Source organism: Solenopsis invicta, chromosome 2, assembly GCF_016802725.1.
Source record: "Solenopsis invicta isolate M01_SB chromosome 2, UNIL_Sinv_3.0, whole genome shotgun sequence".
Lineage (NCBI taxonomy): Eukaryota > Metazoa > Arthropoda > Insecta > Hymenoptera > Formicidae > Solenopsis > Solenopsis invicta.
The window spans coordinates 21,957,805-22,101,983 of NC_052665.1; the positions used below are offsets into that span (position 1 = coordinate 21,957,805).

Sequence of the window (144,179 nt, forward strand, 5' to 3'; positions counted from 1 at the left end):
TTATTTTAAAAAAAAACGGACGCGACAAGTACGCTGCTGCTAGAGATTTTGCCCATCTTTGATTTTATCTGTCACATAATTTGCTGCTCATCGGTACGGGAGTGCCACGTTTGACCACGTTGCAATTGACTACAGCCATTTAGAGCGGCTAGTGCTTAAAGTTTTTCCACTATTTAACACTGTAAGTGGTTGGAGGTCAATTGCAACGTGGTCAAAGGACTCCCAACTCATTAGTAATAAATATATGTGGAATATTTTTGATTTCACTTCTTTCTGATGATATTATATTTGGTTTTATCCATTGCTGTTTTGACATATTACAAAAATATATACTTGGCGCTTTTTTTTACATTTTTAATTTTTTTTAGGCAAATATATCTATCACGATTCACAAAACAACCCTGCATAGTGAAAGGCAAGGAGACTCACATTAAAAAAGCACCCCAATCTGTGAGAGGCAAGGAGACTCTTAGTAGAAAAGCATCTCGATCCGTGAAAGACAGTGTCACTTTAACTCCATCTATAGTTCATCGGCGATCTATAGTTCTACGGTTCAACTCGGAGAGTTTTCATACTAGATGAAAATTAAAGTCATATTTCAATCCGGGATAAAAATCCATAAAAAACAATGTTTTACTTTGTTATATATATATATATATATATATAAGATAGATTTTTAGATAGATAGAAATAGATTTTTTTTAACACCATGGTAAGGTAAAAATGATTATTTTTGACACTTTTCTAAGAAATCTGACGTGATAGAGCAATTTGCTTATCAGATTCGTGTCCAGCGCGCAAAAATCCATGGGAAATGGTAAATTTTATTCAAACAAAAAAAAAGAAGTGTCTAAAAATGGCATCCTGTATTATGAGAAACCATCGCTTGAACCTTTTATATCTTCGGAACCGCACTCATGCTCATCTTAAAATTTCTCTGGGATTAATGTTCCATTATATAATACTATTTGGCATAAAAAAAAATTTGAAATTCGAGTCCAAGAAATGGGCCAAAAAACGGGTCCTTTGGTATCACTCTTTAGCAAAGTTTGGTGTTCATGCTACAACGTCCTGAAAATCCTAGAAATAGCCAGTTTGACCTCTTTGACGCCATTTTTTCTTAAAATTATGACGTGATAGCTAACTTTGGTCGTCGAATTTGTTTTCAGCGGCCAAAAATCCATCGGAGAACACTTTGTTTATTCAGATGTCACAAAAAGATTTACTTTTGTATAACTGTGTTATTAACTTTTATTAAGTTTTCCATTCTCATATATTCCACTTATCGTCTTACAAAATTCCATACGTTTCATCATATCGCATTTAACAATTGATGAAATATTATCTGCTTTATACGGATACATTTTCAGAAAAAATTTTAAATCCTATTTTTAATATTTGAAAGATTTAGGCAGCTTTGCGAATTGAAGCATTTGGATTCAATTTAAAATAATTCATAATATCTTAAATATCTTCAATCTTTTTTTACAGCTACACAGTTACAGAAGAACCTGGCAGATCGTCTTGGATAATTCTGTCATATGTTGTATAAAATTATCAGCAATTCTGTTAAAAACAAAACAAAATATTATTTTAGTGCCAATTTATTGTCAAAAAAGAGTAACGGATAAGTTTAAATAAATAATGAATTCTAACTTCTTGTTTCACGTAACTTTATGTGTTCCGTATTCAAACAAAATCCCATATAAGCACTGTTACTAGAGAAAAAGCACTCAATGAGATAGATCTTTTTTTCTATTGGCAAATTATTCGTCTTGAGGCGCATAATCTTTTACTTCTACCACAGCCAGAATAAAATTGCGAACTTTCAGGAAATCGATCATTAACCGGCGTAAGGTTCTATCTGAAGTTATACAACACAAAACTAGTCAATTAGTTTCAACACCTTCCCTTTGGACACTTTGTATAAGTGCAATAATAGACCTGCGAATCTAAGAATATTCATTATATTGAAACAAAACGAATCCTTGCTTAATTAATAGATATCGAAGAAAAAGACTTTTTGTAACATCGTCTGCAAACAAAGTTGTTTTCGCGCAAACAAGTTTTTGACTTCCTTTGAAATAAGAAAATTTGTAAGATACATTATTTGGTCAAGAAAGATGTATAAAATTCAGTAACCAATAAAAAGTTTTTATTCTTCAATCAAGATCTATGAATGTGAAGGCTATTTTCTTTGAAAAGTCATTTTTTAAACATGTAATTGTTTATTTTTTATATTTATCTAAATTTTTATATTATTTTCATAGAATTTTCCAAATGCTACAATTCTTAAGTAATTACTATTGATTTTCTAACTGAAATAAATAAATAAATAAAATATATATTTTATAATAATTTTTTATTTAAAGAAATATAATAATTATAACGTTTTCTAAATTACTTTACAAATCGTACTCTATAATATAATAATGTGTTAATAAGTTTTCTTGCGCTTAAAGCGGTTATCTTAATTCTCGATGTGACAAATTATCTTTCTCTTTCTCAAATGCGTGTTCTTGCCTCATATATTGATAATAATAATTCGATTAAAAAAATAAATGTCTTATGAACCGCATCTTTTTTACTTTTTCTATACGTATTATATATAATTGCCTATTTACATTTAATTATTTATGTTTTACATTTAAAATGTTCAGATTGTCCAAAAATTAGTAACATAAATTCCCGAAATATAAATTCATAAATTAAGGAAGTGAAAGGGGCAATTGCTAGTTGACGTTGTAATTAGAATGTAATTTTTTACAAAAATGCTTTAACAATAAGAAATATAAATTTCGACGTTTATTTCCATTATCATCAGTTACGCGAGAAAAGTATCAAATTGTTTATTAGATCGTTTCATATCCTTTGATCCTTTGATCCAAATTACAATCCTAATAGAATCCAAAGCACTGTGTTCCACAGCTGAATGGAATTAAAGGATTACGTGCATCCTTAATATTATATTAAATTAATCATATATAAAAATAAAAAATTCAAAAGGTACTCTGTGTAATGCTCAACTTGCTATGAAGTCACCGCAAATAACTCATGCCATAATATGCACTGCATATTTAAAGCGTAATAAAGTAAAATAATGACATTTAATATTAAAATATTGGACATACATCATGAAACGTATTAATAATTAAAATAAATAATATAAATAAGTAAATTAAATTTTAATTAATATAAATATAATAAAAATATTAAATAATATAAATAATGTAAAATTTTAATCAGTAATAAGAGATTGTGTTAAATGCATTTAAACATAGGCGTAAGAGACGTAGCGCTTCAATTGCTGCTTATGTTGCGCGCAAACGACACTGTACAACGCTGTTTCGCGTTAAGAGAGAAGGGCTAATAAATTGGCGTATCTACACACGTCACTAAAACGTAGATTGTTGACGTCGTTTTCCTTGTAAAACTCTCTGCAAATTGCAATAAAAATCGAAAACATTGCGTATAAACGCCACGCCTCCAATCAATATTTATAAGAGTACTTTCGAGAATCAAGCGTTGCGATGTTTACGAATAACAACATGCGCGTGCTGTCCCTCTCCACTTATCAGACGCGGAGGGGGCGCACGATTATCGACATGTTTTCGACGTTCTGTTTACATATGTGTGCGAGCCTGTGCGTGCTCTTACACAATTTTTTCCCAGACGATCATACGATGCTGTCATCACGTCTCTGACATTTTCTCATACATACAAACTCATCAATTTGCTTCCATCCCCTTCGTCTCATCATCGTCATCAAAGACGAACAGCAAGCTGTTCGATTGCGAAGAGGAGGGACGCTGGTTTTAGCAGTTGCGTTCTTGCTCCCCCCATCCCATCTCTGCCCCTCTCACTCCTCTTCCATCCTTCCCTCTATCTAGCTGTTGTTTTCTCTTTCTCTCTTCCTTACGCTTCACTGATAAATAAAATATTAACCGACGCTTAATTCGAGCTTTGTATTCGTGATCGGGCGACCGATAATCAGTAAGCAAGCAGGCGAGCGAGCGAGTGAACGAACGAACGAACAAACGATCGAACGAACGAACGAACGAATATTCCACCTGACTAAACGCCCTTTTTTTCCACTCGCCGATACTGAACCATCGACCGGGCTCCGTACGACCTATACGCGATTTGTTTGAGTTAGTAAGTTATTCCAGGTATCGAGAGTGGTCCTCACTTTTCCAGTTTTCAACTGCTTTTTTTACACCTCTTATCGTCACGATCGCGGACAACGCGGACGGTCGAGTGTTTATTTCGTTTCTTAAACTTAAGAAAGACACATTCAAGAAAAAAAGAAAAGCAAAAAAAAAAAGAGAAACTGTAAGAGCAGAGCGATCGTTCACATAGAATGAGCTGCGCGGGTATTCGAAACAGCGTGAAGAAACAGAAACGATCGTGTGTTTTTCATTGATCTTCTTCCTCGTTTTTTCTACGTCGAATATTCGATTCAACATGGTCCATTTGCGACGCAAAGTAAGTAATCTCAATAAGTAATTTAAGTAATCGATATTCATAGCCGATTCTTTTTTTAAGAAGCCGTCCTAATTAATGTCTTAAAGTGTTAATACGGTTCTTTGATTAATTGGATGATATTTTAAGATGATATTTAAATATAAATTATCATCTATGAATATCGACCGTATTCCTACAACAGAATTGGGGAATTTTCCCCTTCCCCCAAATTTAAAATTTATTACGGGGGATTTTTCAAAAAGATAAATTTAGGGGAAGAAAATATAAAATATCTCTATTATAAGAAGTGTATTGATTTATAATACATTATATTTTTATTGTATTTATTATAAATATTTATCTGTGAGAGACAATACTGTACTACAGTTACATTTATCGGTGAGGACTGTCATCGTCAAGATCGAGAAATCAAAAATTTAGCCATTTTACGTCTAATTACTCATCGAAAAAGTTGTTTTTTCTGCTTAAGGATATATGTGATACATTTCAAAACAGTATCACAAATATAAGAATATAAAAATTTCATAAATTAATCTATTATAACGTTTGAGTATTTTTATATAATAAATTAAATTAATAATTTATATGTAATAAAATTTAAGCAAACTTCTTTTATTGGTTTAAAAGTCATTCTTTTAATTTTTTCTGTTTTTGATTCTTACCCAACAAACATGATGACGTAATAATGATATCAAAAGTACGTATTTATATGATCACTGACGTCAAGTAATTCACAATGTACGTCTTTCTTACGCAATTTTAATGTTGTCTTAATTACATATGCTCCATTATTATGTCATCTCAAATATATCAAACATAATTTAATAAATTACATCACTACGTAGTATTACATACAATTATATACAATTACTTAATTATATATAATTATGTTAAGTGTATACATAAATAATTCAAGTTTTTAATGAAATTCAAGGTTTATTTAAAAAAAATAAAACAAATTTTTTAAGCAAAAGTATTCATTGTTATATTGCTTCTATTACTTTAAGCCATCTTTCAGGGAGTTTATGAACTTTATTTCGAAAAAAATGCAATGCCTTTGGGTGCGATAAAATCATCAACTCATTGTCAGATCTCATCCACTGATTGGAAATTATATCAGGCAAGACGTATTATATTTATCGAAATAAATAGTAACCTGAAGATATCTAACGAATACGCCATATGTTACGAAACATCATAACCATTTCATTATGATGTCTTTTATATTAAAAACAACGTGTGACGTTGTGACGCAATAATTTCACGGGACATCTTTTACTGTATAATACATAGGCGTTTTCAATCTAATTTTTTGACTTGGCAGATTAATTGATGTTAATACAAGTCCGCAATAATTATTTTCAACAATAATAATAAACAACGTAATATCCCATCAAATTCAGAGCAGAAATTTTTCTGAAAAGTTTGGACTTTGCGATCAATGTTGATGGTTGATGATTGAAAAAAGAAAAGCACGCAGCCACACACTAATTTTAATTGACCTTATGTGGAACCAAAATTCCTTTTCAGATCTTTTCTATTTCGTGTCTTTCAAAATGATTTGCTGTGTTACTTTTAATCCATTTGTGCCGAATTCTCAACGAACAGTTACTCCAAATCATTATTGTACTTCTGAGAGCTTTCAGGGCATTTGTTGATTGAAGTCATCACTTTTAAACTGTTTAAATCAAAATACACGCGGGCGCGCGCACGCACACGCACGCACGCACGCACGCACGCACACGCGCACACACACACACACACACACACACACACACACACACACACACACACACATCATATGATATAACTTCACCGAGAAAAGAACAAATTAATTCGATATACGATTTCATAGCAATTTTTTCTAGTTGAAATTCGTAAAGAATACAGGATGCACCTTATCTGTAGCCATTTTTGGCGCTACTAAACAAAATATTTTTTATATTAATTTTATGTTAGACAAATTACGTACTATTTGTAATAACTATAGGTTTCCAAAGATTTTTGGTGTGATAAACAACTTATTATTATTATTGATATTATTATTATTATTATCATCTCATTATTATATATTATGTTATTATACATATATATTATTATTATTATTATTATTTTATATTATTATATAAATAACATAAGTCAATAAATGAAACTGAACACTTCTTAACGTAATAAGTTAATAAAATAAACAGTCTTTAAAAATTTAATATTTTAACATTTTTAACATTTTTTTTACATTTTTTTTCTAATAGTTATTTTCTTAATTCTAACTTTTTCTATGACTTTTTTCATACTCTTCTCGCCCCATTTATGACGTAATTTGCTCTGTAATACAAAAAATGTTGTGAGAATTTAAGTTTTATCAACCATACAAATTGTCCAATACAATCAGCAACTTATTTGTCCAATACCGAACAATACGTAACAAAAAATCGGCTGTCACTCGCGTGTTAGTAAGCCTAACAAGATTTATAGCCTACAATTTAAAGGATAATAAACGTTGTTTCTAACAATAAACTAAAAACCTATTTATACTTACTTTCAGATAAACTACAATAGCCATTAATTATCTTTGTTCACTAAAACAGCTGTATGTAATAAAAAATTTATTGCCACTTGTCAACACTATTGCTGTTTGTTCTAATATGGCGTCAGCTGTACCCCCCTTCTTCAGTCAATACGCCGATTGTTTCACAGGTGTTGTCTTCAGAAGCTAATGCTTGAAACAACTTTTGTCCGATACTATCTCGAGTAAAAATTTTTATATATAATTATCTAACCATATATAAATCATCATATATGATCATGTACAAAATTTGTCTCATATGACCATATATGAAAATATACCCACGCAACACAAGGACGTCCTTTGGACGTCCAATGGGCGTCGCAGTCGGACATGTCTTGACATCCAGATGACATACCAATTGTGTCTTGTAGACGTCTAGGAAACGTCCTTCGGACGTACAATGTACCGCCTTCTGACGTCAAATGGACGTCATTAGGACGTCTCAGCAGGACATAAAAAGGACTTTTATGGACGTTATTTGGACATTATTTTATATTGCGCGATTAGGACTTTATTTAGTAAAAAATGATATTTATTAGTAAAAGTAGTATTAACCCTGCCGAAAATGTGCGATTAAAACCGATTTAAAAAAAAAGTAGTCCGAATCGATCGAGATTTCTGCACCAAAAATATGGTGTTAAGAAAGATTGAAAATAGGGTATAAAATCGGAACCCAGATAGATTTATTAAAACAGAATACATTAATATAAAACGTTATAAATGTTTAATTTACAAAAAAATATTTCTTGTATCTTTTTCATTAAAAAGGACTAAAAAAAGATTAAATTTGAATTAAATATTTAATTTTTGTACAAGATTAAATAACAATACAAATTGTTATTTACATGTAAAAATTATAAAAATTTATGTGGGACAGCGTTCCACACACACACGTCACATTTGAAAAGACTGAGAGCGAGTATTCGTCTCGAGGCTACAACAAACAGCTCCTAAAGTCTTACTGAAGTTATGAGCTGGGGAGTCGGCCGCGGTGGCGCCTAGATATAACGCCCGTGGCCGCATTCGAGTCACGAGAAGATCTCTCGCGGCGTGGCCGCCTAGCGGTGGTGCCAGCACTCACTTGTTAAATTCATTTCAATCCGAAATTACAGGATTTCATAAATTATAATTAAATCGAATTTTAATGTATACATGTATTTGATTCACAGAATCATGTAAACAGATATGATTCTGTAAATCAAATATATATACCTTGCTGCTAGATGTATAATTACTTTCTTTATATTTTAAGTTTACGTTCCAAAACGTTTTTTTCCGAGAAAAATTTTACTTGATATAATATACGTTATTATTTATTTATATTTTGAGTAGGATTTTCCTCACAAATAAAATAGCCATTAAATAGCATATTAAATTAATCGTTATAGTATTATACATATGTATTAAATATTACATAATTTAAATATTATATATAATGAAATATTAAATATTAACGAATAATATATTTTATTAAAACGCTATATACTGTATATTAAAGCTTCTCATATTATCAAAATTTGTAGTTTATGTTTATATATGGTTAAATATATCTTTTGTTAAATATTTTTTAACACGAAAAATTATCTTTATAATTTTATTATTTATAAAATTCTTGTGTTATAATAATAATGATAATGATGATAATAATAAAAATACTCAACTTCGTTGACATATATACAGTTGACATATATATAGCGGATCTTTTCGGAACGTACCACCAATATCTGCTAGACATTTAAAGGACGTCTTTGGAACATCTTCAAAATGTCTTATTTAATATAAAGAACAACGCAATTGTCGAATGCATATTTATTATGTATGTATACATAATAGGCTTGTTTTCTATTCCTGCACTAGACTACACTGAAACGTTCCTTCTTGTTTTTACTAACTTTCAAATATAGATCTATTTCACTTTAAGTGCACACTAATTTAGGGAGTGTAGGAACAGAAAACAAACGGAATATGTTAAATATTACGAATCATCCCAAATATGTCCTGCGGATGTCCTACAAACGTCATACTGCAGCTATGATAAACCAGGATGTCCTTTGGACGTCTTTGGAACGTCCTATGGACGTACGAGATACTAGGGCATTACAAGGATTTTTGTGGACATGTATTGGATGTCCGGGGACGTCCATGTGTTGTGTGGGTATGAACATATATGAACATATATGATATAAAAAATTTATTTATAAATATTCACTTTAATATTGTCAAAAACAGTTTTTTTAATGTTAAATCTTAAATAAAATAGGAAGGTTACTTAAAGTAAAAAAAGAAATCGGGAATCTTTCTCAAGAATTTTTTTTTGAAAATTTTCAAGCAAAGTCGTAACCTCGCCCAACGTTACTTGACCTGTAAGACCGTTGCAAACTGATGATTTGTGAACACTTTATGTTAACACATCTATATCGAGTCAATATATGTTATTAAAAAGATGGAACATATAATTAAAGCATATTATTTATATAAACATATATAAAATTATACTTTTTTACGATTACGATTTGAATAGGTAACCGCTTAAAAATTTCCGGAAAAAATTCTTGAGAAAGATTGACAATTTTTTTTACTTTAAAAAATATTTTTACTTTATTTAATGTTAAGAAAACGGTTTTTTATAATATTAAAATAAATATTTATAAATAAATAATATTTTTATCGTAAAAAAGTTGTCAAGTCAGCGAAAGTACACGTCGCGAGCAAGCTTAAAAATTTTTGTAAATAAGATGAACACTTTTAAAATGTCTAAATGTAAACGTACTTTGTATTTGCGACAAAAGATGCATTTTGCTTGCGCGGTAATAGCGCGCTTCCCGATTGATATCCAAATCCGAATATCCTATGGACGTCCAAAAATTGGCCATTAATAGAGGTCCATTTCATGTCCATGGACGTGAAGACATAAAATAAACGGATGTCCATAGGATGTTCTGTGCTATCTCGGATATGATTATATATGGTAGATATAATCAGATATGATTAACCTACCTGACTATGAACTCATATATGGTCATACATATTTTTTTATTAAAAAATCATATATGATTATACAGGGTGGGAGAAAAGTATCGGAACAGCAAAATATCTCAAAAACTATGTATTTTAGAAAAAAGTGTTTCAGATAAAAGTTGTAGGGTTTTAAAAGATCTATTTACTAATATTATTAGTTTGACCTTGGTTGGCGTCGCCAAAGTCAGTTCAAAATCACATTAACTTTTTTAAATGAAATATCCTATTTTTAATTCCAGAATCTAATAGCTAGTGTCAAGACCTTTTCAAAACCCTACAAGAAAGTTTATTTTCGTTGAGTACTTTCCAAATTGTGAGGCTTGAAAGTTACAGTGTTCTGTAACTTTTAAGCATCATAACTCGGAAAGTGCTTAATGAAAAATAACTTTTGATTAAAATTTATAGAGTTACAATGGTATCACACAATTTACACATGACATCAAAAGCGCCTATTTTGCCATCTCTGGGGGAAGGGGGGGGGGCGAAAAAATCTTAAATGCAATGTGGGGTCATGTGAAATCAATTTCACAATGTGGGGGCATTGAAATAAATTTCAACCGTATACGTGATCCAAACTTCAAGCAAGAACCTGGAAACGAAGAACTGAGAGCACTGAGTGCGTTATCGATAAACGGCAGTGTTAAGGTTTTAGGAATAATTCATGCTTTGATTGTGTGATACCATTGTAACCTTTAAATTTCAATCAGAAGTTATTTGTCATTAAGAACTTTTCAAGTTATGACGCTTGAAAGTTACAGTACGCTGTAGCTTTCAAGTTACATTACGCTGTAGCTTTCAAGCCTCACAATTTGGAAAGTTCTTAACGAAAATAAACTTTCTTGTAAGGTTTTGGAAAGGTCTTGACACCTGCAATTAGATTCTGGAATCAAAAATAGGGTGTTCTATTTAAAAAAGTTAATGTGATTTTAATCTAACTTTGGCAACGCCATCCAAGGTCAAACTGATAATATTAGTAAATAGATCTTTTAAAACCGTACAACTTTTATCTGAAATACTTTTTTCTAAAATGCTTAGTTTTCGAGATATTTTGCTGTTCCGGTACTTTTCTTCCACCCTGTATATAGCTTCATATTTAAAACCTACTATTATACATAATCATATAAGAATAAATATGGAGTCATATATTTACTTATATGGACATATATTACTTCGGATTAGTTTATGCTTGACAATATACATATATAATAAGATATATGACATGTATAATCATACATAGTTATACATTAGATCATATATAATATTAATGACTATATACAATTGAATTGGAAATCATATATGTTGATATATAAAATCATAAATGATTATATATAGCTTCATATTTAAAACCTACTATTATATATGATAATATAAGATTGAAATGGAGTCATATTTACATATATGGAAAAATATTACTTCATATCAGATTATGTTTAACAATATACATCATAAGATATAATCATCTTCTTCTTCGTATGCTCATCCACTAATGGATGTTTGCGATCACACTTTGCATTCTCTCTCCGTCCCTCGCGGCATGGATCAATTCCTCCACCGTGCTCAGTCCTGTCCACTGTCTAATATTACGGAGCCAAGACAGCTTTTTGCGCCCCAGTCCTCTCTTACCCTCGATCTTTCCTTGTATAATTCTTTGTAGCAGCTCATATTTTGCATTGCGCATGATATGTCCCAGGTATGCCGTTTTTCTCTTCTTTATTGTAATCAGTATTTCCCGGTTCTTACCCATTTGCCTCAAGACATCTTCATTGGTGGTTCTTGCCGTCCACGGTATCTTAAGAACTCTGCGGTAGACCCACATTTCAAAGGCCTCCAGTCTATTCATTTCAGAGACCTTCAATGTCCATCCCTCCATCCCATATAAGAGCACAGACCATATGTAGCATCTAATGAATCTCATTCTCAGATTCCGATCAAAATCCGTATTAGTGAGAACTTTTTTAAATTTCATGAATGCCTTGCGAGCCATTTCTATTCGGCATTTTACCTCCGTCTCCGACGTCCAGTCTTCGCACATCCATGTTCCCAGGTACTTGAATTTGTTTACCCGCTCTATTGGCTTGCTTTCTAGTGTCAGGCTGGCGTTTCGGAACATATCCGGTTCTCTGGTAATAACCATGAATTTTGTTTTCTTGGTGTTGATGTCCAATCCCATATCCTTACTGTGTTGTCCTACCGTGTTAAGAAACCGTTCCAGATTATCCATGTTGTCTGCAACTAACATTGTGTCGTCTGCATATCGGATGTTATTCAGCCATTCTCCATTAACTTTTATGCCCTTTTCAATGCCCCCGAGCGCCTCCTGAAAAATAACCTCAGAGTACAGGTTAAACAGAAGGGGTGAGAGAACACATCCCTGTCGGACACCTCTACGGATTTCAATTGCGTTGGTTTCCTCTCCGTCAATTCTGACTTGTGCTTTTTTATTCCAATACAAGCTTTCTATACATTGTATGTCCTTTGCGTCTCTGTTTTTCTGAGAACCTCCATAAGCCTATGATGTTGAACTCTGTCGAACGCCTTCTCATAATCTATAAAGCACAGGCATACATCCTTCCTCTGGTCGTAACAATTTTGCACCAGAGCGTGTGTTGCTACTATTGATTCTCTCGTGCCTGAACTCCTGTCTGAACCCGAATTGTGAGTTACTGAAGTTACTCTCGCACTTTTTAAAAATTCTTTGATGTAAGATTTTCAAGAATAGTTTTAGGGTATGACTCATGAGACTTATAAGCCTGTGGTCTGTGCATTTTCTCGCATTGTTTTTCTTTTGTAAGGGAACAAAGGTTGAGGAAAGCCACTGTTCGGGATATATTCCTGTATCGTATATTTTGTTAAAAATTTTTTGGAGAAGTGCTAATCTCTTCTCATCTAGTAGCTTTAGCAGTTCTGATGGCACTTCATCTGGGCCTGTTGCTTTATTTGTTTTTGCGGTGTTTATTGCTTTTTTAACTTCTTCCATTATGATCGGCGGTCCAGTGAGATTATCGTTGTTTACCTCTATTTGTCTGTCTGGTCTTTCGTCTGTAAAGAGGCTTCCTACGTATTCCTCCCATATTCTTTTCTTTTCTTGTATATCGTTGGCTATGTTGTTATTTTCATCGACTATCGTCGAAAAAGTCCTTTTACGGTATATTCCAGCTGTTTCCTTTAGTTTTTTGTGTAGATTGAAATCGTCATGCAGGGTTTGCAACCTTTCCATTTCCTCGCATTCCTGTTGTAACCACATGTTCTTTGCTGTCCTAATCTTGGCTCTTATTTTTCTCTGTAATTCATTATATCTGCGTGGATCTGCTTGATTCTTACATATCCGTCGTTCGTCCATGAGCGAGAGGATCTCATCCGTCATCCAGCTCTGCCTTCGGTTTCTCTCTCGGTATCCCAATTGGCTTTTTGCGATGCTTATCATGACATCTTTTAACTCTTCCCACATGGGGGGGAAGAGTTAAAAGATATCATGAATTCCCAACTCTTCTGGTTGGATTTTGCTCATTTCCTCTTGATTTTAACATTTCCTCTATGTTGCTATTCATTTTTTGGCTCACTACAGTTTTCATATCTCTTTGTTTAAACTTTTCATATGCAATTCATCGTTTTGAAGCTGATTTTGCATACTTTGTTAGTTTGATTTTGATGGCTGCCCGTAGTAGTATATGGTCAGAGGGCACGTCCGCTCCAGGACAAGTGCTTACTCTGTTAATTGAAGATCCAAAGCGTTTATTGATAAGTATGAAGTCTATCTGATTGCGACTTATGTTCTCTGGGCTGTCTCTGGGAGATCTCCACGTATATAGTCTCCTAGGTGGTAATTGATACCATGTGTTAGTAGCTCTCATATCTTCTTCTTGGCAAAATTGCACCAGGCGTTCGCCCCTCTCGTTTCTTGTTCCCAGTCCGAATGGTCCCACCAGATCCTCATACCTTTCTTTCCCTATCCTAGAGTTGAAGTCGCCCATAATTATATTAATCTCATGTTTTTTGGTGAGCTTCAGCATTTCTTTTATTTGCTCATAGAATATTTCCATCTCCTCGTCTGGTGCATCAGCAGTTGGCGCGTATATCTGGATGATATTTAAGTTGGTTGGTCTTGCATTAACCCTCATCAGCGCTATCCTATCCGAGTACGGTATGAAGTCGATGATGCAATTCTTAAAACTTTCTGACACAATGATTCCAACTCCCTTCCGATGATTCCTATCTTGATTGCCCGAATAGTAGAATGCACCTCCCCTGGTATTACACACTCCCGCACCCGGCCACCAAGTCTCCGCCACGCCCAGTATATCGATGTCAAGCCTCTTCATTTCCTGAATTAGGTTGGCTAGTTTTCCTGCCTCGAATAAACTCCGCACGTTCCATGTGCCTATATTGACCTTCTTACGTATATTCGCCGACTTGACCCCGCTCAAATCTGTTCCCCCCGGAGATCCGATTGGGGAACTATTTAAACCTCCGGAATATTTCGAGTTGAACGCAGTCATGTGATTCTCTTGGGATAGGGTAATGGAGGTGGTTTCCCGTTGCCTTCCTCCATGGTTTTTTTGTCGGGGTTTCCCTTCCCTTAGCTGGGTTGCTCTCGTTTTTAGGCGCCAGAGTTTCGCCTTTCGCCCATCTCTATTTGCTATGACCGAAGTCACATTGCCCGGGGTGCGCGACGGGGACGCTAGACGATTGGACTTGTTGGTTGAGTTGCTGGTCTTGTGCAGCTCGGCTCTTCACAGCTTTTTATAGATGCGCATCTTCCAGCAGGATGCGCCTCACTGTGGCCATACCAACCATTTTCACCCCGATATAATCATATATAAAGTATATATAATCATATATATTTATATATATTTATATATAATTATACATGAAAAATTTTTACTCGGGTACCTGCTGTCCGCTACTACCAAACATTCCCCTATATTCTTCTTTAGATTTCTTGTAACAGTTTGTATGCTTCAGCTTATTTTTAAGCCCTCTTGAGCATTCTTCTATAATATCACCGTTTTATTCTCTCACATTACCTCATGTGTCAAGAATTAGCCATTTCTTAATTTTCCTATTTTAAAAGTGCAAAAGTTTCACTAGTTGTCACTCTAAATGTAAATCCATAACACAGACAATGCGTTAACATTGTGTATTACGTTGTTTATAGTATAGAGATAACATTCATGCATCATTGATGCATTGTTACATGATGTGTTATATTTTTTAAACTCAAATATCTATCTTGTAATAATATTATTACATTGCTTAAGTCGGTAAACGAGTGTCTTGTAACAGTTTGTAAAAATAAGTCGAAACAAACAAACTGTTTTAAGAAATTTAAAGAAGAAACACATAAATATAGCAATTGCATGCGCACTAAGAACAACATTATCTTTTATTTGCCATTTAATGTTTGATTTGTGTAAAAGTTTATTTGGTTTTATTTATTTGTTTAAAAGTTATTTACTAAAAAATTCAGCAAAAGATGGTCATTTTTGCTGTGTAGACCATTATAAGGTAATTTTTTTCTTTGGAATTGGTTTGAAAGCCAAAATGTGGACATTTACGGTTAAAATTTTTTTGTCGTTGATTAGAAAAAAAAATAAATTTAAGAAATCTGTTTTTAAATTTAAATGACTTTTAGCTGGTATTGTACAGTAAAAACATTTAAAAAAAAATTTTTTTTTTTTTTTTTATTAATATTTTGAAAGTATCTTTTAAAACTGATGCCAAAAATATTTTTTTAAGTTTAGAAAATTCTTCTAAAGAATAGATTAGAGTATCAGATATTTTTTAATTGTAAAGATGTATAGAGTATAAATAAATGTTAAACATTTGGAGGGTATATTTTCGGCCCCCAAGTCAAATATTCAAAAGAGATTTATATGAATATGGACATGAAAACTTAATTTATGTGATAGAAAGACTTTTAATGTGAAACAGTGGAATATCTTAAAAACAAAGCAATTGATTTTATTGAAATATTCCAGAATGGAATATAATTCATAAATTATTGATTTTTTAATAATTTTATTTTAGTATTTTAATATTTTATTACATTCGCAGATTACAAACAATATCATATAACAGTCATATAAATCTATTGTAAAAAATGAAACTTTTACATAACTTTGACGAATCGATTCTTTCGGAAATTAATTTTACAATAATACATTATATCTTTAGGCTTTCACGGATATTTCTTTTAATAGTGCTAAAAGAGACTATTAAGTAAATGCTTATGAGTTGTCTTCGTGTCTTGATTCATGTCAACATTTTGTGTACATTACAATTTACTTCATGAAGGCAAATAGCAATTTGATACTAATTTTATTATTATTTATCCCCGTTTGATCGAACCATATAAATTTTTCTCTAAAATCTTTTTTGCCAATTACTGCATTTTCAAAATATTCCACAAAATATTCCATAAAATAAAATTCCTCTTGTCTCAAAATTTAAGCAATTCTAAATCCATGTTTATATGAATTTTTTCAAAGTTTAAACAATTAAAATACTTCCATAGAATATCACACTTTTATTTAACTCTTATTATTTTACATTGTATGAATAAAATAAGTTTTGGTATAGATTTTCATGCAACAATATTTTGAAAGTATCTTTTCCATATTGTCGAGCTTTCATGGCGTTTCAGAGCACGAATAATCATTCACGTCAAAATTACGGTCTTTTTAAAGGTACAAAACCAATATTTGTATGTATTGAGGGACACAATATTTTTCGTAAAAATAGTGTAAATAAATTCATGAGCTTTAGTAGCATTTTCTTCCTTGTTGGAATTGAATGCACCCAGATAGATAAGCGTGTTGGAAATAGAATGTAAATATTTTATGCATGTGCTTTATGTCATTATAATAGCATAAAATTGTATACATGTAGCGATTATATTGCTGTCAAAATTGTGTACATGTAACGATTATATATCTATCATATTGCTATTGTACGATTTATATATTTCACAATTTAGCAATACGTTGCCATTTTATTGTAAACGCAATCATATTGAAATATTTCCAGTAAAAAATAATGTTTTATTTGTGGGAACAATAATTGAGCAATCTATTTGATGAGTGAATTTATCATTATGTAATTATAATACATTTATGAGATAGTTACGTTTTAAGCTGCTGTAAATATACATATTATTATTTAAAAATATACATTTTGTTGAAATAGAAAAATAAATATTACAATTTAATTAAATAAGTAGATATTTAAACCATACGCTTACTTACATAAAATTCTTATTTTTAAATAAGCAAAATTTAATTAAATTATTTCGTAAATCTAAAAAAAATTATTTTTTTATAAAGAAAAAATTACTTTTTATTTTAACTTATTAAAGCCCACGACTAGACCAGCAAAACCAACTAAAAAATAACAATTGAAAATAAAACCGGAACGTAAAAAAAACATTATTGATATAAAAAACACGTTGCAAAAATCAATTTTAAAACTAATTTGTTTATAACAGTTATAACAATTAAAAAAGCGTTATATGTTTCTTTAGTAAATTTTCTCGTAGAATGAGTTGGTGCAATTAGGTTTTCTTTATAATCAATTTTTAATAACTTTTTTATAACAATTTATTGCAAAATTAATTTTTGCAACATGCTTTTTGCGTCAATAATGTTTTTTCATGCTCCAGTACTATTTTCAATTGTTATTTTTAACTAGTTTTACTATTCTAGCATCTGAAAGGGGAGGGTGAAGAATGATTGTGCAACTTGGAGGAATTTAGGGAGGAGGGTGGAGTGTAGAGAGGAAAAAGAGCGTGAGTGTGAAGAGTTTGGGAAACGGAGAGTATGTGTGTATGCATGGGGAGCAAGAGTGTGTGACAAGTGGGATGAAAGATTGAGGGGGTAAGAAAAAAGGTTACCACAAAGGATAGCGGACGCACGCATGCAACAAAAGGAGGTCCGGTACGGCACAGCGAAAGAGGCGTTAGGTTTAAGATTAAGTTTTAATTTGAAGCGCAGATTTAACTATTGCTGTTTGGATGTTGATGGTTATTTTTGTTTTTTTTTTGTTTTTTTTCTTTTTATTATTTTGGTTGTTTTTGTTATTATATGTTTTGTTTATGTATAGCGGGATTGAAATGTACTGTTACGAAATTTGTAAAATTATAACCCTACGGAGACCAATAAAGTTTTCTATCTGTCTGTCTACTAGTCTGGCTATGAGCAGGAACAAGTTTAGTTATAATTATTTATATAGTTTTTATAGTTTATTTTAAAAATATCTAATGCTTAATAATCAAAGGGCTAGTGAGAGTGTGCGCGCGGTACTCAACACGCCAGTTTCTTCTTGTTCAAATCAGCTTTACTTCAAATACAGGGTACGCCATCTCAATCTAGTCGATGGAAGTATTGAATAACTTAGAGAATTTTCAATAGATTTTACAAAGACGTATTTTTTTATTAAATTTGATTTATTACAATTTATTTTAATTAGTTTCCAAAAACAACATCGATCAAATGTCCGCCTTTATTAGTGAGACAAAAACGAACTCTTTTTTTGGCATTTTCATCACGTTTGCCAGCGTCTTAGGCGATATCGCTGCGATTTCGGCTCAAATTTTGTTTTTTAGCTCATCTATAGTCTTCGGCTTGTTGGCATAGACTGTACTCTTCAAGAATCCCCATAAGAAGTCCGGTGCAGTCAAATCCGGCGATCTTGGTGACTAGTCAATATCACTTTCTTTTGACACCACACATTCCCAGGACGTGCCAAAAAAAGAGCTCATTTATGTCTCAGTAATAAAGGCAAACATTTGATTGATGTTGTTTTTGGAAACTAATTAAAATAAATTGTAATGAATCAAATTTAATAAAAAAATACGACTTTGAAAAATCTGTTGAAAATTCTCTAAATTATTCAATACTTTTATCGACCAGATTGAGAAAACACACCCTGTATAACTTTTTATTAACGATATCACGGATGTACGATTAGCTCAGGTTAGCGTCTTAGGTTGTTGTTCCGAAATCTTAGGTTCAAACCTCGCCGTGCCGGTGCCAACATGCGTTTTCAAAAATTTGTAAAATAATGCGTAATTATAACATAGTAAAATATAGAATCTCTTATGCGAAACAGTGAATACAGATTAAGCTATAAGAATAAGATATGTAAAAAAATTTTAAAAAACGTTTTTTTTTCTTTAAACTAAGAAATTAATCATACTCTATTTCTGATTATATAAGCAGCATATTGCCACAATTTTTACAACATCAAAAAACTTTTTTATATACTGCAAACATATCTGAGATTAATTACACTCCATTTCTAATTAAATAAATAGCATATTGATGCAATTTTTGTAGTATTAGAAGACATTTTTTATATGCTGATTACATTTATCTTATATGAGGACGCATCTTAACGTTTTTATGCAAGCATTTTCAATCAATAAATTTCGTCAATATGCATACAATGTGCCGACATTTGTCTATCTGGGCAGTATTGAATATAAATTCAAGTTTTTTGTCGCTCATTGCATCAACTATTATTTTTAATGTTACATGATTGCAAGTTAATAATGTGTAAGATACTCTGAAACGTAAAGGTCGTTGGGTATTGACAGGTGAATGGAAATACTTGAAAAAGTAGTAGAGCATTAGTGTAGCAATAAGAGTATTAGCTATTGGAACGAAGGATCCTGAGTTCAAATCCCGACAAACTCCTTTATTTTTCCGTCGCTTACAAAAGTTTCTTTACGATTATGAGTTAGTACATTTGTATACGTCGAGTATCGATAGTGTCCGAGCCATTCGACTTCCTATCATCAAAGGTCAATGCAACAAAAGTCGCAACTCAAGATGGTTGTTCCTAGGCGACGTTCCTTGGGAAGTTCCTGCCCCTAGACGTTGTCGTGATCATACACGAGCGTCGTCGAGCACAAGTGAGACAGTGCAAAACGTTACCGTAACAACATCTGCGTTTGCAAAACATTATTATAACAATATCTGTATTATAAACACTTCAAAATGCGTTATAAAATAAATTAAACAAAACCATAGAATGAATATGTTATTCCCACTGAAAAACACAACAATATGCTTAATATAGGCGTTAAAGGCCGATAGTGCAATTTGAATTAGAAGAGACAATTTTTTATGATTTTTAGGAAAAGATTCAAACACATATCAATACGGCATAGTTTGTGCACACATCTAGAATTATTATATGTCTCATAAAAGTAAACACATCTAAAATCATCACATGTGTTATTTGGTTTTGGTACTTCGCATTTTACGCGTGACAATGAGCACAATTTCCTATAAACGGTTAATACATTTTTTGTATATTGTCTACTTTTATATGGTGTTATTCTCTTATAATCCATGATATTCCAATGAAAATTGATTGAAATGATGTAAAACCAAAAAATGGTCTTATGGACTTTGGTTTAAAACTTATTTTTCTTAAAGTACAAAAAACTAATTTTACACTTCTGTAAACTTAAATTTAATATGTTTTTAAAATTAGGTTTTAAAGAGCCTAGCGGAATAAGTGTGGTAAAAATGACCCCACGGCTTTTTGTATTGGCCTTTTTTTAAAATAACTTATATGAAAAGACGCTTACATACCAAATTTTAGATTTCTATATGGGACCTGACCAAAATAAAACCAAAAAACAATTTTTTTATATTTTCACGATTTTCACTTACATTAGTAAAAAATCAAATAAAATTTTGAAAAAATTTTGAAAAATTAATTACACTTAGTCATTAATAACAATACTTTTATAATTATTTTCGGTGCAAATTTCGATGAAAAAAATGAAAATAACATTTAAACATTTTTTCCACTTTGATTTTATTGATTGACTACCTTGAAAAAATTACATGTAAATCTTTGTTCCTAACTTCTGCAAAATTTTTTTTTCAGATTTTTTCAAAAAATGGGCCACAATGAAAAATATTAAAATAAAATTATTTCGTTAATTTTTTTCAAAAAATAAGCAGATAAATTGTTTTTATCAACTTTTTAACGTTTTATTTGTCTATAAAATTCCATATTGAAATGTTTTGCTGATCACAAGTTGAAAGTTAGTAATAACTAAATTATTTTTTAATTTTTATAATTCCATAACATAATGTTATTATTTTACTAGAACAACACAAGCGCGCGCTACGCGCGCGTCATTTATTTAATTTTATGTTTACATGTAACTAAATATAAATAATAAAAATTTCAAAAATTAATTATACATTTTTGATTAAGAATAATAGAGTACACGATGACAAATGACAGATTATGAATAAATAAAAATAAAATATGATTTAATTTTGTTAGTAATTTAATCAAGTGAGTTTATATAATTGAAGTTTAAAGTATTTTAAATAACGAGTGTAACGGACGGATGTTAGCGCTAAGATACTCTTCTTTGTTATCGTTGCTAGGATCATCGTTATCATTACTTTGTCAAGTTTGAATTATAACAGTTCACACATAATTTTTAAAATAAATTGTATTATTCTCAAAAGTAACTATAAGTTAAATAATTAAATAGTTCCAAAGCAATAATTCCAATAGGTTATGGGCCCAGAAGATTAATCGCCCAAAAAGAAAGGAATTATTTAACGAGTCGAGAAAATACATTTATTGGTGTGAAGAATGTCTGAATCAAGTTCAGCAGTACATTTGGCCTTTGAAAAATTAGATGGTCGAGAAAGCTACAATAATTGGAAGTTTAGTATGAAGATAACCCTTATTCATGAAAATTTATGGGGTGCGATCGAAGGATACCCAGATGAAGATACTTCGTCAGTGGCTGAGAGAACAAGGAAAGATCAAAAAGCTCTAGCAAAAATATGCCTAATGGTGAAGCCTTGTGCTTATCCTTATGTTAGATCGGCGGAAAACGCAAGAGAAGCTTGGTTGAATCTTCAAAAGGCTTATGAAGATAAAGGTTTATCAAGAAGATTAAGTCTACTTCGTACACTCGCCGGGATGAAGTTGCAGAACTTTAAAAACATGGAGATTTATGTGAATGAAATAATGTCTGCTTCTCAAAAATTGGCTGATATAAATGCTCCGTTAGATGACGAATTCCTTGCAGTAATAATGCTGAGTGGTCTTACGGAGGATTACGATCCAATGGTAATGGCTTTGGAAAGTGCTAATATTAGACTTACAAGTAATTTTGTAAAAGCTAAGTTATTACAAGATATTAAACATACTTCTTTATCAAATGACAGAGCGCTTTACACAAAAAACAAAGTCTTTAACAAAAAAAAGATTGTATGTTTCAGATGTAACAAAGAAGATCATTTTAAAACTGAATGTCCTCTCAATAAATCAAATAAGGACACGAAAAATGTTAAGGACAAAACTTCGAATTTTTCAAATAAGTCCAAGGATAAGGATAAAGCTTTGCTTGTATCATGTAAAAATACTGGATCTTCCGAAGATTGGTATATAGATTCAGGCGCAACTATTCATCTGACGAATAAAAAGGATTGGTTCCAAGATTTTGATGAAGAAAATGGGCATTCTGTGGCAGTCGCAAGTGGACAGACACTTAATTTTCAGGGCAAAGGAAATGTAATAATATCTACTAAAAATGGTGAAAAGAAGATTTCAAATGTTGTCTACGTTCCAGATTTAAAAACTAATCTTTTATCTGTAAGTAAGATGGTAAATAATGGTCATGTTGTAGTCTTTAATTCAACAGGGTGTCAAGTCTACGATGCTGAAAATTGCTTGATAAAAGGTGAGATTGTTGTCACAGCGTCTTATCACAACGGTTTATATCGCTTAGATACTTCTCAGATTGCGAATCTTGCTAAGCACACAGATAGCGAAGAGATTTGGCACAAGAGGCTTGGACATCTAAACAGAATTAGTATGAATTTACTAAAGAAAAATTTAGCAACAGGAATAAATTTTGATGACGAGAGGAGTGAGCAATGTGTTGCCTGTTTGAAAGGTAAGCAGACAAGAAAACCTTTCAAAAATATTAATGCAAAAAGAGCAAATAATTTATTACAAATTATTCACTCGGATTTATGTGGCCCTATGCCAGTATATTCGTGGAGCGGAAAAAGATATATTCTAAATTTTATAGACGATTTTTCCCGAAAGATTCACGTTTATTTCTTAGCTTCAAAAACTGAAGTTTGTTCTTTTTTAAAAAACTATCAAAGTTTAGTTGAAAATGAAACAGATCGTACAATTAAGATTCTGCGTACGGATAATGGACGGGAATACGTTAATAAAGAATTTGAAGAATACCTCAAATTTAAAGGTATTAAGCATCAATTAATAGTTCCATACACACCTGAGCAAAATGGCGTAGCAGAGAGAACAAATCGAACAATTGTAGAAAAGGCTCGCTGCATGATGCAGGATGCAGACTCTAATGAAAAAATGTGGGCCGAAGCGGTAAACACTGCAGTTTATCTTAAAAATCGTTCTCCGCATAAAGCAGTTAAAGGAAAAACACCTCAAGAGATTTGGACAGGAGAAAAGGTTGACTTAAGTCATTTAAAAGTTTTTGGCTGTATCGGATATGTTCATGTTCCCAAAATTCAAAGAAATAAATGAGATGCAAAAAGCAAACCTTATTTGCTTGTTGGATATTGCGAAGAAACTAAGGGATACAGATTATTTGATCCAGAAGAGAAAGGAAAAATAATTAGAACTCGAGATGTCACATTCCTTGAAAATAAATTTTCTCCAGATGAAGAAAAAAGAGGAGAAAGTATTGACTCAAATATTGTATATCTGAGAACACAAGAAGAAGAAGAAGAGACCAGAGAACAATTTTCAAATGATAATTCTAGAGAAACTGAACAATATGAAAGTCTTCCAGAAGTAGAAGAACAAGAAGAAAGAAATCTAGAAGAAAGAACATCAGAAAAGGAAAATCAAGAAATAATTGAAATAGTAGGAGACACACATTCAAAAACTGAAGAAGTAGAAGAAAGATATCCAAAGAGAAATAGAAAAAACAAGAAATTTCTGGGTTATTTATTATTTCTTACAACTTTGAACCTAATGATCCTAAAACTTATGAAGAAGCTATAAAAAGAGAAGACAATTTACGGTGGAAGGAGGCAATGAAAGCTGAAATGATATCCATGTATAATCATAAAGCTTGGATTCTAGTCGATCCTCCAGAAAATAAGAAGATTGTCAAGAATAAATGGGTTTTTCGTACCAAAAAGAATTCAGTAGGTGATGTTGTTAGATATAAAGCACGGTTAGTGGCAAAAGGTTTCACTCAAGAATTTGGTATTGATTATTATGAAACTTTTTCACCTGTTGTTAGACAATCTAGTATAAGATTACTAATAGCTTTTTCAACAGAGTTAAACTTAGATATAGATCACCTGGATGTAGACACGGCTTTTTTAAATGGAGAACTTTCAGAAAATATCTACATGTATCAACCTGAGGGCTTTGTGGATCTGAATAATGAAAATAAGGTATGCTTGTTGAAGAAAGCCATATACGGATTAAAACAGTCTTCAAGAGTGTGGAATAAGAAGGTAGAAGATGTACTTTTTAACTTAGGTTTTAAGAAATCGAAATTTGAAGCCTGTATTTTTCTAAAAGTTACCGAAAAATTTGTTATTATTATCGCGTTGTAAGTTGATGATTTTTTAATTTTCTCTAATAATAAACTTGAGAAGTTAAAGTTAAAAGAACAGCTAATGACAAATTTTAAAATTAAAGATTTGGGAACGGCCAAAAAATGTTTAGGGCTAAATATTGAAACAAAAATATGATTAAAATAAATCAAAAAGATTATATTTTAGAGTTGCTTTCTAGATTTGGTATGACAGATGCAAAAGGAGTATCGACTCCTCTGGAAGTCAATTTAAAATTTGATTGTAATAGTAAATTAAATAATGATGCACCATACCAGCAACTAATAGGAGCTCTAATGTATTTAGCCGTAAACACAAGACCAGATATTGCGTATGCAATTAGTTTTCTAAGTCAATTCAACATAAAACACACTGATCAGCAATGGAAAGCAGCCAAAAGAATATTAAGATATTTAAAAGAAACAATTAATTTTTCTTTAACTTACAAAAAGAGTAATAATATATTATTCACAGGCCATTCAGATGCTGATTGGGCAAATGATTTAAATGATCGAAAATCCTACACTGGTTATGTATTTATGTTTGCAAATGGACCTATATCTTGGGAAGCTCGTAAACAACGCTGTGTAGCTTTATCCAGCACAGAGGCGGAGTATGTTGCAATTTCTGAGTCAGCAAAAGAAGCTTTACATTTAAAGGGTTTATTAAGTGAATTGAATAATTGTAATAAGCCAATAACGATTTTTAATGATAATTAAAGTGCTCAGAAATTAGCAAATAATCCAGTCTTTCATAATAAAACTAAACATATTGATATAAAATATCATTTTATCAGAGAAGCACTTGAAAGAAATGAAATTAAACTTAAATACATGTCGACTGATAAAACGATTGCTGATATCTTTACAAAAACTTTAAATGTAGCAAAACATAAATTCTGTATTAAAAATTTAGGCTTATGTGAAGAAGCGAAATAATTTAAATTGTATTTCACTCACTAGATTAAGGGAGGGTGTTAGTAATTTAATCAAGTGAGTTTATATAATTGAAGTTTAAAGTATTTTAAATAACGAGTGTAACGGACGGATGTTAGCGCTAAAATACTTTTCTTTGTTATCGTTGCTAGGATCATCGTTATCATTACTTTGTCAAGTTTGAATTATAACAGTTCACACATAATTTTTAAAATAAATTGTATTATTCTCAAAAGTGACTCTAAGTTAAATAATTAAATAGTTCCAAAGCAATAATTCCAATAAATTTATTATTAAATGTCTATAAAATTATCATTAATAAGTAGTATACATTAATATCACATTCTTGTAATTGATACTCGTATTTATAACTTTTTTATGTTCTTTATATAACCAAAATCTACTACAAAACTTTAAATTTCAACATGTTATACTTATTTACTTTATAATTATTTAATATATAATAATGTTTATACTTAGCAGGTGATACGACTATATTTTTGTATTTAAAAAAAATAATATACACAACTCATCAACTTCTAAGCACACGACATTATCATATCTCAATAACTTTCAAATCGATAAAGTTTTAAATACTCTTAAATGATAGCTTGAGTAAAGTTGTATAATAAAAATGTTTTTATTTTTCTATCCGTGTTCTACGAACGGAGATATCGCAATGAAAAGTTCAATCCTCTGAAATTTTATTTTCTGAGATACACGTGGTCATCGCTAAGATTTTCTTGTTCAGTTTACATTTTTGAAATAGTACAGTAATGAAATTCATATATAGCATAGACATAGGATATACAGACCGAGCATTCGAGAAGTGGGGATGTCAGAAATTAATAAGAGATAGCATGCCTTGGAGACAAAAAGAGAAAAACAGAAAAAAGATAAAAGAGAAAAAGACAAAATAGTGGTCCAAAGTATGCTATCTCTTTTTAGTTTTTGACGCGTGAACTTTACAACCACTCCTCAAATGCTCGGTCTATATATCCTATGACTATGGTATACGAGTATAGCGTTTCATCCATGACGCTTTATGACTGCACCCATGATTTGCTACTAGTGCCAATCAGTTAGTGTATCCACAATTAATCACACTTATTCATTTTGAAAAACATTTAAAAAAATATTTTGACAAACAAAAAACATGTTTAATCCTCATCGCTATGTTCGTTAATTACTGGATAAACTTCTGCAGTGAATATATTAGACAGAATTTTGCCAGGTCTTATTTTTTTTCGATAGATATCGAGCATGAGATAAATAGTATATCACTATGGCAATGTGAGAACAAGATCCAAATGTGCGTTTACTATTAAAACAATCATATGCATAACGTTGTATACCAAAATAGCTTACAGAATGATATAATTGATGTAACATATGTAAGTTTTGCTATTTATGTACCTGGATTTCACAAGAATTTTTATTATTATGTTATTTTGATTTTCTGATGCTTTCAAATAATAGATATAGAATGATTTTTTCTGATTTATTCATTATTTCTGCTAAGTAGGATACAGCCTGCGATATATATGATCCAGTGAAAAGAATTTTCAAATCTCTTTTTGTTATTTCAGAAAAATCCAGTAAATCGGCTGATGTCAATTATTGAAATTGAGTTTTTCGTTGGTTCCAATGTTGTGTTTCTACTTTTCCAGCCAACAAATTTTCTACATTTCGTTGAGACTTCATTTACTGAATAATTTTATTCGAAATTTCAAAATCAAATTGCAGTCTCTTACCAAAAATATTGTTCAAAAAAACAAACGATTCTGAAGAAGATAATTATGCAGTAATAGAGATCACCCTCCAATGACCTTGATCTTGACATATGTTATCAAGATCATGACTCTGAGTAACCTTTAACAAGTTTTAGCCGTCGTTCGCCCTTCATTAAAAAGTTATAATCATAAAAAGTTTGTGAAAATTATAATGAATTTTCGACTTTCCACGCGGGACAAGGCCTATGTTACTGTTTCATATAGGTACAGAGAACGCGTAGGCGGAAAAGAGGCTCCGCTCGTCCCCCTGCACCCCCTTGTCGTATTTTTTCTTACCTAACCTAACCCTATTTTAGTTTCCTAACCCAACCCATAATTTCAAATCTAGTATCATTACAACTCACAAATTATAACTAAAATAGGATTAGATTAGGTTAGAAAAAATACGGAAAAAGGATGCAGGGGGAGAGGCGGAGACCCTTCCCCGCCCACGCGATCTCTGTACCACGTGTGAAAATTTGACACACACGCAAATCCATGCGTGATGTGATAAATTTACCACATTACGAAATTTACCACATTAGATTTGAAATTATGGCCAAATTGTAATTAAAATGAAGTTAGGTGAGTTAGAAAAAACACACACAAATTTTCACATGTGGTACAGAGAACGCGTGGGAGTAGTTCCGCCCCTCACCCTGCACCCCCTCCCCGTATTTTTTTTAACGTAACCCATAATTTTAAATCTAATATCATAATTACAACAAAAATAGGGGTAGGTTAGGTTAGAAAAAATGGAGGGGGTGCAGGAGGAGGGGTGGGTTCCCTGACCCGCCCACGCGTTTTCTGTACCACATTTTTATGTGTATATGTGAGTATATGTGTTAGTTATTACTTTTAATTTTCACACACTTTTCATGATTATAACTTTTTAACGAAGGGCGAGCGACGGCTAAAATTTGTTGAAGATTACTCAGGGTCATGACCTTGACAACATATGTCAAGGTCAAGGTCATTGGAGGGTGGTCCCTATTACTGCATAATTACCCTGAAGAATATTCGAACTTTTGAAAGGAGTTTATTATCAAAAGTATGGTGAAGAAGTTCGTATTTCTGTCCGAAAATTCTATGAATCTCCTTTTAACAACTTAACGAATTTTAGTAATCTATCGAGAATCATTTGATTCTTTGTTTCTTAAGTGTGTTCGTTTTTATTTTAGAGCTGGTATAACCCTTTATATCCTCGTTCCTTTAGTTGTTTCACAACATCTCAAAATTCTCTATCAACTATGCAAATATCATTTGCTTTAATAATTTTTTGAAGACCATTGGAATTATTTAGCAGTATTTGGGGAAGTCCCAGTTCCGCACAGACTGAATCGGACACAGCGAGTTGAATATATTGCGAATTTTTGACTTATACAAATAGATTCGGGTTGGGTTGGGTTAGGAATCTCCGGGGGAGGTCTTCACCCCCTCTCCCCTTCAAACATTTACTTTCTCAAGTCGCTACATTACGTGAATTAAGTCGGTATGACGGGTATCCTAACCTCAATAGTCGTCAATTTTAGTGCTTGATATTTCGGTTTGTAGGGCAGTCCGACACTTTTTTCTGCGGATTCATCCGTTTCGTGCGAAAACGTGTCGAATGAGTCTAATTTCACCAAAATCAAAAGTGTTTAACTTTCTGTGTCTGATTTTGTGCGCAACTTGGGCTCACTCGCAAATAGTAAATGGTTTACACAATAGAACTTTTTTCTATCTAGAGTATGAGTTTCTTTGATAATTATTGTTGGTACTTTTTTTATGACAAATATATATGCCATCAAATATTAGTACCAATGTATTATTCAGCTTTTATAGCTTTTTAACTATCTCGAATGTTTGACTATTGATGAGTTCCTTGCGAGATAAACTGGAATAATCGAAATGATTTGGCAAAACATTTTTTTTTTTAAGATGAATTCATGACTTCTTCACAGTAGTCAGAGACTTGTGCATAATCGAGTTCAAAAACAGCTGCAATCACATTGTTTAAACTATTAGTTTTTAATTTGAATAAAAAGACTACTAAAGCTTGCAAAACAGTTTGAGTTTTTGAATTTCTCATTGATGTCATCATGCAACAATTTATTAAGATTTTCCCACATACCAGTAAATGTTTTCAAACGTTTATCAGATAAAAAACCATCTCCAACTGCATTATTTAACTCATGATACAGTTGTCAGACAACTGGTTGACGAAATGCATAAGGCAAATGATACTTCTATTGTACTAAAGTTTGAATGTATTTTTATATTAATTTGTCTTCAAAAAATCTTTTTTTTTATGATGTGTTTTATAACAACGCCGATTTTCCTTAGGAATAAAAATTCTTTTTTTTAAGACTTGTATTTTGGCTTTAAATGGCACATTAATGATTTCCATTGATGAACTGCAAAGAAAACAGTATTTATGCGATGCTACAACTCGCTGGAAAGGCATTTCTAGAACCTCATTTTCTTTTTCATTCAATCGAGGAACAAACGTTGGATCATCACTAGATGACTGTGTGTCAATAATAGATAATAATTGTAAGCTGCTGGTAGATGATTGTAATGAAAGTGATTCAGATTGTATTTTTTTAATTGACAAACATTTAGTAGCTTCTTTATTGTCAGCTTCTGGAAATTCAAAAACAGTTGCAGATAGTTGACAAACTGTTGATGTTGATGGAGCTTGTACATCATCCTCTTCATCTCTCGTTTTCTGCCTATAAATAATTAGTCGACATCGAACACATAAAATGTCACCAGTTTGTATAGGCTTTCCGATCTTATTACTATAATCAAATGATTCATCCTCATTTTGCACAACTTTTTGACGTCCTCCTCCTGTTCTCCGGAACAGCAAAACACAATTTACACATTTTGTGTCATTCCTTTTAGCACTAGAGCTTGCGCGTGAATTTAACATTTCAGATTATTCTATTTTATGCAATTTATGTATCAATAACCTTATTGATTAATTCTGAAATAAAAAGTAACCCTTAATATTTATATGTCGAATGGAATTCAATATAAAAATATACAGAGAAAAACGTTTCTTTACATTTAGTATATACTCGTATATTTGTTTGATTTATACATTATTACTGTTCAAAAGTTTGAAATGCCTTACAATTTTTAGATAAAATTATATTTTTCTCACAGTTACAATTATTTTATTTACAATATCGAAACTTATAAATACAGATATTATTTATTGAAAATATTGATGTTTATACTTATAAGTATCGATATTTTCAATAAAGCATGGTATCTGTACAAAAATATAATTTTATCTAAAAAATATAAATTGTTCCAAAATTTTGAGCGGTAGTATATTCGTTTTATTGAAAATAATATTATTTCTTCCCACGATTATTTTATTCAATAAAAATTGGATTGTTTCGTTGCATTAAATCAGCTTGTTTGACGGAAGAATGACTATTATTTGAACTTTGCACATTCCTTCGCTTTATCATATTCTAGTTTCCACTAAACATGCTTATAAAGCTTGCAAGAACGGGTACTAACATAGTATCCAAAATATATCTTTTCTTTAATATCAGTTTAATTTTGATATCTGTTTAACTCTTAAACAGATTAAAAATTTCTCTAGATTTTTGAATGCTTACTCTGTGAAAACAGAATGAGGAAAAAGATTCGGGCTAGATAGAAAAAAAGAAGTCTCCTGTATCGACTGCTACAATTCACCAACTTCATTGCTTAACTAAAATAAAATGGCACGAAAGTAAAGTTTTTTCGGGAAGGTTTTTCAGACTTACTTATGTATTTAAGGGTTAATATTCTAAATCTCATGTTAGAATTCAGGATGTTAAAAAGATATAAGAAACACATAAAAATAACATTTTTCCGTGTACACTTGATTAATACTTCACGTTTTTTATATGATTAGATATAAATTAATGTTTTAATAAAAGATATTGAAAATGGAAAATATTTGTTTAAAGTATTGTTATATGTTTTATATTATAAAAATGTTAGAGCAATATTAAAGAAAACAATAAGACAATTGGAAAAAATACTATTATTGTTTAAATCGAAAAAAATAATATTAAAAAAAAATATTTATAGAATAAATATGTATATACATACATACATACATATGTGTGTGCCTGTGCGTGTGCGTGTGCGTGTGCGTGTGCGTTGCGTGTGCGTTGCGTGTGTGTTGCGTGTGCGTTGCGTGTGCGTTGCGTGTGCGTTGCGTGTGCGTGTGCGTGTATGTGTGTGTGTTTTGAATGTCAAACAATTGCATTTGTTAATTTAAACATTAGTTTGGTTGAACTATTCTAATAATTTTTCTTTTATTTCAACATTTATTAAATCCAAAGAAACATTTTTGTTTGTGTATGTAGGAAATACTTCATAACCTCAAACATGTGTTTTTTGCTTCAAATGAACATACAAATAGAAAAAAGTAAAAAGTAAAAATGTCTTGGAACAACTTACCAAGCGGATATAAGCATTTTTTGTGTGTTTTGTTGTACTGCAAAGCAAAGTTTTCATAATTAGAGCTGAACACACGTAATCAGATTAAACATCGAAGACAAAGAAAGACACCCACATAGCACGTAATATTTCTGTGATATCACAGAATCATTGCAATATCACAGAAATATTACTGTGATATTACACAGTGATAATGACATTGAAATATTCCACTGATATCACAGAAATATCACAGAAATATTATTGTGATATTACACAGTGATAATAACATTAAAATATTCCAATGATATCATTGCAATATATTGTTGCAATATTTAATTTCAAAGAACAAGGTAATGTCAAACCACGTTTTTATTATGTCTTATTAATGCAACGTCACTATCTCTTTGATTAATTTTGATATTTTTAGTATCCTTAATATTCTTGGTAATTTCGGTATCCTATAGAAGAAATCAACTTACAAATAAAATAATTATGTCTTTGCCCTTTCGTGGAATAAAAGTAAATGTTAAGAAAAAAAATTAATTAACTTTATTATTAGTTTAGATATTTACTTAGTTTATTCCTTAAACTGTATATATGTATAAACTATAATGTACGCTCTTCTATGTAATCTATCAATTTAATTGTTGCTTTACAACTCGATCAATAATGATTTTATTAAAAAATTTCAGAAAAACCTTTGTATTTATCTTATTGTCATTTATAATTTTTACAGGAGCACAAAATTGATTTTAATTTTTAAAAATTTTTATCATGAGGAATTTAAAAAAAAAAAGTTTACAAAAAGTTTTGTTAATACACATTTATTATTCACTTGGCAATAAATATTTCAAAGTATATTAAGTTTTTAAAAAAATATACATTTTTACGTCATTTAATATTTACTGCTCGGTACATTATTTTGTGAAATAGTTTATTCATTAATATTGATTAGACTATTATACACCACAGTAAAAGGTTTTTCAAGTTAATTAAAATATTAAATTTCCAACAAATTTTTCTTTAGATTTCACTTTTTTTTCAACTCTATTAAAAAATATGATTATACATATTCTATCATTAATTAGGTATTTTACAATGTTCATTAATTATATGTATGTATAATATATAATGTTGCGGCTCGGTCACCGACCGTCACAACATACGACGAAACAAGCGAGCGCGTACACAGCCGCTATGCGGTCCCGTCGTGTGTATAAGACTCCACGCAAACAAATGAGTGCTAACACCACCGCTAGGTGGCCGCGCCGCTGGAGACCTTCTCGTGAGTCAAGTGCAGCCTCAGGTGTTATATCTAGACGCCACTGCGGCCGACCGGGCCGACTCACCACGACTCACTAGCTCACACTTCAGTGAGATTTTAAAGAAAATTGTTGCTTGTTGTAATTTGGAAACGAATACTTGTTCTAATTTTTTTCCCAATGTGACGTCCCTTGAAAAAAAAGTTGATAAACTTGTTTCAATAAACTGATCACTGATCAGTAACTGATTATATTTTGTCAGTTACTGATTAGTAATCAGTTTATTGAAACAAGTTTACCAATTTTTTTTTAAGGGGTACGTGTGGAACGCTGTTCCATATAAAATTTTATATTTTTACATGTAAATAATATTTTGTATTGTTATTTAATCTTGAACATAAATTAAAATTATAATTCAAATTGAATCTTTTTTAACAAAAATGAAAAAGGATACAAGAAATTTTTTTTGTAAATTAAACATTTATTACGTTTACATTATTGTATTCTGTTTTAATAAATATAATTATTTTTTTTATGTTTAATATATATTACATGTAACGATATGAAAATAATATTTAGAATAACAATAAAAATAAAATAAATTGAAATAATTTATTTATTTAATTTTTTGCAATATTATTTAAATATCACATAAACATCACAGAAATATTGTGAAATATCACAGTAATATTACTATGAAATACCACAGTAATATTACTGTGATGCGTTTTCGCGGACATTTTGATATTACTGTGATATCACAGTAATATTTCGTAATATTTCTGCAATATTTCATTTGTAATATTGCAATGTAAAAGTGATATTGCTATGATATCACTGCAATATTACGTGCTATGTGGGCAATAATAAAAATATAAAGAAAGGATATACACGACGTTCGTGGCGTCTCTCTACAAGTCATTTTTGTATCTATAAAGAAACGAATAGATATTCATATGCCCATTTCTTTGAAAAAATTAACGAAAAAATGTAAGATTACACAATACATAATTACAGGCAGTTATATTATAGTTGTTATATTTTAAATATGTATATGTTTAACTGTGCTGATCTGTTCGTATTTATTTGACCCAAAATAATTATTATTTCTCTGCATTGTTGTACAGTGAGCCCAAGAAGCACAAGGTTATAAAAAAGTTTTTATAACTCCATGAAACATTTGTACATGATACATACTGGGTCAAGCGTTGGCACATGTGTGTTGCTTCAGATGGATCATATTTTGAAGGAGATAAAATAAATTTGCCTGAAATTTAACTCTATTTTGTTTCATTTAAAAATTCCCGGTACTTTCTAATCATAGGTATGTATTTATTTGGAGTTTTTATAACGTCTGTACGACTCTGTACAAATTAATTGTTATATGATATTTATTTTAAAATTTTGTAACGCCTGTACGACTTTATGTTAGCTGTCTTATAGCATTCATTACAAGTTTTTGAAACGTCTTTACTATTCTTTATAAATTAGTTATTTTGCAATATTTATGACATTGTATTTAAACGTTTATACAACTGTAAATAATGTAGAAATAACACGTGTATGATGTTTGTAAAACCTTTATATAACTTTAAAAATCAGGTTATTTTGATGTTTATTATTAATCAGTATATTTATTTCTTAAACACACCGATCCTGTAAAATTTTTGGGTTTGGGAAACTTTTTCAACTTTGAGAAGCTATAATTTTGATTACGATCAATATTTGTTTACAATTTTTTTTTTTTATGAAAATTCAAAATCTCAGGAGTGTGACTGCACAATCGGCATTGCCGAAAAAATAATTTATTGTAAAGTTATAAAGGCAAAACCATTAAGCAGAAATGAGAAATTGGTCAAAAATCCATTTTTCTTTCAAAAAATTATATCTTTGCAAAAAACTTTTAAAGACTTTCAAATACGGCGTTTTAAAGCTAAAGAGTCACATTTTCAAAATAAAATTTGGCAAAGTCATTCCTTTTAAAAAGTATTATTATATAACATGAAGAATATGAGGTATTTTTGGGCATCTAAAAATCTACTTTTTAAAAAAAAATCATATCTTTGCAACAAAATACTTTTAAAAACTTTACAATACGGCGTTTTAAAGCTAAAGATTCATACTTAAAAAAAAAATTATATCATTGTCATTTCTATTAAAAAATGTACTTATGTAACAAGGCGAATATTAGGAATTTTGATTAAATCGTGTCTAAAATTGAAAATTGATGTGTTTCATGATATATTTCGGAAAAACTCCCTTTTTTACAGCATTTTATAGTATTCTAACTTTAGACAGAGTATATGCGAATAACATCCGCGAACCGACCTATTCGAACGTATTTTGTCGAGCTTTTTTACATAAAATACTTACAAAAAATTTTTCACTTACACACTATGGGTCGCATTACTATATGAATCGATCCTAACAAAACATTGCTGCCATGCCGTTCGAATTCTAGTTGATCAAAAAAGTTGATCAACCATATCAATCGAAAGAGGAGATTTCAAACTTTTTTTACGTCTCGGTCCGAACCCCTTATCTCATTCCGTCTTCACAAAGAAGCGTTCGAATCATATGGGGTCTCTCAGACCCACTTACGTGTTTAAGGGTTAAAATATGTTTAAATAAAATTTTTTTTAAATAAGCAGAATTTAACTCAATTATTTCGTAAATTTTAAAAAATTATTTTTTTACGGAGAAAAAATTACTTTTCGTTTTTAACCATTCAAGATCACGACCAGACCAGCACAAAGATAGCTAAAAAATAACAATTGGAAATAGGACCGGAACATGAAAAAACATTATTGATATAAAAAACATATTGCAAAAATTAATTTTGCAACTAATTTGTTTATAACAATTATAACAATTATAACAATTAAGAAAGCATCATATCTGTTTCTTTAGTAATTTTTCCCGTCGAATCAATTGGCGCAATCAATTTTCCTCTCAATTTTTAATAATTTGTTTATAACAATTGCAAAATGGATTTTTACAACGTGTTTCTTACATTAAAAATGTTTTTTCATGCTCCAGTACTATTTCCAATTAATATTTTTTTACTATTTTTGGTTTGGCCATGGGCAAGAACAGGTTTTAATTATTTATATAGCATATGTACAGTATATTTTTAAAATATCTAAAGCTAAACAATTAAAGGGCTAGTGAAAATGTTCGCGCGGTACTCAACACACAAGTTTTTTCCTGTTCAAATCAGCTTTACTTCAAATATATCTTCTTATTAACGATATCACAGATACAATTAACTCACAAGGGGAGGACCAGGTGAGAGACCCTGGAATTTTGATCCCAATTTTTTTAGTTATTCTGGAGACGAAAAAAAAGTTTACGTCTCCCGGCGTTTCATCGAATAGGCCTTAGTTTCGAAATAATAAATTTGTGAAAATTGGCCATACCGCAGTGCGTCATATGAGCCTTCCCGGTAACTGTTCTCGCAACCAGTGCAGTCAGCTCCGTGCGTTAGGTGCTTGCTTCACAATCGTAAGATCCGGTTTCGCTCCCGGATGTGTGCAATATTTTTTTTCTTTTTTTTAATAAATGTATTTATTTATCTTGATGATATTAATATAGTATGCAAATTTCTAAAATATAAAATTTAATTTAATATCATTTTCTAAACTTCAATTTAAATTTAATTTGAAGGGAATTTGAATTCAAATAATATTTGAAATAATAAATAGGTAATAATAATAATAATATATAAGTAAAATCTGCCATACTTAAATAATTAACTTTTGTAATAAAAGTATTTACATTCACATTCACAATCAGATGTTTGTTTATTATTCTTCTTTTGCGATTAATTATTTTAAAAACTAGAATTTTAAAATACTGTTAATATTATTTCCAATTAAATTTTAAATTAGAATTACAATTTGAAAATTTAGATACGTTGCCTTTATATGTTATCCATTTCAAATAACTTATATATTATTATTATTATTACTTATTTATTATTTCAAATATTATTACTTGAATTCAAATTCCCTTTAAATTAAATTGAAGTTTAGAAAATGATATTAAATTAAATTTTCTATTTTAGAAATTTGCATACTATATTACTATCATCAAGATAAATAAATACATTTATTAAAAAATAAATAAGAAAAAAAATATATTGCACACATCCGGGAGCGAACCCGGATCTTACGATTGTGAAGTAAGCACCTAACGCACGGAGCCGACTGCACTGGTTGCGAGAACACTTACCGGGAAGGCTCATATGGCGCGCCGCGGTATGGCCAATTTTCACAAATTGATTATTTCAAAACTAAGGCCTATTCGATGAAACGCCAGGAGACGTAAACTTTTTTTTTGTCTCCAGAATAACTAAAAAAATTGGGATCAAAATCCCAGGGTCTCTCACCTGGTCCTCTCCTTGCCAGTATTATCGTATTAGGTTATTGTTCCGAAGATCTTAGGTTTGAATCCCGCCGATGCGTTTTCAAAACTTGTAAAATAATGCGCAATTGTAATTAGTGAAATTGGAATCTTATATGCAAAACAGTAAATACAGATTAAGCTATACAAATAGTAAGATCTGTTAAAAAAACTAAAAAAAAGTTTTTTTATTTTTAAATCTAAAAGAAAAACACGGGCCCAAACTAAAATTTTTGTATTGGCCAAAGTTTGCATTAACGTGTATACATAGTGTTTAAAACGTTATGCCATGACTATTAACGGTCGGTTGCAAAACAGTTGTACTACAAGTTTTAATGTCGTTAATGCGACGTTAGAAATCAGTATAGATTCCCCACTTAGTTGACATAAACATTTCAACGATATTATTATCGGTACTTTTTAATTATAGTATGTTTGTAAGGAAAGTCATAAAGTTTTAAAGAAAGTTAAACGTTTTTATAACTATTATACGACTAGATTGTGCTTCTTGGGAGTATTCTGGAATTTCATGATTTTGTTTTGTACCTTAAACATATTAATTTAAGGAAGTTTAAACCATTTTTTTTTTAATTTTTAGTTGACAGTTCACACACATTATATTCAAACCAATATGACCCAATGGGAAGAAATTAATATTAACCCTAGCTCCTCATACATGTGTCTGACGGACCCTATATGAGTTTTTTGCAATTTTGTGCAACACAATTTTTTGAAAAAATTGTAATTACTTGAGAATAAATTATATTAGATTCGAGTTTCGTTTATCGTTTTTATTAGACTCTCAGGTATCGATTTCATACATTATGAGCTAAAAAATATGCTTTCTAAAATATAGCAGAAATATAGCAGTCAAAATTATAGTCTCGTAAACCCAGATAGAGTGAAAGGTAACCAAAAATATGTGGGGAGCTTACTTTAATAATGTAAATATAATTTAACAATATTTGTAACAAGAAAGAGCATTATAAAGTTGAGTGGATATTATTGTAAACCAATATTTGGCAACAAGTTTAGTTTCAAAATTATCGTGTTTAAAAATAATATCAAATATTATAAAAAATTTATTATTTTATTATTTATATCATTATACAGAGTGTCCTAGAAATGGGGAATGAGCCGCTTTTGAGACGTAAAAGTGATCAAAAGGAAAAAAAAGTCTTATACCGTTTTGCAATATTTGCTGTAATTATCGAGTTATAAAATAAAACGTCTGAGCTAATAAGCAATGACGTCGCGCCTTAGGACGGCTTAGAGATCCTCAAGTTAGAGATTGGACACCGTCGTCCATCCGCCATATTGTTCAGGACACTTTCGGCGCGCTTTCAAATGTTTAAATTAATTTAATATATATGTAGCTTATTAATAAAAATTGATTTAAGAATTTATATACATTTATGTAATAGTTTAAAGAAAATTTTATTTTTAGAAAAATTTTAAAATAAAAACGTTATTATAAATTATCTAGACAGTAGCGTGGAATGTATTATATTATACAATTATACTATGAAAATTATTAATATTTCTATTTATGTTTTTATATTACAAGAATTTTATAAAAAATAATATAATTTTTGCATCTGTAGAAACAAAAAGCAATTTAATAAAATATGCATAATTGCAATAAATAAATAAATATTTGAAATCAATAAACAGTTTTATTTAACACGAGTATGCATAGCTACACTTTTGCTTGCAAAAGAATTATCGTTTACATGTGTATTAGGTGATATTATAGTCATTTGCTTTAATCTTACACCAATAAAATACTGTATAATTTTTTGTTTCAAAGAATGACAATTTGGTATATCATATATTAGATTATTACAAATCTCAGTATAAAAATTTCTTAAATTAATACATTTGTCATAGACTAAATTAAAATAAAATCTAAATATTTTTTCAATATTTAAAATAAAATCAAATGTCTGCACATTGATAAAAAATAATGTGTCATTTTTAAAACAACGTGCACGTGTTAATGCAGCATATGAATATGTAGTTGTAATTGTACTGCCTGTTGCACTAATACAGTCATCACATACATTGTATCTTTTTCTTATTTTACAAATTACATATCCTCCTAAGTAATATAAACAATTTAGACTTATATTATTAAAAACTATGTTCTGATTTTCACAAATATCAGTTATATTTGTATGTACTATTTTATTATTTTCTTTGGTTTTGTCTTTCTTTAATTGTCGATTTTTGGCAACAACAATGTCCAAAAATTCTGAAAAGAATTCTCTATCATCAAAATCATAACTACTGTTTTCGGGATTTTTGATATATTGTAAGAGTGTTATTAATTTTAAATCATTTTTAAATTGTATAGCATTTGGAATGACGTGCTTCATTCGGATAATTGAAAATAAATTTTCGAGGCAATCCTGCATAAATCTACCTAATAAGACAAATTCGAAATTTTCTTTTTCTAATAAATAGGTACTTAATTCTATAGCAGATTTTGTAGAAATAATTATTCCTTTTTGAAAAGGTTTCCATGCCTCTGATTTGCCAACTTTTATTTTTGAAATTACAACAATTACATCATGTAAAAATTTTATTGTTTCTTCAAATTTAGTCATATTTAATTTACTTAAAGCTAATTTTGGAGTTCTTGAAGACATAATTGTAAACCATTTTGATATGAAACCAATAAACCATGCGGTTGTAATAAAACTGATATTACCATTATTATTCCCAACAAATGTTAACGCTGAAGCAACAGAATGACTTAATACTTGTCTCGCATTATTAACTTTCATTTTTTGATAATGATTTTTTGTATCTAGCAATTGTAATTTTAATTTTGACGCCAAACTTAAACCATAATCTATTTCATTCTGAGAAGTACAGAATTCGTTTAAATCTTTTGCTCTGGCTATATTAGTTGGCAAATCAAACGTGGTAACAATTTCATCAGGTATAGTGATTGTTTCATTTTTTAAGAAACCTTGATTTATATTTTTCAAGGCGTGAGCACAATCATGAAAGAAAAAGAGTTTACGACTTTTGTCATTAGGATGTTGACAGGAATTGATTATTGTACTGTGCCTTGATACATTAATTCCAAATGATTTCCACATTGTCATATTTGCTGATCCCATATCAGACGTGACACTTTGAACCTGTAATCCTATATTTTCAGCTTTTTTAATAATATCACAAATAATTGAGTTAAAGTTATTACCGTCAGCACTATTATCTGTGAAATAATAAGCTACGACTTGCTTCCATCTACTGGCAATACCGGCTAGCATAAATACTAGTGCTTTAGAAGCAAATTTTTTTGTATCGCTATTCTTACATAATTCTACAGAACCAACATATGAATTTGTTGAAATATCAAATGATCTGCTAGGGGTTATAGACATTTCATCTAGAACTAACATACAGTGCTTATCAAGATTACTTTGAAAAGCAGACACTTTAATATAGAGAAAATCGAAAATTTCTTCTAATATCCCATTTGTAAATTTGACATTTTCCAATCGTCGGCGTAGCGTTCTTAACGAAGGTAATGGCAAATCGCGACTTATTTCTTCATATCCCGAACGACCACACATAAATTTATATCTTAATGCCTTTTTTATGGTTTCATTATCCCAATTTGGAACTTTCTTGAATTTGCCAGTTAATAATTTAATTTGATTCTTTGTTAAAACTTTAGAAATAGCATTCTCCATTAAAGTTCTATTACTTTTATTTATTTCTTCTTGCAGTCTTTTAATTTTGTAATTAGCATTTTTTAATTTTATTTGAGTTCTTTTTTGTATATTGAATAATTTAGTATAATATTTTTGTACTTCTGTTACTTTCATTTTATGTCTAAAACAATTATCACAGGAATTTAAATTATGACATAAATTTGAAGTTACTTCTGATATGTCACTGTTTTTTAATTCAATATCTTCGTGGCTTGAATCCATATAATTTGTAGAGTTATCAATTATATCCATATTGCTTATAGATTTGTCGTTTCTATCCATATTACTTACAGATTTGTTATTTGTTTGCATATCATCTTCAATATTTATTTCTATATTATTTGTTGCTTTATTAATATTAACCAATTTATCTGAAATAGATTCATTTTCAATGCATTGAGTATCACTTTCTTGAATATCACTTTCTTTATCATGTATAAATGTAACTGTATCCTTATTATAAAAATTATTAAAAGATGCTTTGCCTTGATCATTCAAATTCATATTTGATCCTGTTGTAAAAATAGAAAATAATATATTGGCAAAATTTCTTTTATTTAAAAATAAATTGTAAAAGTTTAATATCATTTTTCATTTAAATAAAAATAAAATAAATAAAATTTGTACAAATAAAAAAATTACCCGCATCTCCAAATATAGTAGGTATGGCATTTCCTTTTAGTTTTAAAAAACCATCACGTTGATTTTCCCACATTTTGGGAGCAAAGTGTTCCTATGTATTATAAATGTAATGCCATTATTATTAAAAAATTTTATATTTATAAAAAATTAAATAACCTCAAAGTCAAGTTCAATGTTATTAAAGCTGTCAATGTTCAATATATTACTTGACACAATGCAGAATGTTTACTAGGTATCCAATTTTCTCGATTAACATTTTTAATCCAAATTTCACATCTTTCAGGTTCTTTCAAAGGAAAATAGCACATTTTTTTTTTATTTTTCATTGAAGAATTTGAACAACCTTTGGCTGCGCAACGAGGCATTTTAAATCCAAGTCACCGTACATTAAGACATATTTTAAAATTAAACATAAACAATACATTATTAGTATTTCTACTGATACATGCACTATAAGTTGGAAATTAGCAATGTTAGCAATTATAAATGTATCATTATTTATTGTTATTATTATTATTGTTATAATTATTATTTATTATTTTATATAAATAAAATAATTTGCATAAAGACTAAATAAGCATACTCATATTAAACTTTTTTTTTATTTTAGGTATTTATTTATTTATTTTAGGTATTTTCTTTATTTTCTTTAAACAACCAATGTAAACATACATGAATTCTTAGTGAAATTTATTTTTGTATGTTAATAATCTACATATATACTAAATTGATTTAAATATTTTTTGAAAGCGCGCCGAAAGTGTCCTGAACAATATAGCGAATCAAAGCACTAATCAAAAGTTGTCTAAGCGATGTCCAATCTCTTACTTGAGGATCTCTAGGACGGCTAGCTTGGTGGCGCCGCGGCGGCGCGCGGTAAAGATAAGGTGACACGTCACTGTCTGAATTAGCACGACGGGACAGTCTAGATTTGCAGCATCATACGTTTTCCAATGTGGAGTGCGGTGCATTAATGAAGTCCTTTTTTGATGTAGCTAGTACAAAAGTCACAACAATCTTAGCCAATCAAACGAACTGACTAAGCCAATGGCAACACATTATTGGTTAAATTGCTGGAGTTCCTACACTGGAAAATCAAATGTGTTATTTTAGCTAAAGTTTTTTCTTACACATTTCTTATGTATCGTTCTTATATATCGTTATAAATCATATTATTCACCTCGCAAACGGAAATTGATTTAAATGAATTGACAATAATTTCTAGTGCATTTTAATTCTACATTCTTGATTACAGTATCGGCCAAAATTATATCACCTTTTGATTATTTTTGAGTATAACTTATTTTAAAAGGCACGGATCTTTATTAAATCATAATATATTTCGATGATAAGTGTAACTTAGGTAAATAATAACTTTTTATTAAATAATGAAAACAGCAACGTGTAAAAAATTATTTTTATTTGAAATTTCTAAAATTTGTAAAATTTTAATCATAATTAATTTTCAGTCATAACAAGTATAAATAATGTGGAATATTAAATTTAACGGCTAAAACTAGATTATGATGGTAAAATTAATGATTGTGACACAAAAAACAAAAAAACAAAAGTGCAACTATAAAAAAAATTAATAAAAAATTTGAAGATTATAGTATATGTTGTCAAATCTCATTACACTTTATATACAAGATATATCTTTCATCAAGTGTTTACTATAAAATTTTGAGAGCATTCAATACACTTCGAGTTAAAGTTAAAGTTATACTTCAAAAATCGAAAAGTGATATAATTTTGGCCGGTACTGTATATGGATAGAAAGAGATTAAATGTGATAAAATTGAATTATTTTTTATTATATTGACATACAGAAATAAAACATGATTCTTTTTCGTGGACACAGATATTTGTATGTTAATCTTTTTCTTTAATTACGTTAATTTTCTCTAATAAAATAAATTAACCTTTAGATTAATGATTAAAATACATGTTAATGGTCGAAATTTAGTTAATATTTTTCATAATTTGTATAATTGCACTACATTTTTATTTAAAAATGTTGACAAATATTTAAATTGTAGTTTTTATTAATACAATAATCTTAATATAGTTTTCCTTACAGTCATCTTGTAGATAATACTAAAGTGTACATTATCGTGCATTTATACATTTAGTTGATTTATAATTGCTCAAAGTATTGTTTTAATGTTTTAAAAAACAAAAATTTTATGTTTACTATTTTATAATTTACAAGAAAATTATAAATTTGTATATTGTTGGAATAATTAAAAACAATTTTGTTTCAATCATATACAAGGTTGAAAATGTTATCTTAAAAAAGTAACGCGTTATCGTTGCCGCTACTTTTTGTAAAAAGTAACTTATTAACGTTACCGTTATTGATTTAAAAAAATTTTATGTTTACTCTTTTATAATTCACAAAAGAATTATAAATTTGCATTGTTACGTCCAGAATTCTCGAAATAAGTCTCTCGGGTCGGTTGGCAGGTAGAGACTTAGAGAAATAATTCGAGCGAGGTAGGAAGGACGGAACAGGCCTAATCTCTCGCACACATGTCTCCGGGCGAGTGCGACGAGTCGAATGCGTCAGGTGAGTCAGAATGTAGGTCAGGTGTCGAGAATGACGACCTATGACTCTCATTCAAACTCTTGCATTCGTGTAGTCCTTATTTTGCGTAAACGAATTGAATCGCTTTTACGCGGGATCGGACTAAGTGCAATTTTATCGGAGCGGGAATTAGAGGTGATTGAAATAAAGAAAAATGATTGAAATTAAAAATTACAATTTATTTTAACATAATAAAAGAAATAACCAATTACAATGATAAGTGATGACTAAAATAATAATTATTAATTTGCAAATAACATTTTTGTTAGTAGAGAACATGTATAATAAAAAGACGAAAAATCTTATGATCTTAATAAAAAATGTAATTATAACTTAAATTCTAATTGGTTACATTTGTGCTTAACGAGATATAAATGTGCGTGTGTGGGTGTATATTGTGATCAGGGGATTCTTAGCTATCCAGGTAGGCTTTGAAGCGAGTCGAAGATTTCTTCCAATTCATTGACTACTCTTCGATTCGTTTCGAAATTTTCGTTTACTATATTCTCTATTTGTTCGGGAGTAAATAATGAGTAGGAATGCGGGTTTTCTTGAGGAAACTCTAACGCGGGGGAGTATGGATCTTCCGGGGGTCTTCGAACAGGTGAATCGAGATTACGATAAAAAAAATCGGGGAAAGGTGTAGGAGGAAAGTCGGTAGGAGAAAAGGTTGAATCCCGAGGAGATGCTAAAGGCTCTGCAAAGGGATCGAAGGTAGAAGAAGGTGACCCTGGTGATTGTTTAGAATCTGTTTCTACAGGAAATCCAGGGGAGTAAGAGGGGGAGGGATAACGACAGGGGGAAAGAGACAATGATTCGGGGGACGGATTTGAGACTGGTGGAGATGAATCGGTCGGTTCGTCGGGAGTTCTTAAATTAATTAAAGCGTTAGGCAAAACAGAAATTTTTCCTCGCTGATTGTGTAATTTTCCGTAGAGCGATAACGATGCGCCAAGCTTCCGGAGCTTTTTATTTCGACGATTCCGACAGTTCTTAATGGCTCTTCGAGATTTATGTTCAGGGACTCGCTTACGCACTAAAATGAATTTGAGAATTAAGGCTACGTTCTCTCTTTCTAATAAAGGGAAATAAAATTTATATTGTAACCTCTTGAAAGGAGAAAGAAAAAAGTTTGAATTAATAAAAGGAATGGAATTCTTCGTTTCCACTGGAAGCAAAGAAAGTTGTGAATTCAATCGAACGAGAGTTCGATTGTGTCCAGCAGGGAATAAGGAGAGTCGCGGACCCAATCGAAAGAGCTCGATTGTATCCTACGGGAAATAAAGAGAGTCGCGGACTCAATCGAAAGAGCTCGATTGTATCCTGCGGGAAATAAAGAGAGTCGCGGACCCAATCGAAAGAGAGAGAGAGTTCGATTGTATCCTGCGGGAAATAAAGAGAGTCGCGGACTCAATCGAAAGAGCTCGATTGTATCCTGCGGGAAATAAAGAGAGTCGCGGACTCAATCAAAAGAGCTCGATTGTATCCTGCGGGAAATAAAAAGAGTCGCGGACTCAATCGAAAGAGCTCGATTGTATCCTGCGGGAAATAAAGAAAGTCGCGGACTCAATCGGAAGAACGCGATTGTATCCTGCGGGAAATAAAGAGAGTCGCGGACTCAATCGAAAGAGCTCGATTATATCCTGCGGGAAATAAAGAGAGTCGCGGACTCAATCAAAAGAGCTCGATTGTATCCTGCGGGAAATAAAAAGAGTCGCGGACTCAATCGAAAGAGCTCGATTGTATCCTGCGGGAAATAAAGAAAGTCGCGGACTCAATCGAAAGAACTCGATTGTATCCTGCGGGAAATAAAGAGAGTCGCGGACTCAATCAAAAGAGCTCGATTGTATCCTGCGGGAAATAAAAAGAGTCGCGGACTCAATCGAAAGAGCTCGATTGTATCCTGCGGGAAATAAAGAAAGTCGCGGACTCAATCGAAAGAACTCGATTGTATCCTGCGGGAAATAAAGAGAGTCGCGGACTCAATCGAAAGAGCTCGATTATATCCTGCGGGAAATAAAGAGAGTCGCGGACTCAATCGAAAGAACTCGATTGTATCCTGCGGGAAATAAAGAGAGTCGCGGACTCAATCGAAAGAACTCGATTGTATCCTGCGGGAAATAAAGAGAGTAATAGAGGGAGGAAAGGAAGCGTGGTGAAATAATATTGGATATATGAGTGTTTTGAAAAGTATAATAAATATCTTACTAGAGAGAGAAGGTAGTCTTATGAAAAATAGAAAAAAAAATAATGGTCGGCTAAGACTTACTGTTGGATGAAATTAGTGAAGGTGCGAACGATTTGGCGGAGTGGATTCAGCTTACAACGGCGGACGGCTGGTCGACGGTTGGCACTCAGAGTGTTCGGAGGTTGAAAAGAACTTATTGATTAATTCTCGCAATGCCGCGTCAAATTTAAGTACGATAAATACGAATCCGAACGTCACAAACTCGGACATATAATGCCACGGAATGTGCGACGGATCGAACTGGAGTAAATCGCGAATGAAAAATGAGCGATTGAGCAGAATGAAAAAAAGATGCGGCAAGTGCTCGTAAATGACTGTAAATGACTGTAAGTGCTCGCGGGCTCCGGAGCTCCTTCCTTTTATACCTGATTCTGCCTATGATTTCTATGGGGTTTTAATCCGCAGGTGTACTGTCTCTTATTATTGCCCGCGCGCTACCTATTAATTGCGCGACAAGTGTTTCGTGTCGATGGGGTCAATCATCCGCCAAAATCGGCACGTGTCAAGGGTAGACCAGCCGTATTGACTCGACTTTAGCATATCTGCGCGGTTAAGATAGATCATCTTTTCGAAATTTTCGGTTGCTTGGCTGCATTGATTTCGAAAGAAAAGAATTGTTACTCCGCAGGACGTAACAGCATATTGTTGGAATAATTAAAAACTATTTTGTTTTAATTATATCCAAGGTTGAGAACTTCACCTTAAAAAAGTAACGCAACCGTTACCGTTACTTGGAAAGTAACGATTCGTTACTTTTTCATTACTTTTTGGTGATGTTAAAGTAGGAATCCTTTGACATAAAAAAAATTTATTTAATGCGTGATAAAAAGAAACATTTCATGTTTCTTTTTACAAAATTCACACATGGGGACATAAATACTTTCCTATGTCTTTTCATGTCTTTATCTCTTCTTTTTTATGTGGTCTTCGATATACATGCAACTTCAAATGTTAAAGCATTTATAGCCGATATTCATAGTCAATTTTTATTTCAAAATCATTTTAAGTAATATCTTAAGATGTTGATATGTTTCTCTGATTACTTGATGGCATCTTAAGATGGTACTTAAGAGGGAAATCTAGTGTAAACAGTCGTTTTTTCTCGATTTTTAGAAAAACATATGACAAAATTTATTGAATGTAGACAAAGTAGACGATATTTACTAAAAAATTTTGTTGGTGTTGAAAAATTTTAAAATGGCGGCGCAGCAGCTGCTTGAAGTTGGCTCCTTGAATTTGCGCCAGTCTACGCCAAGGTCACACATTTAATGTAAAACAAAAATTTCAAAAAAATTTTGTTAGTTTATGTAAAAACGCACAGCATATATCTAAATAATTTTAAAAATTCATAAAATTGCAAAAACGATATAAACAAAAAAGCACTTTAAACAAATGTTAATAATTATTGTTTAAAGCAAAATATTAATGATCGGATAGATATATGCTGGGACTAGAGCACGTATTATGGAATTTTTTGCAATGGATTCCGATTGGAATTATTCCGTTTTCCCTAGAAAACACAATAAAATTTTAGAGAAAAACGGAATAATTCCGATCGAAATCGATTCCGAACAAATACATAATACATGCTCAGATAGTTGAAGAATGAGCACGTAAAATTTAAAGGTAATCGGTCAAGTAGTTTTTGAGTTACATAGGCCGGCGCGCAAAATTTAGCGTTTCGAGGAAAAAGCATTTAAAGTTGTATACCTACCTACACGCTCTGGCTGCTGAGGCTGACTCACCTTACTTTGAAATTAACACAAAAAGAAGTCTCTTATAATTTTCTAATTTTTTTTTTTTCCTTGATACTTTCCTAACAATTTTAGCAAAAAACAGAAAACGTGAAACAAATCAATTTTACACTAGGTTCCCCCTTTAAGAGAATCTTAAATACAAGAATCGACTATGAATATCGATCATAGACAATTGCTACGTTCAATTACTTCAATTCGACTGTTCGAACTAGGCCGAAGAGTGGGGGGAGTGCTGCCAACCATTCCTCCCACGCTACGCGCGGAATGCAAAAGGTGCCCGTACTAGGGGTCGATTGTATATCATATAACTAGAGTAAAAATTACAAAAGTGAGCAAATTTACTGGTGTTCACCAATAAAATTATAAATACTCTAGTAAATTTGTTCACTTTTGTAATTTTCATTCTAATTACATGATACATAATAGATCCCCTGGTATCGCTGGCGCGATGTATGAAAAAACAAGTTAGTTGTATCATGTAACTAGAATGAACATTACAAAAATGAACAAATTTTGTAATGCCGAGTTTTGTAAAGCGCATGTTGGTCACCAAATGTAAGACGATCATAAAATGATGGATCATACGTTTTATCAAACATAGGTACTGCCAGCTAAAGTAATGATAAAGTAACGGCTAAATTCGTTATTGTAAAAATGTAACGACGTTACCGTTATCGTTACAGACATAAAAATGTAACGCACGTTACCGTAAAAAAGTTGTCGAGTGTTTGACGGGATGGAGAGATTGATTCAGATAACAGACGAATTACGTTAGAATACTTTATTGCGCTCGAATCTGATACAGCATACGGTGCCCTTCGCTTGTATTTTATGTGTCTCGAGTCTCGAGAGAGTCTCTGACTCACTGCATGCCCTCGTAACGCCGGGGCCTGAACGCTACTAGCGCCACTAACGACTCCCTGTCGCTCCTAACTAGCACCCCGGTCGGTATCAATTGGCCGGAACAAAAGTAACAAAAACGGTAACGGCGTTACAAGTGACGCATTACTTCCCAATCTTGATCATATATTACATATTAAAAAATGGATTTATGAACCACAAAATTTTCTTTTAATAAAAAAGAATGACTTAATTTTTTTTTCAATCCTGTATTATAGCCAAAAATGGACTTTTAAACCATTTTTGGATTGGAAGAGTAGCAATTGCCCTAGTAGCACAGTACATTGGCTTTACATTGGTTAACATTGGCAAAACATTGGTTACGTTGGGAGTACATTGGCCAATATTTCCCAATAAAGAGCCAATATTGGTCATAGAATCAATTGCACATGTACTTGTAATATTGCTCGCCAATTAATAAACAATATTGCATTTACATTGGAGGTGCATTGGCCAAGATTTGCCAATGTAAAGCGAATATTGTTTATTAAAGAAATGGCAATGTACTGCCAATATTACGAGTCAACAATTTTACAATATTGCTCTTACATTGGAGGTGCATTGGCCAAAATTTGCCAATGTAAAGCGAATATTGTTTATTAAGGAAATAGTAATGTACTGCCAATATTACGAGTCAACAATTGTACAATATTGCACTTACATTGGAGGTGCATTGGCCAGGATTTGCCAATGTAAAGCGAATATTGTTTATTGAAGAAACGGTAATGTACTGCCAATATTACGAGTCAACAATTGTACAATATTGCAATTACATTAGAAGGTCATTGGCCAATATTTGCCAATCAAAAGCGAATATCGTTTTTTAAAGAAACGGTAATGTGCTGCCAATGTTACGAGTTAACAATGGTACAATATTGCACTTATATTGGAAGTGCATTATTGGTCAAGATTTCCAAATCTAAAACGAATATTGGTTATAAAAGAAATATTAATGTGCTGTCAATGTTACGAGTCAATAATTGTATTGTAAATATTATCAATAAACGAAATAGGTCCATAAATAAAGAAACCTCAATCTACATTCCAATGAGCAAATAATATTTTTCAATTGTTTAAAAAAAATTTTTTTAATAAAAATTTTTTATAAAAATTTTTTATATTTAATTTGTATTATATTGACATATATTTTCTAATTGCATTCTTACTCAAACAAATAACAGAAAAGTTATTCCAGATACTATTCCGCATTTGTGAAATTAGTAAAAAAACTATAATTTTATATTTGTTTATATAAATAATGTGCTTTAATTATACATATTCCATTTTTTTGATAACGTATATTGACCTGATCTACCAGTTATATACAAGTATCAGCATAAAGCTTTCACAGGTCATCACGAAGGATCAGTTCGCAGCGATCACACAGGTCAAACAACGTTCACCGGAGTCGCGACTTGGAGGGGTGACCGCTTGGGTTAAAAAAAAAATTGGACTAATATTGGTTAAAGTGTCAACCTTCTAATATTGGACCAATGTTGAAAACCCAATGCACAACCAATATATAATATCGTATTTTTTTTCTTTTCAATATTGGTTAAATAAGGGTCGATATCATACTTTGCAATATTCGACCAATATTGAAAATCAATTTACATCCAATAGATAATATTGGGTTGACATGATTTTTCAATATTGGACCAATATTGCAACTTCAAGATTGGTTAAATAAGAGTCGATATCATACTCTGCAATATTGGACCAATACTGAAAATCAATTCACACCCAATATAGAATATTGGGTTTACATTATTTCCCAATATTGAACCAATATTTTGTGCTAGTAGGGTGTCATTTTAATCTGACGTCGTGGATTAAAATGAATTGCGTGAGTCGTGTAACTTTTTTTTAATTGAAAGAATAAGAATCACTCCGTTTTAATGTTGTTTTATGTATTAAAATTGATTGATGGGGACCGCGTAATTTTTTTAATGATATTATAGGTAGGAATCTTTTAATTCCCCTTCACGAATTAAAGTAGATTCTTAAAATTTAATTAGATTAAAATAAATTTTTAAAAAATCAAGAATTTGGATTTGGCAGTAACCACACTATTTCATTTTAACCTATTTTTGTTTGCTGGATAGCACAACTAAGGCTACGGTCCACTTGACGCTACAAATACTTCTAAGTATTTTTTGATTTGTCAATTTGTAAAATTCATTGTTCCGATTGGTTAATCAAACGCTTCGAAGCATTTGTAGCGTCAAGTGGACCGCAGCCTAAATATGTCTAACATAATTAAGTGTATTAAACGACATAATTAATCAAACCGCGTAGTAAAGCTTATACTAATTATAAACGTTATGATACGTTTCCTTACCTTTCCGCTTGCTTATTAAGAATTGTAAATTAAAATGCATTAGAAATTGTCAATTTATTTTAATTAATTTCCGTTTGCGGGGTAAATAACAACTAGGTATAAAAAATGTGTAAGAAAAAAACTTTACAAATTGAACAAGAATGTCTTTTACGGTCGCAGCTAGGTCTTCGTGCTTGTATTGTGTGATTTTATATGTATACTTTCCTCAAGTTCAATAAACTGCGCGCCGAATTAATTTTCAGTCATAACACAATTCTAAATTGAACAAGATTAAGTAATATCAGGTATTATTAAATATTAACCCTTTTCCCCCCTAAAAAAACTGTAAAGAAATTAATTGCAAAAAATATCATCTCAGCCAGGATTTGAACCTTTAAAGTATATAAAATCACACAAACACTACAAGCACGAAGACCTAGCTGCGACCGTAAAAGGCATTCTTGTTCAATTTGTATTGATACAGCAACGGTCAAAATATCTCTCTCTAATACATTAAAAAAACTTTAGCTAAAATAACACATTTGATTTTACAGTGTACGTACATACGCGCGATGCAGCGAACTCAGACCGTTACGTTGTGTCAATTTAAACAGCGACGTGTCACTTTTCTCTCGGGCGGATTCCGATAGCACACCACCACTCACAGAGGCCGAGACCTAGAGTTTTTCCTTTGGTGGGGTTAGATGAGTCAAGATGATTGGTTGGTGAGCTATCGCACCGTGCGCTATCGGATCCCGTCCCATAGCTCATTCGAAAGGGGGGGAACAAGTGTATTAAAAGTGTAAAGGGGTTAGCGTAAATGAACCTTACTTTTTAAGAAAATTGCAATTAATGTTTAATATTGGGACTTTTGTACGTTAAGTACTAGAATCTTGAATCACTATCCAAAAGAGCGTTGTAGCTGAGAAAGCTAAGTGCTAGCGTTACATTTATCTCTCCGCGGCGGACCGAGTTCGAGTCTCCACAGCATCAAATTATTTTTTTAAGTCTTTGCTATTATATTTTATAATTGCATTATTTTTATTAGTTTTTTTAAATCAATAATGATGTATTTACATATAATAATAAAATTAAGTAACTTTTTATTAATAAAAAATTAATAAAAATATTTAATAAATTATTTATTATAATAAAATTATTTATAAAGGTAAATAATTAGTCCTTAACGAGCAGATTTATTCCAAAAAATAAAACACTTTAATTAATAACGTCTTATAATTTATAACTTCTTATAATTTATAATGTCTTATAATTTATGATATTGTAAAAACTCTCAAAGTGTATTGTTTATCGCAAATATGACACGCAAAATCGTGAAGCGTTTCAACATATAACACATGCGTTCAAAGTACTTCTCGATTTAGTTAAGGGACTGTTAACATCTAGGAAAAAAAGTAAACCAAACTAATATAATGTGTAATATTTTAAATCCTGTAACTACCATAATAAAATTGTGACATTAAACCTAAGTATTTGCTCTTCTTTTTAGAGAATTAAATTAGAAATTAGAGAATTAAAAATAGCTGAGTTTGGATGCTCTTTCCTAAGAGATCTAACATTAATTGTTTTAACTGTATTTCAGTTGATAATGGTTGACCTAAAAAAAGATTAAATAGATTAGATATATATTGGATAAAAAAATCACAAAACAGATAAAGAATAATATCTTTAATAAGCACTTTATATTAAAGGCCCAGGTGTGGTAACAACTTGTAATTTCAAATTCTTGAAAATTACCAAAGAGTCAATAATAAATATTATTTATTTATTAGTTTTTAAAATAATTACAAAATTTAAATTATTACACATTATTTATTAATTTATTATTTAAGCTTTAAAATTAAAAGCTCTTGCTTAGCTTTAAATTAAATCATCTTTGCTAATAAAAATTGAATTTTATCAATACTTGTCGTGTAAAATATTAATAGAAATTAATTGTAACATAAAATATTTCTATTTGTTGAAATTTGTCTTGATGCCTCTTGGGTATCACGTTGTAATGCAATACATAGAGATTGAGATGGTTGTGTGTAATAATTTGTTATATGAATGCTTGCTTGCTAAGAGATATTTAAAAGCGAGTCTTTTAATTCATCGATTAATTAATCGCGTCATATGCAAATACTGTTTTTATTAATCTATGTCGTCCAAAAAGTTTGTGCTGTTTTTTCGTAGATGATGCAAATTTGAGAAAGTTATTTCAATGCAATGCGTCAGATATGTACATATTTTCAACAACGACAAGTGATATTTAGACGCATATTTAGTGATATTAGTTATCACATTCAAATAAAAACATTCCTCTTGGCATCAGTTTGAAGATGGAAAGAAGTAACGTGTTTTTTCGATGCATTATGCTTTTTAATTTTCGTAAAGACAAAATGCGACACAAACTCGAAAAAAATATCTATCGTTTACGGCAAGGATGCTGTAAGCGAACGCATGTGCCAAAAATGGTTTACTAAATTTCGTTCAGAAGAAATAAATTCAAGATGCTCCTTGTTCTATTTGGTCAATTACCACGAATGTTGATCAAATAACAGCTATAATCGATTCCGATCGGCAAATCACAGTTCGAAAGATCGCACCAAGATTAAAAATTGACAAGTCAACTGTTTTCGAACTGTTTCCAAAATTTTTAATTTGAATTTTGATTGAAAATCGGCACAAACTTTCTGGACAACCCAATACAATAATTGTGTGAGATTTATCAATAGATAAATTTGAAAAATTTGGATAATAAATAAAAATATTTACGAATAACAAAGTGAAATAAACTAATGTTGTATGATATATCTTTGTTCATTAAATCGTGTATCTCATTTTACATTTCACTTTCAATAATTTACAGCAAAGCAGAAAACAAATGTCAAATATATTATAATTATAAAAGACATACATTTTTTTACTTCATATGTTGATTTACATAGATAGCATTAATTGTTTAAAGTTACAAATATTGCTTTATTAATTAGTTGAAATTGTGTCTTTTATTACAAAAATATACACATTACAGAATGCATAATATCAATATAAAATTACTTTCTGAAAAAGAGGTAAAACAAGTTGCCAAGTGTGTGTATGTTCTTCCAAAAAGTCTTCCTGTACGAACTCAAGTAATCGATTATCTTTAAAACAGTATAATATCACAATGAAATCCAAGTGGTAAGATGCTTTTTTTTACAAAACTCAAGTAGTACTATCTCTGTATTTTCATTGAAATCTTCTCATTCCAATTCAAATAATATGTATTTAAATATAAAAAATGTAAATATTATGTACTTTTGTTTTCCTGTTCAAAGATTTTTCAATTCATATATAATCCTTAAAAAATATTACAAAATTATATTATTAAAATTATATATTTAATTCAATCTATTTTTTCAAAATACAAAATCTTTATATTGCATCAATTACAAAGAGAATATATTGTTCTTTGAATTATATAACTATTGTACTATCTTTAACAAATAAAATCTAAGTGATAATGTCTTTTATTTCCATTCACGGGTTTTCCTATTTCAATACAAATAATTGTACCTTTTAATTGATATATACAAAATTAGTTTATTCCACTATTATTTAACATTTGTTTTTTGCTTCGCTATAAATCACTAAAAGTGAAATGTAAAATGAGATATACGATTTAATAAATATAGATGTAGACAAAATTTTAGTTTATTCTACTATTACTTTACTATTAGTGAATATTTGTATTTATTATATAAGCCAATCTTTTTAATTTTAAAAAATTAATCGTATTACTTTCAATAAATAAAACTCAATCAACTCCAAACGACTAGGACTACTACCAAAAATTTACGATCGCTCCTGCGACTCTACGACCTCATTGTAGACGCTGCTTGATTAGCTTTCTTCAGGCCGAAGAAAATAATGCGGATGAAATTCATTGAAAAATGTGTCGTGTGAACGATGGCTTCAGTTGCCACAGATTTTTTTCCTTTGCCGGCCTTGTCGTGAATGTCGGTACGTACTTTTCAAAAATTGCCTACACCAATCACGCGCCACGCCGTCACTTATGGATTCGTTACTGCACACACGACACATTCTCCAATGAATTTCAGCTGCATTATTCTCTTCGGCCTGCAGAAAACCAATAACAGAACGCACTTCGCATTTGGCGGGAGAACAGAATGTACGAGTATTTCGCACTTGGCGGGAGACTCGATCATAGTCGACATCTTTACACTCTGCTTCATTGTCACTAACAATGAAATTCCGACTAATGGTGGGCAAACAGGTAACAGTGCTACTAACTTAATTGTGCAAGAACGGGATCTGTATTGCAACGAGGAATTTCGTACAATGTTGTCGGAGGTTAATTAAAAATAGCCCTTGTATAAGTAGTATATACCTTTGTCTTCTCATTCAAAAATTTTCCAATTCAAGTGATGTGTATACAACAAAATCTAAATGATATTATTTTTGTAATCCCATTTAAAAGTCTTACTATTTTAATGCAATTTGGATGTATTTAATTTCAGAAAGTAATTTCAAAGTATATATATATTTCAATAGAATATTCCATGAAAAGAGAAAAGTTAATGAGAAAATTGAAGAAAATTAAATAGACAGTTGATTCTATAAATGCAAAAAAAAATTTTGTAAAAAATATGATCCTTTTGTTTTAATAACAATATTAGAGAACATTTTGGTTTAAATTTTTGTCATTACCAATACCCCAATAACTGTATCAAGTTATCTCTTGGATTACGTCATCACGCTTTTCATGGAATTGACTTCAACGCGTGATAAAGTAAAATACAACAAATAAACGTGACACATTCTCAAGAAATATAATGACATAATCAAAAGAACACATTTTTATGACTACTGACGTCAAGTAATTCGTAATGTATGCTTTTTAATGTTGTTTTCATAACTTTGTCTTAATTATGTTCTATTATCACACGATTTCATTGTTCTCAAGACATAAAAAATAAAAAAAAAATTACAATATATTAATTTTTATACTACTTTATGTTTATACTACCTTATGTTATTATTTTTATACTACAAAATCTTATTTCTCCAGTGTAAAACTATTACATTTAATAATTCTAATAATTAGTAATAATTTGTAATAATTTTTTTTTTAATGACAAAAATTTTTTTTTTAATGACAAAAATTACTCATATTATTAATATTAGAGTTGCGACGATTATTTGGTAACTATTCGATATTGTGCTATAACAATAATGTTTAAAAAAAAGCAAAGTAACAATAATAATAATAATTTTAAAAGTAAAAAGGAGGTAGAGAAAAAAAATGCAACAAATAGTAACATAACGGCACTTAACGAATATCAAATTTTTGGCAGTCATTAACCAAATACCTAAATATTCAGCAAATATTTGACACGGATAAAAACATGTAAAAACAAAAAATATCAAGAAAAAAAATATCAAAGAAAAAAAATTATCGGAAAAGAGAAAAAGAATATCGAATAATTGCCAAATATTCGATGCAATTCACCGAATATTCGTCGCAACTCTGATACTATTATACTCTAACTTGCAATCCCTATTCTTAGTTACCTTCCTCCTCACCTATTTATGGAACTCTGTAACTTTGTCATGCTATATTTTCAAACAGAAAGCATACTTTTTAGCTTATAATATATGAAATCGATATCTGAGAGTCAAATAAAAACGATAAACAAGATCCAAATCAAAAATATGTTATTTTGAAATAATTCTAATTGTTTAAAAGAATTGTATTATAAAAAACGAGTAGAAGAAAAAAAGTTATAGAATACTATTGTTTTTTTTTCTTTTTTTTTATAACTCAGTAAATATTAACGCGACACAATTCTTAACAGCACTAGTTTATTAATCATAGAATTCTACCAATCATCGTATAAGTAAACATCGAATACATATAAAACAAAAGTAATTTACAATTTACTGAAGGGAGGAAAAAGGTTGCATTTGTGAGATAACAGAAGGTCATGGAATACTAATAATAATTATTGTCATAAAAAGCAATTTTAATATTTAAAAAATCACAAATTAATGATTCTTCGTAGATCTTACACACTAATAGATAAATGTTATAAAACATTTATAAACATTTTATAAAATATATTTTTAGTAACAATTAAATCTAAATCGCGTTATGCGCGTTTTATTATATAATTTTGCAAAAAGGCTGCTACATTTACATAATGCAATTAAAGACAAGATAGGTCTATATAACAGGATCTTAGCGTTAAAATAATATTCTGTGATTTTACATGCACTGTATGATTCTTTCAAATTGTCTGCCATTACTTTCGATGTCAAACACAACTTTTAGATTAAATTAGAATAAATAATATCACATAATTAAATTGATAAGTTAATTTTACTATTTATTGTGTATAGAGCATCATGTTGTTGCGAAAATTATTACTAAGTGCCTCGGAGAATTAAGACGCGCGCGTGAAATGGAAAGGCTTTTAAGTCACAAAATGTTAGAAAAATAACAAACCCCAGGATTCTGATCTTCGTTACACGCACATACACACATACGGGGCGGGGGGGGTGTAATAACCGCTACATCCTGAATAACGTAAAGAACAACGAATGCAAATTTTTTTTTACATGATCATAACTTTTAAATGGAGGTCGCAATAAACTTTGTCAAAAACTGTTGTTTTTGTTTTAAAAGAAAATTTTTTAAATAAACATCCAGTCGACCTCTTATGCCATTTAAGACAAATATGACGTTCAGAACTATCAAGTTGTTTTAATTATTGCTTGATATAAAAACTCTACAGTCTGTACTTACTGTAAATAACAGCCATAATACCCCCTTCTCCTATAACAATAAAATCTTTTAACCTAAATAATTTAAAATAATACTAAGAGTATAAATTTCTTAATATTACGAAATTTTACGAAGCATCGTATAAAAACTAATAAATGACTGTGACGTTGATAAAACATCTTACTTCTCATGATTTTTACGATGTTTTTCAGATATCTCATGCATAGACATAAACCTTGTATCTTGTTTAAAATCAATTATATGCACTGATGTATATATGCCAATATATAAAGTTATTATATTTTTTATTTCATTAAATAACCGAATAAAATAATTTTATTTAAAAATATTTTTTCTCAGAAAATAGAATTTTTCACACATGAAATACGACTTACATGTGCTTTTTGTGAAAAAGAAGATGGTAATACGATTTTCTATTTACATTTTGTACAATAATTTTGTTAATAGTCAATATTTTTAATTAAGAACTTAACGATTACATTTGTCAATGTATTATTCAATCGATTCTAAACTTAACATTATGAAATATTTATTTATTTTCTAGGATGTTATTTATAAAAATGTGACAGCACTGTATAAAAGATTGAAAAGAAATAGAAATGGTAATGTGTCTCTGCCACAAAAATAGATTTAAAATATTGATTTTGTTTTTAAAACCAAAGTTTTTATATTAAAATTAATAATATATTTATTCAAAATCAAGAAAAAATATTACAGTATGTGCACATGTATGCAAATATATAATGTACATACATATAATCCTTCCACATATAAACTGTGTACTGCTAAAAATCTGTAAAATTGAAAATCTATAATGTAAACTATAAATTTGCAGTAGAACTACAATAAAACTTATCAAATATTCTAACTATTTCGATACACAAATTTCCAAAAAGAGATATTAAATCAGTTAAAAAGTTAATACGCTTAAAAGGATACACCGACAAAATCTCATACTATTGCAACTTTGTATAACTCGAAATGTGTACAGTGCGGTGGTTTAATGAGGTCCTTTTTCAATGTAGAAACTCCAGCAATTTAACCAATTATGTGTTGTCATTGGCTTAGTGAGTTCATCTGATTGGCTAAGATTGCTGTGACTTTTGCTCTAGCTACACCAAAAAAAGACCTCATTAATACACCGCACTGTACAGGTGAATAAAATATTAAATGATAAAAAAGATATTAAATGTACACATATTCGCGCATAAGAATGAAGAAAAAAGAGATGTAAAGGATTCCGATTTTAAGTTTTTTAAGTAACACTTCCTCATTATAATTTTACACGCTAATTACGAATATGACCATGCTAATTAACAATAAGGTTATTTTCAAAGTAAAAATTAAAAAATAATTGTTTTTGTCCTTTTTGAATCTTTTTGTATTCTTTTTTAGAACTTTATCAAAAAAGAAAAGCAAAAGGAAATAACGAAAATGATAAATAGGGAAATTAAAAAATACTAATGATTATGGTAGTTTAAAAAAGCACTCACAAGGGGACAACGCATTGTTCGGGTCACCGATTTGAACAAGAATTTTTTATAGTATAGTACTCTATCAGAAGATTATCTGAGTAAAAGGACAGGATGCGCTTTTTAGCCGTTTTTGTACAAAATTATTTAGAAAAATATGGCGTTCCTTATATATCAGTTCTGTTACATCATTCGGTAAGAAGATAGCGTAGCTCAGCGTTTAAGCGCGCGGCTACTGCGCTGCCGATCCGAGTTCGATTCCTGGCATTCCTTTTTTTTTTTTAATGCAATCTAACAATGAAATTTATTTATATAAAGTTAATTTAAGCAACAATTTTGTTTTGTATACTTTCAAATTTACATTTACAATTTCGTTGTTTTATCTTATGAAATTTTAGGTCACTTAAACATAGGTCATTTAAACATAATTATAATTTAATATAAAAGTACAAACAAATGCGTAATAATGTGCTAACATTTTTATTTATCGTCGTTATCACTGTCAACGTCTTGTACAAATTGTTTACAATTATTTGGATGATACTTGTCATAGAAGAACATGAAACAAAGATTTTGCTCAATTTAAAAGTATACAAAACAGAATTGTTGCTTAAATTAACTTTATATAAATAAATTTCATTGTTAGATTGCATTAAAAAAAAAAAGGAATGCCAGGAATCGAATTCGGATCGGCAGCGCAGTAGCCGCGCGCTTAAACGCTGAGCTACGCTATCTTCTTGCCGAGTGATGTAACAGAACTGATATATAAGGAACGCCATATTTTTCAAAATAATTTTGTACAAAAACGGCTAAAAAGCGCATCCTGTCCTTTTACTCAGATAATCTTCTGATAAAGTACCATACTATAAAAAATTCTTGTTCAAATCGATGACCCGAACAATGCGTTGTCCCCTTGTCAGACCAAAGAAATTTAGTGTCAAAATCATATGAACATTTGATGTAAGTAGGATTTTGATTACAAATTTGACATATAGACTCTTAAAAAAAATTGTCCTTTAATACTTTAAACTTCATGTGGAACATCAAATCCGCCTTTAAACCATGCATATTTAAACATTAATTGATATACACAATATGTTGAAATTGGTTTAAAATTAAACTTTGAATTTTTATATTTTCACATTTACGCATAAATTTTGATTTTCTGTAAGAAATATATAATTTTTTATTTCCATCAATTGAAAGATTTTATAAAATGCTTTATAAAGTTTTTCAATTAATTAAAACAAAAAAGTTCGAATAGTTGCAAGAAAACTTTAAATCTTCTAGTAAAATTTTTAATAAAATTAGTAACATTATCACTTTAGTAAAATTTATTCGATTTTTGAGCGACCTACAAATTTACACAATCAGAACAACTTTCTACATTTCGTTCATCAATGGATTTAAAAATATTTTTAAAAAATTCCTCCAAACCTTTTACCAATTTGCCAGATTTAGAACACCGATTGATAAGATTTTCGTAATTAGAAAGTTATATTGTCAAAAGAAATTGACCAGTTACTTTCTAGAAACAAATCAATATTGGCGACATTAATTTTCTCTTCATAAAAAGAATCGATTAAATAATAAAAATGATGTCGAGCGTTTAATTAAAGGATCATAACTGACATAATTTTTTCTTTTTTAAATGATAAGTAATGTACAATTTGAAAGTGGCGTATAGTTTACTTCCGAATACTCGGTAATGAATATTTCATTTGCGTCAAACCTTAGCTAAAAATTATTAACGAAATCGAATTGAAATTCAATGCTTTTATTTATGATTTGCTCGATTTCACGTTGTTTTTTAACGGAAAAGAATAGATAGATTTTTCTTGATAAAAAATTAAATTTTTTTTAATTAAATTGTTTTTATTGACCTATTGCAACAGTACTTTAAAATATATTATAATATTAATATTTTTTTGGAAAACGGATCAATATTTAAAAAGAAAATTTATTAACTAATTGTTAATTTGATATAAGTAATACTATGGAATAATCAAATTATAGAATAATACTTCAAAATATTCAAACTAAATTTGCGTATAACGTTTATATAATGTATCGATGTACAGGTCATTTCAATATATGAACGTTGCGATTTATAGACGTCACGTGCCATTACACGTAATTTTCTTCGAACGTTATCTACTAATTTACAATTGTAATTCAACTTAAGTACTTAAAATCTTAATCTATCTAACTAAAATTCTTATATTATTTGTACTTATAATCAAATAAATACAATATTTATATATAAACGGTTAATTTTTTGTTGGTTTTAATAATTGTTTCTTTTTAGTTTATATTATCCCTGGCGGAAATAATTCTCCAACTTTTTATGCAACAACTGTGCCAAACTACTACCAATTACGAAAAAAAATACGCGGAAACTACAAGTAAAGTAGAGATTCTACATGAAAATAAGAAGTTTTAATGCTAAACAATGCTAAGATTACAACTAATCACAAAAAATGCGCGATTTCGAAAACTTTCTTAATAATTGTTTGTAGATGAGTGTAAAAAATACTCAAACATTTTTAACAACTCCGCCAAACTACAACTAACTACGACAAAAAATCCGCGGAAACTACAACTAAGTTAGAGATGCAATTAACTTAATGCCAAAGTACGCTAAAATTGCAACTATTCACGAGAAAATGCGCGGTTTCGGACAGTTTTTTTATTTGTTGTAGATAAGCATACTAAGACATAGAAATCATTAATTATGCGTAGAAACTTGTTACGCATAATTTCTACGTTTTTCTCCGTCTAATTACAACTTAAGATGACATTTTATGGGCAATAGAACAGCAGCGACAGATCGTACTGATTGGCTACAAAATAGAGAAGTTCTTGAGTTTTTAGAAATTCTCTGTCTTGTAGCCACAATCGGTACGATCTGCTGCTGTTGTTCACTGCCCATGAAATGTCACCTTTATACATATAAATCTACGTAATAATTTTAATAAACTTTATTCAGTATACATAAAATCTACGTAATAATTTTAATAAACTTTATTCAGTATACATACATACATACATACATGTTGAGATCACTTGCTTATGCAAGATTTACAAACACACAGGTCAATTTACCGGAACGTCCTCGTAGAACAATGACGCCAAACTCTCCGATGTAACGTAATATATTAACGGATTAACGCAAACGTGTGCATCGTTGGTATACAAAAACAATTTATTAGGAAATAAACTCTTGAATGCAAGATCTGTCTCTTATGCGCAGCGCTCGATACTACGAGATCTTAATAGGCTTTATCAAATATATAATTGAATATATAAAAAAATACAAAATATAAAATCAAAATTTCCATAATCCAACTTTTCTGCAAAATATTCTAAGACTAAGGGAATTACAATTAAGGGACATAAGTTCTTGAGGCAATGTGTTTCCTACATGTACGGGGATCCAAGATTTCAAAATCCAAAGATTCTAAGAGCAGAAAACTCTCGAGACATCCGAGCTTAAGGACTAATGAATTTAAAAACACAAAAATTGTTTAGATGCTTTTTACATGGATTTTACGAATAAGATCCTAAAAATATTGTGTGAACACTTACAATTTTGTAGGTTTACATTGATCATAAAACAAAAATATTTAGTATTATGTATCTATATGTTATACAAGAAGTGTTAACTGTAGTTTATATAAAAGTAGTTCATATAAAAAAAAACAACGTACATATATTAAACTAAATCACAAAATACTTTGATTAAATTGCACGTTTTACGAACACACTTAGCGCACAATGAAAGGAATAGGGAACAAGGAACAGAGAACATTAATATTGAACTGTTTCCTATTCTCTGTTCCTTGTTCCCTATTCCTTTCATTGTGCGCAACCCCTTAAAGTACGCTTTGGCTGTAAATAAAAGGAAAATAAAAAAATTATTTCTGACTCATATATAAACTTTACATTAATCACAGCTCGCTTCCGAACTCTGAGAGCAGGAATGCTCACTATCTGACTTGTCGTCTCCAGAAACTTCCAAATTTTGTAAATGTTCAGTTGTAGGGTTCTTTTTTTGTGTCACTTCAGGATTGGGCGTTTTTATGGTCTTGTAATTAATTTTCTTCCTGGCTGCTGAAATTGCCCCGTTGAAGTATTTGTTCAGTTTAGTTCTATTCATTTGCTCCTCAATAAAAGTCTGCGGCATATGTTTCTTATCTCTCATCCAATGGCAAAACAATGATGAAACTGCACTTTTTTTAGTAGGAGTTAATGTCGGTTCCTTAACATTACGTTGTTCACGCACAGAACGTTCAGCCAGCTTGTCGGGTCCCCAGACAGCATAGCATGCACTTTTTATGAATGAAGTGAACTCTTTCTCACGCATAAGTTCCTCGTAAATCATTGTAGGTATCCAAACATCATTTCCTATATGGGTTGTTCGTTCTTTAAACGCATTAATTTTATTCTCATATTTCGCAACTTTTGCGAACATCCTACCGAAGGTGTTGATGGATACCGCCGATATACTATGTCGACATGTGTACCTCCGAATCGCACAGATACATCTATAAGATGTAGAATGCAAAATGCGTTAAATAATGAAATTCTTCCAGTTATGAATATGGGAATTAAAGGCCCGTCGGTACTGATAAATCTGGAAGGATTTAATTTGGTAGATGGAATAGTACCTGATTATATGCACTCTGTTTTATTAGGAGTTACTCGGCAATATACAGAGATGATATTAACGTCACGAGGGGAAGAATATTATGTTGGTTCGCCCAATCAGTTAGCTATAATAAATCAGCGTCTAACTTCTATTCGACCACCAACATGTATCACACGATTACCAAGAACACTTGAAGAACGAAAGTGTTGGAAAGCTTCGGAATGGCGTTCTTGGCTCTTGTGGTACATGTTGATATGTCTGCGGGGATTATTTCCTATGAAATATTTGCGGCATGTGGCACTATTAATAACTGCCATTCATATATTATTACAAAAATCTGTAACAATAGAAAATATTGATCGTGCTCACCAGTTGCTGATTAAATTTCTGGTCAAATTGCAAAAGTATTTTGGAAAATCTTCTATGACGTTCAATATGCACTTGCTCTTACACTTAAGTACGAGCGTAAAGAACTGGGGACCTTTGTGGACTCATAATACTTTTCCATTTGAAAATGAAAACAGATTAGTACTTCAGATGAAGACTAGTCCATATCTTATAGCTGTACAGATTGCGAGGAGATATTTCTTTTATAAACAACTGCCCATGCACTTGAAAAAGTTTCCAAATGGTAATAGATTTATAGACTTTTGTGCACATTATTTTCAAAACAGATTGAAATATGTTTGTAAAATTGACGATTGTGTATTACTTGGATCAGGTAAAGACTATACTTTAACTTTAGAAGAACAAAATTGTTTTGGAAGTGCTATATCTTGCAAAGTATTCCATAAAATGCTTTGCCACGGACTTCGTTTCACAAGTGAAATTTACACGCGAGCGAATAAGTCCAATGATTCCATCATTGTTACTCGAGACGATACGAAAGGTATAATTACAAATATATGTTCTTATGAGATTACTGAAAATGATCGAGTGGTAAGAAAAATTGTTGTGTTTTTTCGAAAAATTAATATATCATGTCAACCGTATCTTGCAACCAATGATGTGATCGTAACTCATATTAGAGAATGTTTCATCACCGGCGGTTTATTGGAGAAATGTTCTCCTGCATTTATTCAAGGTCACTGTATCATGATGACGTTGAATGGTAAACATTATATTAGTGACATACCAAGAGGATGTCTTGGCGATTAATATTGATATTATTTTCTTCCTAATTTTGTTAATAGTAATATCTGTAACAAATCTTTGTAATACAAATAAAATTAATGTAATTATAAAAAATTGTTTTTTATTTATCGAGTTAGCTTTATTGTATATTTATCGAACAACTGTTGAAAGTTGTAATTGATTGTAATCATTTTAATGCTAATGTACGATTAAATACGTCTTATTTTGCAGAAGTTCATATTATATTTTGAAAAAGTGTAGAAATTTTTTACGCGAAATTACGTCTTATTACAACATTAATAAATTTTTATTTTAATGCCAATGTACGATTAACTACGTCTTATCTTGCAAAAGTTCATTGTATATTTTGAAAAAGTGTAGAAATTTCTTACGCGAAACTACGTCTTATTACAACATTAATAAATTTTTATTTTAATGCCAATGTACGATTAACTACGTCTTATTTTGCAAAAGTTCATTGTATATTTTGAAAAAGTGTAGAAATTTCTTACGCAAAACTACGTCTTATTACAGCATTAATTAAATTTTTATTTTAATGAGATTTTACGATAAACTACGTCTCGATCGCAGAAGTTCATTGTATATTCTCAAAAGTTGTAGACTTTTTTTACGAGAAACTACGTTTTATTACGACATTTACAATTTTCATACTTTTTCTTACTATTTCGTAATATTTCCTATTTGGTTGCAGAAATGCGTGATTTAACAGTAAAATCACGTAGTTCTTTGTAGTTTTTTTTCCGCCAGGGATGTATTGGCAACACTCGCTAGATATTAGTTACTAATGTTAATGTTGGCACTAACCTTGCCTTCGCGCTTAAACCTGTTCCCCTCTCACTTCTGTAAGGCCCTACTCTCTTCTTGTGCCACGCGCTTGTACGCTCAATACGTTTTAGGATATAAATAAAAGCTCTTTGTAAATTCGTGCACAATAAAGTGTTTATAACTAATAGGTTATGGGCCCAGAGTCCCGAATAGATATATCTATTGTGTTATTTTACGGATCCTTAGACAAATACAACCGTAACAAGTTGTAATACAAAAGTGAGGTTAAGTTATCTCTTTTTTTTTGCACGGCACGTAAAAATTAACGAACGACTACAATGTCTATGCACGTTGCACAAATAGAGCATTTATCCAAAAATAATTACGACACTTGGAAAATGCAAATGCAAGCAGTCCTTGTACGTAATGAACGGTGGTTATATGTAAATGGCATGAAGACTCGTCCGCAAGCAGAACAGGATATTCCGACATGGGAGTTAGCTGACCAAAAGGCAAAGGCTGATATCATTTTAAATATATCTCCATCGGAACTATGTCACGTGAAACACTGCCAAACATCACGAGATGTATGGGTAAAGCTCGAAGAAATTTACCAGTCTAAAGGACCAGCGCGTAAGACTACATTGTTAAAGCAATTAATTTTCTCAAAGATGTCTCAAGAAGAAGGTATGGATGAACATTTAAATAAATTTTTTGGCATCATCGATAAACTAAACGAAATGAACGTTGAAATCGCGGATGATTTGGTAACAATATTGCTTCTATATAGCGTCCCCGATAGTTATGAAAATTTTAGATGTGCCATAGAAGCCCGAGACGTATTACCTACTCCTGAAATATTAAAAATAAAACTTTTAGAAGAATTTCAGGCCAGAAGAGGAAAAGAATCGACACAAAACCAACAAAACGCATTCCAAGCAAATAAAAATAAATTTGGCTCTAAACAAGAAGGAAAATTCGACAAGAACTACAAGAAGACGTCGAATAAGGAAAATAAGCCTTATATCAAGTGTACGTACTGTCACAAAAAGGGACACAAAGCTACACAATGTTGGAACAAAAAAAACGAAGAAGCTGCATGTGCTGAAGATGCTTTTTATGCTGTTAATGAAGATGCACACAAACATGTATCACATCAGGATGCAATTGTTGCAAATACGTTCAGCGCAAATTTAGAATCAACGGACGTATGGTGCCTCGACAGTGGAGCGACATCCCACATGTGTAAGAATCGTTCCAAGTTTGTCGATTTAAAAGAAGTTACAAACCAAAAGGTAAGACTTGCAAACAATGAACTAACAGAAGTAAAAGGTATAGGCACCGTTTATCTATCTTTAACAAAAGGAAAACGCATCCACCGAGTAAAATTGGAAAATACATTGTATATCCCCAAGTTGAGCACAAATCTATTTTCAGCATCGAAAGCAACAACTAACGGTCGTAAAATTTTGTTAACCGAAAATACTGCTGTAATTTTAAATCAAAAAGGAGACAAGCTAGTAATAGCCCAAAGAAAAAATGGCCTTTATATTATAGAACCAGTTTCAGATTTCGCTGGCAATGCCGTAACAGATATCAAACAAGCGGAACTGTGGCATCGACGATATGGGCATTTAAACATGTTCGACTTAAAGAAATTATTTTCACAAAACTTGGTTCTAGGCACTCCAACTTTTCTTCAACAAGATTTCTCTTGCAAGGTTTGCGTAGAAAATAAACAGACTACAAATCCTTTTCCAAAACACTCTAATACCAAGTGCCAAGAGCTATTGGAACTTGTCTCATCTGATGTCTGTGGCCCAATGAGAACTACAAGTTTAGGTGGCGCCAGATATTTTGTTACCTTTATAGATCACAAATCTAGATGGGTAACAGTTTATTTTTTGAAATCAAAAGACGAAGTCAAAGAAGCTTTTATGAAATATAAGTCATTCGTAGAAAATCAAAAGGATCGTAAAATCAAAATTCTACGAACCGACAATGGCCTTGAGTACTGTGGAAAATCATTTAATCGCGAACTTGAAAAGGCAGGAATCAAGCGAGAATATACTACTCCTCATACTCCTCAGCAAAATGGAATCGCTGAGAGAATGAATCGCACCCTCGTGGAGATGGCCAGATGTCTGATATCTCAAGCTAATTTACCTAAGGTTTTTTGGGCGGAAGCTATCGCTACAGCTGCTTACATTAGGAATCGCTGTCCAACAAAAAGTTTGGAAAATGTTACGCCGTATGAAAGCTGGTTTGAAAGAAAACCAAATGTCTCACATTTTAAAACTTTTGGATGCAAAGCTTATGTCTTGGATAAAACTGCAACAAGAGGAAAGTTTGATCAAAAGTCAAAAGAGCATATTTTTCTAGGATATGCAACTGATGCAAAAGCTTATCGACTATGGGATCCCGAATCAAGAAAAATAATCAAAAGTAGAGACGTAAAAGTCATTGAAGAACAAACGGATCACACTCTAATAAATGAAGACAATTCCATTCAAAAATTTCATCTTCAAGTGCCAGCTACAGGAGAAGGTACGGAATCCAAAGAAAAGCAAAAGGACGAAGAAGAAGAACTCACTGAAGACGATGTGGACGAAGAAAATGTAGAAGACCGTCAAGAACAGTCTGAAAATGAAGTAGACACACACGAAGAAAATTACACAAGTCCAAAAGATTACGCAACTCCAAAACGAGCACCCGGTAGACCCAAACTGTTAAAAACCGGAAAAAGAGGGAGACCACGGAAGCTCTACCAAACTGACATTACTCAAACTGATACTACAGAACAAAATGCACAAATGGCATTCAGTGCAATAGGAGATGTTGACGTGGAAGAAGCATTAACTGGCCCACATAAGCTTGAGTGGAAAAGGGCCATGTCAAAGGAATATGAAGCCTTAGTTCGTCACAACACATGGACCCTAGTGGAACTTCCCAAAAATTGTCAAGCCATCGGATGTCGTTGGGTGCTAAGGACCAAGTACCTACAAGACGGCACGGTGGAGAGAAGAAAAGCCCGTTTGGTTGCAAAAGGTTGCGCGCAGCGACCAGGTCTTGATTTTGCTGAAACTTATTCTCCGGTAGCAAGGCTAAGTTCCCTTCGAATCTTAACCGCACTATCAGCGGAACTTGGGCTTACCTTATACCAATTGGATATAGAGATGGCGTATATCCATGGAGAGTTAGAAGAAACCGTGTATATGAGGCAACCTGACGGCTTCATAAGTCCTGGCGAAGAAGATTTAGTTTGCCGTCTCAACAAATCGATTTACGGCTTGAAACAGTCTGGTAGGCAATGGTACAAGAAGCTAAACTCGAGACTTGAAGGTCACGGTATGACTCCATTAAACGGTGATAAATGCTTTTATATTAAAAGATCTAATTCAGATATATTGTATGTATTAGTTTATGTAGATGATTTGGTGGTTGCTACTAACAACATTAATTCTTATCGTGAGTTAGTACAATGTTTAAACCAAGAATTTCGAACTAAAGAGTTAGGATTACTTCATTATTGCTTAGGTATCGAATTTATTCAAGATCAAACTACAAAGTCTACTTTTATGTCACAAAAACAGTATGCTCAAGATTTGTTATTTAAATTTGGTATGTCTGAATCGAAGACAAAAGCAACTCCTTTAGAACCAAAATTAGATCTGTCAAAAGATAATAATGATTTAGATAACATAGAAGTAAATAGACACGAGTATCAGTCCTTAATCGGAAGCTTAATGTACTTAGCGGTAGCAACACGTCCAGACTTAACTTATACCGTAAGTTACTTAAGTCAGTTTAACCAAAACCCTAATAAGCAGCATTGGCTTGCAGCAAAGCATGCACTTAGGTATTTAAAAGGAACGACCGGTCAAGGTTTAAAGTTTCAGAAAAGCGGAAAATCATTTTTTGGTTTTGCCGATTCAGATTGGGCATCAGATTCTCTCGACAGAAGATCTCATTCAGGATTTTTCTTTGTGATGGCGAATGCTGCTATAACATGGGAATCGAGAAAACAAAGAACCACAGCCTTATCAAGTACCGAGGCTGAATACATGTCTTTAACAGAAGCCACTAAAGAGGCTATTTATTTACGCGGTATACTACGAGAATTATGTGTAACTAATCTTAGAGCAAACCGAACTGTCATTTATTGCGACAATCAAGGCGCTCAAGCCCTAATGAAAAACCCGATACACCACACGCGCACAAAGCACATAGATATAAAATATCATTTTGTACGCGAAAAATATGAATGTGGCGAAATTGATGTTAAATATACTCCTTCCGAAAGTATGTACGCGGATATCTTGACTAAAAGTCCTGTTAAACTTATCCATAACAAATGTATGCAAGGAATGGGTATGACACAAACATAATTTATAAGTGTGCTCGCGTTGAGGGGGAGTGTTGGTTTTAATAATTGTTTCTTTTTAGTTTATATTATGTATTGGCAACACTCGCTAGATATTAGTTACTAATGTTAATGTTGGCACTAACCTTGCCTTCGCGCTTAAACCTGTTCCCCTCTCACTTCTGTAAGGCCCTACTCTCTTCTTGTGCCACGCGCTTGTACGCTCAATACGTTTTAGGATATAAATAAAAGCTCTTTGTAAATTCGTGCACAATAAAGTGTTTATAACTAATATTTTTACTATATTACTATATTATATATTTATACAAAAAAATATATGCAAGTCTCTCTATATATTTATATATGAACAAGTTTTTTCGTTTTGAAGAATGAAAATGGAGAATGGCAAAGTGTAAAAAGAATGCTAAAATAAATAGAATAATATTTATGTCAATGTTAGCGGATCATTCGATATCAATTTAATTAATTCATGTTTGTTTGTCCGTACACAATTTCCGATGAGTGACATTGAACGCAATATGTAGATTTTATATATCCATTAAATTATATAATTGTACATAATATGAGCTATATAATTTTATATATTCTCTAAGTCATGTCAAATTATGCTGCGTGTTTGACAACAGGTGGAAGAACATTTAAAGAGATTATAGATGACAAAATAAAATTGAGAAAACTAAAATTGCGATTAAGGTTTCGTTTTTTTAATAAATATTTAAATACTCGTATAAAAGCTACTTAAAGCACATAAATATTTAAATATTATAACTAAAAAAAATAAAGCTTCCACTGAAATTATCAGTATTGTGATATTCTAATGTAAAAACGTTCCTAATGTCATTAAAACGTGGAAATGTTAAAATAGCATTTTCGTTAGAAATGACAAGAAATACGTTATCAGTAAGCAAGATGGAATAGTAGGAAATTCTTTCGACAAGAATTTCCTATTATTTAATAAAAGTACATGACCATTAAAAAATTTTAACCAGAAATGATTAAAAAAAGAATCTTGCATTTCTATAGCTAATATTACACACCGCAATTCTCCGTCGTATAGAATTTTTTATTGTTACTTTATTATTTACTATTTTAGATATTTATAGCGTGTTTTTTATTTTAACATTGTACAATTTTTAATATTATTAAATTTTTTTCAAGAAGTAACGATTATTTTAACAAAACGACGAATTTAAATCTGTATATTATGATGTTATTACATTAAAATAAATCTTTCTTTAGAGGAAGAATGCTATTGCTCAACACCATCTAACATCATTAATGTTAGATAATGTATAATTTATGTACAATTTCATACTTAACAGTATAAGGGCCAGTTTCACAACCATCGGTTAATTTAATCGGCTGATTATTCTATCGGAATTGACCAATTGTATTTATCGTTAAGTAGAATTGACTAGAAATAATCAATCACGGTTGACACTTAACCGGTATGTTAAGTTAATCGGTAGTTGTGAAACTGGCCCTAAATGTAATATAATATGTACTTAACAGTTACATTGTGGAGTGAACTTTAACATTAATGTTGTGATATTGTTAGTGTTTACTGCATAATAGAGCTTTCAAAAAAAATTTGCTATTGAAGAAATATCAGAAACTTATTTTAAAAAACATTTAGTCTATCACGCGAATATTGCTTGTAATATAAGTTTCGTTACTATAATAAAGTTTAATCTATAAATAATGTTTCAACACTTATTTTAATCTTTAAAATATAAAAAAAAGTATTCTTATTTTACATGTAACAATAGTCAAACGATCAAACAAATATATCTACCTGATATTTGTGTTCATGAATATAGAATTTGCAATCGTTCGTTTTTCTTATCAAAATATATTTTTCTAACTGTTAATCTTATTTCGTAATAGATCACGTATTTTTCTTTTTCCTTCAAATGCATATTTGTTGCAAAGTATTATGAAGTCATAGCATCACACTTTTCGTAATCTTGCTTCTTTTTTCTATATAACAAATAATGTTCAAATTTAGCTACGTCACCATTTTACAAGTTAATGCTTAATATATAGGCATTCCTAAATTCTAATTTTTAATTTGATATGTTATCTAATTTGAAGCCTGTTTCCCGCGTTTTGGATTAATTATAAATTTGTTAATTTAATAATTTTTTAATTAATTAATTAATATAAATATAATAATTACATATATGCTTAATTAATATAATTACTTTATTAAATAATTATATAATTGTTTAAATAAAATAAATATTTATTAAATTTATAGGAAAAGATGCATGCATAACGTACTAAAAGTTTATTCGAGTTCTTTTCAAATTTTCTATTAAGCAAATAATTATCTAAAATAGTATTGAATTTTATGAGACGAACAATTTTAGATAATTTAATTACAAACAAAGAATAATATAAAAATTTTTAAAAATTATTAAAAACTTATAAAAAAGAATGGTGTTTATAAAAAACGTTTTAGAATTAAAAAAATAAAATTTTATTGTATTAAAATATCTTCATGTAAAAGGATAAAGTCATGTGTTATATAACAGTACAAAATTACCTTTTCAAAAAAAAGGCGCCTTTGTGTATGCGCGCACTTAAAAATCATTACCTTTTCAATCAAAATGATATGTATTAATATTTTCTATAAAATCTTTTATTCAAACCTAAGTGGTATTTATTTAAAATAAATGTTAAAAATGATATGCGTTTGTTAAAAAAAATGTATTATATAAAATCTTTGAAGTGCGCCTATTTAAAAGAATTAAAAAGGAAACAGTACAAAATGAGAAAATTTTATTAAAATAAATAGTTTTTAATGCACAAAAACATGGCGCTGCTAGATAGGAAAAGCAATGAGAAAAATTGAATAATTTCTATACAAAACCTAATTGCTACTATCTCTAGCAGCGCCATGTTTTTGCGCATTAAAAATTATTTATTTCAATAAAATTTTCTCATTTGGTACTGTTTCCTCTTTAATTCTTTTAAATAGGCGGACTTTAAAGATTTCATACATTTTTTTGAACAAACGCATATCATTTTTAACATTTATTTTAAGTAAATACCATTTAGGTTTGACTAAGAGATTTTGTAGAAAATATTAATACATATCATTTTGATCAAAAAAGTAAAGATTTTTAGGCGCGCGCACACACATAGGCGCCTTTTTTTACCTTTTGTTGAAAAGGTAATTTTGTACTGATATCACGCATTTTATAGTGTTAAGCAATATGTATGTTTTTTTTTTGTAGGAAAAGACGCGATTTACACTATCACTTAGGTTTCAAAGTGACAAGTAAATTTGTCTAAATCGTCGTCGCTATCTGTTCTTTGTGACACTACTTCCTAAGAATACACAATCTTTGCAAAATTATGAAGTTCGTGTATTATCAGTATTATAATACTGCAAAATATACAAAAAAAAAAAACAAATCATTTTTTCCGACATCCACGATGGTAAACAATAATAAAATTCTGGATGCGCGAGTACAGGCCTAAACGCAACTGCCATAATTCTCTTAAACTTATTTTTTATCAAACTGTTTAATGGTTTAACACCTCAACAAATCACTTTCTGGCAACATGCTCAAATGTTTGCACACCGATCGTAAATAATTCGTAATATTAATCTCAATCAGGTTTTCCTCGCTACGGCGGTTTCCATATCCTTGTAGCTTAATGACTGTTGCAATGCAAGTGACTTATAAACTGCGACCATAATGACAATGCGCTAAGCTTAACAATTTACAATGTTCCATCAAACTTTGTTGATTTACCATAAAAAATCAATCTTTTTAGAAACATATAATTATCAATATTAATTTTTAACTTTAAATAATGCAATAAAGCAATGCTAGTAAATATTCTTTAAATTGTATATTTTTTTTACATTGTGAACATTATATCAAAAAATGTGTCTACCGCTAGAAATATTGTCAAAATCTTCGCTCTTCGGTTCCGAGGATGAAGGTTTTGTGTTGCTTTCTGATTTCAAACTTACGAAACCTTCAGAAATTGCTCCCCGATCTTAAAGATATGATCCTGATAAATATCTTTATTCTAATGTGTTTGCAATTGACCAACCAACGCATCAATTAATAATGCTAATGAGCAATCATATACATATACAGATATAATAAGGTTTCTCTTATTGTCGGCGTTATAAAAATTATAATGTACATTAGCTTTTGACGTGTTATTTGCAGTGTTAGATTGACTAGAAATTGTTTACTCAATGCTCTCCAATGTCATAAAGTTTTCTGGACACAATGTTGGATTGGAGACGATACCTGTTCAGGTTAATAAGAAACCTGTCATTAATATTGCCATAAATGATGCATCACATGTCACATAAAAATACGGCTATGCAAGCGACAGTGTGTCAAAAAGGTGTATTGGACCACATTTGCTTGGCGACGATGACCACGTTTCTTAAATGTACACAAGCGGTCATTAATGCCTTCCCTAAGAAGGTTAGGTGTGTTCCAAACACACGCATCGCATCTAGGTATTCATGATTGTTAAATCTGACTTGCCAGATTAGTCAGATTTAACAATCACGTATGATGAAAACCTAGACGAGATGGATGTGTCTGGAACGCCCTTAACCTCCTTAGGGAAGGCATTAATGACCGCTTGTGTAAAACAACGAAATTTGGACTTTGCGTCATGATATCTCTGCGTAAGGCACGGAGAGAAAAAATAAAAACTCTTTTATTAAGCAATTTTTCCCAAGCTATCGATTGAGACTACTCAGAACTTGATCGGTTCAGCCATTACTGAAATCTGAGAATTTTGTTTGCTTGGAAGTCACTTGCTCGTGTAAAAGAGGCTCGGTCTGCGACTTCTTTTTCCACATAAGCTTAAGTCGCGACCGCGCGTCTTGATTCTTTTTAAATATGATATCACACTAGTCAAAATGCGGCAACACTTGTTATTACATTTAAATCATTAGGGTAAAGTTGCCTAATTTCTTTAATTTATACCATTAACTCCTATTCTTATATCCAAATTGTAGTAAATAAATTTAAGTTTAATCGCCAAAAGTTAGTAACCGATAATAGTTATACTTTGTTGTATATAAAATTTTTTATAAAAATTGCAGATTTTGCTAATTTAAAAAAAGGGTTCTTAATATGAGATATAAAAGTTTTTGTATGAAATGGGTTTTATCGACTTGGATCTTACTAAGTTCAAATTAGACTCCAGACTCAAAATCTATTGTAGTTGACCAAGAAAATGACTTTTTTGATACTCAGAACCTTGTACGTAATATTTTTTTTTTTAAATCTGTTCTTTTCGAGATATTTTAAAGTCTTACTGATAATGCTGAAAGCCATGACTTTCAAGCTTCATAATTAGAAAGTCTTTAATAAAAAACTTTATTATAGCATTTTGGAAAGCTCTCGAAGTCAGAATATGCAATAATAAATGGGTAATATTTGAGTGTCTCATATTACGATTTCTACGCTTTACAGTTTCACGATTGCCCAAATCTAATATTTATAACTAAGCAAATCATCACATCCCGTATTTTTCTATTAATGTGATTTTACTCTATTATTGCATGCAGAATTTATTATTAAATATTTGTTTATTTTATAATAAACAAGGTTTAAAGATTCATCTCAATAAATCCCGACAACATCCAATTTCAAAAATTTTTTTTTCAACGACTGCACGCATGGTCTAATATTGAATTTTGCACTAAATAAATTTCACTCCAAGAGTAATAAGTTTATAATGGTACCAACCACATGCATTTATTAATGTAGCAGAAACCTCGCTACCTCATAATAAAAACCTATCCCATAATATACCACTTTATTCTACTTTAAACAATTTTTAAAATTTTTGCAATGTTAATTGATAAATGATATTTAAAAATATTTTATTTATCAATAGTAAAAATTTTTGTAAATATCATTTATCGTTTTTATTGCGTAAATTTTGCTTATTATTTTTAAGACAACAATACTATACATACTTTGATATTAAATATCATTATACAAATAATATAAAAGATATAGACAATACATGAAAAGTCACAACTTCTCTCTCTTTTTTTAACTAGAAAACTTTCTTTTAAATTTTTTGAAGATATCTTTTGTGAAGATACGTACTCTTTACTATAGAAAAAAAAGATAAGTGTACATGTTTTTATTCTAGATTTTGTCTTTTGGGAACCTGGTTAATCAGTTGCAACAGAATGTTAGATGGAGCTCTTCTTTGAAAACCAAAGATAAAAACTCTATACAACCGCAACGTTTCTTCAAGGTATTTATCACTCTTGACAGCAATAATTGAGCAGTTAAATCTAATACGGGTGAAAGTGAAAGAGCGTAATTTATTTGCAGTGTGCAGATTTATCTGTCCGCCTCGCCGGTCCAGATCAACTAAATCCTAAACCTGATGTTGATAAACTTGCATTTGGTAAATATTTTACTGATCACATGCTGAAAATACATTATTACGAAGGCATGAACGGTTGGCAAGCACCAGAAATTATGCCTTTCGAAAACATAGTTCTTCATCCAGCGGCGAAAGTACTTCATTATGCTGTGGAGGTATACTCAATATTTTATTTTTCGAAAATTACATGAAAATGAATTGAAAAAATTGATTTACATTTGGTGATTTACCTCTTATCCTTTTTTTCTTTCTTTTATTATCTCTAATAGATTTCTTACGTATTTACAAATGTTACTTATTTAATTAAAAATTAATGTCTATTTCTGCTTTGTTGCTATATTATATATATATAATTCTCAGTAGCAATGCCGGTAATATTTTGCCCAAGCAACACAAAATATAACATTTATCGAATATATATAATATTTCAGCAATATTGTAGAAACATTACAAAGTTGCTGCAACATTGCTGAAATGTCCTGCGTGTGAATTATTTCATAATAATTTTTCAATAACATGATTAGGATAGAATTGTTTGCTAAGATATATATCTGAGTAAAGCCGAGTTTCTTTTTATCAGATTAATTACCATAAATAAATTCTTGAAATATTTTTTGTCAAAAAAAATTTGAGCAGAAAGCAAATCAAGATTTCAAAGAATATTTTACTATCGTCCGTGATATTACATTCAAAATATAAGTACACATAATTTGTTTAAAACAATACCATATGCAAAGATTATTAGACTTGTACGTAAACTAATTATTACGGAGGTGAAATTTATTGTGCGCTTCCATTTGACAGTAGTAATACATATATATCTTTCCTCAGTTGTTTGAAGGAATGAAAGCTTATAGAGGTGTTGATGGAAAAATAAGGTTGTTTAGGCCAGAACTAAATATGGAGAGAATGAATAATTCAGCAGTAAGATCCGGTCTGCCTCCGTTCAGAGGAGAAGAATTAATTAAGTGCATTTGCAGATTGATTAGTATAGATCAAGAATGGGTGCCACATTCTACCGCCTCTAGTCTTTATATTCGTCCTACAATGATAGGCATCGACGTAAGTACCGTTTTATTATTAAGAATGTGTCATTTGTAAACATAGTTTTTAACCTGAAAGATTTCTCAGAAATTTTGGGAAAAAAGTTTTTTCAGTTTCTTTTATTTTTTTCTTTTAAAAAAATAAATTTTAATTTTATCGTTATTGTCCTCTATAAAAATGGTTTTAAGATTTTATTCACATTTAAGAGCACTAATAATGAAGTAATTTATTAATAAAATCCGCTATCATTATTATTGTCAATTTATTTTGCATTTTAAAGAAAAGAGAAAACAAGGTTTTTTTCTTCAATTTTATTTGTCCAAAAAAATAAGAAAACCACTTAGTACTTCATTAAAATAAAAACACTAGTACCTCATTATAACATATAGTCGTTTTTTAATATTTTTCGCAAAGAATGAAAAAAACCTAGTTTTTCTCTTGATTTTATTTTTCTACAAAATTAACAACAAAATAGCATCCTGTTAATATTTATTTTATCACAATTTGTTTGATACGTTACAATAAAGTGTACAATTGCATAGCCGTTTGTATTAAATCACAAACATAATCAATGAAAAGCAGCACTCGAGTATTATTTATATTATAAACGTCATCAAAACCGCTCTATGTGCACACACATGAGACTAATCATTATATTTCTTAATACTTTAGTGATAACATTTGATAAATGGAATCGGTCTTTTGTTGGTGCACGGTCATCATACCACGCAAGATGCACGCCCCAACAATCATGTTATTTGGACGTAGTCTTAACTTATCATTCAAGAATTTTTTCATTTTTTTCTTTTTTCTTTTTTTTCAATAAATTTGATATGATAAAAGTCGAACGTCACTTTCATATAAGTATCATAAGTATATGTCAGTTTTTATCATATCGCTATATAATTAACGAACTATTTATTAATTATTATTTTCTTCAACTTTTTATTATTATTTACTTCAATTTTTTAAGTAACATGTTATGTATTTCAAATATATACAACTGTCGCTTAATCCGACGTGTTTTTTGTGCAATTCTAGCGTTTTAACTTCCTTTTCATGAGATAAGTATTGCCTCAGAGTATTTATTAAACTTTACGATAACTTCACATTTAGAGAAATTTTTCTTTTCGTTATCGATTTTTATGACCTTTTTGAAGAAATCGCATAACTAATTCTGATGCAAAATGTACAGTGATTGATGAAATTAGTCTAATAACTAATACATAAATTTTATACTATAATATAACGTAGCAACATATACATATTTATTTGAAAATACATTGCAAAAATTCCAAAAGTTTAGAAACAATTGCCATTTTGGTACTTTTTGCTCTTACGGAAAGTTAAGATCTCGATAAAATATCCGATGTTTTCAAAAATGCATTTTAAAGAGGAAAATAAAACTTTAAGAAATCTTTTAATTTTGTTTGTATATTTTGTTTCTAAATTATATGCAATTAAAGATTTATACGTTTTAAACATTTTGTTTTACTTTGAAGGGCTGTTGTTTGGTAAAACATCTTTGGATGGAAACGGACGAAAAATGTGTTTTTTTAAATAAGTTTACTAAATTTTAAAAAATTTAAAAAATTGATGTAATTTTTGCCAGTAATATTAAAATTTTATGTGAATTCTTATTTCTCATAAAATATCTTTTAACCGTAAAACAAAAGAGAAAAAAAAAAGAATACAATGTTGGTTGTAATATGCTTTGCATAAATTTTTTTCCAAACTTTTTAAAGCCTTTTCTTATATTAAAGTTTGTATAAATAAGAAAAAATCTCAAGAATTTTTCGACTTTATTTAACTAGCAGTATAAATTAAACATTTGCTTTCATATTACGAAATTAATAGAACATAAGTAAAAGTAAATTTAAACTGTTAAAAATTAATGCAAATATAAAATAATTTTGCAAAGAATAAAGTAAATGCTACATTTAAAAATTTTTTTAATTTTTTATTTTTTTTATAGTCTGACTTTTGTTTATTCCTATGTAGCCTACACTTGGAGTCGCAACCTCGGATTCAGCTTTATTATATGTAATCCTATCTCCCGTTGGATCTTACTTTAAATCCACAGATCAGCAAGTCGGGGTTTCCCTACTTGCAGATCCTAGGTATACGAGAGCCTGGCCTGGCGGTTGTGGTGATTCTAAATTAGGTAGTAATTACGGACCTACGATTCAAGTTCAACAAGAGGCCACCGAAAAAGGTTTACAGCAAGTACTGTGGTTGTACGGCGAAAATAATGAACTCACAGAAATTGGTACTATGAATGTCTTCATCGTTTATATAAATGATAATGGAGGTAAGAAAACATTTTCTTGGTAAATTTTGTATTGTAAAATATTTGTAAAAAACATAATGAAGAAAAATACTATACAGGGTGCGAGAAAAGTTCCGGGACGGCGAAATATCTCGAAAACTAAGCATTTTAGGAAAAAGTGTTTCAGACAAAAGTTGTAGGGTTTAAAAAGATCTATTTACTGATCTTATCAGTTTGACCTTGGATGGCGTCGCCAAGGTCAGATCGAAATTACATTAACTTTTTTAAATGGAACACCTAACTTTTTATTGCATATTCTTGTAGCTTATCTCGAGACCTTTCCAAAACATTACAAGAAAGTTTATTTTCGTTGAGTACTTTCCGAGTTGTGAGGCTTGAAAGCTACAGTGTACCGTACTGTGGGTCCAGTCACTCTTGCCTTAATTGGCCGGACACACGCCACACTTCCCTTAACTGGCCGGACACACGCCACACTTGCCTTAACTGGCCGGACCCACACGCCACTCTTGCCTTAACTGGCTGGACCCACACTACAGTACACTGTAGCTTTCAAGCCTCACAACTCGGAAAGTACTCAACGAAAATAAACTTTCTTGTAATGTTTTGGAAAGGTCTCGAGATAAGCTACAAGAATATGCAATAAAAAGTTAGGTTTTCCATTTAAAAAAGTTAATGTAATTTCGATCTGACCTTGGCGACGCCATCCAAGGTCAAACTGATAAGATCAGTAAATAGATCTTTTTAAACCCTACAACTTTTGTCTGAAACACTTTTTCCTAAAATGCTTAGTTTTCGAGATATTTCGCCGTCCCGGAACTTTTCTCGCACCCTGTATATAATACCTCTATAACAGCAATATCATAAGAATATATTTTTCCATAGCATTTTTACAATAAAATATAAATATTACTAAAATATTACAAAGATATCATTGTAATATAATAATGAAATAATTGCATTATTGTAATATTACGAGAATAGAAATTATTTTAATTTGTATGTTAATAAATATATTGCGGTTGTATTATTATATATTGGTTTATTTTTACTTTGAAGCCCAATTTTAATCGACTCACTTTTAAAAAGTATCATCATTTCACTAAAACATAACTGAGAAATCTTATAATCCCACATCTTTTGTTCTGGATAGTTTCTTAAGGAGATATTAAAGTTATGCTGTTTTACCGATCAAACACGATTTTTTCAGCTCGCTATTTTCCTAATTGCATTTATCGATTTAAAAATCTTTTTGCACAGTTAAAATATAGATACAAATGTAACTCAGTCCAATCGATTTTATGCCGCAAATAGAGAAAATTTTTTAATTTTAGATCTGTTTTACTTATTCTTAATCTAATATGAAATCTACAACTGTTAACGTGTGCCAACATTTACTTCATACAAAAATTGTGCACTCTATTTGTACAAACGAAAATGATCTGCGGGATGGATTACAATTGATTACATGATAAAATAACATTGGCTACGTTCAGCAAGCGCAACAGTTTTACAACAGTTGACTAAAAAGTTACTGAACGCGCTGTGATCTGATACTCAACTTGTTTCCTGAGCAGACGCCATTTTTTCCATCATATTTTAAGTCCGCTACCTAAGCGCAACATATTGCAAAACGTAACCTAACCTTTAAATATAAAGTAAGGTTGTAATCTTCGCGTTGTATAACCGCAGCAGCAAGTAGCATAAGGAGACAGAACTTTGGGTAGCAAAAGTGGATCCGAATTCCGTCGTAAAAATGAGTTTGGTATTTGGTCACTCGCGTTGCATAAACGTTAGTACTACCGTTTCTATTGATTAATAGTCCGTAGAACCCGTGATGAGAGTATTTATCATGCTTAGAACTCATAGAAATAGTAGTATTAACGATTCCTACTTGTATCAAACAAAACAAGCACGTCACTGTGACGTGCTAACTTGTCGCACGTTACGTCTCAGCAATGTCTCAACTAGTGTTCGAAACGTGATTGCCACATCGCTGACACGTAACTAACATCCAAATTTCTGGTGACAGCGACGTTGTAATGACGTGCGTGTATTTTTTGACTTGTACACTAATTACAAATTAGTGCACTTAAAAATTATCGACCAATTTTGAAAAATTAAGAATGGTTTTTACTGCATTATGTATACCCAAAGACATTGATTCTGTCCATGGGGAAATTTTTCAAACTGAGAAGTCACCACTTTCTACATACTCGCAGTTCATGATTAATGAAACGACTAGAGCTTATTGGTCGTTACGTTAATCATGAACTGTAGGTATGTAGAAAGATACCGACTTCTCAGTTTGGAAAATTTCTCCATGGACAGAATCAAAGTCCTTGGGTGTATATACATAAAATACTTGCTAGATAAAATGTATAGTAGTTGTACACTGAAAGAAAAAAAATAGTTACAATTATCATAATTCAACTGTAATTTATAGTGGTTTTCTGAATTATAATATTCTAACTTTTATGTATTTATAGTTACATCTATTATGTTTATATGGTTCCAAATATTTGAAATTTAAAAAGATTAGTTTTCATCATATAGTAAATCAAAACATCTTCTACTTGATTTCATTTTCAAGGAAATTTATTAGAAAAATTATTCTACTATAATAGAACATCGGTGAAAAATCTCATAATGCTCCGCCTTTTATACCATTTATGTGTTTCCTCTCTTACGAGAAATAGAACGCCATAGCAGCCATTTAGTAACGGTTTTGTGTACTACTATACACAGAGAAAAAAGCATGTGATATTTTCCTGTCTGCATTGGACGAAACAGAGACATGCTGTTTTGATCACAAAGTCGCAGAAAATATGATATGTCTTTTGCACGTCGTTGCAACGTAACCAAATAATTTGAATGCTTCAATTAATTAGCTGTTTGTTAAATTTTTACTTGTATTATGATTTATATTTTAAATAATATTTTACTTTTTAAAGAATGTTTTCATTTAATGTAATTAAATTTATCACGTAATTGTAGACTAATGTATTACAGTTGGGCAATACTATCGCAGTATCCGGGTATCCGATAAAAATCACTATCCGATGTATCCCTAATAATTATTTTCTTAACTATGCAATTATAGTAAGAAAGGAAACACATAAATGGTATAAAAGGCGGAGCATTATGAGATTTTTTACTGATGTTCTATTAGAATAGAATAATTCTTCTAATAAATTCCCTTGAAAATGAAATCAAGTGGAAGATGTTTTGATTTACTATAAACTATACAGGGTGCGTCAATAAAGTTTCAAGACTGGTCTCAGAACACAAAATTTATTGAACACTTTCGTACGTCGGATTAAAATTCTTCAAAATAAGTCCCTTAAGAAACCACATATCGCTGCCAACCAGATTTCCATTGCTCGTAAGCTCCCTGGAACTCCTCAACCGGAATGCTATCCAAATCCCTCGTCGAAGCCTTTTGGACCGCTGTGACGTTATCAAACCGCTTCCCTTTCAGGTGTCTCTTCATCCGGAGGAACAAAAAGAAGTCGCCCCCAATGGCAATCACGTTTCGAACACCAATTGAGACGTTGCTGAGACGTAACATACGACAAATTAGCACGTTACAGCGACGTGCTTGTTTTGTTTAATGCAGGCAGGGTTGTGATTATAATTGCATTGTTAAGAAAATAATTGTTAGGGATGCAATAATGATAGTGATTTTTACCGGATAGCCGGGTACCGCGATAGTATTGCCCAACTGTAATACATTATTCTACGTAACGTCTTCACAATTACGTGTTAAATTTTATTACATTTAATGAAAACATAATTCTATAGAAAGTAAAATATTATTTATCTTTAAAATATAAATCATAATAAAAAAAATTCAACAAACAGCTAACCCTGCCTGCACCAAGCGTAACAAGCACGTCACTGTGACGTGCTAACTCGTCACATGTTACGTCTCAGCGACGTCTCAACTGGTGTTCGAAACGTAATTGAGACGTTGCTGAGACGTAACTAACATGCCTATTTCTGACAGCGACGTTGTAATGACGTGTATTTTGTGACTTATGCACTAATTGTGACCTGAAAATTATCGACCAATTTTGAAAAATTAAGATTGGTTTTTACTACATTATGTACGTAAAATACTTGCTAGATAAAATGTATAATAGTTTTACACTAAGAGAAGAGAATGATTACAATTACCATAATTCAACTGTAATTTATAGTGGTGTTTGGTGCGATCTATAAATTATAGTAATTCTGAATTATAATATTCTACTTTTTATGTATAGTTACATCTATTATATTTATATGATTCCAAATATTGGAAGTTTAAAAAGGTTAGTTTTAATCACATAGTAAATTAAAACATCTTCCACTTGATTTCATTTTCAAGGGAATTCATCAGAAAAATTATTCTACTCTAACAGAACATCGGTGAAAAATCTTATAATGCTCCGCCTTTTATACCATTTATGTGTTTTCTTTCTTACAAGAAAACGCCATAACAACCATCTAGTGACGGTTTCATGTACTACTATACGCAGAGAAAAAAGTATTTGTGACTATAATTGCATGATTAAGAAAATTATTAAGAGAGATGCATCGGATAGTGATTTTTACCGGATAGCCGGATACCGCGATAGTATTTCCCAACTGTACATTACTCTACGTAACGTTTTCACAATTACGTATTAAATTTAATTACATTAAATGAAAAACATCATTTTTAAAAAGTGAAATGTTTATCTTTAAAATATAAGTCATAATACAAAAGAAAATTCAACAAACAGCTAATTAATTAAAACATTCAAATTATTTAGTTACGTCGCAGCGACGTGCACAAGACGTATCATATTTTCTGCGACTTTGTGATCAAAACAGCACGTCTCTGTTACGTCCGGTGCAGACAGGGAATTAATTGAAACATTCAAATTATTTGTTGGTTACGTTGCAACGACGTGCAAAAGACGTATCATATTTTCTGCAACTTTGTGACCAAAACAGCACGTCTCTGTTTCGTCCGGTACAGGCAGGGATGTCATGTGACGCGAATAACCAAATACCAAACTTATTTTTATGACGGAATTCGGGTCCAATTTTGCTGCTCTCTGAGCATGAAGTTCGGTCTCCTTATCCTACTTCATGAACCGCAGTAATCGTTTCAGTTTGATTTCATATGCGTGTCCATCATAGGACACAAATCTTAAAAAAAAAGAGTAAGGTTGTGACTACCTCTTACCCGGAAAAAATATTTTATATATAAAATACGTTCATATATAAATATATATGATTATATATGTTTATATATAAATTATATATAATTATATACAATTACATATAATATAATTATATACGATTATATGATTATATATAATTATATGTAATTATATACATATGGACATATTTTATAATTATACATAATTATATATGATTATATATAAAATTTTTTTTCCCGGGTATCTATTTTTAGGACTCGTAATTTTAAAAATCCATCGAATTAAAAGTCTAATAAATTTTAATAAATCCATATTTGATAAATAAATAACACGAACAATGAATATGAATTAAATAATTATAACCTAAGCGAATCTTTTGTCACAGAAAAGACATTGGTACACAGATGATATAAGTCACGTGATTTAAAAGTCGTTCAGCAATTGGTAACCGCTCACTCAACGGTTGTTACAACGTGTTGGAACTAGTTGAGATTTGCTGAACGCAGCCATTGTGTTCTTAAATTTTAGCCTAGATACTTAATATGAAAGATTAGTGTGCTTAAAAATTTGTACATCTACATGCGTGCAATATTGACGTAGCAGTATGTAGTGATGTATTGATGTTTCGTAAGTTGAACGTATATATTGTATATTGTATGTATGTCGTTGTTCAGTCGGTAAAATTTACGACTTTAGCGTAATTACAAGAAATAAAACGCCGCTACACTGTCAATAGTATATTGTTTTGCCTATTATAATATTTGTATAATATTGCAAAATTTCAGAATCATATATCACATGTATAATACCAATATTACGAAAATATTACATTGTAATATTACATTGTTGCATTGTAATATCTTAGTAACACAACTACAATATTGTAATATTATTGTAACATTACGTAGGCCGCTTTAAGAACTCGATTTAGTAACCCGATTACTGTTTTATTTTCCGCAGAAAGGGAATTGGTTACACCACCTTTGAACGGTTTGATCTTACCCGGCATTGTAAGAAATTCACTTTTAACTATAGCTAGGCAATTGAATCAATTTAAAGTTACAGAAAGATCTATCACGATGAAAGAGATCATGCAATTACTTTCAAAAAACAGGGTAAGATTTACGGATGCAACTTCTTTCTTTACTTTTTCTCTCTTCCTTATCATTTCATTATCTATTATTATAATTTTTTGTTGTAGCTGTTAGAAATATTTGGAGCGGGAACTGCTTGCATAGTTAGTCCCGTGTCTTATATTGATTTCCAAGGTCAAGGTATGCATATACCAACAACAAAACAGCCCGAAGCAATTTATCAAATGCTCAAGAAACATTTATTGGATATACAGTATGGCATTATACCTGAACACCCATGGAGTTTAGTCGTTGATTAAAATATGGACAAAAGATTGTATCTAGAATTATTTGATCTTAGCTATATTGATTGTCATATATTCAACATATATGTACACGCATGCGCACATGCACACAAAAACACACACATTTATTCATTCACTCACTCTTTCATTCAATTGTATGCATATATTGTATTTATATGTATGTATGTGTGTATGTTTACACACACACACACACACACACACACACACACACGTACATACAATGTGTATGTGCGTGCGCGTGCGTACGTGCGTGTGTGTGTGTGTGTGTGTGTGTGTGTGTGTGTGTGTGTGTGTGTGTGTGTGTACAATATATGTATAAATATGTATATGTATATATGTATGTACATTTGTGCGTATATGCATAAATGTATACATATATATTCATTTGTTGACATTTATGGAATAAGTTAAATTAATATTTATTTATATGTGTGATCACTTCTTTTGTGAAGAAAGTATATATAAAACTTAAGTGTGAAATATTTAAAAATCTTGTTATATTTAGAATTTTGTTGGACTTCCTATTATAAAGAGATTGTTTTTCTCTCTAATATAATCAACGTTATACATTAATTTTATACCTAATACTTAACTAATAGTACATGTATAAATATATATATTGTAAAATAGACTTAAACGCATTTATTGATGTATATAACGTCAGTGCAAAGTTTATATATATATATATATATATATATATATATATATATGTAAATTTTTATTAAATCTCATTATATGTTATTCAATATATATTTCTAGATTTGGTAAAAATGTTTTTAATAATAATAATAATAATAATAAAGAGTTGCATAATAGAACTTAATCGCTTATAGAGTGACTGCACTAGTCACTGAACAGTCAATAAATGACTATTTCAGAAAGATATTAAAATAATAAAACTTTAAAATAATAAATTGCAAATTAATTGTGTTTTTTATGATTTAATTTTCATAAAAATAGTATTAAAATATTATATTTTATTTCAAAATGTAATTATATTAAAATGTAATTACATTAAAATGTTATTTATATGTTTATTGACAAGTTCAATTTTTTGGTTGTTTATTGACTGGTGCAGTGACCTTATGTTATAATTAGAATCGTTTTTTGATCTAAACTTCCTATCTCATTCCATCTTTACATAGCAAGGGTTCAAAACTTCATGTGATCTTTATGACCCCCTTGCGTGTTTAAGGGTTAAATATTAATATAAACGGATAGTACAAATTATGGTCGACTATTTGTACTATTTTTCTATTTTATTTTATTTTTTCTTAAGCATTATATGCATATAATTATATTATGCATAAAAATTTGTTAAAAAACTAAAATATTTAGTCCGATACGTACAACTAAATATTGAATATATTTAATTAATTAATTTTGGTTAATAAATTTGAATATTTGACATGAACGAATTATACCTTTTTTGTGCAACTAAATAACAATTGAATCAGACAAATTATGTATTACATAAATACATATATCAATTATACATTTACTTTTACAAATTATTTCACTGTCTATTATTTATTACTTACTATTTTATTTTTTAATTTGTTTAATTTTTTTTAATAATTAGTTGTAACTTTTTTAGTCTCATCAGTGTAAATATATACTTTTAATAAAAGATCCGAAAAACACATAATTTTTTTTTTGTGTACATTTTTTTCTTGACATAATCACATCACGTTTTATGACGTGATAAATACTCAAATTGTAATTCAATGTATTGTTGCAATGCTAACAAGATTTCGTAATTATACGTGTATCATCTTATGATGTGATACAGATCTATATCAAATAATACAAATATGTTTTGAATCTCGTTCGTCACGATAAGGAATGGAATTTTATCAGTCATTTTTAATTAAGTTGTTCGAGAACGAGCTAGCTTCATCAATTACAATATCATTATTCGGAATTATGAAGATTTACGCAGATAATTGATAAAACGGCTTTTTATTATCTTTATCTTTATCGTTTATTGATTCCACAGCGCACCACGCCTTGAAAACATCTGTGTCACAACAAACGCGATAATTTGAGCGAGTGCACAAGCACTACAAGTTTCTTACGTCAAACATTTAATCTCAATAACCGCTTCAATAATTTTCATTTTCATTATTAAAAGCTGTTATCTCTAGATATTTTATGTATGCATACCCTGTGAATATAAATTTTGTAAAAGATTTAAGTAAATTTTGTTCGTAAAACATATTTCGTCATGCATATTGTCGTATGCGACTAGCTGTATTTCCCAATATACCAATAAATTATGTACAGATTAAATCGTTAGTCATGTAGAGAAAAGTGGAATTCTCGGGCAGTTGAGAGGGTTGGACACTACCTTTTAATTTTCCTACGTGAAGTTTAGGACGCCACTTTAACTGTTTGTAGCCACAGTTAAACACTGAGAACGAGGCGTCTTTTTAAACTTTACTCAGAAAGATTTAAAAAACAATGTCCAATTCTTCTAACTGCTCGAAAATCCCCACTCTCCCCTTCTCTTGATTTGACAATATGTTATAACAATACGCCCCTCCAGCGTGTGAACACCTCTGTTTAGTTCCGTTCATCCGAGCACCGCGCGACAAGCCGGGTTAGCCCTTTGACACGAGTGTAGTTCGTGTGTCCGCTTAATGTCGCTGATACGTTAGCAACATTCAGTCCTAGACCATAGGCTGCGATCAGAATGAACGTCTAGGTACACCCAGACATCATTCTATCCTTGTTTAACATTCGATAAACAATAAAGATAAAACGACATCACTAGTATGTAGAGAAGACCAGGACTATTCGGAACACTTTTTTTTCTTTTGTGTCCCCTGAGTCTTGTATTCATTTAAAAAAAAGAAAAGTTCAACGGTTTGAAAGGTTGAACCTTTCCCTTCACAATGCCCTTATAGTTAGAAGACAGAAATGTATTTGCTTTAAACTATATATAAAAATGTCGACCAGTACCAAGTGTTTCGAATAGCTCCAAGCCCGGGATAATTCAAAGTTAGTCTGAGAATATCCTGAAATTTATGTTTTAAGATGAAAAAATGTAAAAAACCTAGTGTTAAGACTTTCTTTTATTCAGAAAAAGATATATAGTATTATGAAGAAATGTTACATGCAATAAAAGAATACAAACGCACAATAATGAATTTTATTGCTTTAGCGTTTTTGGAACTAGTCAAGGACTATTCATATTTCGTGTAATTACATTTATTGAATATTAAATTGTTTATTTTGCTACATAGAACGCAAATATGAAAGAAAAAAAATCACCTAAACGACGATTCAACGTTTGGTGTTTTGAATAGCCCCGACGTCAACTATGCGCCTTATTGCATATAATCTACAAAAATAAACATCATACAGCAGAAAGTAAACACAAAATGTTTCAAATGCATTCAATTGGACACGATATATTTACAGTTTTCAAAAAGAATCTTATGTATCTTGTTTAAATTTCGAATACTGACAGTCAGAAACTGTTGCAAAACATATTTTTCATTGCTACTACTTCAATATGATGCCGTTACCAACAAAATTTTGTTAGCAGCGTCGTAACATTAGGACGCATTTACAATATTTAAAATTAATTTTTAACATGTATCCATAAAAAGATATTTTCTATTTTCAAATTGCCCCGTTTTTCAAATAACCTCGGTCTCCTCTATACATATATGCATATACAGGAATGAGAAATAACTCGTTACTTGTAACGAAGTTACAGTTGTTAGAGTTACTTTTTTTAGTAACTGTAACTTAACTTTGTTACTTTTTTTCCATCTGTAACTATTAACTTAACTTACAATTAGTTATATTTCTTGTGTAACTAGTAACTAAATTAATAGTTACTGTTATAGTTACTTTATATATTTCACTTATTTGTCAATATAGGCTACACTCGGAAATATCACCCGAGTGCTATTGTGTATCATTTTATTATATCTTTATTTAACATTCGGTGAACAAACGTAAAATGATATATGAAATTACTCGAGTCATGTTTCCAAATGTAGCTTTAATTGATTGGTTAGATCCGAAGATAAACATAAATCATAATCGTGCTACTTAGCCGCTTATTGTCAGTAACTAAGTACAGTTGAACAAATGTTTAGCATTGGTAGTTCTGTGATAACACCAGGTACAGAGAAAGAAATCATCTTCATGATGATATAATTAAATATCAATTTTTTAAAAAAAGAAATTAAAAATTTTTAATAAAATTTTAAAATTGTATTCCTTTTCTGTAGCGTTACAGAACCATAAACATATCCCAGATAACAAAATGCTTGCATAGTGATGTCATGATGCGCGCACGCCGTGCGGATTATTCTCACGGCGTGCACGCATATCACCACACAGATGCGTCCTCATATGAGATTCATATTGCTCGCACATATGTAATTTCACACCTGCGAATCATATGAGTCTCAATTGAGAGCGTATCTCTGATCAGCACGTGAGACTTATGTTGCTCGCACGCATGCGACTTTATGCATGCGAGTCATATGAGTCTCAATCGAGGATGCATCTTTGATCCACATGTGAGACACATATTATTCGCACGCGTGCGACTTCATGCATGCGAGTCATATGAGTTTCAATTGAGAACGCATTTTTAATTTGCACGTGAGATTCGTATGACTCACACACATGAGGTTGCATGCATGCGAGCAATATGAACCTTATATGAGAATGTATTATGTAATAATAATAAAATAACAATAAATAATAAAAAATCATATAATTGCATATATTATATATTATATTTTTTATTTTTATTATCATTTACATATGTATATGCATATGTTCAGATTTCGTACATTTTTTTGTGTATGCAATAACAACGTTCGCTTATCCATAATCCTTATACATAAATATTTAGGATTTCATATAACACAAATTAGATTCTCCAGTTCGTTGTCGTACAGAATTTTGTATTAAAACAGAAACAGACTCACTTGACAAGAAACCAACTCAGAAACAGAAACAGACTCACTTGACAAACTCAATAAATTTTGGAAATGATATCAAACGCAACATTCGCAACTCGACTCAATTAAAGGTATCTATGGCGCAATTTATACAAAATCGATACGAGATTGATGAAATAGATAAAATTTACTATTTCTGCAAAATTTTGCGTGTTGCAGAGATACTTGCTTGCATATTTGCATGCGTATATAATATTCTGCTTTGTCGCACGAATATAATTAACCATAAACTCGTATTTTTCTTATATGTATCATTGATAGACTTAATTTTTTTATTATCCGTTTGAACGTGCACTGTTTCGTTTGCAAACAGTATTTTTCTATTGCTGTAACAACGAGTCGAGTCATATGTCATTATGGTCAACTTGCTCATGTCAATTTTATAAATGACACAATAATTAAAATATTTACAACTTCTAAAAGATTCCCTTTAGCTGTAGATTATGCACTAAATCACATGTATTCTTTTAAATGCACACATTTTTTAACGTGTTAATATGTACCTTAATATTAAATGTAAATTATAACAAACGATTATAAGTAGATTTCGAATATCAACTGTTACAAAGAAACTGTGAGTTGTAAAGATTTATATAATTTAATTTTTAATTTTGATTGTTTGGTGTTTCACATCCATCATTGTCTTCTTCGCTGTTTTTTTTTCCATTGCTGGCTTCATTTTTATTTTTATTTTTTCGACTTTTTACGCGCTGTTTTACTGCCCTTAAAACTTCTTGGACCTCTGCTTTAAATACAGTTTTGTTTAATGGTCCCTCAAAAAGGGGGTAGCTCTGTGCTGCATCTGAAGAAAGAAAAATATACGTTATATATATTATGGTCATGTTAACACGTGCAGATAGACATTATTGCAAGATAAATTCACGGTGTTTTAAGGGAGAATATCACAGTGACGGGTTAAAAATATTGACTTTGGCGTTCAATTATATATGTTATTAATAACTTACGTTGAACATTTAATATAATACGAATGAAAAGTTTTTACGTTTCATACAATATTTAAAAAAAAAAGTTAAAAAATATTTGTTTATCACGAAGATATAAAACATTAATAAAAACCTTTCTTGTGACGTGCATGGTTGATATCACAATTTCTCAAATGCCATTGAATCGATTGCTTTCAATTTTTAACAGTATATTTAAGAATAATGTGGCTATCGCTGGATTGTAGCTTATTTTTAAAATACTGTACAGGGTGATTATTAATGACTGTTCCCACTTTTTACCATAGGAGCACGCATTTGTAATTTCTAATATAATAATATGTTAGAAATACGTATCTGTCGGTAAATCATGCTCCTATGGTAAAACGTGGAAACAGTCATTAATAATCACCCTGTATATGTTTTAATAAAATATAGCAGCTATCTAAAATTGATTAATTACGATTTTCAGAAAACTTTATTTGTTTTTAAGTGTTAAAATAACAACTTAAAATATTGGAAAAAGTTATGATTGAATAATATAAATGATAATTTTTTAAGTATAGAGGCGAAGAAGGTAATATGACATACATTTTTATTTTATTAAATAACTTTGTTTATAATTAATATTTTCTATTGAAACTTGATTATACATTCGTCAAAGTATTGTTTGACAGATTCTAGACTCAAAGTAATGAAATATTTATTATTTAGGACGGGATTTATAAAAATCTAATGCACTGCATAATCGGTAGAAAAAAAAGTGGTTTTATTATGGTTATCCAAAAAAATAATAAAAAAAAATTAATTTAGTTTTAAAGAAACACAGTACTTTGTTACAAAATTATACATATTTTTAATTTTTTATTGTTTAGAATTTTTCTGATTTAAAATTTTTCTCCGTTCAAAAACTTTAGAAATACTATTCGAAATTTCATTAAAAATATCATTTTATTCCTGTTAAACATTAAGCAACAAGAATAAAATTATAATGTTTCTAAACACCGCCTTTTAAAATGACAATTAATTTATCAAAGAAATATTTCGCTATCAAAATTTTGCTTAAAAAACCATATTAATAAAATTCCATGTTATTGTTTTAACTTTGTATAACTCGTAATGTATAGAGCCGAATAAAAAGTTAAATAACAAAAAAACATTTGAGTGTACGTATAATACTTTCGTATGATAATCCACTCGAGTTTAAGAACAATGAGGAAGTATATGTAATTAAAGGTTAAAAGTGTACCTTGAAAAAGTTTAGAAGTGCTCAAAAGTAAAAATACTTTATAACAATTGCCAATGTCTATTAAGTTAGCACCCCCATCACAAAAAACCGAAACGCCACCTATGCCAAAATTAAGTGCTTTTTATGTGCTAATTATGTACCCAATTTGAAATTTTTGTGCTCGAGCGGTTTAGCAGGAAAATGAGATTGAAGGTGGGGGTGCCAGCTTAACGTTAAGCCAGCACCCACTCATATAAATAATTAATAAAATAAAAAAATAAATACACTAGAATTAAGTGCTTTTTATGTGCTTTTCAACGATATATAAATAAATGTTCGTACTCAATCTCTTCGACTAGAAAATCGTTCAGAAAGTACAAATACACACTAATGGAACAAGAGTAAACTACCAGAAAGGAAGCAATTCTGAAATTGGTTGTAGGCTTAAAATATTCTCCTATTTATGTGCTTTCAAAATATGCAAGACAGGATTTTTGTGCTCAACCCCTTCATCGAAAAACCGACCCTGAAGTGAGCACCCCACCGTTCAGGTACAAGAGTAAACTACCAGAAAGAAAGCAATTCTGAAATCGGTTGTAGGCTTAAAATATTCTTCTATTTATGTGCTTTCGAAATATGCAAGACAGGATTTTTGTGCTCAACCCCTTGATCGAAAAACCGACCCTGAAGTGAGCACCCCACCGTTCAGCTACAAGAGTAAACTACCAGAAAGAAAGCAATTCTGAAATCGGTTGTAGGCTTAAAATATTCTTCTATTTATGTGCTTTCGAAATATGCAAAACAGGATTTTTGTGCTCAACCCCTTGATCGAAAAATCGACCCTGAAGTGAGCTCCTTCAAAGCTCCTGGGACACAAACAAGACGTTCATCAGACGCTATTGGACATTATGCAGCTATATGTTACAGAAAAAATAATAAATGGATGAAATATGATGACTGTAAGGACACAGAACAGATTTTAAATGCAAATTACGCTGTTTGTCCACAGCTTATATTATATGCAACGTAATTATGCATTTAATAAAAATAATATAATTTCAAAAATCAATTCATAATTAAGCAACTTATACACGTACATATATATTTTGTTAAAATGAAACAATTTTAGGAATATGTCACAAATCTTTAACTAAGTTAATAAAAAATGTTATGGAGAAAGCTATATGATAAGCATTGATAATATTTGAAAGCTATCAGTGATCATGTTATACTTCATATATTATTATTTTCAAAATTATTAATGTGACTAAATATCTTTCAAATATTAGTCGCGCGCAAGAGCGTGAACTGCTACTTATGTTATGTAGCGTAATGTTATCAGAATTTGCATAAAAAGCATTGATTATATCTGCAGGTTAACGCGTATTTTTACTTTTAACTAAGATACTCTGCAGATATAAGTCGCGCCAATGCGTGAACTGCTTATATTATAAATAAGAAAAACAAGTACACTATATTACATTGTTACATAACGTGCATCGATAATAAATGAAGGATATTTAAAAATTATATATGTCATTTAAAAATATAAAATCATAACATTAATATTTTCTTAATTCAAGTTTTTGATATACAAAACATTTTTAAAATAACCACAATTTTAAGTATTTTAACCTATTACATGCACGCATATAACATCCAAATACACTCTAGATACTAAATAAAACATCAAATTAATTCATCCTTCAAGTATTAGTCGCGCAATTATAGCGTGAACTGCACTATTATATATGTAACATTGCACTAGAACGTAACGTAAAGGACTAGAAAGAAAAGGGCTTGCAAGCATGTAAACACACACACACACACGCACTCACGCACTCACGCACTCACGCACATGCACGCACGCACGCACGCACGCACGCACGCACGCACTCACGCACTCACGCACGCACGCACACGCACGCACACAACCGTATGTATGTATATATGTATGTATGTATATATGTATGTATGTATGAATACGTTTGTGTGTGTGTGTGTGTGTGTGTGTGTGTGTGTGTGTGTGTGTGTGTGTGTGTGTGTGTGTGTGTGTGTGTGTGTGTAAACGTATGCATACAAATGTCCTACAGTAACGTAATAATTCTCCATAAAAATTAGACTTTGCAAATTTTTCGATGTTACCATCAAGTAAAAAAATTGAAACAATATTCATAAATGTATCAATACAAAATGAGATTTAATATATTTAAATTAATTATATTCAAAACATTTTTAAGTCTTATTTAATTTCCTTACTATTACCTCAATTTACTGATTTACCTATAAGTATATAATTAATACTTAAAACGTTAAATTAAATACCGCATATATGCAAAATTTAAACAAAAAAAATCTAGATCGTAAGCTTAATACAATGTCTGCGTTTCCACTGAAACTTTACTCTTGTACCGGAATGATAGGGTGCTCACTTCAGGGTCGGTTTTTCGATCAAGGGGTTGAGCACAAAAATCCTGTCTTGCATATTTCGAAAGCACATAAATAGGAGAATATTTTAAGCCTATAACCAATTTCAGAATTGCTTTCTTTCTGGTAGTTTACTCTTGTTCCATTAGTGTGTATTTATACTTTCTGAACGATTTTCTAGTCGAAGAGATTGAGTACGAACATTTATTTATATATCGTTGAAAAGCACATAAAAAGCACTTAATTCTAGTGTATTTATTTTTTTATTTTATTAATTATTTATATGAGTGGGTGCTGGCTTAACGTTAAGCTGGCACCCCCACCTTCAATCTCATTTTCCTGCTAAACCGCTCGAGCACAAAAATTTCAAATTGGGTACATAATTAGCACATAAAAAGCACTTAATTTTGGCATAGGTGGCGTTTTGGTTTTTTGTGGTGGGGGTGCTAACTTAACAGACATCAATTGCCACAGTTATTTTGTATTGGCATATTAGCATCATTAAAAAACGACGGACTACTAAACGAATAACGCCATAATTGTTCGAATACGTCACCTAATAACGAAGATAATAGGGGTAACCATTATATTTTCGACAGTAGCCATAATACTCTCTTCTCCTTTATTGTTAAAAATTAAAACCGATTGGTTTAATGATTTTTAAGAAATTGTGTTATAACCAGACATAAAAAACTAGGCTTTTTTAACTTTTTGTATTTTTGTGATAAATATTTTTTAACTTATCTTTTTTAATATATTGTATAAAACGTAAACTTTTTATTCGTCTTACGTTAAATCTGTAATGTAAGTTATTAATAGCAGAATTGCATGCCAAAGTCAACTATATTTTTTTATCCATCACTGTGGTGTCCCTTTTTAGTATTAATATATCTTACCGTACATTATTTTGAGTTTGGTATCACCAAATTTTTCGGTCCAGGAACCACCAGGCCATGTAAATTTGCACACAAGCTCGTCTTTCATTGACTCTTTGAAGCACATGTGTACAAAATCGCGTAATTTAGCAGCACCCATACCGCGTAAATGATGGTACTGAAATTAAATAGATGATTACATATTTCTTTTTACTACTATCCAACATAATAATTGAAATAATTAACTGACAACCATTTTAATGATTCAACTTTATGTTGAATTTATTTTAGGGCTTCGGAGGTGGCCTTCTTCTTAGAAAAGAAACACATATTATTTGTCAAGTAATCAACAATTAATGGACTAATAAGAATAACCGCGGTTGTTGGTGCGTAGAAATAACACATATCATTTATCATCATGTAATAATATTTATATATTTCTAAAAAATGTATTAAAATTATTTTTAAAAAACGCAAAAATTTAATAACTTATAAATAAATAATTTTGATAGATTTTTTATAAATATATAAATATTACTACATGATGACAAATAATATAAATTATATTTTTTTTTTGTTAAAAGCAGTTATTTTCTGTAAAAGTAGTATACTATATTTTCAGAAAATAACTGCTTTTGACAGTTCAATGAAAGTCACTTATATATAGATCGACAAAGTTACAGAGTAAACCCCCAAAGTAATTAACTTAAATTATACATTTACGCACATTGCATGGATTTGTAATGGTACTCACTAATTTGTCATATTGGTTATTCTTTGAATTATCATTTTCGAACTCATGAAATTGTTCAATTGTCTGTAATGGAAAGCCCTCCAACGCTTGATAAAATGTACGTGCAACTTCCACTTTATTATCTTTCAATCGCTTAACCATTTTAACTAATTCTTTATTTGATTTTATCACCTTCTTCAGACATTTTACAGTATTATCTTCGAAATTCCTACAAATTAAAGTATTAATATACAAGTAGAAGAGAAGAGGATAGTATGCTATCAATTTTTATTTTATTGGACAATTTTGTTTACAAATAATATTTTTTATTGAAACTTGAACGATTACATTGGTCAAAGTGTTCTTTTACAAATTCTAGTCTCAAAGTAATGAAATATTTATTATTTAGGACGTGATTTATAAAAATGTAATGCACTACATAATCGGTGGAAGAAAAAAAGTGATTGTAATATGGCTATTTATAAAAATAATTTTAAAAAAATTAGTTTAAAAAAACACAATACCTTAATTGTTACAAAATGATATATTTTTAATTTTCCATTATTTAGAATTTTCATGATTTAAAATTTTTCTGCGTACAGAAACTTTAGAAGTATCATTAGAAATTTATTATTAAACAAGCAAAAAATGATGTCTTTAATGTTTCTAAACACCGTCCTCTAGAATAATAATAGATTTATCGAAGAAATATTTCAATATAAAAATTTTGTTTAAAAAACCATATTTACAAAATTATATATATTATTGTTTTAACTTTATATAACTCGTAATGTGTGCAGCCGAATAAAAAGTTAAATAACAAAAAAAAGTGTACTTACGATCATGTGATAATATATTCAAGTTCAACAATCATGAGGAAGTATATGTAATCAAAGGCTGAAAGTGTACCTTGAAAAAGTTTAGAAGTGCTCAAAAATAAAAATGCATCTTAACATTTGTCAGTTATTATGTATTCGCATATTAGCATTACTAAAAAAACGGCAAGCTACTAAACGAATAACTTCATAAACAATTGTTAAAAGTTAGTCACCTAATAACGGAGATAACAAGGGCCATAATATCCACAACAGCTCCTTATTCTTTAATTTTGAAATTATTTTTGAAACAAAAGGCACAATTTCTAAAATTATTCATATTTTAATATCACTTACTTCAATCTTTCCAAGATTTCTATACAGTTGCATTCTATACATTTGCTCTCACTTGGATAAGCGTTTCTTTCTTTTGTAATATTTTTATTACTTAATGGTAGATCAGAAAATGTTTGGTTTTCTTATATTTTCTTTGGAGACAGAACTGCCGTCGGGGAATTATAATTTTCTTCACCTCTAAAAATAAAAAAATACATCTGTATACCCAAACAGAACAATGAGTCAAAATGACATCAAAGTAATTCATAATTATAATGTCAAAGTGAATCGTAATTGATCGAAAAGTGACTTTTAATAATCATTTTTCATTTATTTTAACATCATTTTGACATCTACTTGGGTAATGACAAATATAAAATATAAAAGAATCAATATTTTATTCTATTATTTCTTGCTTTTACTTTTCGTTTATGATACGTTGTGTCTTATCAAAAAGTAAAATTATCGTAAATACTGTATGCTTATAGGTAACACTACAGTTTCAACGATTACTATTAGAGATCAAATTGAATCTTTTTTTTAATATTTTCTTAATATAATTTAAATATGTACTTACAACTCCTTGGAAGGAAAGTGTTCCTCCGACAAATGTTTGTCTTCTATTTCTCCTGTACTTTCTTCCTCTTCCGACGAAAGATAATCTTTAGTTTCTTCCTCCGACGACGAATAGACTCTTTTTTCATTTTCTGTTTCTTTTTCTTCTTTACTTTCTTTCATATTTTCGACAAATTGTCGTAAACGTAATATTTCGGCCTTCATTTTTTCTCGGTCAGGTTTTGCTTTCTTTGTTTGCCTGTGCTCTTCCTCCGAAGACGTCGTCTCAACTTTTTTCGGGCGTTTTATCTTCCTACCACTAACTTTGGAAATTGTATCTTCTTTCTTCTTCTCTAATGGCTTCATTTTTTAATCTTCTCTTTATTTTCTCTATTTTCTGTCTAGAAGTTATTCAATAAATAAATTTATAGTAATTTGTAATTTGTTTGCATTAAAAAAAAAAAATTTTGAACCCTTTCTTTTACAGTAATGCTGCCGTTTATTTGTATGGATCAGAGTTAGGCATTATTCGTTATTTTTCGAATAAATTTTATTTAGATAATTATTTAAATAAAATTTTATACGTTATTCGCATTATTCTTTATTTGTCTTATTCGTTATTCGCATTATTTATTTATTACTGTTGAGGTATTATTAATGGTGTAAGTAAGGATACGCAGATTTATACATTTTTAATGACGTTGTTTTCTTGTCCTTCTACGCCGCTTTACTTAGGCATTCTATACATTTTGGCTTTGACGTCGAGTAAGTTGATTGCTTCTACAGTATTAGATAAATTAGAGCAGTGATAAACTCCTACAACATCCGAAGTAACTCCAACGTTATAAAAATTTGCGCGTGTACCAAATTTCTTGACCATGAACAAAGTTTCACCTTCAATTTGGACAATATTACTTATTATGCAGATTTCAGAATTTTTGAGGAGACAGCAATTGTCACGTTCGTTTATAGAAAATGTTATTTTTCCTACTTGTAACTTCTTAAATTGTTGACAATGATGAAGAGGAATATTTTCTGCTACAGGACCTTCTGCATGATTTTTTGTACCATAAATTTCAATAATATTGTCGGTGTGTGCAACAACAAAGTCATTTAATTCTTGCATTCTTTTATAAAATTGTTGCAATGTGAGATGCGGTTTTCTAATATATTTTCTAAATTGAGGCATATTATTCTCATAAATAAATGCGCTGAATGATTCCAAAAATCCTAATTTCTTAACATCAGCTACAATGTGTAACAGGCCGTGCACGTTGTAGGAAATATATTGTTTGCCGTACAAATGCTCACACATGGTTACATATGTTTCTAAAGCTTCTTGGCAGAAAATGTACATACCATCGGTTACATTATGACAGCTGAGGATGCGTATCACGCAATGAAGCAAAATAAAATGCATGTAATATTCTTCATCAAGAACATTTTCCAGAATGGCTGGGGAAGTATATAATAAAAATTGTCTAAATTCCGTGCCTTTGAAATGATGAAACATACTTAGTTTGTTTGGGCGGCGATTAAAATCGGTAGGACAATGTAATTTTAGAGTCATTATTCTCGAATCTAGGATGTCCAATTGTCTCCGATTCAGCTTCTGACGTCCATATTTTCCCTGAATGAGGGCATGAAGCAATTTTTTCACATTTCCTAAATATATTAGATGTAAAGGTTCAAAGGGAACCTGCGTGACAAGTCCTAGTATCGAATGTAATGGACTCGGGCCTTTATGATGATTTTTGTCAACCATGTTAATGTACTCTTCATCTGTTCTTAGAGAATGATGAATGCCTGGAAAAATCATTATTCCACGATAGCCTTTCTTCGCAACGATGGCCTTCAATTTTACATTTGGAGCAAGCATTTGGTGACGTGTGACTATAATGATTTAAAACCATGGCCCTTGCAGGTGCGTCAGCAATAAAACACCGAACATGTAGTGGTAACCGTCGATTATATACAACGATTCCACCTTCTGCACGGATAGCCACAATTTCTTCGACAAATTTTTCAAAAAAATCAAATGGATTAAATGGTTTTTGTTGGCCTTTAAATACTCCGGCTATCATGGGCCTTTGGTCAGTGCAATTAATAATTCGAAATTGAATGGGCCAAAATTGACAAGTACTACTATTATTTGCTTATGCCCCATCAGTGCTAAAATCTATTTCTATATTCTCTGGCAACATTTTGGCAAGAAGGTTTTCTAATTTTTTTTTAAGTGTACACTTTAATCCTATATGCAGGTATTCTCCTCCAGGTATTTGTTGGACATGTACAGAAGCAGGAGCAGTGGGAGTTTGTAACAAAGTTCTCACATCTTTTGGTAAAAAACCCAAGTTAAATGGGTGCTTGCGTAACGTTTTTAGTAATACATTACCTTGTTTATGTTTAATATTTGCCGCTAAAAAAGCATTTTTTAATGTCCTCTTTCTCAAACATGTTTTCTGGTATACGATTGTCTTCATTTTCCGAAGAGCTAGATGAATTATTTTCTTCATTTATATTAAATTCTTCAATATTACCGCCCTCTACTTCTTGATTATTTTCAATAATGTTTCCTTCTTCCTCTTCATTGTCTTCGTTGCTTTCCACTTCTTCACCTCTATTAGAATACTGTTCTTCTTCACCAGTGTTTTCTTCATTATTTTGGTCATTATCTTCACTGACAATTGAAGCAAGATATGGTGCCTGAATTCGTAATAATTCATCATTCTCTGATACTTCATTTGATGCAGACTCATCCAGTTCCTGTGTTCGAAAGTTTCTTAGGGAATCTTGAATTGAGGATAACCTCCTTCTTTTTTGTCTTGCACTGAGATTATCAAATCTCTTGCTTTTCGAGGCCATTTTCTTTGCAAGTTTTATCTATTTTGGATACATACAGTCATGAAAGTAAAGAATACAGGTGTTACGTCTGCCGAGAAAATTTTTATTTTTCCGCGCCATCCGTACTAATAACAGCCTAATTAGAATCCGGAAACATCCTCCGATCAATCAGATAAATCCTGCATCAGTATCATAAATCGATATCGCTCGATTTTAAATCTCATACGGCTTGGCTACCTCGTGCCGCCCCCTCGACGCGCAACACCCGCGAGCGTCCATCGGCGCGAGACAAACATCGTGCGCGCCGACCCCTCGGCTCGCGGCCCCCTCTGATACCACCAAGCTCCGCGCGTTGGAATTCTATTCATCTTTCCAATTTAATACGAAATATTAAGAACGGCAAATTTATAATTATCGAAACGTGATCCACTCGTGGACGCTTCCCACTGCTGCGCCATGCAACTTCGATCGAAACAACTCTAAAATCACGGCCAATAAAAATGCCAAATAATTTTGAATCAATTAATATCTTACGAACGATAATAAAACCTTAACTTTTTATACGTAAAACTACTGCATGTGCTCGGCGCTATCGCCTCACACACTCTCAATTATAATATAAATTCTATTAATTTTCTGAGCACTGGATTTCGCGTCGGGGCTTGGTATGCGGTGCCCCCGCGAGTCGCGATCCCCGGAAAAGTCTACAAGCGCTCGCGCGATATAGGCGCAAGCCGCGCGGTCGCGGAACGGGGCGGGCTTCTAAGGACCACACGTTACGAAAAACTATCGCTCCGAATTTTCCGCGAACCTGAGGAATCGTCCCGCGACACCTCTTGCCCATATCCTTGCCTATATAAGGAGCGAAATCGGAGCTCGAAATTCAGATCAGTCTTGTTGGTCGAGTGAGATTCGCTGCCATCGGCGACCACCAACGTTCAGACCTCCAGGTACGATCTCAGCGACGGGAGGGTTTTATTCCTGACGAAGACGTTGGTCTTCGGGGTGGCCCCGGTCGGATCGCCTCTTTCCCTCTCCCTCCTTCCCACCAGAGATCCTGAGGGTTGAACCACACCTAGCGTTAGCTAGAGTGTGGCCTCACTCGTTTCTCTGCTTCCCTCCCTTTCATCCGAGCGTTGGAGAAGACTCGCGAAAGCGACTCTCCGACGTTTCCCCTCACTCCCTCTCCTACGGCGTCGAAGAAGACTCGCTAACGCGTCTCTTCGACACCGTCCTTCCTCTTTTCCCAACCCGTCGAGGAAGACTCGCTAGCGCGACTCCTCGACGCTTTCACCGCCCCCTCTTTTTCCGTACAATATCCACCTTTAAGGGAGGCGTTCTAACGGGTGTCCAATCCGACCCAGCGGATTCGTCTTTCATAACGTATACTCGATTAATAATTTATCTTACTAAAATTCGTAGATCATTCATACTGAGCTCTCTCTCTCTCGCGTTAAAGTCGTCCACTCGGAAGATCGGTAAGTTAATTGCTCATTTACGCATTCACGTGGCAATCCTTCTCCCATATTAACTCTACTATGTCTCGCTTGAAGCACATATGGGCAAACGTAGGGCACACCGCGCGTACGCCGGCGGCAGAAAGCGCTTCTTTCGCAAAATGATGCGGAAACATAACTAGGGATCGGCACGGGAACATCCGTTTTACCCGCAGCCCCCATATGTAACCATCTACTATTCTGTAATCACGAAAATATATATGCATATTCAGTTTAATCATTACACGCTCTGTCATTCATTTAATCCCACGCCAAGCTCAAGCACGCATGTTACAACTCCTGTAGCTTTAATAAAACGCTAGTACATTTTCTAAAACTACTGCTCATTAATCACCTAATAATATATCTTCCTACAATACCTCCTATTTCCCATACAAGGAATTTGTCGCATATCCGGCCGTGTTATCGCACGATTCGGAGCCGCGACTGGTGACAGCTGCCTTAACACCGAAAGAACCAAAAGTCACCCACTTCCCGGATCGCAACCTTCGCGAATCCGCGGACGTAACACAGGAAAAAACTTTTTATGTATAACTATATATAATTATACAAAGTGTTCCAAAACTCACGATATTTTAATGACCAATTCTTTGGAAGTTTTTTTTATTTTTTGTTTTTTAATTAAATTGATTTTATTTATACTGACACCCAAATTTTTATTTATTTGACGTTATTGACATTATTTAATTTTTTTTTAATTTAATTTTTATCATGAAAATAATTACTGTACACATTACACAAGCCTAGATTAAAAATGATTTGATAAAATTGATGGTTTAAAAAATATGATATGCCTTGAATCCGAGATATTGAAGATTATCATTTTGAGAAATTTTTCTTTTTTTTACATTTATAGCTAAAACTACAAAATTTATACAATTCTTGTAAACACAAATTTTTTAGGATTTTTTCCGTATTTTTAGAGAAAATGGCAAGCTATTTTACTTTTTAATAGCATAAAAAAATGTTCTTTAATAATAATGTTTTACAAAATAATTGTTTTAAAAAAACTACGAATTCAAATAAATAATTAAAATTATATATGAATATAATAATTCCATGAAAAAAACAATTTGACGAATTAAAATTTTGTCGCAACATAATAATAATTAAAAATATATAAAACAGAAAAAGCTTTAAAGAAGTAAATCAAACAATGTAGAAATACCATAAGAGCCAACACAGGATGTTCGTGTAATAATTAATTGTGGTAATAATAATTCCATAAATTAAAATTATGTGTCGACATAAAAATAATTAGATATTTTAGTAATTAGATAATTAGTAATTCCACGATTAAACATTATACGAACATGATTTTAATTATTTATTTAAACTCATGATACTTTTGAGACAATTATGTTTTAAAACATTTATATTAGAAAACATAGCTTTTACGCTATTAATAAGTAAAATAGTAATCTGATTTCGTCATAAATTTCATAAACTCAATCTTGGCCTACCTTTTCTTTCCCATCGTGATCTTGCCGGGTGGTACGAGAATTCTTTATTCACTTGCATGTTTATACATTAATTACATTCCTCCAACTTTTGGTCCCGTTTTCGAAACATCTAACTTTTTTTGACAGCCCGGAAGACGAGCACAGAAACAACAATTTTACTACAGCTAAAATTATTTTGTGTTCTGTATCTAGCTAAAAATTTAGCTAGATACAGATCACAAAATACCCAGAATACAATTTGTGAGTTCACGTTATTCGGACGACGTGATAATTACGCTGTGCGTGCAAAAGTGCATCACAGTGCCCTCACAATGTGATGGGCACACGCATGTTCGCGTAAAAGGTCGCATGTTGCAATCACGCGTGATGGGAACATTTCACGGTGTGACCCAATCAGCACACAATATTTTTTAAGTGTTTTTTTAATATTTATTTAATATTAATTTTTCATTGTACAATTCATTATAACAAAAATATTTATCAAATATTTATTAAATATTTATTTAACGTTAATTAAATATTTAAAATAATGATTTGGGAAAATATTTATTTAATGTTCATTTAACGTTTATTTTACATTTATTTAATTTTTATTTCACATTAATTTTTCATTTAAAAAAACATTTTTTAAAAACATTAATTTAACATTTATTCAACTTTAATATTTATTTCACATTAATTTTTTATTTGAAAAGTCATTTTTTAAAATCATTAATTTAACATTTATTTAACATTAATTTAATATTTATTTTACATTAATTTTTCAACAATTTCAAAAACATTAATTTAACATTTATTAAATATTAATTTAATATAAATTTAATATTGATTTTTTTTTAATGAACATTTTTTAAACGTTTATTTAATATTGTTTAAGTATTTATTTTTCATGAATTATATAATTAAAAAAATAATTTTAGTAAGCATTTTTTAAATGTTTATTTAATATTTATTTATTGTTTATTTAGTATTAATTATTTTATTTATTTTTCGTCTCTATAAAATTGTTTATTTATTATTTATTTAACATTTAAGCTATTTATTTGTTAATTATTATTAATTTTAAAATTTGTTTAAAAAATATTTTAATGACATCTATGAAAATCAGTAAAAAATTAACTTAATTATACAGGGTGTCCCAGACCAATGTATAAATATTACTAAGATAAGGTAGAAGGGATCAAGATAAATCAAAAAGTCTAATAACAGTTTGCGATATTTGCAATAATTTTCGTGTAATAAAATATTAAAATCAGCCGAATAAGAGCGCGCGGAGAGGCAAACAGTTGGTCGCCTGAGCCGTAAGACCGCCCGGCTCGACACGGTGCGGTGCCAAGCTATCCTTTCCCTCGCCGCGCGCCACATACCGTCGCCAACAATCGGGCCGTAGTGGGCGGTCCTACGGCTCAGACGAGCGACCGCTTGTCTCTCCGCGCGCTCTTATTCGGCTGACCTTAATATTTTATTACTCAAAAACTATTGCAAATATCGCAAAATGGTATTAGACTTTTTCATTTATCTCGATCCCTTCTACCTCATCGTGATAATCTTTATACATTGGTCTGGGACACCCTGTATATATATTTATATTTATATATATTTATATATATTTATATTTATATATATATATATATATATATATATATATATATATATATTTATATATTTATATATTTATATATTTATATATTTATATATATATATATATATATTTATATATATATATATATATATTTATATATATATATATATTTCTATATTTATATATTTATATATTTATATACAGGGTGTTTCAGACCACCCGTACACCCCTTTTCTCTTCGCAGAATTAGGACCAATCAAAAATATGTTCAGACGAAAGTTGTAGGGTTTCAAAAGATCTATTCAATGATCTTATCAGTTTGACCTTTGATGGCGTCGCCAAGGTCAGATCGAAATCACATTAAGTTTTTTAAATAAAACACCCTATTTTTGATTCCAGAATCTAATAGCTGGTGTCAAGACCTTTCCAAAACACTACAAGAAAGTTTATTTCCGTTGACTACTTTCCGAGTTGTGCGGCTTGAAAGTTACACTACCGCAAACACCATGTAAATAACAATATAAAATCACGCGATACGCAGAAAGCCGTGCAGCCGACACAAAGAAAGTAAACACGCGAGCCGGGCCAACAAAAACACATCATGAAAAATCGTGAAAGTTAGCTGTCGCGACCGTAGATAGTCACATACATATGTATGTCATAATATTATGTAATTACATTATTACTTTAACGGTAGCACACAAGCAATAACGAGCGCGGCTTTCTGCGTAACGATGTCTAACTCGTGATTTTATACATATTGTTATTTGCATAGGATGTAGTAGAGATGTATTCACCACAACGCTATTGTGACTCAACTCAACACGAGTGACAATAACTCTCTCAAACTTGTCACCTACGTCTTCAATAACCGTCATATCAGTATCAATCGCGCAACAAAAATCCGACCCTCTTTATTAGTCTAGGTTTATTTAGCCATGTCCTATTCCAATGAAGAAACATATGATATGCTGATAATTTTAGGTGAGTGTCGAGGTACATTCATTGCAGCGGAAAGATTGTGGCGGGAACGTTATCCTGATCGGACTCCTCACTCGCGAAATGTTTTTTCACGTTTGGCTAAACGAATCAAAATTAAAGGTGTCGTTCAGCCTCAACATAACAAAGGTACACAAATTCGTCGTCCGATTATGGATGAAAGAACAGTGGAAATTCTTGCATCGACAGAATTGAACCCTTATGATTCTTTAAGACGAGAACAAGATTTTGGTGTTAGTAAAATCAGTGTTTGGCGCATTCTAAAAAATAACAAATTTCACCCTTACAGAATGTCTGTTCATTAAGCGTTGAATTATAACGATATTAGACAGAGACTTGTATTTTGCAACTTTATAAGACAGCAACCACTTGATTTCCACTTGAAAATTTTATTTTCTGACGAATGTACACTTAAAAGTGATGGATCTGTTAATACTTGGAACTCTCGTTATTGGGCACAAAATAATCCTCACTGGTTGAGAGAAGTAGATCATCAAACCATTTGGAAAGTCAATGTTTGGTGTGGAATTATTGGAAGTCAAATCATAGGTCCTGTTTTCTTTGACGAAAATCTAAACGGTGATAGATATTCCGCCTTGATAATGACAGATCTTCCTGTCTTACTAGAAAATATTCCTCTGCAATTGCGCCTGAACATGTGGTTCCAACAAGATGCATGTCCGTCTCATACATCGAGAGTTGCTCGTGCGGCATTAAATACTATGTTCCCCGACAAGTGGATAGGCAAATACGGTCCAATCAATTATCCACCCCGATCACCAGATCTCACCGTCCTTGATTATTATTTCTGGGGAAGGATAAAAAACTTGGTCTATCATGAACGTCCGACTACGAGGGATAATTGAGAGGGATGATTCGTAGAATAAGTGAAGCAATTCGATCCTTACGTGCCGAGGAAATTCTTCGAGCAACCAATGATTTTCAAAATAGAGTTGATGCTTGCATCGCAGAGAATGGTGCTCACTTTGAACATTTAGTCGCTTAACAAAACATACACTCATTCATTCCCGAACGTGAGAGGCAAGGGGACTCACGTGAATCAAGCACCCCAATGGGATGAAATTCTCGTCACGTCCACGTCGTTCATTCTGGATAATGCTAAGCACGGGAAAATGCATACAGTCAATCTGGACATGATTGATCATCAAACATAATCAATCCAGTTAATAAACAAAAGCAGAGTACATAAAACTTTGACTCCCCTTTTCCTCCCCCATACACATACGCATGCACGTATGCACACACCCACACACAAGATTAAATCCGACTAAGTAACCACCACATGGTACATCTTGAGTGCTGATGCTGGCGGTAGTGTAACTTTCAAGCCGCACAACTCGGAAAGTAGTCAACGAAAATAAACATTCTTATAGTGTTTTGGAAAGGTCTTGACACCAGCTATTAGATTCTGGAATCAAAAATAGGGTGTTCCATTTAAAAAACTTAATGTGATTTCGATCTGACCTTGGCGACGCCATCCAAGGTCAAACTGATAAGATCATTGAATAGATCTTTTGAAACCCTACAACTTTCGTCTGAACATATTTTTGATTGGTCCTAATCCTGCAAAGAGAAAAGGGGTGTACTGGTGGTCTGAAACACCCTGTATATATATATTTATATATATATATATATATATATATATTTATATATATATATTTATATATATATATATTTATATATATATATATATTTATATATGTATATATATATATATATATAAATATAAATATATATAAATATAAATATATATACAGGGTGTCCCATATATATATATATATATATATATATATATATATATATCTTTATATAAATAATATACTTTAATTATATATATATATATATATATATATATATATAAGACTCTTATTTATCCTGAAGGATTAGTTAGTTTATTTAACTAAATTGTGTTGCTCTGTAAACAAAGTTTTTTTTATTAACACCAATTGTATTAGCACGATTTACATTATTTACATTATTTACGAATACCCTCACCTGTAAACAAAGAAACGACAATTAAAGTTTATATTTTCTATAACGACGATATAATTTTACAACGACAAAAAGACTTCTCAAATTCTCACTGTCACACGTGTCAGCTATTATCCAGCTATCTCATTTTTCTCTACCGTTCGAAGCGATCTCTATTTTACCTACGCGTGTACGCAAGAGTATTTAAATGAGGAAATATATTTTCTTTACATCTTCCCTCCTGGGGAAAAAAATTTTCAAAAATTTTCATTGTAGCTAAATCTAGTTCAGTCTTTTTCTTCTATGCTTCTTATAGGTACCGGGACTAGCTTTGTGATGTGAAAAAAATTGGATTCTTCCTTCTTGTGACCGATGTTTAATTTGTAGATGGAGTCCGAAATCTTCTCTGTAATCTTGTATGGTCCAATATTTAGTTCGTGCAATTTTTTCCTATTTAATTTATTGCCGTTTTCCACATATACCATGTCTCCTATTTTATAGTTATAGTTCTTGCGATCTTTGTCGAATAGACTTTTGTTATATGCGTGTGATTTTTTTGTATTCTCAATGGCTGTTTCTCGGTCCTTAATCCAGTTTTCTTTTTGTACCTCTTGTTTTAACTCTTTTGGTATCAATGTAACATCTGTCCCATATAACAAATATCTTGGAGCGAAACCCGTGACTGTATGCTCAGTATCATTGTATTTATTTACACATTCTTGAGCTATCGTAGTCCATGCTTTCTTATTTCCTCTCTCGTTTATTTTACATCTGATTTTGTTGACTAGTGTTTGGTTCAATCTTTCGTTCAGACCATTGGAGAACGGTGCATTGACTGCTGTGAAAATCATTGTTATTGACTTTTCTTCTAAGAAGTCTTTGACTTCCTTTGAGTTGATCCCTGGATATTGATCCGTCAGTAGCATATTAATGTCATCCGTTTCAGTGATTTGCGTAATTAGTTTTACGAAATCCTTTGTACTTTGAGTTTTCGATGTTAAAATAAATGCGAATCTCGTAAAGTGATCTACTAACAGATGCAAATATCTCTTCGTCGATCTTGAGCTCCCGAGTCCACCGATTGTATCTATAGAGACTATTTCAAATGGTTTCGTGGCCGGACCTAAGTGAGACATTAGACCAAGTTTGTCCCGACCTCTGGATTTGTTTTTTATGCAGACCTCACAATTTCGGCAAATTCTTCTTATGTTTCGTGTTAAATTTGTTGATGTATATATGGAGCTTATTTTTTTTTTGCATTTGTTTTATACCGATGTGACACAACTTGTTGTGTACATCTTTCATTAGTTTCAAAGCTAATTTTTCTGTTAGAATAATTTTTTCTTTTTTTCTAACTCTTTTATAGTACACATTATCCTTTTTTATAAATCTCTTTTTATTTTTCTGAATTTCTTCATTTTTTGTTTGATCTGTTAAGATTTCTTTCAATGTTATTGAATTTACAACTTTTAATTGTTCATCTTCATTTTCATTTTCATTTTCGCTTAAGACCGGATTTCTGCTCAAACAATCCGCTTCTAAGTTTTCCTTACCTGGAGCATATTTGATTTTGAAATCATATTGCGAAAGATAGTAAGTTAGATCCCCTAGCTCTTCATCTGTCCTTGATTTTAGGTTCATATTTTCTAGCGGCTTATGGTCTGAGAAAACTGTGAATGATTTATTTATCAGCCAGTATTGCCAGTATTTCACAGCTTCTTTAATTGCTAGGCATTCCAGGTAAATAGCTTTTTTCTTTTTCTGAGCTTCATTTAATTTTTTTGAAAAGTATGCTACAGGTTTCTCTTTCCCATCCGGTTGTACTTGTTTCAGAACTGCTCCTACACCTATCAAGCAAGCGTCTGTATAAATATTTATTGGCAAATCTTGATCAAATATTGCTAGGACTGGTTTTGTGCAAAGCATATGTTTTACTTTCTCAAACGATTTTTGGCATTTCTCTGTCCATGTAAAAATTTGATTTTTTCGTAATAAGTTATGTAAAGGGTCTAAAATTATTGCACTGTTTGGTATGTATTCGTGATAAAAATTTATCTTCCCTAAAAATTGTCTGATGTTTTTTTGTGTTTTTGGAACTGGGAAATTTTTTATTGCTACTAAGTTGTCCTTTACTGGTTTAATTGAATTATTCTGGATAATGTGACCAAGGTATTTTACTGAGTCCGAAGCAAACGTGCATTTTTTAAATTTTATTCTGAAACCTTCTGTTTTTATAGCTTGTAGCAATTGTGTTAAGTGATTAATGTGTTCTGAGAAAGACTTCGAGAAAATTAAGATGTCGTCTATATAATTTACTGCAAAACTAGTTAATTTATATTTTCTTAATATGTTACTGAGTATTCTCTGGAAGATGGCTGGGGCTGTCTTTAGGCCAAAAGGGAGACATGTCCATTGATAATGCCCCTCCTGCGTTACAAATCCTGTTTTTCTCCTGTCTTCGATTCTCAGAGGGATCGACCAAAAGGCTGAGTTAATATCCAGCGTTGTGAAAAATATGCAGTTTCTTGTTTTTGCCGTCAGGTCCTCCATTAGTGGAAATGGCTGGGCCTGAGGGACAACTATTTTATTTAGGTCCCTAAAATCTACACATAGCCTAGATCTTTTGTTTTCTTCTTTTTTAAGCGCGAGAGTTACTGGTGCCGAAAATGGGCTGTAGGATTCTTCTATAAGATTTTTTTCTAGTAATTTAGATATTTGATCCTCAATTTCTTTTCTGTCCTCTATAGTGCACCTATATGGTCTCTTACTACAGTATGTATCAACTAGTAAGTCTATTCTTGCTTCATAGTTTTTCACTGAGCCAATATCGTATTTATCTCTGGCAAATACTGACTTATATATTTCTAATATTCCGTTTATTTTATTTTTTTGATATGGAGTTAAGTGTTCCATATTTATGACAAAATCTTCTTCTTTTATATGCTCATTGAAATTTACTAAAAAATCTTTTGTATTTTTGTTTTCTTTTTTAATATCTGATACCTCAGACCTTATTGCCTCTGAAATTTTCTTTGTTTCATTATTGTTTGTTCTTTTTTTCATATCAATTTTTTGTGTTATATTTAAATTTTCGTCTTGACATAATTTAAATTTTGTTATCATGTCGAGTCCGATTAAAAAGTCGTATTTAAAGTTTTCATCGTCAACAATTACCACATTTGTTTTTTCTTCTATGTCAAAGATCTTAATTTTTAGGTTTGTTGAACCGCTTGATTTTTTAACACCATTAATTGTCATCAAATTTTCATTATTAAGGTTATTGTCTTCTTGTTTCAATCTTAGTAGTTTATAATTGATTATAGAAACATTGGATCCTGAATCATATATTCCAAATATTGTCCACTTATCATTTATCTGTAATTTGATTTTTATTAATGGTGTTATTGGTCGTTTTTTTGATCCGTGTTATTTAATTCTGCCTCTATTTCCGAATTATTAACATGTTTTATCGAAGTGTTCAGTCCTTGATCCTGTTTTTTTTGTTTATACCAGCATTTTTCCTCCGGATGATAACGATTGGTTTTTCCTAGTTTCTCACAATTTTTACACGGTTTATGTTCTTCATTGTCTTTCCTTGTATTTATTGTGTCACTTCTTTTTGTAAAGACTTTTTTTTTATTAACTATGTGCTCATATTTGCTAATTTCATTATGCAGATCTGTTGTATCTTTCAATGCTTCTCTATCAATTTTGTTGACTATTACCTGTGGTAATCCAGCTGCAATAAGATCTATTAATGTTCCTGCATCTATAGAATTTCTCATATCTAACAATAGTTTTTCTTTTCTTATCGCATAGTCAAGTAGTGATCCTTCCTTATATTTAAATAATAGTGCGTATATCACTGGACTCCAGCCTTTATTAGCAAATGTCTCGCAGAATTTTTGTTTCCACACTGACCACTCTGAGTTTAGAGATAATTTTATTATCATAGAGCTGTACCAGTCTGTAGTTGACTTATCCATGAAGAGTCTAAGAATTTCAATTTTTTTTTCATCCCTGGTTATATTAAAGCGTGAACACTCTTTTTCAAATATCTCCATCCACTGATTTGCATTAGTATTTTTGCTTGTAAATTTTTCTATTATGAATTGTTGTGAAATTTTTTGTAAATTTTCTTGCTTAGCCGTTTGAGTATTTTCTATTAATTTTTCTAAAAGTTTGTTCAAGGTGCTGCTTTCTTCTTGTGTTTTAGCTGTTCCAAGTTCCTCAGTGACTTCTTCTAAAAATTCCTCTTCAAATTTCATGTTCCCCATTTGATCCATGTAAATTTTAGCTAAATCGTCAGTTAATTCTAACCAAACCTTTCTAAATTGATATCTTTTCTTTAAGCTTTTTTTTATCATATCATATGTATTTGTTCTTATTATTTCTTTATGATTACCTGCTGCTTGATATTCCTCTGGTATTAAGAACGTTTTATTGTCCTCAGTAGCAATTGAGGTTATGCAGATAATATTTGACTTGCCATCATTCCCTGGCTTCACTTTGAACTCAAATTGTAGCTTCTTCATATTTTCCATTTGATAAACAAAATTGTCGTTTTATAAGACTCTTATTTATCCTGAAGGATTAGTTAGTTTATTTAACTAAATTGTGTTGCTCTGTAAACAAAGTTTTTTTTATTAACACCAATTGTATTAGCACGATTTACATTATTTACATTATTTACGAATACCCTCACCTGTAAACAAAGAAACGACAATTAAAGTTTATATTTTCTATAACGACGATATAATTTTACAACGACAAAAAGACTTCTCAAATTCTCACTGTCACACGTGTCAGCTATTATCCAGCTATCTCATTTTTCTCTACCGTTCGAAGCGATCTCTATTTTACCTACGCGTGTACGCAAGAGTATTTAAATGAGGAAATATATTTTCTTTACATATATATATATATATTTCGTTTTTTCGATAACATCTATTGACTTGATTTATCAGTGATGTACATGTATTAGCACAAAGTGTTTATAGATCATCACGAGGAATCAATTCGCAGTGATCACAGAGATCAAGTAACGTTCACCGGAATCGCAACTTGGGTGACCGCGTGAAAATTTCAGAAAAAAAATTTTTTTTTTAATTTCAATATTAAAAAAAAGTTTGTTTAATGTAAAAAAAAAAATTTTAACGTTTAAAAAATTTTTTTTATTGCAAAAGTTTTTAAAATGTTTTTAAAAACATTTTTTTAATATTGTATGTTGATTGGGACGTGAAAAAAACGGTTAGAATTTTTGAGTACCGTATGCATGCATGCGAGCAATAGAGTCTCATTTGGAGAACGCATTTGAGACTTATATCGCTCGCACGCATGAGTACCGCACGCATGCGACTGATATGATTCTCATATGATGACGCATCTGTCGGATACCGTGAGCTCACATCGTGCGGATAATCCGCACGGCATGCGCGCATTTTGTTACCTGGGTAATTTTATGTTAGACCATCAAAATAATTATGAACGTCCGAGCGTGATAATATTGGTGTAAACAGTTTTGGCATTCTAGCAATCCAGTTAAACGTCCGATACAATTTTTTAAATGGTTTAACATAATTATTTTCAGATCTGTATTATAGCAAAATTGTTCTTAAAGTGCGCGATTCAGAAAGCCACAGTAAAACAATTTTGTATTTAATTTAACACATTTTATATATGACTATTTAGGAAGTAACACAAATATTGTGTAATATATTAAAAAAAAAATATATATATATATATATATATATATATATATAAAACATCGACATAATTTGGAAACAAATTATGAAAGTATTTTCTTCATTAAAATTAATATTATAATATATGTACATTGGCATATTTTATTTGTTTTAAACTTATTTTTTATGTTATTTATTTATTCGTGAATTATGTTATTTTAACAATGAAAAGTGTTTAATATCAATTTAACATAAAATATATTTAAATAACATAGTACATAACCATATTATACAATTAAAATCGAGAAAGACCCATGGACGATTATAAAATCTTTGTGCTGAAATAATGTTTTAATGTGAACATTATAATAATTATTTCAGCATCAATATCTTGCTATGATCGTATATCGTAATGAATAACACAGATCAAGAATTTTGAATAAGATTAAACGTTAAATAAAATGCAGTTTGCCATATTAGGAAAACGTTAATATTATTGAAAAAAATTTTATAGTATAAAAAAATTAATATAAAAATTGTTAATTTTAATTTTAATAAAAAAAAATTAATCGCACAGGAAAAATCTTAAAAATTTCACATCAATAAAAATTATATAAATTTTATAATTTTAGCTATAAATGTAAAAAAAAAAATTTTAACTATTTTCAATATCTTAAATGAAATAATTATAAATTAAATATATTATACTTACCAAAGTCGTACACGTCTATACACGCCGTATCTGGCGTAATCTTAAAATCACGCTGCCAAAAGTGTTGTACAGCAAAAGAACAGCACGAAGCACTTTAATTCTTTCTTTCACGTCAAGCTTTATATATGATTCACAGACGCCTTATAATCAATATTTATAAAGTCTGCGTAGCAACGCGCTTCGCGATTGTTTACGAGCGGCGTTACGGTGCGTCGTCGATGCAATTGCAAATAACATTTTTTTTTATCAAAATTATGAATTATTTAATTTTAACGAATTTCAATTCTGTGTTATAGTCAAATAAGATAACTCCAGTTCCAATTTTCATATGCAGTAATAAGTAAAAAACCTGAAATTACATAGCTGAAAATGCTATTTTCTATATTACAGTTATAAAAAAAGTATTTTTTGTCATTTTTATTTATTATAAACAATAAAAATGTTAAATAATATACATGCATATCTCCATCACGTCTTGCGGGTAACTTGATAATAGCACAATAAGTGCACAGTGTGACACTCACTGTGTGATACATCGTTGCATAATGCGATTCATTGTGCTCGCATGCATGATCCTATCACGTCGTGCGGGCATCGTGATAGCACTGTGCAGGCACAGTATGATACGCATGCATAAAGGCAATATGAGCTCGCACGAATTGTTATCTATTATCCTTTTCTTTTCATGGTGTATTTGTTTAACTTCATATATTGCCTATCATTGCGTGCTGTACCTTTTTCTATTTTTTTTTAAATAGAATTGTATAATATATAAATGTAAACTAATTGTTTTCTTTACTAATTTTTCTGATCAAACCTTTTCGCTACGGCAGTGTCATCCGTCGAAGTACCGTCACCGAACGAAAGCTCGCGCCAGAAATATGCACAGTGCTTGTGGTTTCTGTATATACAGTTTTCCTAGTTTTAAATAACAACTGTGCTGAATAAAACAATCATTGCTCTAATATAACAAGTATATTTACATTTTTAATATGAAAAGACCTACAAAATTATTAAAATACAAAATTATAGGTAATATAGGTATTTATATAATTTAAAAACCTTAAGATTAAATGTTTAATGTAATATATAATAAAACGCAAATTAGTTCATATATTAATGTTCAGCAGATAACGGAAAATGCTGTCATCAACTACAGATGATACTTGTATACACATCATTTGGATGCCGAATATATGCGGCTCTCGGAGCGAAAGGGTTACAAAAAAATATTAGTTTACGTATTGATCGTACTCGATCAGAATGCCTTTGGATTTAAGTTCTATATCTAGTCTTATCCTTGAGAAAAATTCGAATTTAGAATGCAATTCACATACCTTTTATGTGTATGTACGTACATATAAGTAATTAATAAAGATTGTAACAAACCGCCTTTCCGCTCCCCCCTCGGACCGTCCACCGTTCCAGGCTGTCCGGCCGAACAACCGCCGGACAGCGAAAACACGGCGCACAGCGCCAATAAGAATTCTAACACCGGCGTAGCGCGCGTTTACGCAGACGCGCGTCGACAGATTTCCGCGCGCACGCGCTCGACCGGAGTGGCGGCCGCTGGACCAATTTCGAGCGGCGGGGGAGTCCCCCACCGATTCCGTACCGTTCCGTACCCCCGCACCGTCCCTGCCCTCGAGACTCGGGTATATAAGCACCGCCGCTTCTAGAGTTGGGGCTTCTTCTTCTTCGTCCGATCTCCGAGAAGGAAATCTATCCCGAGTGCTCAACGGAGTTAAGTGTCTTAGCTTCAATCAAGCGATCTTAACGCGAGCCATCCGCTTTCCTAGATCGCCGGTTCACGGACTCAAGTCCATTTTGGGCTCCACCAGGAGATCCTGGTAATCGGTACTTCCCCGATCTGCCGTCCCGTCTCGGTATCGACTCACGACTTGGGGTGTGAAGTTCCGCGCCTCCACCAAGAGATCTTGGCGTGAATCGATTACCACCGCCGAACATCGCGGCGGTGGTATTAACCGCAGCGCGTCGCGATTGGGCTGTATGCCCAATGCAGCTGTACCGCGCGCGTCGTCTACGGCCGTGGCCGCGGCCTTCGGCAAGGCCACGGTACCAGCGCGTCAATAAGGATTCCGAATTCCGAGAATTCTCGGCTCGAAATCCCGCGCACCTGTAAATAAACACCGTGTAAGATACCGCGTTTAAAATCCGACCGTTCCGAATCTCACGTATACATACCGTCCTTCCGTCCGCGCGTTCTGATTTTCGTTTATCCGTCCGCGCGTAAAGTCTAAGCTTTGTTACGTCCGTCCGAGTGTCACCGCCATCCGTCCGTCCGCGCGCTGTGGCCAGAACGCCACGCTTTTGTATTGTACCGACCGTACGCGATATAAAGATTCGCTTATTTATCCAACAATACCAGTCTAGTTCTCTTGGCGACCTCAATCCGCGTCCTCGTCCGCCGAATCCACGCCGCCCCGTGCGCGGAAAAAGACAGGTCGTTACAAAATATATCACATGCATCTTACACAGTTAATGATATAATACGTGAGATGCTCACTATCAAATGACACAAATCAACACAGGAGTAATTTTTATCTTTGTTTCTCACTGAATTACAAATAATAGCGTCTCTAATTTTGACAACATGTTCCAATATAAATAAAATAATTAAGTAATGTTAGAAATATAAGAATATAGTATTTAAATTAACAAAACTTTAAAATATTACAAGAAAAAACAGAAGAGTAGTAAGAGAAAAGTAACTATTTGTTATTTTTTGAATAACTGTAACTATAACAAGTTATTTTAAAGTCAGTAACTTGTATTAACAGTTATTTTTTGGAAGAAAGAAACTGTAACTATAACTAGTTATTTTTACAAAGTAATTTTTCCAACCCTGTGCATTATAGTATTTATCTTTGTTAAACACTTAGTAAACGATGAAGATAGATATGAATATCATTGAGATCACCGATATTTTTGATAACAAATTTTAAATAACAATTTTAAATATAATCTGTATGTGCGTATATGTGTATGTTTTGGTATGGGTGACAGCTGTGATGGGTGCACGAGTCTAACCTATGACGAATGAGAGATTGAGAGTAGTAGAAAACCAAAATGAGAGTCTGATCAAGAAATAAGAGTAGATAAGCAGAAGCTAGCAAAAAAAAGAGGAAAAGAAGAAATTTTAGGGAGATTGGGAAAATAAAAAGCAATAGATTTTTTCCCAACTCGGGGGGATTTGGCAATAGGAGTGGTAGAGAAGAAAACATGCAATGCAATGATTATAAGTAAGGAGAAAGCTATTAGGATACATAAAGATACGGATAAAGGAAACGTTTCTCCTAACAGGAGCAACGCGTTAGGTAAGAGAGCGACTACGGAAAATATGCTTAACAAAATTTCTGAACCATTTGTTTGCGGGGAAGTAAAAGGAAATGAGGAATAGAAAATGGCGTCAAGTCGAGAAAAGAAGAAGTCAGGCACAACAAAGGATATGATTGGAGAAGAAATAGAAAAAAAAATGGAGACAACCAATCAAAGGATATGAAAGTGAACATATTAGAACAATAGGAAGAAAATGAAGAGTTTGAGGACGCGTTCTTAAACAAAGGGATAGATCCAGAATTTGTTAAAAATAAATAAATGGAAATGAAGATGACAGCTAATACAATACCTGAGGAAAGAGAAGTTAACCAAAGTGGAAGTAGCAAATCCAAAATAAGAGAAAAGTATATTAATGAAAAAGGAGTGTTAAAAAAGATAAATGAAACAGATGCAACAAATATGAATAAATCACGTAAAATTTGCTTTGACAACGAACACGTGGATCCGGCAAGAGTAGTACTCAAATTAATTAGAGAGAGAGAAAGAGAGAAAGAGAACAATGGCTAATCAAAGTAAAAATAATTTTAAGATTCTAAGAAAAATAATGAAAAATAGAATTATTTTTAACGAAATCACGATGATAAGTCATAATACAGCAATAATGACTTTTGAGAATTATACTGAAGTAAATTTATGTTTAGAGAAACTAGAGAACAACAAGGACAGCATTACAATCAACATCGACCAAAGATGCCTACAAAATCGAGCGGTAGTGACAAATTGGGATGAAGGTATAATAGAACAATGGGAAGTAAAAATAACTTTAAGATTTTAAGAGAAATAATGCAAAATAGAATTATCTTTGTAACACTGATAGCTTTCAGTGCAGGATATCGGGATTAGATGAGCGGATGTGCTCGCCGGATGCCAGAGTTTTAGAAACGATAACTTCGTATTTTGGTGTAGAGAGAAATATAAAAGTGTAAATATATTTTCTAAATATAACTCACGTACAAAAAAAAGATAAACAACCAAAGCGTTTGACTAGACTAAATAAATGAACGAATCCGCGCGAAATAAACGATTAACTAATGATTAAATCAAAATGCATGAATTCTATGTATGATGCAAATAACTGCGCGATTCGCATAAGTAAATTAATGATCTTACCGAAATGAACGGACTTGTGCAACGGTGCGGATTTGCATAAATGATTTACTAATACCCTGACAAGAAATGAACGGATTCAGATGACAACTTAAAAACTAAACCGACGGACTTGTATAATTCAATATACGCTTGAGGATACTTAAGCAGAGTTGCCGTGAGAAGGCGAACTCAAGGAAAGGTTAAACGGGCTGCGATTGGCTCGCGCGACGGCCGATCGCAACCGCGAAATTGCCGTTGTGAAACGCGGAAGACGGTTCCGCGACACGCGAAGGTGGTCAATAGTGGAAATCCAAGTGATCTCATTCCGTGGAGTGTGGATACCCCGTGGAGTTCGGTTTACGATAGAGCCGGACAAAAGAAAACGGCGTCGAATATCCCCGACGGTGTTGGTCCCGAGAATCCCCGGAAACGGAAATACTAGGCGGATGGATCCTATTGGCCGAGAATACCTGGCCGCAGGAACGACGAGAATTCCCGTAGCGGAAGGCGGATCGGATTGGCCGAGGATTTCCCAGCCGCTAGGAACGACGAGTATGCCCGTCACAGGATAGTTGGAACGAGAATATCCGTTCTTGAGGAGGTGCTCGAGAATGCCCAAGCTATGAAGCGCCAAGTATACCCGGCGCTGGAGAGGAGTAGGTGCGAGATCAGTGGCTCGGAGTGATCTGAGTTCGGCTTCCCACTGCCGTCTTATATATTGGTCTGCGCGATTGGACGCACCAACCAGCGCGCGTGATCGGGCCGGCCGGAGTGGGAACGCTTGCCTGACACGGCGCGCGGCGCGCGTGGTTAGCCGGACGCACGCACGTACACCCAAGGACTTTGATTCTGTCCATGGGGAAATTTTCCAAACTGAGAAGTCGCTATCTTTCTACAGTTCATGACTGACGTAACAACCAATAAGCTCTAGTTGTTTCATTAATCATGAACTGCGAGTATGTAGAAAATGGTGACTTCTCAGTTTAGAAAATTTCCCCATGGACAGAATCAAAGTCCTTGGGTGTACTCGGTCTTACGCATGGAGTAAGAGAATAGGAGGCTAAACTCAGCACTCCAATTACGTTCTCGTTTCGTGTTCCCTATTGGGAGGATGGTCGCTGAAAAGAATAACTTCTTACGGATGAGCGCCATTTGTAATAGTTACCCTAACTTGACTTTTCATGTATTTTCATAGAGTTCAGTGTTTTTACCCGAATATTGAAATATTTATTTATTTGTAAACCAAACATAGAAATGGCGTGTTGGATTCGAGGATGTACAGTGCGTTGCATTGATGCCTGGGGTACCGATTTTAAGGATCACGTTTCTTTCTTAGTTATTTTTACGTTCATGACCAAATGCTGCTGTCAACAATCACCGTAGCATTCAGTCATGAACATAAAAATAATCAAGAAAGAAACGTGGTCCCTAAAATCGGTACCCCAAGCATCAATGCAACGCACTGTACACTGCCCGTCATTGATTCGACGGGTCAGTGTAGGAGCCTAATTTATCGACATGATTTATGCAGACAGAGTTGGCAATGCCAATAATGCTGAACACGCGCGCATTTCGAAGAGACGCTCCTCGAGACACAGAAGTAATACAGACTATTAAGAAAAATAATAAATAATCAATTCTTTATTTGTTCACCCTTCTTTCTTCTCTCTTTAATTTATAAATGCAAAGATTCGTTACATTATAGGTCTATATCTTTGTACTTATCGAGAAAAACATTTCGTAACATGTGTTTTGAATTATATATTTATCTAGACAGAAATAAACGGCAATGAAAAGAAACATGTATAAGACGGGAAAAAATAAGCAGGTCATTTAATAAAATTATAAATAAAATATGTTTTTTATTGAAAAATTATGCAAATCTGAGTGTTCCTTTGTCTAAAAATTTAGTAGTTCTAAAAAGAACCGTTTAAAACTACTGAGACCAACTCAGTAGTCAGTCCAGGGCAGCGATCACGTAATTTTTCCCTAGGGTGGAAACGTGAAAAGTGAAAAATTTCACGTGAATTCGAGAATTTTTGCGATCATGTAACTTTGTGAACTATGGAAATGTGAAACTTTCCACGTGAACTTTTCCGCCTTGAAAACTGATGACGAAAAGGCGAAAATCTAGATATTCCCTAGTATATTTACAATCGGTTAGTATATTCGTACATGTTGGTAGTACTTTTGCAAAACATATGATAATTTGAGTTATGTTTTATATTGACAAACAGTATTACTTTAACATTTTAATACTTATTGTAGTAACATTTTAATAATTAGAAGAATTTTAATAATACGAGTATGTAATTATAAAAAAACATTTTAATAATTATTATAATAACATTTTAATAATTAGCAGAATTTGAATAACATATAATTATAAAAACATTTTAATAATTATTATATTAGGAGTACAAATTGAAAACCGCCGTTTTTTGTCAAAATTTGAGGATTGATTGTTGAAAAATGGTTACATACTTATTCTTGAAAGTATTGTCCATCGCTGGTCACTACTTTCTCCCACCTTTCGGACAGCATACAAATCCCGCATCGAAAAAACTGCTCGTCTTTTGCGGCGATCCACGAATCGACCCAGTTTTTGGCCTCTTCGTAATAATGGAAGTGCTGCTCAGCCAGGCCATGCGCCATTGATCGGAACAAGTGGTAATCTGAAGGGGCGATGTCAGGAGAATACGGCGGATGAGGTAAGACGTCCCATTTCAATGTTTCCAGATAGGTTTTAACGACCTGAGCAACATGTGGCCGAGCGTTATCGTGCAGCAACATCACTTTTTCGCGTCTTTGCTCGTATTGTGGCCGTTTTTCCTGCAATGCTCGGCTCAAACGCATTAGTTGTGTTCGGTAGCGAGCTCCTGTGATGGTTTCACCCGGTTGCAACAGCTCATAATAAATCACGCCGAGCTGGTCCCACCAAATACACAGCATGAGCTTCGAGCCATGGATGTTTGGCTTGGCCGTCGATGTTGATGCATGGCCGCGGTAGCCCCACGATTTTTTTCGCTTTGGATTATCATAATGGATCCACTTTTCATCGCCGGTTACAATACGATGCAGAAAACCCTTCCGTTTTTGCCGTTGGAGCAGCTGTTCGCACGCGAAAAAACGCCGTTTGACGTCTCTCGGCTTTAATTCGTATGGCACCCAGTGTCCATGCTTTTGGATCATTCCCATGGTTTTCAAACGTTGTGAAATAGCTTGTTGAGTCACGCCCAATGAATCTGCAAGCTCCTGTTGCGTTTGAGATGAATCTTCATTCAGTAATGTTTCCAATTGTGCGTCTTCAAACTTTTTCACCTGTCCGGGACGCTCCTTGTCTTCTACGCCGAAATCACCACTTTTGAAGCGTTGGAACCATTCTCGACACGTTCTTCCACTAATGGAAGCCTCACCATAAGTTTTTACAATCATTCGACGCGCCTCAGCCGCAGATTTTTTCGAATTGAAGGCAAAAAGCAAAACTTCCCGCAAATGACGCTTATTGGGCACAAATTTCGACATTTTCGATCACAAAAAAATATATAACGCCGATAAAAATTCACAACTGCAATGATAAGGAATTGTTGCCAGATGCCCAACCTTACATTAAAAATTTTTGATCTAACGTTTGGCGCCAGCATTTACCGCTGGCGCCATCTACTGGAAAACGGCGGTTTTCAATTTGTACTCCAATAGTATGGCTGCAGCATGGTGGGTGCTTCAACTTGAACAATACGAAAAAAAAATTTAAGAATACGTAGAAGAGAATTACGAGATCTAAGCAATTCTTTTGAGATACCAGAATCCCAATTTATGGTTTTATATCGGTAAGTATAAACAATCTAGTACATTTTGCTTTGTAATTACATTTTATGCTACGAAATAATGGACCGTTATTAACAATTAGGCAATAGATATTTTGATATTAATGATTTTACAAATATACAGACTTTCAAAAGATGCTACTTTCATGTTGTATGAAAGTATACAACCTTATGTACAAGGACCTCAGAAGTTGACAGCAATACCATTAGAATTAAAGGTGAGATTAAATAAAAATTGTGATAAATGTGCAAATATATATTGCTGTTTTATTGTTTTTTTAATATGTTAGAGACATTTCAATTATCACTTTATAATTTTGAAGATTTAAGCAACATTAAGTTTCTTAAGTTCTGGGTCGTATCAAAGAAGAATCAGACAAGATTTCTTAAGTAGTATGTCTCAATCTTCTGTAAGTGGAGCAATACATGCTGTAATCAATGGAATAAATAGAATAATGCCACAATGGATAAAATTTTCAACACTACCTGCTCACATTCAAACTGTTCAAGAACAGTACGATAAAATTAATGTTATATATCTGTTCTTTGGATAATAAATATTATTCAAATAAAAAATAAACTATGAAATACAATTTTTATAACTTTTTTATTCAAAATTAAAAAATAATATATTTTAGGTTTTGGATTAATACTAACTTCCCGGGGGTAATAGGAGCTATAGATGGGACACATGTGGCAATATGGCCACCAGAAAAAAACAGAGAACATCTTTACATTAATAGAAAATTATTTTATTCCCTAAATGTTATGATAGTAAGTATTCATTATTCCACAATAAATATGTTAATATAATTAAACAAATGTAATTAACAAAAAAGTTAAATTCCGTAATTAATAATTTTATATAGACTTATATACATATATATATTTTTTTTGTTTTTAGGTCAGTGACTATAATGGAATAATATTAACAGTTTTAGCAAGTCACGGTGGCCGTACTCATGATTCCAGAGTTTGGAATTCCTCTCGATTAGCCAGATATATGTTAAACAAATATCAGAATGGTAGAAGAAATGTATGGCTATTAGGTATGCATACAAATTATAAAACATTATTATTAATTCACCAAACAAAAATGAAATAAATGATTTTGTTTTGACATATTCAAATATGTGCTTTAAATTTTTTTTAATCTATTTTGAATCAAAACAATTATATAATATTGACATAAATACATTGAAATTCAATATAATGCATAGCTCATTTCATATTTTAATTTATTTGATTTTAAAAATAATATATAAGGACATGAATCAATTCGAATTTAAATTGATGAAAATCGCATTTCGTATTTCAATTCATTTGAGTCCAAAAATATATTCCACTTCAAAATTATGCATAAGAACAATTTCGTTTTAATTTAATTAAATTGAAAAATAATTTGAATAAATTCAAATAAATTAAATTTTTAATTTATTTAAATTTATTTTTTTTTGCTAGCAATTCAATCTTCAAAAAAAAAATGAAAAGTATTCAACAGAATCTGTCTCTAATACTTAAATAAATAATATACAAAAAATTATTTATAGTGTATTTGAATTAGAATTATAACAGTTGTTTTTGTCATAGGGTACAAAGAATATTTTGCAGAGAATATTTTTGAATATTATACGGCATTACATATTTAAGAAATATTTTTTGTGTCCAAATTTATCTACAAATACTTAGAAAATACATAGGAAATACTTTCTTTGTCTACTCTGCATTTAGCTATTAGAGATATATTTTTATTAATTCTTAATATCTATTAGCTTTGGGTGACACCCAATTGCACGCATTGCTAATTAGTTAATAAAGAATTTGAATAAAGAATTTTCTGATTGCTCGTTCCAGTATCGATTGCTATGAACGGTTGTAACGTGATCAAATAGAGTGATTCTTTAACTATATTAGTTAAATTGATGTTAATTCAATTAACTATGATAATGATGTTTTCAGGTGATGCAAGATATCCCTTATTACCATATTTAATGACACCCAAATTAAATCAACCACCAGGATCTCCAAGTGCAGCATATAAAGATGCTCATATTAAAGCACGATGCTCAATCGAAAGAACAATAGGTATATTGAAAGGTCGATGGAGATGTTTATGCAAAGAAAGGACTTTGCACTATGTACCTGAATTTGCAAATAAACTTATTTATTTTATTTATCTTATAACAATTTTATTTCATATAACTGCAAAGCGTGTTATTTTTATTTAGCATTGATCGTAAACGCAACTTGTGTTCTACATAATATTGCAAAACGTTTTAATATTCTGGATGGCAATGTATACAGAGATGAAAATATTGAAGAAGAATTAGGACCGATTTTTGATAAAAATTTACGTGCAAGAGGAAATAAAGTGCGAGAAAGAATAACTACAATATTTTACATGACTTTGTTTTTTATAAAATAATGTAACAAGTATAATATATTATTTGAAAATGTATCTTTTTCTATTAAAATTAAAAATAACATGAAACATTATCTTTAATCTTTCTTTTATTTTATGAACTATATTATACAAAACAAAAAAAATATTGCAAAACAAAATTAAAAACTCATTATATTTTTAATTGTACGTAAAATTTTACGTTACTTAAATATATATTATTTAATAGTGCATATGTTTATCTGCTAAAATAAAACTTTTACACAAAAAACCAAACTAAAATATTCTACATTGCACTATATTGTAAAACAAAAAAGTCACAGTATTTATTCTATTCTAACTTATACTTGTGTGATGAGATCAGGGTAGATATTCTGGCATTAGCAACTGCATAGATGTTTTCATTTCCTTTAATTCTTTTAATATATCTTGTTGTGTGTTTAAAGTTTTCTTCATAAGCTTTAATTGTCTCTTTTTTAATTTGTATTTTTTTTTTGTATTTCTAACATATCACTGGATAGCTGATGCATTGAAGTTTCTATAGAAATTTGAATATTTATTTTTAATATTTTTTTTCTATGATTAAATATTAACAAATATTTGTGTTTTTTAAATAACTTACCTGTTCTTATGTTACGTGTATTTAAAACTGAGGTTTGTTTTTGTATTTGTCTATAGTTTTGTTCAGGTTCAGGTTCAGGTATAGATATGTCTGGTAATATATTTTCTGCATTTTCATTTATTTCCATATCTACTCCTATATCCTCTTCAATTGTTTGCACATTTATTTCTTCTACTTCTTGATTTTCATTTAATGTTAAATTGATACCAGGAATATCTTCTAGCCCAGCTGCCTCAGGTGTTAAGAATTCTAAAACTTCTTCTTCAAAAGTGGTAAAAGATATATTTATACTGGGACCACCTCTTGTTCCTTGAATGTGATTTCGCCTTTTCGCCTCCTTTTTTAATATATATGATTTAATATCTTTCCATGTCTAAAAGATTATAAAGATATTAACAATTTTATGCATGTTAAGATTAGCATATACCCAGATAACCAAGTAGTTTTAGCGCATCTGACAAATTAATGCAATTCATGTGTGTTGTAAACTTGTCAATTTTCTGACATAGGAATCAAATGTGGAACTGAGTATAGTACCCTGCCTGCACCAAACGTAACAAGCACGTCGCTGTGACGTGCTAACTCGTCGCATGTTACGTCTCAGCGACGTCTCAACTGGTGTTTGAAACGTAATTGAGATGTCGCTGAGACGTAACTAACATTCCCATTTCTGGTGACAGCGACGTTGTAATGATGTGTATTTTGTGACTTATGCACTAATTGTGACCTGAAAATTATCGACGAATTTTGAAAAATTAAGATTGGTTTTTACTGATTATGTACGTAAAATACTTGCTAGATGAAATGTATAATAGTTTTACACTGAGAGAAGAGAGACCCACATAGCACGTAATATTTCTGTGATATCACAGAATCATTGCAATATCACAGAAATATTACATATTACTGTGAAATATCACAGAAATATTACTGTGATATTACACAGTGATAATGACATTAAAATATTCCACTGATATCACAGAAATATCACAGAAATATTACTGTGATATTACACAGTGATAATAACATTAAAATATTCCAATAATATCATTGCAATATATTGTTGCAATATTTAATTCCAAAGAACAAGGTAATGTCAAATGACTTTTTTATTTTGTCTTGTTAATGCAACGTCACTATCTCTTTGATTAATTTCAATATTTTCAATATCCATAATATTTTTGTTAATTTTGGTATCCTATAGAAGAAATCAACTTACAAATAAAATAATTATGTCTTTGCCTTTTCGTGGAATAAAAGTGAAAGTTAAGAAAAAAAATTAATTAACTTTATTATTAGTTTAGATATTTACTTAGTTTATCCCTTAAACTGTATACAGGGTGCGAGAAAAGTTCCGGGACGGCGAAATATCTCGAAAACTAAGCATTTTAGGAAAAAGTGTTTCAGACAAAAGTTGTAGGGTTTAAAAAGATCTATTTACTGATCTTATCAGTTTGACCTTGGATGGCGTCGCCAAGGTCAGATCGAAATTACATTAACTTTTTTAAATGGAAAACCTAACTTTTTATTGCATATTCTTGTAGCTTATCTCGAGACCTTTCCAAAACATTACAAGAAAGTTTATTTTTGTTGAGTACTTTCCGAGTTGTGAGGCTTGAAAGCTACAGTGTACTGTAGTGTGGGTCCAGCCAGTTAAGGCAAGAGTGGCGTGTGGGTCCGGCCAGTTAAGGCAAGTGTGGCGTGTGTTCGGCCAGTTAAGGGAAGTGTGGCGTGTGTCCGGCCAATTAAGGCAAGAGTGGCTGGACCCACACTACGGTACACTGTAGCTTTCAAGCCTCACAACTCGGAAAGTACTCAACGAAAATAAACTTTCTTGTAATGTTTTGGAAAGGTCTCGAGATAAGCTACAAGAATATGCAATAAAAAGTTAGGTGTTCCATTTAAAAAAGTTAATGTAATTTCGATCTGACCTTGGCGACGCCATCCAAGGTCAAACTGATAAGATCAGTAAATAGATCTTTTTAAACCCTACAACTTTTGTCTGAAACACTTTTTCCAAAAATGCTTAGTTTTCGAGATATTTCGCCGTCCCGGAACTTTTCTCGCACCCTGTATATAAACTATAATGTACGCTCTTCTATGTAATCTATCAATTTAATTATTGTTTTACAACTCGATCAATAATAATTTTATTAAAAAATTACAAAAAAACCTTTGTATTTGTCTTATTGCCATTTATAATTTTTACAGGAGCACAAAAATCGATTTAAATTTTTAAAAATTTTCATGAGGAATTTTTTTAAAGAAAATGTTTACAAAAAGTTTTGTCAATACACATTTATTATTCACTTGACAATAAATATTTTAAGGTATATTTAGAAGTTTTTGAAAAAATATACATTTTTACGTCGTTTAATATTTACTGCTTGGTACATTATTTTGTAAAATAATTTATTCATTAATATTGATTAGACTATTATACACCACAGTAAAAGGTTTTTCAAATTAATTAAAATATTAAATTTCCAACAAATTTTTCTTTAGATTTCGCTTTTTTTTAACTCTATTAAAAAATATGAATATATATTCCATCATTAATTAGGTATTTTACAATGTTCATTAATTATATGTTTTTATATAACATTATGGCTCGGTCACCGATCGTCACAACATACGATGAAACAAGCAAGCGCGTGTACAACCGCTATGCGGTCCCGCCGTATGTATAAGACTCCACGCAAACAAGTGAGTGCTGGCACCACCGCTAGGTGGCCGCGCCGCTGGAAACCTTCTCGTGAGTCAAGTGCAGCCACAGGTGTTATATCTAGACGCCACCGCGGCCGACTCGCTAGCTCACACTTCAGTGAGATTTTAAGGAAAATTGTTGCTTGTTGTAATTTGGAGACGAATACTCGTTCTGATTCTTCTTTCAATGTGATGTGCATGTGGAACACTGTTCCACATAAAATTTTATATTTTTACATGTAAATAATATTTTGTATTGTTATTTAATCTTGAACATAAATTAAAATTATAATTCAAATTAAATCATTTTTTAACAAAAATAAAAAAGGACACAAGAAATATTTTTTGTAAATTAAACATTTATTACGTTTACATTATATTCTGTTTTAATAAATATAATTATTTTTTTTTATGTCTAATATATATTACATGTAACAATATGAAAATAATATTAAGAATAACAATAAAAATAAAAAAAATTAAAATAATTTATTTATTTAATTCTTTGCAATATCATTTAAATATCACATAAACATTACAGAAATATTGTGAAATATCACAGTAATATTACTGTGAAATATCACAGTAATATTACTGTGATGCGTTTTCGCGGACATTTTGATATTACTGTGATATCACAGTAATATTTCGTGATATTTCTGCAATATTTCATTTGTAATATTGCAATGAAAAAGTGATATTGCTGTGATATCACTGCAATATTACGTGTTATGTGGGGAATGATTGCAATTACCATAATTCAACTGTAATTTATAGTGGTTTTGAATGCGATCTATAAATTATAGTAATTCTGAATTATAATATTTTACTTTTTATGTATGGTTACATCTATTATGTTTATAATGGTTCCAAATATTGGAAGTTTAAAAAGGTTAGTTTTAATCACATAGTAAATTAAAACATCTTCCACTTGATTTCATTTTCAAGGGAATTCATCAGAAAAATTATTCTACTCTAATAGAACAACGGTGAAAAATCTTATAATGCTCCGCCTTTTATTTACGTGTTTTCTTTCTTACGAAAAAACGCCATAACAACCATCTAGTGACGGTTTCGTGTACTACGCAGAGAAAAAAGTATTTGTAACTATAATTGCATGGTTAAGGAAATTATTATGAGAGATGCATCGGATAGTGATTTTTACCGGATAGCCGGTTACCGCGATAGTATTTCCCAACTGTACATTACTCTACGTAACGTTTTCACAATTACATATTAAATTTAATTACATTAAATGAAAAACATCATTTTTAAAAAGTGAAATGTTATTTATCTTTAAAATATAAGTCACAATACAAAAGAAAATTCAACAAACAGCTAATTAATTAAAACATTCAAATTATTTAGTTACGTCGCAGCGACGTGCACAAGACGTATCATATTTTCTGCGACTTTGTGATCAAAACAGCACGTCTCTGTTACGTCCGATGCAGGCAGGGGTAATAGAAAGGCAGACACATCGTCAGTTAATAAAGATTTTACGTGATTGTATGTAAACGGACGGACGTATGTTATGCGCCGTGCGCTCGGCGGTCGCGATCGGAGTCGCTGGGTAAAACAATCATCGGTTCTGCGGACCGGAAATACATAAGTCGCGGCGTAACTAATTATTAATGGACGGATTCGGACAAGTACGGAAACGGACGGATTCGGATACGTCGGAAGACGTATGGACGGATTCGGCTTACGCGCTCGGTGTGCGGTATCCGTGTTTTAGAGTTGTCGCACGGCGGCGGACTCTAAATGCCGTGTCGGGTCATGATTGGCCCGTGCGGCTGACCGGTTACAGTCTCGGTGCGACGACTCGCGGCGCGACAGTTTCGCTCTGCACGAGGGTCGTCGCCGGTGTCGGCCTGAGCGGCCTTATCTCGCGGGGAGAACACCCCGTGAGGTATGGTAAGCGGACACAGGAACAGTGTCGGCGCGGACGGTCTCTGAGAATTCCCGGGGACACTTGGAACGGTCTGGTCGGAGTGGCCGGACGACGAGAATGCCCGTCGTCTGGCTGAACGGAATGGATAAGCCGTGCGGTAAGAATTCCCGCCGCACGGTGTAACGGATGCAGATTGGACCTGGCCGGACGTACGAGAATGCCCGTCGTCCGGCTGAACGGTCCGGATTGGCCGCGCGACGAGAATGCCCGTCGCACGGCTCCGCGGATTGGATCGTCCGTGCGACGAGAAGGCCCGTCGCGCGGCGGAGCGGATCGGAGTGGCCGAGCATACCCGGCCTCGGGGACGACGGTTATACCCGTCGCGGGAAGGTTGGAAGGAGAATGCCCGTTCCCGAGGAGGTGCTCGAGAATCCCCAAGCTAGGAGGCGCCGAGTATGCCCAGCGCTGGAGATGATCCGAGGAGATCAGGTGTTCGGAAGGATCTCTCCTTTACGTTGCCCACTGCCGGCTTATATACCGTTCCGCGCGGCTGGACGCACCAATCAACGCGCGCGGACGGGCCGGCTAGAGTGGGAGCGCTTTCGGAACGCGGCGCGTAGCGCGCCGGTCGCGCGTGGTAGCACGTGGTGGTCTTACGTAAGCCCCGTGCACGCACGTGCTCGGCTGCGGTGTGTTAGACGGTTGGTCGGTCAGGAGTGGCGGCACGGTGGAGGGACGTAATGTTACAATTGTAGGGTTGTCAGGAGGATTTGAACGAGGCGCCTGGAAGAGGAAAGTCTGGACGACACTTCAAAGGCTATGCCTGGATCAAGAGGGGAGGGAGGAAGGCGGAAACACTGGGCATCACCGCGAGGTGTGGAATAAGCCAAGAGACACGTTAACGTTAACACAACGGTTTTAATATCAGAAGGCGCGTTACATTGCTACGCAAGATGTCGGACAGGCCCGACTGTACACGCGGACGGCGACCAAGAGACGACGACCGTTACACACACGCACGCACTTGCTTGCCCCCACGAGTTCTCTCTCGAGAGCACGGGTGCGCGGCAATCGCCCGTCGCAGCCAATCCGGGGCTCAGGCTACGCTGAGCCAATACCTACACGGTATCGGTATGACGTTGACACTATGGCGCTGCACTAGCGCCCCTAGCGGTGGACGCTTGAACTAACAGAGGAGGTTAGCGGAGACAGCCGCTAACTTACAGCTCGACCATCCTGACCATTCACGCGTCCCGAGTGATTTACAACTACTGAAACGGAACTTTGGTATAAAAGATCATATAATGTGATGCAGACTTATATAAAAACTAAAAAAAGATAATGCACTTGGGGTATCTTATAATAATATCACATTGTAAATGTTATGATTAATATTACAATAGACTATATTAATATCAAGAGTTCAGTCTAAACACTAGGAATAAGAATACTGATTGTTGAAAACAGGAATATCACAACTCTTATATAACTATAGTATGAATACAGAACACTATAACGTAGGAACTAAACTAGAGACGAGACTCTTTCAAGGCACAACTGGTTTGACATGAAACTTCATACGATCCGGAGATAAAATAGAATTGTACGGTTTTTGAGCAATGTTAAAACCAGGAATGTCTTGAATTACATAACGATTATTATTTAAGACTTTAGCTACCATGAAAGGACCTTTATAAACTGGTTTCAATTTTCTGTCCTCACCGGGTTTGATAACCGTATCTCGTATCATGACATGATCGCCTTCTTTATACCTAGAAGGTGTTTTATGTTTTTTGTCATAATAGACTTTGTTATAATTTCTAATTTTATCAGTAATGTCAAAAGCTTTTTTACGATTTATATCTCTTTCGTCTTCGATTTTTAGATCAGTTTTGGCAAGAGAATTTAAACATTCAACTATCTCCGCATCGGCAAAATTTCTTTGTTGGTAACCGAACAACAAGTTCGAAGGAGAGGAACCAACTGAAGAGTGAAAAGTATTATTTGCTACATATTGAATGGTATTCAAATGAGTGGACCACAAAGTTTGATCCGTGACAACTTTCTTAAGCGAAGATTTTAAAAAACGATTAACTCGCTCAACCAAGCCATTCGCCCATGGAGCGGCGACAGCGACTAGCCGATGTTTGATGTTGCGAGCATGAAGAAATTCTGCGAACTCTCTCGAAGTGAACGCAGTGCCTCTGTCGGACACTATTTCCCGAGGATTGCCGAAAATATTAAATAAAGATATAAAATGTTTAATAGCCTCTTTAGAGGAAGTTGATTTTACCGGGAAAAACCAAGTAAATCTGGTAAAAGCATCTATTAAGACTAAGACATGCTTGTAGCCTTCGTTAGATTCCATCAAGGGACCAAAGTGATCAGTATGCAAAATTTGAAACGGAGCCGATGGAGCTTCAACGAGTTGCAGTTCTCCTTCATGTATGTTAGTAGAGGTATTAGCTACTATGCAAACAATGCAATTATCAATGTAGTTTCTTATTCTACTACGCATGTGAGCAAACCAGTATGTTGCGCTAATGCCTTGAAAGGTTTTTTCGACACCGCAATGTGCAGCTTCATCGTGATAATGACGCAATAAATGAATTATCATGGACTCAGGAACCACAAACTTTGGTTTATCAGCGCATTTCTTATAGACTAAGCCATCGATTAGAACATATTTATCTAAATCCGTGCTTTCCAACTCCGTTGCGAGAGCTTTGATCTGAGGGTCAGCCAATTGACGGTATTGTAATTGATTTTCTAAGGAAGTAATTTCCACTGAGGAGACAATTCGGCTAAGCGCGTCTACGTGAGACATTTGTTTACCACTTCTGTGTATAACTTTAAAACTGTAATTCTGTAACCGAAGAGTCCACCGTGCAATACGCGGATTAAGGTGTGCTTTGTTTACAGCAAATTGTAAAGCATGACAATCAGTAACTACTGTAAAAGTAAGACCGTACAAATAAGCATGAAACCTCTCAATTGATTTTACAATTGCAAGCATTTCTAATTCAAATGAGTGGTATTTACACTCAGCGCTATTAGTAACCTGACTATAATAAGCTACTGGGGCCCAGTGACCCGAGAGTTGTTTTTGCAAGAGAATAGCTCCGAGAGCTGTAGCGCTCGCGTCTGTATGGAGCTCGGTTTCCAAAACTGGATTATAAACTTGTAAAACGGGATAAGACGTTAAAGCAGATTTAAGCTTATCAAATGCTCGAATGCATTCAGTATCAAAAACAAAGTTAATCGATTTATGCAATAAATTATGCAAAGGTTTAGCTACATGTGCATACCCGGAAATGAATTTGCGAAAGTAATTGGTGAGACCCAGAAATCTCTGTACCTCTACAACCTTAGTTGGAACTGGAAAGCGTTTGACGGCTTCTACGTGCCGATCGCTAAGTGTTATCCCCGCAGGAGAGATTATATACCCAAGATATTCGATCGTATTCCGTAAGAACTGACATTTTTCGAAATTGACTGTAAACTCATACTTTTTGAGTAATAACAAGACTTCTCTAACCACTGCCAGATTTTCTTCAATTGACTTTGACGGAATAAGAATATCGTCGATATATATAATCACTTTGTCTTGCGCTATCAGCGGCTGTAAAATTTGTACTAGGCGCTTTTGAAATTCAGCCGGAGACTCGCAAAAACCAAACGGAAGACGAGTGTACTCATACTGACCATCCGGGGTCGCAAAAGAAAAAAATTTGGTGTAATCTGGATGGATTTTGATTAAGTGAAATCCATCTTTTAAATCAATAACTGTAAAAACGACGTTGTCGCCGATTCTCATAGTACAGTCTTCAATAAGCGGAAATGGGTATTTCTGCTTTAAGACCCGGTCGTTCAAAGGTCTGAGATCAACACACAGGCGCAATTGACCGTTCTTTTTTCTCACCGGAACGACTCTAGCACAGTAAGGCGAGCTGCTATGTTTGATAATTTTTCGCTCAAGTAAATCTTCAACTATTTGTCTAATTTGCAAACGTTCAACCCAAGCAAATCGTCTTGGCGCATAAGCGTAAACGGAATCATTTTTTAAAGCAACTTTGACACAATAATTATCATTTTGGACTTCAACATCCGTGTTGTCAATTTCTTCTAACAAACTGTTCAACTGACGGTTTACTTTCTCATCAAAATCAGTTTTAAGATCATAAAAAGGAGAGTCAGAATTTCGAAAAACTTCAATAGCTTGAACCGAAGCTACTTCGTTTAAAAGAGACAGGTTATTCGAAGGGTTTTCTTCGTAAAATGAACACGTCATTGAAATTTTGTTATTTTTAAAAAAATCACGACCGAATATTAAGAGTGTAGACCATTTCTTGTTTTCTAAAATTTGAAATTTAACATCGAACTCTTTATTTGGTAATGAAGTTAAACATATTTTTGCATTACAAACACCTACGGTTGGCAAAGCCATGTCATTCAATGCCATGTAACCAGCAGAAGAAACATTATGAGAATCGCGATGGTTGAGACAAATTTTCTCATGTACCGACGCATGTATAAACGAAATAGGACTACCCGTATCGACTAATGCTACCAATTCACAAAGAATTCCATTAACGGAACTTATTTTAACAATTGAATTACTTATCTCTAACTTCGTTGGAGAGACATCTTGAATACACCCCACGACCGACGATGCAACCTTGATCTCCTCTGCCGCTGCGACCGAAGATGTTGCAACCGACGAGCTCTGGGAAATTAATTGCTCTTTCCGCTTCAGCTTGAAGCAATCCGACTTCAGGTGCCCTTTTGCTCTGCAGTAAGCGCAGAAAAGATTAGAGCCTCTTGAAGAATCCACAGGTTTGGACGGAGGAAGATTCCCTGAAGACGCACTCGAGGGAGAGACTGGACGCTCTTTGGGCTTTTCCTTCCTCGCAAAATTTGGAGACATCTTGTATTGAGGTTTGGTTCCATATGCACTAACCAATTGACGCATTTGACGTATCAGCTCATTAACGGAGGGAGCTTTGAGAGCTGCAGCATTCCCTCTAATAGTGAAATTAGTAATTCCACTAATCAATAAATTGACAAGATCCTTTTGACACAAATGCAACGGTCTCAGAATCTTAAGCTTTTTCATCGCATAATCAGCGAAGTTCTCCTTTGGATAATTCCACAGGCATTGTTTGGCTCGATCAATGGTATCGGTGAAAGAGACATCCTCTTCAAATCTCTCGAGAATGGCGGTTTTGAAATTATCCCAGGAATCTGCAACGAATTCATCCTCGTTGTCGAACCATTCTTTAGCGAGCTTCTGGAGGTTCCGTGTGGCAGCATATAGCTTTACGCTATCATCAACCTGGTGAACACGAGCTGTACGCTCTATTTTCTGGATCCAGAGATCAATTCTGTCATCTTCTGAACCCGTGAAGATTGGAATGTGAGATGCTAAAAGACCAACGGCTTGAGCGGGCGGTATCAAGGCCAAAGAAGGTAAAGGCTGAGGCTTAATCTCCAGCTTTCGATTAAAATCTGAAGATGAAATCGAAGGGTGTGCTAAGACATCCTGACGTCTATTCATTTGTTGAATCTGTAAGGAGAGTGCCTGAAGCTGCTTCCGCATTTCGTCGTTTTCCTTTTGTAATAATTGGAACGACTGACCTTGTGGGCTTGTGTCAGAGCCGCCTTCAGCAAACGTCGTTAGCAAATCTGCTGCTTCACGATCTCGCTGATGAGTGAGCAGCGCCTCAATGCAAGCAGATTTAGAAAATTCGTCCGGCAGACCATGCTCTTTCAATTTCTCTTTGAGCTGCTGAAGAGAGAGAGAGCTCAGGAATTCTACATCCATCCTCTTCTATCTTGGACGATAAGCCGTGAACAGGAACAAACGTGCACGCACGTTACAGCAAGTACGCGACGCGCGAGCGGAACTACTTCGCCTCGGAATGCGGCGTAGTGACACGAATACGTTGACGCGGGGATGCGTCGCCGTATCAGAGCGATTGATTTCGCGTAAAACTTGGTACTCGTATGGTCGACGAACTGGTCACTCGCCGGAGGGCCCGGTTGCGAGATAAAAGCCGTGATAAAACCCACGCGAATGACGCGGTAGAGAAACTCACAAGGCGGGACTACTTTTCGTTGGCGTATTACGCAAGGACAATGGCGTCCGCGCGAATTCCTTGTCGGTGCACCCGGCACAAGAAATATATACGACCCGAACGCGAAAAAAAAATATGACACGCAAGTCTCAACAAGCAAAAGGCAAAACCACGCGGTGTATCCCACTTCTGAGATAGCTGTAGGGTTGTCAGGAGGATTTGAACGAGGCGCCTGGAAGAGGAAAGTCTGGACGACACTTCAAAGGCTATGCCTGGATCAAGAGGGGAGGGAGGAAGGCGGAAACACTGGGCATCACCGCGAGGTGTGGAATAAGCCAAGAGACACGTTAACGTTAACACAACGGTTTTAATATCAGAAGGCGCGTTACATTGCTACGCAAGATGTCGGACAGGCCCGACTGTACACGCGGACGGCGACCAAGAGACGACGACCGTTACACACACGCACGCACTTGCTTGCCCCCACGAGTTCTCTCTCGAGAGCACGGGTGCGCGGCAATCGCCCGTCGCAGCCAATCCGGGGCTCAGGCTACGCTGAGCCAATACCTACACGGTATCGGTATGACGTTGACACTATGGCGCTGCACTAGCGCCCCTAGCGGTGGACGCTTGAACTAACAGAGGAGGTTAGCGGAGACAGCCGCTAACTTACACAATATTATTTATATTATTTATTATTATTATTAATATATGAAGCACAATAGATGACAGTCTGAGTGCCACTAGTGGATCTTCAATATTGAAGACCTCCTCCTCTTGTTAATAATAATTATTAATATCAAGAGGCGCGGTCGCATCTCGTGCCAATTAAAAAAAAAAAGCGAGAAAGACCGACGCCTCTTTTACGCGAGTCGGCGACTTTAAGCATAACGAGATTATCAGATCTCAGCAACGACTAAACCGATCAAGTTCAAAGTCGTCTCATTCGATAGCTTGGGAAAAATTGCATATATAAAAGGGTTTTTATTTTTTCTCTCCGTGCCGTACGAGCAGAGATATCGAGATGCAAATTCTAATCTCTACATTTTTCTGTAAGATACGTCTCCTTGGTCGTCGCCCTCAGGAATTCTCCCTTTCACATTTTCGACACAGTGTGGCGCTCGCTACTACACTATCAGTAGAGTCCCTAGAAATAGAGAGTCTGGACATCTGCCCCTAAAATGTCGGTGATGAATATGTCAGTGTACGTACGTGAGCTTTATGTGTGTGTATGTTTATCATTGTGTGCATTCGAACGTGTTGTATGCTGTTATCGCATTGGCTAAAGAGGATTAAATAGAGATCCGTATTGGTGCTGCTATTTTAGGTGCACAATCACGTGCATCCAATCACATGGAACCCCGAGATGTCCAGACTCTTTACTTCTAGGGACTCTACACTATCAGCATCTATGCGGTCACGTGATGCACCATGTGATGTGCATCACGTGACCGCGATCATGATTGCGCGTATGACAGGTTTCCTAACCTGTAACCTGAATCGTCAATAATATCTCGGTTTGCGGGGCAAACGACAAATTTTTCTGCCGAATTCTTTTGCGTGGCGCAAAAATGCGTTGAATAAGCTTATTATTAATGAATATGTGCAGTTAAAAATATATATTTTGCATTAACTAGAGTCAATATTATTATATATTATACTCCTACGAGTGCTACGTATAAAATTTTTCGAATGTCATAAGAAGATATGATTTACAAAGTGCACATGAATATGGTAATGAAACGAGGTTAATTAGATCGGATGCACCTTATTAAATCTATTTTTATCTTTCTATCTTTCTCCAATGCATATTTACCTTTCTCAGCAAAAATGTAGTTTGCTTTCTCAGGTCTGCCTCTAAGTCATGCTTTTTTAATTCTAGCGTTAATGTAAATGTATATTTTTAATGAATTGACGTTTGAAACAAGTATCAAATAATTGAATAAAGATATAAAAATGATTCCAATGCCACTCTTGCCTTAACTGGCCGGACACACGCCACACTTGCCTTAACTGGCCGGACACACGCCACACTTGCCTTAACCGGCTGGACCCACACTACAGTACACTGTAGCTTTCAAGCCTCACAACTCGGAAAGTACTCAACGAAAATAAACTTTCTTGTAATGTTTTGGAAAGGTCTCGAGATAAGCTACAAGAATATGCAATAAAAAGTTAGGTATTCCATTTAAAAAAGTTAATGTAATTTCGATCTGACCTTGGCGACGCCATCCAAGGTCAAACTGATAAGATCAGTAAATAGATCTTTTTAAACCCTACAACTTTTGTCTGAAACACTTTTTCCTAAAATGCTTAGTTTTCGAGATATTTCGCCGTCCCGGAACTTTTCTCGCACCCTGTATATTGTAAGAGCTACACTTAACTTTGTTAACTTTAATAAACAGGATTTAAAATATACTTACCATACTTATTAATTAATCTAGTTACAAATTTCTAAAATCAGAGAGAATACGCAGCGTTGAGACCTCTGAGACTCAACTTGTAAAATTACACATATTTTTATATCTTTATTCAATCATTTGACACTTGTTTTAAACGTCAATTCATTCAAAATATACATTTACATTATGCTAGAGTTAAAAAAGTATTACTTAGAGGTAGACCTGAGAAAAAGCAAATCACATTTTTGCTGGGAAAAATATGCAGTGGAGAAAGATAGAAAGATAAAAATAAAGTTAATAAGGCTCATGCAATCTAATTAGCTATGTTTCATTATCATATTCATATGCACTTTGTCAATCATATCTTATGACACTTGAAAAATTTTATACGTAGCATTCGTAGGAGTATAATATAATATTGACTCTAGTTAATGCCAAATATATATTTTTAACTGCATATATTTATTAATAATACACTTATCCAACACGTTTTTGTACGGGACAAACAAATTCGGCTGAAAAAAGTGCATAATATATAATCTTGTCTATACAAGAGACATATTATTTATTGTGGATGAGAGTTGAGGTTAATTATAATCACGTAAGCAGTTTTTGATTTGCTTGTATATATACACACACACACACACACACACACGCACGCACGCACGCACACGCACACACACACACACACACACACACACACACACACACACACACATTATAATCTTACTTGTAAGTTGAAATTATGACATCACAAAAAATAAATATATTGCTTAATATATTAAGCAATATATCACTACAAAAACGCGTGATATCAGTACAAAATTACCTTTTCAAAAAAAGGTAAAAAAAAGGTGCCAATTTATGTGTGTGCGCGCGCACCTTATCTATAATTTTTTTTAAAAACTCAAGTGGTACTATTTTTTAATTCAATCTAAATGTATTTTTTCCAAAAAATGTATGAAATCTTTAAATTGCTCCAATTATAAAGAGAATATATTGTTGTTTGAAATAACTATTGTATTACTTTTAACGAATAAAATGCAAGTGATAGTATATTTATTTTTTAAGTAAAACCCAAGTAGCGGTATCTTTAATTCCTTTTTAAATAAAATTCAAGTGATGCTGTCTGTGTATTTTTATTGAAACATTTTTCTGTTTTAACCTAAGTGGATGTACTTAATTTAAAAAAGTTTCAATGAAATATGTAACATTTAATCTCAAAGAATTAAACAGAAATGAGAATGTTTTATTAAAATAAAAAATTTTTAAACTACAAAAATTGGCGCTGCTGTTTTACAACATTTTATTTAGATTATAGTTAGACATTTAGCAACGCCAATTTTTTTTAGTTTAAAAATTTTTTATTTTAATGAAACATTCTCATTTCTGTTTAATTCTTTGAGATTAAAAGTTACATATTTCATTAAAACTTTTTTAAATTAAGTACATCCACTTAGGTTAAAACAGAAAAATGTTTCAATAAACATACACAGACAGTATCATGAATTTTATTTAAAAAGGAATTAAAGATACCGCTACTTGGGTTTTACTTAAAAAATAAATATACTATCACTTGCATTTTATTCGTTAAAAGTAATACAATAGTTATTTCAAATAACAATATATTCTCTTTATAATTGGCGCAATTTAAAGATTTCATACATTTTTTGGAAAAAATACATTTAGATTGAATTAAAAAATAGTACCACTTGAGTTTTTATAAAAAATTATAGATAAGGTGCGCGCGCACACACATAAATTAGCACCTTTTTTTGAAAAGGTAATTTTGTACTGATATATTTTACGAGGATAGAGTGATACATACTACTGTGTCCAAAAAGTAAGGTGACATTGCATTTATTTCGAAAATTCTTTATTTATTCTTGCAAATCAATTTCGTCCCCTTCAAAGTAATCCCCCCCTGATATAATACACTTATTCCAACGGATTTTCCAATCTTTGAAACAGTTGTAATAATCGATTTCAGGAATGGCCTTTAGCTCCTTCTTCGCAGCGGCTTGAATCTCTTCTATCGACTTGCTTGAGTTTGCTGAATAGCCAGAAGTCGCATGGAGCCAAATCAGGTGAATACGGTGGTTGTGGAACGATATTAGTCGAGTTTTTGGTTAAAAAATCACGAATCACCGTTTCGAGTCGATAGAAGAGATTCAAGCCGCTGCGAAGAAGGAGCTAAAGGCCATTCCTGAAATCGATTATTACAACTGTTTCGAAGATTGGAAAATCCGTTGGAATAAGTGTATTATATCAGGGGGGGATTACTTTGAAGGGGACGAAATTGATTTGCAAGAATAAATAAAGAATTTTCGAAATAAATGCAATGTCACCTTACTTTTTGGACACAGTAGTATATATATATATATATACAGGGTGTTTCAGACCACCCGTACACCCCTTTTCTCTTCGCAGGATTAGGACCAATCAAAAATATGTTCAGACGAAAGTTGTAGGGTTTCAAAAGATCTATTCAATGATCTTATCAGTTTGACCTTGGATGGCGTCGCCAAGGTCAGATCGAAATCACATTAAGTTTTTTAAATGGAACACCCTATTTTTGATTCCAGAATCTAATAGCTGGTGTCAAGACCTTTCCAAAACACTATAAGAATGTTTATTTTCGTTGACTACTTTCCGAGTTGTGCGGCTTGAAAGTTACACTACCGCCAGCATCAGCATTACTCAAGATGTACCATGTGGTGGTTACTTAGTCGGATTTAATCTTGTGTGTGGGTGTGTGCATACGTGCATGCGTATGTGTATGGGGGAGGAAAAGGGGAGTCAAAGTTTTATGTACTCTGCTTTTGTTTATTAACTGGATTGATTATGTTTGATGATCAAT

At 31.9% G+C, this 144,179-nt stretch overlaps 4 protein-coding genes across 7 annotated transcripts; 2 read left to right on the forward strand and 2 right to left on the reverse strand.

Annotated features, from left to right (window-relative positions):
* Positions 1-3,736: 3,736 nt before the first annotated feature.
* On the forward strand, positions 3,737-87,316 carry LOC105196674 (branched-chain-amino-acid aminotransferase, cytosolic). 4 transcript variants are annotated; one of them, XM_039457890.1, is made up of 7 exons: positions 3,963-4,485; positions 77,077-77,184; positions 77,265-77,474; positions 78,151-78,381; positions 80,365-80,674; positions 86,806-86,960; positions 87,047-87,316. In XM_039457890.1, the coding sequence occupies exons 1-7, from the start codon at positions 4,465-4,467 to the stop codon at positions 87,236-87,238; spliced, it is 1,227 nt and encodes a 408-aa protein (XP_039313824.1). In that variant the 5' UTR covers positions 3,963-4,464; the 3' UTR covers positions 87,239-87,316. The 4 variants fall into 4 exon arrangements, with proteins under 4 accessions (XP_039313806.1, XP_039313813.1, XP_039313822.1 ...); XM_039457879.1 differs by lacking the exons at positions 77,077-77,184; positions 77,265-77,474; positions 78,151-78,381; ... (1 more) ...; positions 86,806-86,960; positions 87,047-87,316 and adding exons at positions 21,620-23,015; positions 23,154-23,665 and having other exon boundaries at positions 3,738-4,485; XM_039457888.1 differs by lacking the exons at positions 77,077-77,184; positions 77,265-77,474; positions 78,151-78,381; ... (1 more) ...; positions 86,806-86,960; positions 87,047-87,316 and adding exons at positions 21,620-23,015; positions 23,334-23,665 and having other exon boundaries at positions 3,740-4,485.
* Positions 87,317-92,019: 4,703 nt separating this feature from the next.
* Positions 92,020-99,733, reverse strand: LOC120356887. Its single transcript, XM_039459689.1, has 4 exons — positions 99,615-99,733; positions 98,464-98,671; positions 97,731-97,887; positions 92,020-93,040 (listed from the first exon to the last, which is right to left on the reverse strand). Exons 2-4 carry the CDS (start codon positions 98,602-98,604, stop codon positions 92,844-92,846), a joined length of 495 nt encoding a protein of 164 aa, XP_039315623.1. The 5' UTR covers positions 98,605-98,671; positions 99,615-99,733; the 3' UTR covers positions 92,020-92,843.
* A 586-nt stretch (positions 99,734-100,319) lies between these two features.
* On the reverse strand, positions 100,320-102,057 carry LOC120360065. The gene is made up of 2 exons (XM_039459688.1): positions 101,508-102,057; positions 100,320-101,323 (listed from the first exon to the last, which is right to left on the reverse strand). Exons 1-2 carry the CDS (start codon positions 102,025-102,027, stop codon positions 101,262-101,264), a joined length of 582 nt encoding a protein of 193 aa, XP_039315622.1. The 5' UTR covers positions 102,028-102,057; the 3' UTR covers positions 100,320-101,261.
* Positions 102,058-124,964: 22,907 nt separating this feature from the next.
* Positions 124,965-127,612, forward strand: LOC113005879 (putative nuclease HARBI1; the record flags this gene model as incomplete). The annotated part of the gene is made up of 5 exons (XM_039446145.1): positions 124,965-125,435; positions 125,856-125,991; positions 126,122-126,266; positions 127,177-127,302; positions 127,446-127,612. Coding segments are annotated over exons 2-5 (444 nt in total), but the record flags the coding sequence as incomplete, so codon positions are not given.
* Between the last annotated feature and the right edge of the window lie 16,567 nt (positions 127,613-144,179).

Coding starts and splice junctions, on each gene's coding strand:
- LOC120360065 (XM_039459688.1), bottom strand. CDS start 102,027: ATGCTTGCTCCAAATGTAAAATTGAAGGCCATCGTTGCGAAGAAAGGC. Junction 101,324..101,507: donor CTGTCATAATGTAACCGATG/GTATGTACATTT, acceptor GCCTCAATTTAG/AAAATATATTAGAAAACCGC.
- LOC120356887 (XM_039459689.1), bottom strand. CDS start 98,604: ATGGTTAAGCGATTGAAAGATAATAAAGTGGAAGTTGCACGTACATTT. Junction 97,888..98,463: donor ATAACCAATATGACAAATTA/GTGAGTACCATT, acceptor ATTTAATTTCAG/TACCATCATTTACGCGGTAT. Junction 93,041..97,730: donor CAAACTCAAAATAATGTACG/GTAAGATATATT, acceptor TTCTTTCTTCAG/ATGCAGCACAGAGCTACCCC.
- LOC105196674 (XM_039457872.1), top strand. CDS start 21,701: ATGTCTGAATCAAGTTCAGCAGTACATTTGGCCTTTGAAAAATTAGAT.